The sequence below is a fragment of the Abramis brama genome (assembly GCF_963993115.1).
Source record: "Abramis brama genome assembly, chromosome: 22".
NCBI lineage: Eukaryota > Metazoa > Chordata > Actinopteri > Cypriniformes > Leuciscidae > Abramis > Abramis brama.
In genome coordinates this window covers 14,907,474-15,051,652 of record NC_139984.1, presented here as the reverse complement: position 1 = coordinate 15,051,652, position 144,179 = coordinate 14,907,474, and the positions used below count along the sequence as shown (strand labels likewise).

The 144,179-nt window shown below is 39.5% G+C and overlaps 2 protein-coding genes across 2 annotated transcripts; one reads left to right on the top strand and one right to left on the bottom strand.

The window, feature by feature from the left end:
* Positions 1-73,773: 73,773 nt before the first annotated feature.
* Positions 73,774-114,742, bottom strand: ntsr1 (neurotensin receptor 1 (high affinity)). The gene is made up of 4 exons (XM_084098159.1): positions 113,925-114,742; positions 93,713-93,914; positions 81,963-82,047; positions 73,774-77,274 (listed from the first exon to the last, which is right to left on the bottom strand). The coding sequence occupies exons 1-4, from the start codon at positions 114,591-114,593 to the stop codon at positions 77,025-77,027; spliced, it is 1,206 nt and encodes a 401-aa protein (XP_083954285.1). The 5' UTR covers positions 114,594-114,742; the 3' UTR covers positions 73,774-77,024.
* LOC311072856 (uncharacterized protein) lies at positions 86,769-139,113 on the top strand. Its single transcript, XM_084098160.1, has 8 exons — positions 86,769-86,822; positions 89,457-89,529; positions 132,241-132,359; positions 132,578-132,671; positions 134,978-135,455; positions 137,322-137,718; positions 137,804-138,086; positions 138,180-139,113. The coding sequence occupies exons 5-8, from the start codon at positions 135,392-135,394 to the stop codon at positions 138,468-138,470; spliced, it is 1,035 nt and encodes a 344-aa protein (XP_083954286.1). The 5' UTR covers positions 86,769-86,822; positions 89,457-89,529; positions 132,241-132,359; positions 132,578-132,671; positions 134,978-135,391; the 3' UTR covers positions 138,471-139,113.
* Positions 139,114-144,179: the final 5,066 nt, after the last annotated feature.

The following is a 144,179-nucleotide window of genomic DNA, read 5'->3' as shown; positions in this document are numbered from 1 at the left end:
TACGCAGCTGAGCAATGCCGAGGTTGTGAATTCGAGCCTCACCTGGAGCATGGTTTTAGAAAGCAAGAGACGCTATGGAAGTTAAAAATTTCAATGTGTAACTTAAAAGATTGTCTGAACATTAAAAGATTGTAACTTAAAAGATTGTCTGAACATTACGTTGCCGTCATCCATTAGAAGAATGATCACGGATTAATGCAAAAAACCCATTTAATATTCTATGTATATCTTAAACTTGTAAAGTATTAAAGGGCTACCTTGAAAGATTGTTTTAAAACTGAATCATCCTCATGATTATAGCTCTAGTGGCTATAATCCCCACATGAATTTTGGTATATGTTCCTTTCTTGAAGCTCCAGTGGTGCAATCGGTCAGCGCGCGGTCCTTATAAGACAGTACGCAGCAGAGCGATGCCATGGTTGTGAGTTCGAACCTCACCTCTAGTGTGATTTTAGAAAGCAAGAGATGCTATGGAAGTTAAAAATTTCTAATTCTTACTAGAAAGATTGTTTGAGCATTGCAAAGCTGTAAACAATTAGAAGAATCCTCAGAAAGTAATGCAAAAGGCCTGAAAATAACTGCATGGTCATCGTTCATTAAAACAGAGTTCAAGGGCTAATGGGTAGCCCAGCATTGCATTGGATAGGTATGTTCAAATGAGGTACATAATAGGTAGAATGGGTCTCATTCATGAAACACGAGCAGAACGAATTTTTGTGTAAATCGTGTGTAAAGTGGTTCTGGCGTAAATTTTCGGATTCATTAAAATGTTCGTATTTCCCAAATGTTAGTTGGTACGAAAGAAATCTACACCTGCTCCCAGCCACGCGTAAATAGTGCGTTTAACATCCGAACGTTTTGCTCATTAATAAACTGCATTTTAATTCAACGTAATCGGGTACATATTTACACAGCATTTTGAAAAAGTATTATATATAGTAATTACATACGGTTTTTCTTTTTACTTGTATTACGAGAGCCAGTAATAGCATCTGCAAACGGAACACAAGTCCACAAGTTTTTTTTATTTTTTTATATTCAAGCTGTTTTTTGTTTGTTTTGTTTTTTACAAGTCCGCAAGTTACAAGTGTTGCAGTCAAGCTTCATGTCGAACCATTTTCTTTTCACTTCTGGGACTGTTCGATTAAAAGATGAAACTCCATTAACTGCATCTGTAATGCTGCCAAGCATTTTTACCTAAAGCATGTAGCCTATTACCTAAAAAAAATCCTTTTTTTTTAGGACCTGATACGCCACTATGTACGCTTGAAAATAAAATGTGGCGTTTTGAATGAACTTCTGATAATAAAACTTCAATTTCTGCATCTGAGAAATTTCTCTTCTTCATTCGCTTTTTTTTTTTTTCTTCCAAAATTATACATGTAATAATACAATAGCATTCGCTTTTGAGAAGACATGTTGAAATCCTTCGTTTCGTGTCATAATATGATGCCCATATATAGCTGTCAGTCGGTTTTAATTGGCGGGATTTATGGTAATTGAGAATGAGCGTGCACGCGCGTCCCATTTACGAGTGATTGGAATTCATTAACCCACACACACATTTCACTATCAAATCTGACGTTTACGAAGTATTTGTGAATCAGGAGAAGAATTTTCGGGAATGTCTCTTTACGCGCAAATCACTCACATATTTACTCGTATATTTACGAATGTTTCATGAATGAGACCCAATGTGTGTTAATCATTCGGCAAGAGAGGCTTACAGGTAGGGGCTTGTGTGATCAAGCTTAAACAGCCTAGCTTTAAATTGGACCATTTTACTTCTGCTTACCCACATGATATCTGATAATATGACTCTGTATCAGAAGCTCCAGTGGCGCAATCGGTCAGCGCGCGGTACTTATAAGGCAGTACGCAGTTGAGCAATGCCGAGGTTGTGAGTTCGAGCCTCACCTGGAGCATGGTTTTAGAAAGCAAGAGATGCTATGGAAGTTAAAGATTCATTGTCTAACTTAAAAGATTGTCTGAACATCACATTGCTGTCATCCATTAGAAGAATGATCACGGAATAATGCAAAAAAAACCCCATTTAATTCTCTATGTTGCCTGTATCTTAAACTAGGAAAGTATTAAAGGGCTAACTTGAAAGATTGTTTTAAAACTGAATCACCCTCATGATTATAGCTCTAGTGGCTATAATCCCCACATGAATTTTGACATATGTTCTTTTTTTGAAGCTCCAGTGGCGCAATCGGTCAGCGCGCGGTACTTATAAGGCAGTACGCAGTTGAGCAATGCCGAGGTTGTGAGTTCGAGCCTCACCTGGAGCATGGCTTTAGAAAGCAAGAGACGCTATGGAAGTTAAAGATTCAATGTCTAACTTAAAAGATTGTCTGAACATTACGTTGCCGTCATCCATTAGAAGAATGATCACGGATTAATGCAAAAAACCCATTTAATGTTCTGTGTATATCTTAAACTTGTAACGTATTAAAGGGCTACCTTGAAAGATTGTTTTAAAACTGAATCACCCTCATGATTATAGCTCTAGTGGCTATAATCCCCACATGAATTTTGACATATGTTCCTTTTTTGAAGCTCCAGTGGTGCAATCGGTCAGCGCGCAGTCCTTATAAGGCAGTACGCAGCTGAGCGATGCCATGGTTGTGAGTTCGAACCTCACCTATAGCGTGATTTTAGAAAGCAAGAGATGCTATGGAAGTTAAAAATTTCTAATTCTTACTAGAAAGATTGTTTGAGCATTGCAAAGCTGTAAACAATTAGAAGAATTCTCAGAAAGTAATGCAAAAGGCCTGAATATAACTGCATGGTCATCGTTCATTAAAACAGAGTTCAAGGGCTAATGGGTAGCCCAGCATTGCATTGGATAGGTATGTTCAAATGATGTACATAATAGGTAGAATGTGTGTTAATCATTCGGCAAGAGAGGCTTACAGGTAGGGGCTTATGTGATCAAGCTTAAACAGCCTAGCTTTAAATTGGACCATTTTACTTCTGCTTACCCACATGATGTCTGATAATATGGCTCTGTATCAGAAGCTCCAGTGGCGCAATCGGTCAGCGCGCGGTACTTATAAGGCAGTACGCAGTTGAGCAATGCCGAGGTTGTGAGTTCGAGCCTCACCTGGAGCATGGTTTTAGAAAGCAAGAGACACTATTGAAGTTAAAGATTCAATGTCTAACTTAAAAGATTGTCTGAACATCACATTGCTGTCATCCATTAGAAGAATGATCACGGAATAATGCAAAAAAACCCCATTTAATTCTCTATGTTGCCTGTATCTTAAACTAGTAAAGTATTAAAGGGCTAACTTGAAAGATTGTTTTAAAACTGAATCACCCTCATGATTATAGCTCTAGTGGCTATAATCCCCAGATGAATTTTGACATATGCTCCTTTTTTGAAGCTCCAGTGGCGCAATCGGTCAGCGCGCGGTACTTATAAGGCAGTACGCAGCTGAGCAATGCCGAGGTTGTGAGTTCGAGCCTCACCTGGAGCATGGTTTTAGAAAGCAAGAGACGCTATGGAAGTTAAAAATTTCAATGTGTAACTTAAAAGATTGTCTGAACATTACGTTGCCGTCATCCATTAGAAGAATGATCACGGATTAATGCAAAAAACCCATTTAATGTTCTGTGTATATCTTAAACTTGTAACGTATTAAAGGGCTACCTTGAAAGATTGTTTTAAAACTGAATCACCCTCATGATTATAGCTCTAGTGGCTATAATCCCCACATGAATTTTGACATATGTTCCTTTTTTGAAGCTCCAGTGGTGCAATCGGTCAGCGCGCGGTCCTTATAAGGCAGTACGCAGCTGAGCGATGCCATGGTTGTGAGTTCGAACCTCACCTATAGCGTGATTTTAGAAAGCAAGAGATGCTATGGAAGTTAAAAATTTCTAATTCTTCCTAGAAAGATTGTTTGAGCATTGCAAAGCTGTAAACAATTAGAAGAATTCTCAGAAAGTAATGCAAAAGGCCTGAATATAACTGCATGGTCATCGTTCATTAAAACAGAGTTCAAGGGCTAATGGATAGCCCAGCATTGCATTGGATAGGTATGTTCAAATGATGTACATAATAGGTAGAATGTGTGTTAATCATTCGGCAAGAGAGGCTTACAGGTAGGGGCTTGTGTGATCAAGCTTAAACAGCCTAGCTTTAAATTGGACCATTTTCCTTCTGCTTACCCACATGATGTCTGATAATATGGCTCTGTATCAGAAGCTCCAGTGGCGCAATCGGTCAGCGCGCGGTACTTATAAGGCAGTACGCAGTTGAGCAATGCCGAGGTTGTGAGTTCGAGCCTCACCTGGAGCATGGTTTTAGAAAGCAAGAGACACTATGGAAGTTAAAGATTCAATGTGTAACTTAAAAGATTGTCTGAACATCACATTGCCGTCATCCATTAGAAGAATGATCACGGAATAATGCAAAAAAACCCATTTAATTCTCTATGTTGCCTGTATCTTAAACTAGTAAAGTATTAAAGGGCTAACTTGAAAGATTGTTTTAAAACTGAATCACCCTCATGATTATAGCTCTAGTGGCTATAATCCCCACATGAATTTTGACATATGTTCCTTTTTCGAAGGTCCAGTGGCGCAATCGGTCAGCGCGCGGTCCTTATAAGGCAGTACGCAGCTGAGCAATGCCGAGGTTGTGAGTTCGAGCCTCACCTGGAGCATGGTTTTAGAAAGCAAGAGATGCTATGGAAGTTAAAAATTTCAATGTGTAACTTAAAAGATTGTCTGAACATCACATTGCCGTCATCCATTAGAAGAATGATCACGGAATAATGCAAAAAAACCCATTTAATTCTCTATGTTGCCTGTATCTTAAACTAGTAAAATATTAAAGGGCTAACTTGAAAGATTGTTTTAAAACTGAATCACCCTCATGATTATAGCTCTAGTGGCTATAATCCCCACATGAATTTTGACATATGTTCCTTTTTCGAAGGTCCAGTGGCGCAATCGGTCAGCGCGCGGTACTTATAAGGCAGTACGCAGCTGAGCAATGCCGAGGTTGTGAGTTCGAGCCTCACCTGGAGCATGGTTTTAGAAAGCAAGAGATGCTATGGAAGTTAAAAATTTCAATGTGTAACTTAAAAGATTGTCTGAACATCACATTGCCGTCATCCATTAGAAGAATGATCACGGAATAATGCAAAAAAACCCATTTAATTCTCTATGTTGCCTGTATCTTAAACTAGTAAAGTATTAAAGGGCTAACTTGAAAGATTGTTTTAAAACTGAATCACCCTCATGATTATAGCTCTAGTGGCTATAATCCCCACATGAATTTTGGTATATGTTCCTTTCTTGAAGCTCCAGTGGTGCAATCGGTCAGCGCGCGGTCCTTATAAGACAGTACGCAGCAGAGCGATGCCGAGGTTGTGAGTTCGAACCTCACCTGAAGCATGATTTTAGAAAGCCTGAGACGTTATAGCAGCAAAAGATTTCAAATTCTTACTAGAAAGATTGTCTGAGCATTGCAAAGCTGTAAACAATTAGAAGAATTCTCAGAAAGTAATGCAAAAGGCCTGAATATAACTGCATGGTCATCGTTCATTAAAAGAGAGTTCAAGGGCTAATGGATAGCCCAGCATTGCATTGGATAGGTATGTTCAAATGAGGTACATAATAGGTAGAATGTGTGTTAATCATTCGGCAATAGAGGCTTACAGGTAGGGGCTTATGTGATCAAGCTTAACAGCCTAGCTTTAAATTGGACCATTTTACTTTTGCTTACCCACATGATGTCTGATAATATGGATTTGTATCAGAAGCTCCAGTGGCGCAATCGGTCAGCGCGCGGTACTTATAAGGCAGTACGCAGCTGAGCAATGCCGAGGTTGTGAGTTCGAGCCTCACCTGGAGCATGGTTTTAGAAAGCAAGAGACGCTATGGAAGTTAAAAATTTCAATGTGTAACTTAAAAGATTGTCTGAACATTACGTTGCCGTCATCCATTAGAAAAATGATCACGGAATAATGCAAAAAAAACCCCATTTAATTCTCTATAGCCGCTTTCCGACCAAGTAGTTCTAGGAACTTAGTTCTAGGAACTGTCCACTTCTAAACAGTTCTAAGAACTACTCTCCCCCAAACTCGGTTTTGCTGTTTGCGTCCGCACTGACCAAGTGGCCATAGGAACTGGTAGGAGGGGTAAGGGAGTGACGCAAGCACGGTGACTTTTATTTTGACGGCGCGACGGACCTTTATTTTGGCGGCGCTGAGAACGCCAGAGCAAACTATGGTCGCATTCTCTGTGTTTATTAGTTAGCGATCTGTCTAACAGTACTGTTTAATATCTTATTAGATAGAACTGTTATAGAAAGTAGACAGTATATGAAAAAAGGTTATTAGCCTACATAATCATGTTTGGCTTGGTCCCCTCAAAGTTGCGTTGGATTTTTTCTTCAGCATTTAAGGTTTAGAGACCCATCTATCACTGTTTTCCATGTTTGTATAGTTCGTTTATTATATAGGCTATAATCTGTGTGTTTACATTCTAGCTGTTTTAAAAATGGCGGGTGCTGGTGTTCCGCGTGCGTTCGGTCAATCAGCGTACACTAACGTCACGGGTAGTTCCTATAGTGCTGGTTTAGACCCTACTCTGAAGTAGGACCTAAATTAGTTCCTACAAATAGAGTTCCTAGAACTAAAATCGTTCCTAGTTCCTGCGGTGCGAACACGCCGACATCCGGGTACTATAGCCAATAGTTCTAGGAACTGTGAAAAGGTTCCTCCGGTCGGAAAGCGGCTATTGTTGCCTGTATCTTAAACTAGGAAAGTATTAAAGGGCTAACTTGAAAGATTGTTTTAAAACTGAATCACCCTCATGATTATAGCTCTAGTGGCTATAATCCCCAGATGAATTTTGACATATGCTCCTTTTTTGAAGCTCCAGTGGCGCAATCGGTCAGCGCGCGGTACTTATAAGGCAGTACGCAGCTGAGCAAAGCCGAGGTTGTGAGTTCGAGCCTCACCTGGAGCATGGTTTTAGAAAGCAAGAGACGCTATGGAAGTTAAAAATTTCAATGTGTAACTTAAAAGATTGTCTGAACATTACGTTGCCGTCATCCATTAGAAGAATGATCACGGATTAATGCAAAAAACCCATTTAATGTTCTGTGTATATCTTAAACTTGTAACGTATTAAAGGGCTACCTTGAAAGATTGTTTTAAAACTGAATCACCCTCATGATTATAGCTCTAGTGGCTATAATCCCCACATGAATTTTGACATATGTTCCTTTTTTGAAGCTCCAGTGGTGCAATCGGTCAGCGCGCGGTCCTTATAAGGCAGTACGCAGCTGAGCGATGCCATGGTTGTGAGTTCGAACCTCACCTATAGCGTGATTTTAGAAAGCAAGAGATGCTATGGAAGTTAAAAATTTCTAATTCTTCGTAGAAAGATTGTTTGAGCATTGCAAAGCTGTAAACAATTAGAAGAATTCTCAGAAAGTAATGCAAAAGGCCTGAATATAACTGCATGGTCATCGTTCATTAAAACAGAGTTCAAGGGCTAATGGATAGCCCAGCATTGCATTGGATAGGTATGTTCAAATGATGTACATAATAGGTAGAATGTGTGTTAATCATTCGGCAAGAGAGGCTTACAGGTAGGGGCTTGTGTGATCAAGCTTAAACAGCCTAGCTTTAAATTGGACCATTTTCCTTCTGCTTACCCACATGATGTCTGATAATATGGCTCTGTATCAGAAGCTCCAGTGGCGCAATCGGTCAGCGCGCGGTACTTATAAGGCAGTACGCAGTTGAGCAATGCCGAGGTTGTGAGTTCGAGCCTCACCTGGAGCATGGTTTTAGAAAGCAAGAGACACTATGGAAGTTAAAGATTCAATGTGTAACTTAAAAGATTGTCTGAACATCACATTGCCGTCATCCATTAGAAGAATGATCACGGAATAATGCAAAAAACCCCATTTAATTCTCTATGTTGCCTGTATCTTAAACTAGTAAAGTATTAAAGGGCTAACTTGAAAGATTGTTTTAAAACTGAATCACCCTCATGATTATAGCTCTAGTGGCTATAATCCCCACATGAATTTTGACATATGTTCCTTTTTCGAAGGTCCAGTGGCGCAATCGGTCAGCGCGCGGTACTTATAAGGCAGTACGCAGCTGAGCAATGCCGAGGTTGTGAGTTCGAGCCTCACCTGGAGCATGGTTTTAGAAAGCAAGAGATGCTATGGAAGTTAAAAATTTCAATGTGTAACTTAAAAGATTGTCTGAACATCACATTGCCGTCATCCATTAGAAGAATGATCACGGAATAATGCAAAAAAACCCATTTAATTCTCTATGTTGCCTGTATCTTAAACTAGTAAAATATTAAAGGGCTAACTTGAAAGATTGTTTTAAAACTGAATCACCCTCATGATTATAGCTCTAGTGGCTATAATCCCCACATGAATTTTGACATATGTTCCTTTTTCGAAGGTCCAGTGGCGCAATCGGTCAGCGCGCGGTACTTATAAGGCAGTACGCAGCTGAGCAATGCCGAGGTTGTGAGTTCGAGCCTCACCTGGAGCATGGTTTTAGAAAGCAAGAGATGCTATGGAAGTTAAAAATTTCAATGTGTAACTTAAAAGATTGTCTGAACATCACATTGCCGTCATCCATTAGAAGAATGATCACGGAATAATGCAAAAAAAACCATTTAATTCTCTATGTTGCCTGTATCTTAAACTAGTAAAGTATTAAAGGGCTAACTTGAAAGATTGTTTTAAAACTGAATCACCCTCATGATTATAGCTCTAGTGGCTATAATCCCCACATGAATTTTGGTATATGTTCCTTTCTTTAAGCTCCAGTGGTGCAATCGGTCAGCGCGCGGTCCTTATAAGACAGTACGCAGCAGAGCGATGCCGAGGTTGTGAGTTCGAACCTCACCTGAAGCATGATTTTAGAAAGCCTGAGACGTTATAGCAGCAAAAGATTTCAAATTCTTACTAGAAAGATTGTCTGAGCATTGCAAAGCTGTAAACAATTAGAAGAATTCTCAGAAAGTAATGCAAAAGTCCTGAATATAACTGCATGGTCATCGTTCATTAAAAGAGAGTTCAAGGGCTAATGGATAGCCCAGCATTGCATTGGATAGGTATGTTCAAATGAGGTACATAATAGGTAGAATGTGTGTTAATCATTCGGCAATAGAGGCTTACAGGTAGGGGCTTATGTGATCAAGCTTAACAGCCTAGCTTTAAATTGGACCATTTTACTTTTGCTTACCCACATGATGTCTGATAATATGGATTTGTATCAGAAGCTCCAGTGGCGCAATCGGTCAGCGCGCGGTACTTATAAGGCAGTACGCAGCTGAGCAATGCCGAGGTTGTGAGTTCGAGCCTCACCTGGAGCATGGTTTTAGAAAGCAAGAGACGCTATGGAAGTTAAAAATTTCAATGTGTAACTTAAAAGATTGTCTGAACATTACGTTGCCGTCATCCATTAGAAAAATGATCACGGAATAATGCAAAAAAACCCCCATTTAATTCTCTATAGCCGCTTTCCGACCAAGTAGTTCTAGGAACTTAGTTCTAGGAACTGTCCACTTCTAAACAGTTCTAAGAACTACTCTCCCCCAAACTCGGTTTTGCTGTTTGCGTCCGCACTGACCAAGTGGCCATAGGAACTGGTAGGAGGGGTAAGGGAGTGACGCAAGCACGGTGACTTTTATTTTGACGGCGCGACGGACCTTTATTTTGGCGGCGCTGAGAACGCCAGAGCAAACTATGGTCGCATTCTCTGTGTTTATTAGTTAGCGATCTGTCTAACAGTACTGTTTAATATCTTATTAGATAGAACTGTTATAGAAAGTAGACAGTATATGAAAAAAGGTTATTAGCCTACATAATCATGTTTGGCTTGGTCCCCTCAAAGTTGCGTTGGATTTTTTCTTCAGCATTTAAGGTTTAGAGACCCATCTATCACTGTTTTCCATGTTTGTATAGTTCGTTTATTATATAGGCTATAATCTGTGTGTTTACATTCTAGCTGTTTTAAAAATGGCGGGTGCTGGTGTTCCGCGTGCGTTCGGTCAATCAGCGTACACTAACGTCACGGGTAGTTCCTATAGTGCTGGTTTAGACCCTACTCTGAAGTAGGACCTAAATTAGTTCCTACAAATAGAGTTCCTAGAACTAAAATCGTTCCTAGTTCCTGCGGTGCGAACACGCCGACATCCGGGTACTATAGCCAATAGTTCTAGGAACTGTGAAAAGGTTCCTCCGGTCGGAAAGCGGCTATTGTTGCCTGTATCTTAAACTAGGAAAGTATTAAAGGGCTAACTTGAAAGATTGTTTTAAAACTGAATCACCCTCATGATTATAGCTCTAGTGGCTATAATCCCCAGATGAATTTTGACATATGCTCCTTTTTTGAAGCTCCAGTGGCGCAATCGGTCAGCGCGCGGTACTTATAAGGCAGTACGCAGCTGAGCAATGCTGAGGTTGTGAGTTCGAGCCTCACCTGGAGCATGGTTTTAGAAAGCAAGAGACGCTATGGAAGTTAAAAATTTCAATGTGTAACTTAAAAGATTGTCTGAACATTACGTTGCCGTCATCCATTAGAAGAATGATCACGGATTAATGCAAAAAACCCATTTAATGTTCTGTGTATATCTTAAACTTGTAACGTATTAAAGGGCTACCTTGAAAGATTGTTTTAAAACTGAATCACCCTCATGATTATAGCTCTAGTGGCTATAATCCCCACATGAATTTTGACATATGTTCCTTTTTTGAAGCTCCAGTGGTGCAATCGGTCAGCGCGCGGTCCTTATAAGGCAGTACGCAGCTGAGCGATGCCATGGTTGTGAGTTCGAACCTCACCTATAGCGTGATTTTAGAAAGCAAGAGATGCTATGGAAGTTAAAAATTTCTAATTCTTCCTAGAAAGATTGTTTGAGCATTGCAAAGCTGTAAACAATTAGAAGAATTCTCAGAAAGTAATGCAAAAGGCCTGAATATAACTGCATGGTCATCGTTCATTAAAACAGAGTTCAAGGGCTAATGGATAGCCCAGCATTGCATTGGATAGGTATGTTCAAATGATGTACATAATAGGTAGAATGTGTGTTAATCATTCGGCAAGAGAGGCTTACAGGTAGGGGCTTGTGTGATCAAGCTTAAACAGCCTAGCTTTAAATTGGACCATTTTCCTTCTGCTTACCCACATGATGTCTGATAATATGGCTCTGTATCAGAAGCTCCAGTGGCGCAATCGGTCAGCGCGCGGTACTTATAAGGCAGTACGCAGTTGAGCAATGCCGAGGTTGTGAGTTCGAGCCTCACCTGGAGCATGGTTTTAGAAAGCAAGAGACACTATGGAAGTTAAAGATTCAATGTGTAACTTAAAAGATTGTCTGAACATCACATTGCCGTCATCCATTAGAAGAATGATCACGGAATAATGCAAAAAAACCCATTTAATTCTCTATGTTGCCTGTATCTTAAACTAGTAAAGTATTAAAGGGCTAACTTGAAAGATTGTTTTAAAACTGAATCACCCTCATGATTATAGCTCTAGTGGCTATAATCCCCACATGAATTTTGACATATGTTCCTTTTTCGAAGGTCCAGTGGCGCAATCGGTCAGCGCGCGGTACTTATAAGGCAGTACGCAGCTGAGCAATGCCGAGGTTGTGAGTTCGAGCCTCACCTGGAGCATGGTTTTAGAAAGCAAGAGATGCTATGGAAGTTAAAAATTTCAATGTGTAACTTAAAAGATTGTCTGAACATCACATTGCCGTCATCCATTAGAAGAATGATCACGGAATAATGCAAAAAAACCCATTTAATTCTCTATGTTGCCTGTATCTTAAACTAGTAAAATATTAAAGGGCTAACTTGAAAGATTGTTTTAAAACTGAATCACCCTCATGATTATAGCTCTAGTGGCTATAATCCCCACATGAATTTTGACATATGTTCCTTTTTCGAAGGTCCAGTGGCGCAATCGGTCAGCGCGCGGTACTTATAAGGCAGTACGCAGCTGAGCAATGCCGAGGTTGTGAGTTCGAGCCTCACCTGGAGCATGGTTTTAGAAAGCAAGAGATGCTATGGAAGTTAAAAATTTCAATGTGTAACTTAAAAGATTGTCTGAACATCACATTGCCGTCATCCATTAGAAGAATGATCACGGAATAATGCAAAAAAACCCATTTAATTCTCTATGTTGCCTGTATCTTAAACTAGTAAAGTATTAAAGGGCTAACTTGAAAGATTGTTTTAAAACTGAATCACCCTCATGATTATAGCTCTAGTGGCTATAATCCCCACATGAATTTTGGTATATGTTCCTTTCTTGAAGCTCCAGTGGTGCAATCGGTCAGCGCGCGGTCCTTATAAGACAGTACGCAGCAGAGCGATGCCGAGGTTGTGAGTTCGAACCTCACCTGAAGCATGATTTTAGAAAGCCTGAGATGTTATAGCAGCAAAAGATTTCAAATTCTTACTAGAAAGATTGTCTGAGCATTGCAAAGCTGTAAACAATTAGAAGAATTCTCAGAAAGTAATGCAAAAGGCCTGAATATAACTGCATGGTCATCGTTCATTAAAAGAGAGTTCAAGGGCTAATGGATAGCCCAGCATTGCATTGGATAGGTATGTTCAAATGAGGTACATAATAGGTAGAATGTGTGTTAATCATTCGGCAATAGAGGCTTACAGGTAGGGGCTTATGTGATCAAGCTTAACAGCCTAGCTTTAAATTGGACCATTTTACTTTTGCTTACCCACATGATGTCTGATAATATGGATTTGTATCAGAAGCTCCAGTGGCGCAATCGGTCAGCGCGCGGTACTTATAAGGCAGTACGCAGCTGAGCAATGCCGAGGTTGTGAGTTCGAGCCTCACCTGGAGCATGGTTTTAGAAAGCAAGAGACGCTATGGAAGTTAAAAATTTCAATGTGTAACTTAAAAGATTGTCTGAACATTACGTTGCCGTCATCCATTAGAAAAATGATCACGGAATAATGCAAAAAAAAACCCATTTAATTCTCTATAGCCGCTTTCCGACCAAGTAGTTCTAGGAACTTAGTTCTAGGAACTGTCCACTTCTAAACAGTTCTAAGAACTACTCTCCCCCAAACTCGGTTTTGCTGTTTGCGTTCGCACTGACCAAGTGGCCATAGGAACTGGTAGGAGGGGTAAGGGAGTGACGCAAGCACGGTGACTTTTATTTTGACGGCGCGACGGACCTTTATTTTGGCGGCGCTGAGAACGCCAGAGCAAACTATGGTCGCATTCTCTGTGTTTATTAGTTAGCGATCTGTCTAACAGTACTGTTTAATATCTTATTAGATAGAACTGTTATAGAAAGTAGACAGTATATGAAAAAAGGTTATTAGCCTACATAATCATGTTTGGCTTGGTCCCCTCAAAGTTGCGTTGGATTTTTTCTTCAGCATTTAAGGTTTAGAGACCCATCTATCACTGTTTTCCATGTTTGTATAGTTCGTTTATTATATAGGCTATAATCTGTGTGTTTACATTCTAGCTGTTTTAAAAATGGCGGGTGCTGGTGTTCCGCGTGCGTTCGGTCAATCAGCGTACACTAACGTCACGGGTAGTTCCTATAGTGCTGGTTTAGACCCTACTCTGAAGTAGGACCTAAATTAGTTCCTACAAATAGAGTTCCTAGAACTAAAATCGTTCCTAGTTCCTGCGGTGCGAACACGCCGACATCCGGGTACTATAGCCAATAGTTCTAGGAACTGTGAAAAGGTTCCTCCGGTCGGAAAGCGGCTATTGTTGCCTGTATCTTAAACTAGGAAAGTATTAAAGGGCTAACTTGAAAGATTGTTTTAAAACTGAATCACCCTCATGATTATAGCTCTAGTGGCTATAATCCCCAGATGAATTTTGACATATGCTCCTTTTTTGAAGCTCCAGTGGCGCAATCGGTCAGCGCGCGGTACTTATAAGGCAGTACGCAGCTGAGCAATGCCGAGGTTGTGAGTTCGAGCCTCACCTGGAGCATGGTTTTAGAAAGCAAGAGACGCTATGGAAGTTAAAAATTTCAATGTGTAACTTAAAAGATTGTCTGAACATTACGTTGCCGTCATCCATTAGAAGAATGATCACGGATTAATGCAAAAAACCCATTTAATGTTCTGTGTATATCTTAAACTTGTAACGTATTAAAGGGCTACCTTGAAAGATTGTTTTAAAACTGAATCACCCTCATGATTATAGCTCTAGTGGCTATAATCCCCACATGAATTTTGACATATGTTCCTTTTTTGAAGCTCCAGTGGTGCAATCGGTCAGCGCGCGGTCCTTATAAGGCAGTACGCAGCTGAGCGATGCCATGGTTGTGAGTTCGAACCTCACCTATAGCGTGATTTTAGAAAGCAAGAGATGCTATGGAAGTTAAAAATTTCTAATTCTTCCTAGAAAGATTGTTTGAGCATTGCAAAGCTGTAAACAATTAGAAGAATTCTCAGAAAGTAATGCAAAAGGCCTGAATATAACTGCATGGTCATCGTTCATTAAAACAGAGTTCAAGGGCTAATGGATAGCCCAGCATTGCATTGGATAGGTATGTTCAAATGATGTACATAATAGGTAGAATGTGTGTTAATCATTCGGCAAGAGAGGCTTACAGGTAGGGGCTTGTGTGATCAAGCTTAAACAGCCTAGCTTTAAATTGGACCATTTTCCTTCTGCTTACCCACATGATGTCTGATAATATGGCTCTGTATCAGAAGCTCCAGTGGCGCAATCGGTCAGCGCGCGGTACTTATAAGGCAGTACGCAGTTGAGCAATGCCGAGGTTGTGAGTTCGAGCCTCACCTGGAGCATGGTTTTAGAAAGCAAGAGACACTATGGAAGTTAAAGATTCAATGTGTAACTTAAAAGATTGTCTGAACATCACATTGCCGTCATCCATTAGAAGAATGATCACGGAATAATGCAAAAAAACCCATTTAATTCTCTATGTTGCCTGTATCTTAAACTAGTAAAGTATTAAAGGGCTAACTTGAAAGATTGTTTTAAAACTGAATCACCCTCATGATTATAGCTCTAGTGGCTATAATCCCCACATGAATTTTGACATATGTTCCTTTTTCGAAGGTCCAGTGGCGCAATCGGTCAGCGCGCGGTACTTATAAGGCAGTACGCAGCTGAGCAATGCCGAGGTTGTGAGTTCGAGCCTCACCTGGAGCATGGTTTTAGAAAGCAAGAGATGCTATGGAAGTTAAAAATTTCAATGTGTAACTTAAAAGATTGTCTGAACATCACATTGCCGTCATCCATTAGAAGAATGATCACGGAATAATGCAAAAAAACCCATTTAATTCTCTATGTTGCCTGTATCTTAAACTAGTAAAATATTAAAGGGCTAACTTGAAAGATTGTTTTAAAACTGAATCACCCTCATGATTATAGCTCTAGTGGCTATAATCCCCACATGAATTTTGACATATGTTCCTTTTTCGAAGGTCCAGTGGCGCAATCGGTCAGCGCGCGGTACTTATAAGGCAGTACGCAGCTGAGCAATGCCGAGGTTGTGAGTTCGAGCCTCACCTGGAGCATGGTTTTAGAAAGCAAGAGATGCTATGGAAGTTAAAAATTTCAATGTGTAACTTAAAAGATTGTCTGAACATCACATTGCCGTCATCCATTAGAAGAATGATCACGGAATAATGCAAAAAAACCCATTTAATTCTCTATGTTGCCTGTATCTTAAACTAGTAAAGTATTAAAGGGCTAACTTGAAAGATTGTTTTAAAACTGAATCACCCTCATGATTATAGCTCTAGTGGCTATAATCCCCACATGAATTTTGGTATATGTTCCTTTCTTGAAGCTCCAGTGGTGCAATCGGTCAGCGCGCGGTCCTTATAAGACAGTACGCAGCAGAGCGATGCCGAGCTTGTGAGTTCGAACCTCACCTGAAGCATGATTTTAGAAAGCCTGAGATGTTATAGCAGCAAAAGATTTCAAATTCTTACTAGAAAGATTGTCTGAGCATTGCAAAGCTGTAAACAATTAGAAGAATTCTCAGAAAGTAATGCAAAAGGCCTGAATATAACTGCATGGTCATCGTTCATTAAAAGAGAGTTCAAGGGCTAATGGATAGCCCAGCATTGCATTGGATAGGTATGTTCAAATGAGGTACATAATAGGTAGAATGTGTGTTAATCATTCGGCAATAGAGGCTTACAGGTAGGGGCTTATGTGATCAAGCTTAACAGCCTAGCTTTAAATTGGACCATTTTACTTTTGCTTACCCACATGATGTCTGATAATATGGATTTGTATCAGAAGCTCCAGTGGCGCAATCGGTCAGCGCGCGGTACTTATAAGGCAGTACGCAGCTGAGCAATGCCGAGGTTGTGAGTTCGAGCCTCACCTGGAGCATGGTTTTAGAAAGCAAGAGACGCTATGGAAGTTAAAAATTTCAATGTGTAACTTAAAAGATTGTCTGAACATTACGTTGCCGTCATCCATTAGAAAAATGATCACGGAATAATGCAAAAAAAAACCCATTTAATTCTCTATAGCCGCTTTCCGACCAAGTAGTTCTAGGAACTTAGTTCTAGGAACTGTCCACTTCTAAACAGTTCTAAGAACTACTCTCCCCCAAACTCGGTTTTGCTGTTTGCGTTCGCACTGACCAAGTGGCCATAGGAACTGGTAGGAGGGGTAAGGGAGTGACGCAAGCACGGTGACTTTTATTTTGACGGCGCGACGGACCTTTATTTTGGCGGCGCTGAGAACGCCAGAGCAAACTATGGTCGCATTCTCTGTGTTTATTAGTTAGCGATCTGTCTAACAGTACTGTTTAATATCTTATTAGATAGAACTGTTATAGAAAGTAGACAGTATATGAAAAAAGGTTATTAGCCTACATAATCATGTTTGGCTTGGTCCCCTCAAAGTTGCGTTGGATTTTTTCTTCAGCATTTAAGGTTTAGAGACCCATCTATCACTGTTTTCCATGTTTGTATAGTTCGTTTATTATATAGGCTATAATCTGTGTGTTTACATTCTAGCTGTTTTAAAAATGGCGGGTGCTGGTGTTCCGCGTGCGTTCGGTCAATCAGCGTACACTAACGTCACGGGTAGTTCCTATAGTGCTGGTTTAGACCCTACTCTGAAGTAGGACCTAAATTAGTTCCTACAAATAGAGTTCCTAGAACTAAAATCGTTCCTAGTTCCTGCGGTGCGAACACGCCGACATCCGGGTACTATAGCCAATAGTTCTAGGAACTGTGAAAAGGTTCCTCCGGTCGGAAAGCGGCTATTGTTGCCTGTATCTTAAACTAGGAAAGTATTAAAGGGCTAACTTGAAAGATTGTTTTAAAACTGAATCACCCTCATGATTATAGCTCTAGTGGCTATAATCCCCAGATGAATTTTGACATATGCTCCTTTTTTGAAGCTCCAGTGGCGCAATCGGTCAGCGCGCGGTACTTATAAGGCAGTACGCAGCTGAGCAATGCCGAGGTTGTGAGTTCGAGCCTCACCTGGAGCATGGTTTTAGAAAGCAAGAGACGCTATGGAAGTTAAAAATTTCAATGTGTAACTTAAAAGATTGTCTGAACATTACGTTGCCGTCATCCATTAGAAGAATGATCACGGATTAATGCAAAAAACCCATTTAATGTTCTGTGTATATCTTAAACTTGTAACGTATTAAAGGGCTACCTTGAAAGATTGTTTTAAAACTGAATCACCCTCATGATTATAGCTCTAGTGGCTATAATCCCCACATGAATTTTGACATATGTTCCTTTTTTGAAGCTCCAGTGGTGCAATCGGTCAGTGCGCGGTCCTTATAAGGCAGTACGCAGCTGAGCGATGCCATGGTTGTGAGTTCGAACCTCACCTATAGCGTGATTTTAGAAAGCAAGAGATGCTATGGAAGTTAAAAATTTCTAATTCTTCCTAGAAAGATTGTTTGAGCATTGCAAAGCTGTAAACAATTAGAAGAATTCTCAGAAAGTAATGCAAAAGGCCTGAATATAACTGCATGGTCATCGTTCATTAAAACAGAGTTCAAGGGCTAATGGATAGCCCAGCATTGCATTGGATAGGTATGTTCAAATGATGTACATAATAGGTAGAATGTGTGTTAATCATTCGGCAAGAGAGGCTTACAGGTAGGGGCTTGTGTGATCAAGCTTAAACAGCCTAGCTTTAAATTGGACCATTTTCCTTCTGCTTACCCACATGATGTCTGATAATATAGCTCTGTATCAGAAGCTCCAGTGGCGCAATCGGTCAGCGCGCGGTACTTATAAGGCAGTACGCAGTTGAGCAATGCCGAGGTTGTGAGTTCGAGCCTCACCTGGAGCATGGTTTTAGAAAGCAAGAGACACTATGGAAGTTAAAGATTCAATGTCTAACTTAAAAGATTGTCTGAACATCACATTGCTGTCATCCATTAGAAAAATGATCACGGAATAATGCAAAAAAAACCCATTTAATTCTCTATGTTGCCTGTATCTTAAACTAGGAAAGTATTAAAGGGCTAACTTGAAAGATTGTTTTAAAACTGAATCACCCTCATGATTATAGCTCTAGTGGCTATAATCCCCACATGAATTTTGACATATGCTCCTTTTTCGAAGCTCCAGTGGCGCAATCGGTCAGCGCGCGGTACTTATAAGGCAGTACGCAGCTGAGCAATGCTGAGGTTGTGAGTTCGAGCCTCACCTGGAGCATGGTTTTAGAAAGCAAGAGATGCTATGGAAGTTAAAAATTTCAATGTGCAACTTAAAAGATTGTCTGAACATTACGTTGCCGTCATCCATTAGAAGAATGATCACGGATTAATGCAAAAAACCCATTTAATGTTCTGTGTATATCTTAAACTAGTAAAATATTAAAGGGCTAACTTGAAAGATTGTTTTAAAACTGAATCACCCTCATGATTATAGCTCTAGTGGCTATAATCCCCACATGAATTTTGACATATGTTCCTTTTTCGAAGGTCCAGTGGCGCAATCGGTCAGCGCGCGGTACTTATAAGGCAGTACGCAGCTGAGCAATGCCGAGGTTGTGAGTTCGAGCCTCACCTGGAGCATGGTTTTAGAAAGCAAGAGATGCTATGGAAGTTAAAAATTTCAATGTGTAACTTAAAAGATTGTCTGAACATCACATTGCCGTCATCCATTAGAAGAATGATCACGGAATAATGCAAAAAAACCCATTTAATTCTCTATGTTGCCTGTATCTTAAACTAGTAAAGTATTAAAGGGCTAACTTGAAAGATTGTTTTAAAACTGAATCACCCTCATGATTATAGCTCTAGTGGCTATAATCCCCACATGAATTTTGGTATATGTTCCTTTCTTGAAGCTCCAGTGGTGCAATCGGTCAGCGCGCGGTCCTTATAAGACAGTACGCAGCAGAGCGATGCCGAGGTTGTGAGTTCGAACCTCACCTGAAGCATGATTTTAGAAAGCCTGAGACGTTATAGCAGCAAAAGATTTCAAATTCTTACTAGAAAGATTGTTTGAGCATTGCAAAGCTGTAAACAATTAGAAGAATTCTCAGAAAGTAATGCAAAAGGCCTGAATATAACTGCATGGTCATCGTTCATTAAAACAGAGTTCAAGGGCTAATGGGTAGCCCAGCATTGCATTGGATAGGTATGTTCAAATGATGTACATAATAGGTAGAATGTGTGTTAATCATTCGGCAAGAGAGGCTTACAGGTAGGGGCTTGTGTGATCAAGCTTAAACAGCCTAGCTTTAAATTGGACCATTTTACTTCTGCTTACCCACATGATGTCTGATAATATAGCTCTGTATCAGAAGCTCCAGTGGCGCAATCGGTCAGCGCGCGGTACTTATAAGGCAGTACGCAGTTGAGCAATGCCGAGGTTGTGAGTTCGAGCCTCACCTGGAGCATGGTTTTAGAAAGCAAGAGACACTATGGAAGTTAAAGATTCAATGTCTAACTTAAAAGATTGTCTGAACATCACATTGCTGTCATCCATTAGAAGAATGATCACGGATTAATGCAAAAAAAAACCATTTAATGTTCTATGTATATCTTAAACTTGTAAAGTATTAAAGGGCTACCTTGAAATATTGTTTTAAAACTGAATCAACCTCATGATTATAGCTCTAGTGGCTATAATCCCCACATGAATTTTGACATAAGTTCTTTTGTTGAAGCTCCAGTGGTGCAATCGGTCAGCGCGCGGTCCTTATAAGGCAGTACGCAGCTGAGCGATGCCGTTGTTGTGAGTTCGAACCTCACCTATAGCGTGATTTTAGAAAGCAAGAGATGCTATGGAAGTTAAAAATTTCAAATCCTTACTAGAAAGATTGTTTGAGCATTGCAAAGCTGTAAACAATTAGAAGAATTCTCAGAAAGTAATGCAAAAGGCCTGAATATAACTGCATGGTCATCGTTCATTAAAACAGAGTTCAAGGGCTAATGGATAGCCCAGCATTGCATTGGATAGGTATGTTCAAATGATGTACATAATAGGTAGAATGTGTGTTAATCATTCGGCAAGAGAGGCTTACAGGTAGGGGCTTGTGTGATCAAGCTTAAACAGCCTAGCTTTAAATTGGACCATTTTCCTTCTGCTTACCCACATGATGTCTGATAATATGGCTCTGTATCAGAAGCTCCAGTGGCGCAATCGGTCAGCGCGTGGTACTTATAAGGCAATACGCAGTTGAGCAATGCCGAGGTTGTGAGTTCGAGCCTCACCTGAAGCATGGTTTTAGAAAGCAAGAGACACTATGGAAGTTAAAGATTCAATGTCTAACTTAAAAGATTGTCTGAACATCACATTGCTGTCATCCATTAGAAGAATGATCACGGAATAATGCAAAAAAACCCCATTTAATTCTCTATGTTGCCTGTATCTTAAACTAGGAAAGTATTAAAGGGCTAACTTGAAAGATTGTTTTAAAACTGAATCACCCTCATGATTATAGCTCTAGTGGCTATAATCCCCAGATGAATTTTGACATATGCTCCTTTTTTGAAGCTCCAGTGGCGCAATCGGTCAGCGCGCGGTACTTATAAGGCAGTACGCAGCTGAGCAATGCCGAGGTTTTGAGTTCGAGCCTCACCTGGAGCATGGTTTTAGAAAGCAAGAGACGCTATGGAAGTTAAAAATTTCAATGTGTAACTTAAAAGATTGTCTGAACATTACATTGCCGTCATCCATTAGAAGAATGATCACGGATTAATGCAAAAAACTCATTTAATGTTCTGTGTATATCTTAAACTTGTAACGTATTAAAGGGCTACCTTGAAAGATTGTTTTAAAACTGAATCACCCTCATGATTATAGCTCTAGTGGCTATAATCCCCACATGAATTTTGACATATGTTCCTTTTTTGAAGCTCCAGTGGTGCAATTGGTCAGCGCGCGGTCCTTATAAGGCAGTACGCAGCTGAGCGATGCCATGGTTGTGAGTTCGAACCTCACCTATAGCGTGATTTTAGAAAGCAAGAGATGCTATGGAAGTTAAAAATTTCTAATTCTTACTAGAAAGATTGTTTGAGCATTGCAAAGCTGTAAACAATTAGAAGAATTCTCAGAAAGTAATGCAAAAGGCCTGAATATAACTGCATGGTCATCGTTCATTAAAACAGAGTTCAAGGGCTAATGGGTAGCCCAGCATTGCATTGGATAGGTATGTTCAAATGATGTACATAATAGGTAGAATGTGTGTTAATCATTCGGCAAGAGAGGCTTACAGGTAGGGGCTTGTGTGATCAAGCTTAAACAGCCTAGCTTTAAATTGGACCATTTTACTTCTGCTTACCCACATGATGTCTGATAATATAGCTCTGTATCAGAAGCTCCAGTGGCGCAATCGGTCAGCGCGCGGTACTTATAAGGCAGTACGCAGTTGAGCAATGCCGAGGTTGTGAGTTCGAGCCTCACCTGGAGCATGGTTTTAGAAAGCAAGAGACACTATGGAAGTTAAAGATTCAATGTCTAACTTAAAAGATTGTCTGAACATCACATTGCTGTCATCCATTAGAAGAATGATCACGGATTGCAAAAAAAAAACATTTAATGTTCTATGTATATCTTAAACTTGTAAAGTATTAAAGGGCTACCTTGAAATATTGTTTTAAAACTGAATCAACCTCATGATTATAGCTCTAGTGGCTATAATCCCCACATGAATTTTGACATAAGTTCTTTTGTTGAAGCTCCAGTGGTGCAATCGGTCAGCGCACGGTCCTTATAAGGCAGTACGCAGCTGAGCGATGCCGTTGTTGTGAGTTCGAACCTCACCTATAGCGTGATTTTAGAAAGCAAGAGATGCTATGGAAGTTAAAAATTTCAAATCCTTACTAGAAAGATTGTTTGAGCATTGCAAAGCTGTAAACAATTAGAAGAATTCTCAGAAAGTAATGCAAAAGGCCTGAATATAACTGCATGGTCATCGTTCATTAAAACAGAGTTCAAGGGCTAATGGGTAGCCCAGCATTGCATTGGATAGGTATGTTCAAATGATGTACATAATAGGTAGAATGTGTGTTAATCATTCGGCAAGAGAGGCTTACAGGTAGGGGCTTGTGTGATCAAGCTTAAACAGCCTAGCTTTAAATTGGACCATTTTCCTTCTGCTTACCCACATGATGTCTGATAATATGGCTCTGTATCAGAAGCTCCAGTGGCGCAATCGGTCAGCGCGCGGTACTTATAAGGCAGTACGCAGTTGAGCAATGCCGAGGTTGTGAGTTCGAGCCTCACCTGGAGCATGGTTTTAGAAAGCAAGAGACACTATGGAAGTTAAAGATTCAATGTCTAACTTAAAAGATTGTCTGAACATCACATTGCTGTCATCCATTAGAAGAATCATCACGGAATAATGCAAAAAAAACCCCATTTAATTCTCTATGTTGCCTGTATCTTAAACTAGGAAAGTATTAAAGGGCTAACTTGAAAGATTGTTTTAAAACTGAATCACCCTCATGATTATAGCTCTAGTGGCTATAATCCCCAGATGAATTTTGACATATGCTCCTTTTTTGAAGCTCCAGTGGCGCAATCGGTCAGCGCGCGGTACTTATAAGGCAGTACGCAGCTGAGCAATGCCGAGGTTGTGAGTTCGAGCCTCACCTGGAGCATGGTTTTAGAAAGCAAGAGACGCTATGGAAGTTAAAAATTTCAATGTGTAACTTAAAAGATTGTCTGAACATTACATTGCCGTCATCCATTAGAAGAATGATCACGGATTAATGCAAAAAACTCATTTAATGTTCTGTGTATATCTTAAACTTGTAACGTATTAAAGGGCTACCTTGAAAGATTGTTTTAAAACTGAATCACCCTCATGATTATAGCTCTAGTGGCTATAATCCCCACATGAATTTTGACATATGCTCCTTTTTTGAAGCTCCAGTGGCGCAATCGGTCAGCGCGCGGTACTTATAAGGCAGTACGCAGCTGAGCAATGCCGAGGTTGTGAGTTCGAGCCTCACCTGGAGCATGGTTTTAGAAAGCAAGAGACGCTATGGAAGTTAAAAATTTCAATGTGTAACTTAAAAGATTGTCTGAACATTACATTGCCGTCATCCATTAGAAGAATGATCACGGATTAATGCAAAAAACTCATTTAATGTTCTGTGTATATCTTAAACTTGTAACGTATTAAAGGGCTACCTTGAAAGATTGTTTTAAAACTGAATCACCCTCATGATTATAGCTCTAGTGGCTATAATCCCCACATGAATTTTGACATATGTTCCTTTTTTGAAGCTCCAGTGGTGCAATTGGTCAGCGCGCGGTCCTTATAAGGCAGTACGCAGCTGAGCGATGCCATGGTTGTGAGTTCGAACCTCACCTGGAGCATGGTTTTAGAAAGCAAGAGACACTATGGAAGTTAAAGATTCAATGTCTAACTTAAAAGATTGTCTGAACATCACATTGCTGTCATCCATTAGAAGAATGATCACGGATTAATGCAAAAAAAAAACATTTAATGTTCTATGTATATCTTAAACTTGTAAAGTATTAAAGGGCTACCTTGAAATATTGTTTTAAAACTGAATCACCCTCATGATTATAGCTCTAGTGGCTATAATCCCCACATGAATTTTGACATAAGTTCTTTTGTTGAAGCTCCAGTGGTGCAATCGGTCAGCGCGCGGTCCTTATAAGGCAGTACGCAGCTGAGCGATGCCGTTGTTGTGAGTTCGAACCTCACCTATAGCGTGATTTTAGAAAGCAAGAGATGCTATGGAAGTTAAAAATTTCAAATCCTTACTAGAAAGATTGTTTGAGCATTGCAAAGCTGTAAACAATTAGAAGAATTCTCAGAAAGTAATGCAAAAGGCCTGAATATAACTGCATGGTCATCGTTCATTAAAACAGAGTTCAAGGGCTAATGGGTAGCCCAGCATTGCATTGGATAGGTATGTTCAAATGATGTACATAATAGGTAGAATGTGTGTTAATCATTCGGCAAGAGAGGCTTACAGGTAGGGGCTTGTGTGATCAAGCTTAAACAGCCTAGCTTTAAATTGGACCATTTTCCTTCTGCTTACCCACATGATGTCTGATAATATGGCTCTGTATCAGAAGCTCCAGTGGCGCAATCGGTCAGCGCGCGGTACTTATAAGGCAGTACGCAGTTGAGCAATGCCGAGGTTGTGAGTTCGAGCCTCACCTGGAGCATGGTTTTAGAAAGCAAGAGACACTATGGAAGTTAAAGATTCAATGTCTAACTTAAAAGATTGTCTGAACATCACATTGCTGTCATCCATTAGAAGAATCATCACGGAATAATGCAAAAAAACCCCATTTAATTCTCTATGTTGCCTGTATCTTAAACTAGGAAAGTATTAAAGGGCTAACTTGAAAGATTGTTTTAAAACTGAATCACCCTCATGATTATAGCTCTAGTGGCTATAATCCCCAGATGAATTTTGACATATGCTCCTTTTTTGAAGCTCCAGTGGCGCAATCGGTCAGCGCGCGGTACTTATAAGGCAGTACGCAGCTGAGCAATGCCGAGGTTGTGAGTTCGAGCCTCCCCTGGAGCATGGTTTTAGAAAGCAAGAGACGCTATGGAAGTTAAAAATTTCAATTTGTAACTTAAAAGATTGTCTGAACATTACGTTGCCGTCATCCATTAGAAGAATGATCACGGATTAATGCAAAAAAACCATTTAATGTTCTGTGTATATCTTAAACTTGTAACGTATTAAAGGGCTACCTTGAAAGATTGTTTTAAAACTGAATCACCCTCATGATTATAGCTCTAGTGGCTATAATCCCCACATGAATTTTGACATGTTCCTTTTTTGAAGCTCCAGTGGTGCAATTGGTCAGCGCGCGGTCCTTATAAGGCAGTACGCAGCTGAGCGTTGCCATGGTTGTGAGTTCGAACCTCACCTATAGCGTGATTTTAGAAAGCAAGAGATGCTATGGAAGTTAAAAATTAAAAAAGGCCTGAATATAACTGCATGGTCATCGTTCATTAAAACAGAGTTCAAGGGCTAATGGGTAGCCCAGCATTGCATTGGATAGGTATGTTCAAATGATGTACATAATAGGTAGAATGTGTGTTAATCATTCGGCAAGAGAGGCTTACAGGTAGGGGCTTGTGTGATCAAGCTTAAACAGCCTAGCTTTAAATTGGACCATTTTACTTCTGCTTACCCACATGATGTCTGATAATATAGCTCTGTATCAGAAGCTCCAGTGGCGCAATCGGTCAGCGCGCGGTACTTATAAGGCAGTACGCAGTTGAGCAATGCCGAGGTTGTGAGTTCGAGCCTCACCTATAGCGTGATTTTAGAAAGCAAGAGATGCTATGGAAGTTAAAAATTTCAATGTGTAACTTAAAAGATTGTCTGAACATTAAAAGATTGTAACTTAAAAGATTAAAAGAAAGTAACTTAAAAGATTGTCTGAACATTACGTTGCCGTCATCCATTATAAGAATGATCACGGATTAATGCAAAAAACCCATTTAATGTTCTATGTATATCTTAAACTTGTAAAGTATTAAAGGGCTACCTTGAAAGATTGTTTTAAAACTGAATCACCCTCATGATTATAGCTCTAGTGGATATAATCCCCACATGAATTTTGGTATATGTTCCTTTCTTGAAGCTCCAGTGGTGCAATCGGTCAGCGTGCTGTCCTTATAAGACAGTATGCAGCAGAGCGATGCCGTGGTTGTGAGTTCGAACCTCACCTGTAGCGTGATTTTAGAAAGCCTGAGACGTTATAGCAGCAAAAGATTTCAAATTCTTACTAGAAAGATTGTTTGAGCATTGCAAAGCTGTAAACAATTAGAAGAATTCTCAGAAAGTAATGCAAAAGGCCTGAATATAACTGCATGGTCATCGTTCATTAAAAGAGAGTTCAAGGGCTAATGGATAGCCCAGCATTGCATTGGATAGGTATGTTCAAATGAGGTACATAATAGGTAGAATGTGTGTTAATCATTCGGCAAGAGAGGCTTACAGGTAGGGGCTTGTGTGATCAAGCTTAACAGCCTAGCTTTAAATTGGACCATTTTACTTCTACTTACCCACATGATGTCTGATAATATGAATCTGTATCAGAAGCTCCAGTGGCGCAATCGGTTAGCGCGCGGTACTTATAAGGCAGTACGCAGCTGAGCAATGCCGAGGTTGTGAGTTCGAGCCTCACCTGGAGCATGGTTTTAGAAAGCAAGAGACGCTATGGAAGTTAAAAATTTCAATGTGTAACTTAAAAGATTGTCTGAACATTACGTTGCCATCATCCATTAGAAGAATGATCACGGAATAATGCAAAAAAAAAACTATTTATGCTCTATATCAGGGATAGGCAACTCCGGTCCTGGAGGGCCACTGTCCTGCAGAGTTTAGCTCCAACCCTAATTAAACACACCTGAACAAGGCAATCAGTGTTTTCAGGATTACTAGATAGATACAGGCAGGTGAGTTTTTATCAGGGCTGAAGCTAAACTCTGCAGGACAGTGGCCCTCCAGGACCGGAGTTGCCTATCCCTGCTCTATATCTTAAACTAGTAAAGTATTAAAGCGCCAACTTGAAAGATGGTTTTAAAACTGAATCACCCTCATGATTATAGCTCCAGTGGCTATAATCCCCACATGGATTTTGTTATATGGCCCTGTCTTGACGCTCCAGTGGCGCAATCGGTCAGCGTGTGGTACTTATAAGGCAGTTCGCAGCAGAGCGATGCTGAGGTTGTGAGTTTGAGCCTCACCTAGAGCATGATTTTAGAAAGCCTGAGACATTATAGCAGCAAAAGATTTCAAATTCTAGCTAGAAAGATTGCTTGAGCAGTGCAAGGCTGTATTAAAATAATTCTCAGAAAGTAATGCAAAAGGCCTGAATATAACTGCATGGTCATTGTCCATTAAAAGAGAGTTCAAGGGCTAAAGGATAGCCCAGCGTTGCATTGGATGGGTATTGTTACGAACCCCACTATTAAAGTGCCCTTTAATGAAGGGGGTAAGCAACATAAAGACACGCGATTAAATATATAACAGTTTTAACTGTTTATTCTTGGAACTACACGACTCACGGATCAGTAGGCAACAGATAATGTTAACAGAAATAAACAAACATAGAACAACGAAACATTGAAACAAGCACCAATGAAACAAAGCTTATCAGCGGCTGGCGGAAACATCATGGAATGTATGTACATCATACATACACAGGGCTCTCTCAACACTCCACTCAAGCCCTTCTCCTTCAGTGCACGCCAAGCTCTTGACAGAGTTGAAACAGTGATCGAAGCGATCACGCCGCTAGAAACAAATTGTAGTAGGTTAACCTCCACGCCCTTCTCTCTCCGCTCTCTCGTTATATATGTAGCGTCTGGAAGAAATCACTATGACTTATTCATTCTAATCTTCAGAAAGCTTTTAACCTACTGGACTCATTTATGTAAATCACAGGACTAGCGCCAAGGAGTCTGGATCAAATTGCTCCATTGACACTTTAATGGCATGGTAGAGGTTAAACAAAAACACCTCCAAACTCCTTTGTGAGATTCAAAAAGATCGTAATCAACTCAACACCCCTCCCACAGCAGGCACGAAGGCCAGGTGGCATGGCTAGACATCTGAGAGATGCACCAATATACATACACAAACATTCTTTTAACTTTCATTTAACTCATAAGTCATTCCAAAATGTATATGATATATTCCTGTGTGTATGTATGTTTCCCACCTCATATTAGCCTAGTTATGACTTTCTAGTTGCGTTACTTGAACTCTAAATGCTTATATTCAAGTGTAAGAATGTATCTCTACTTTGTATCTTCCAGACATATCTTGGTACCGAATTAAACATCTCGGTTTGCCTTAGCTATACGTATATGGTAGGTTACGATAAAATGTATTATACTATGTTTACCATCCTTTGGAGTAGAAATGACCAATTCTGGACACCATCATAAAACATGCAAATCAGGCTGTCAGAAGAAGACAAAGAAACTCTCTCCCGCTAAAAGTTTCTGAGTGTTATTGGTCACTTCCCCCAAAATAGGTGTGAACTAAGTCTTCCTTAAAGGACAAGCATGATGGCTCATCGCTATCTTTTCTTAGTTCTTAGTTCTTAGTTCTTACTTCTTACTTGTTAGCCTTATCTCCGGCTTCTTGCCTTGTTTTAGTCTTGTGCTCATTCATTTCTATCTCCGAGTGAAATGGACTTAGCTTGAATTTCCAGCAACTTCGCTTTCAAGTAAACCTTTTAAACTTCTCACGAACAACATGCTCTCCGGAAGAACTGAAAGAACGCTTTAAACTCACAGACCATCATACACACACGTGCATTCTTGCTCAGCACCAAAGATCCATGCAAGTATAATTTCTATCGAGATTTAGATGTGTTTAAGATAGTTCGCCCCTGCTTTAAGGTTATTTGATTCTGTGCTGGCTCTCAAAGGTTAACTGTTTGTGATATTTGCTATTCTGTGATCTGCTTTCTCTTTCTTTCTTTACTTTTCGATATTCTGTTTATATGTATTCTTTGTTTAAGTATAGTCGTATGTAGTTATAGTTTCATTTATTAAAACCCATTATATGCTTGATTGCCTCTGTCTCCTGCTCACCTAACAAAGTCTCTTAAATGTGAAAGCTTAAGCTATATTGTTGAGTACTTTATAGTAATCTAATAGAACAGGAAAGTTATTCTTCATGACCAGAATAACCTTTTTTGAGAGTTGATAAGGAGAATAATCTTTCTTGAGAGTTGATAAGAAGATTGTACTGTCGGTTCGGTGGACGAACAGATTATTCGATGTGGAATTCATTCTGTTAAAGGTAATTCTGAAAATTGATCTAGCCTTTCTATATATTCATAATTGATTATAATTCATTGTAATTAATTATCCATATATATATATAGATACAAATAAATGGGCTATGTATGTATCCCCTTTTTGGGCGATTTAAAATATGTAGGTAATAACTGAACATAACCAGTGTGATTAATTATTAATTATTCCTTTTTTTTAGCTAATTTGCTACATATATCCAGCCCAGAACATTACTGAACAGGCTGCAGATGCGCTAGTCCGAAAGAGAGAGAGAGAAAAATCATAGTTTATAAGAAAAATCATTTGTTAAAACGCAAGATTTATCTCTCATGTATTAATTAGTTGATGTACATTTTAGAATATAAAATTAAGGTCATTTAGGAATAAAGTCAGAAGTCTGGCATGGGCTTAATTGGTACTTTGGCACCATTTAAGCCCGCATGTGTTCCAAATAAGCCCACATCATCATTGATTCACAAAATATAAAAATTAATTGATTTTAAAGAAGTAAAACATCAATATATTTATTCAGTATTAAAAGGAAGTATTAAAAAAATTACTTTTGCTAATGTTTGATTAGAGTCCTGGGTGGGATGGGTAGGTGTTAGTGGCCGGTGGTCTGGAGCCTTAAGTCGGCTTGACTGGAGTTGTAGCTAGAGTCAAGCTGGAAGTTTGACCGGGTGTATCTTGGGAGCCAAGCCGAGTTGGGGCTCCATACTCTGGGCTTAGGGGGGCCTCCTAGTGGGCCCCCCACACCGGGACTCTGGAGCCTTAAGTCGGCTTGGCTCCCGAGTTATGCCTGGTCAAAGGTGGAAGTTTAACCTGGTGTATCTCTGGAAGGAAGCCGAGTTGGGGCTCCAGACTCTGGGGTTTCGGGGGGTCTCCTAGTGGGCCCCCCACACCGGGAGTATGCAGCCTTAGGTCGGCTTGACTCTGGAGTTATGCCCGATCAAAGTTCCACAGGAAGTGACCATATCTCGGGAAGAAAGCCGAGTTAGAGCTCAATACTCCCGGCATAGGGGGCCCACTGAGTGACCCCTTCATGCTCAGAGTCCGGAGCCCCAACTCGGCTTGGGTCCCGAGTTTTGCCTGGTCAAAGCTGGACAGGAAGTGGCGGTATCTCGGAGCCGGACGGTCCCAGGGGCTCAGGTCTGTGGAGAATGTAGGGTCCCTCTGGGACCTCTCCATGCCCGGAATCTCAAGCCTTAACTCAGCTTGGCTCCCGAATTATGCCCGGTTATACATTAAGGACTTTAGGACAAAACGGGCTCTATCTCATTTGAATGAATGTGTGTATTTTGTAGGCCTATCTAAATATAGTTGTAAATTAAGGTAGTAGGGTAAGGTAAAAAGGTTAGTAAGGTAAAAGCGCACAAAGAAATGTTATCATTAAAGGTGCCTTATGTAAAAATTGAGGTAAAAATATCCAAAAAATGAGCTACATGCATCAAAAGAATGAGAAGAAATAAGGGCGATGATGTCATTAAAAAAATGTCAAGTTATAGTGCTGCAGAGATATCAACCTCAATTAGCATTAGCATTAATAGCCACGGCCCGACAGGTGTCGTAATACCAGTTTCGGCCATGGGAGGCGGTATGCCGGCAACATAACCACCAGCCAAACATGCAATACACGAATAACTCGCACGGCTTGTGGGCGTACTTGAACCTGATGTCAATCGTGTGGAAAGTAGCCTACTGCCCACTACTACATTCAAATAAAATATGATAAAAAAGGAACAGAACCAGAGTAAACATTGGCACTGCTTTCCATCGCTGGAGACAACTAATGGACATGAAAAAAATGAGGTTTGACTTCGAACTTGCAACATTTCGTTTGGATTGGTAAGTAAGATGCTGTTAGTATTTCGTTAGAAGTTTGTTTTATATGTTTGTGTAGATTTTCGGGAAGTTATAACATAGAAATGTATCGAAGGCTGTTCGATAAACGTATATAACGTTCATAAATACAGTATTGTAATATAGTACACATAGCACAATCTCTATTGCTCTTTTTTTCTTGCCAACTACGTGACCTATATTATGTATATTAAATGGCTTTCCTGAGGTAAATCTGACATAATTGTTCTCCAGCTGTGTTATTGACCTCTTCACGATGATAAAAAACACTGATTGGTCGATATTATGTATGAGGAATACATTTTGGTAAGTTGTAGCCTAACGTTACTGTATCTTTCAGTGTTCGTGATTTTTTTACTATTAGCTAGTAGAGATGATCGGTTCACATGCGCTAGGGATCTGTCGTGTAACATTTACAAGCGCCAAAACGGTATTTAATTGACAGAATCTGAGAGCTGAGATTTTTTTATATCATAACTAACCTGCTCTGTCTAGTCTGTCGGTCTCCGTGTCCTCTTTGCTTCGCGATTTTTCTGTGCGTGAGAAAATTGATGTGTGGGGTGAGAGCGTGTGAAAAGTGTTTGCGTGTGTCTCACGGTTAATGCGTGAGAGTTGGAAGCTCTGGTTACGTTGGCGCTAGCTTGGTCAACATCAGCGAATGCTGTCTGTCAAATTAATGTAATTCAAACTAACAATAAAAATGTAATATGAACAAAACGAATATGAACATATTCACTGGTAAAGGTGAAGGGGAGTAGCTTGAAGATATTCATACTCTAGAGTAGACCAACTCACTTTCTGGAGGTATACTGCCCCCATCTGGTATGGAATGTGGAGTATGAATTTATTTATTTTTACATAAGGCACCTTTAAACACTTTCAGAAAATGTATCAAAGTTTGCAATTAGAGGGATTCCTCATTGAAACACATAAGGTGGGCTTAAATGGTTCCACAGTGAGTAATGGTGAAAAAAAGAAAATTTTTCCTTTAAAAATGTAAGATATGTTTACATATACATGCATGGAGCTTAACTATAGTGTGTACTAAGTATCATAGTAATTTTCATTGTGCCCACATTGAGAAATGTTACGCTTTTTTCATTCAAGGTTAGCTTGTGTTGGCTATATTTTGCATGCGTTTTGTGGCCCTGTACCATTAAGCCCATCTTAAAAAAAAAGTTAATTTATGAAAATAATCTTCTCTACAAAACAATTTATGATGTATTTATTTGTAAATTAATGTAAAATGAATCATAAAACATTTATTGTTTGCAGTTCACATGCTTAATTCTTGGCAGTCTAGCCTTTCTGTAAGGCTAATGGTTTGACCTAGAGATTAGCTTTGAACGCAAGCTAATAAAACTCATCTTTCTATTTAAAGGAAAATGATATTTACCAAGAAGGTTAAATATTTCAAAGTCTAACTTGAATGATTGGTTGAGGATTGCATGGCTGTCAACAATTAGAAGAATTCCCAGGCATTATTGCGAAAGACCTGTCTAACATTGTGGGGCCATCTTAAATTACTAGAGTGTTCAAGGGCTACCAAGAAAGATCGAGAGTTACGTATGTAACTGCGGTTCTATGAGTTCTGGATGACCGCCAGAGGCAGTGCTTCACACTAGATACTATCTCTCGTTGCAAATGCATAGGTCGAGTCTAATACAAACAATGTCCCTCGTGACCAGGATGACTCGGGGTGCTCCCCTATTTAACCCCGTGACTTCCTGCAGACTGTCCCTACGGAATCTTCTCGCCTGACTCCGAGTGACAGAAAGCTCTGGTGGTCATCCAGAACTCATAGAACCGCAGTTACATACGCAACTCTCGTTCTATTTCGTTCTTCCTGACCGCCAGAGGCAGTGCTTCACACTGGATGACTTATACAACAAGGTCACGACAAGGTCCTACTCACACTTAAGAGGAAGTTGAGGGTCCCGACAGGACAGCTGTTCCAATATTACTGGAAGCAGCCACATTGACCCTGTAGTATCTGGCAAAGGTATTTGTTGATGACCACGTAGCTGCTGCACAGATGTCACTTAGAAGGACCCCTTTTAATGCAGCCCAAGACGTTGATATGCCTCTTGTCGAATGGCATCTCACCCCCAAAGGCACTGGATATTTATTAGATGTGTAAGCGTGGGTGATAACCTCAACTACCCAGTGCGACAATCTCTGCTTTGAGAGGGGCTGACCTCTTTTTGGGCCCCCGTGACAGAGAAAAAGTTGGTCTGATTGTCAAAAAACTTCCGTGGCCCTCAGATAGCCCCGGAGAGCTCTTACTGGGCACAGCAGTGTGCTTCCACTTTCTTCCAGCGTGTTTGACATCCGAGGATTAAACACTGCCAGCTCAATAGCCTGGTTTCTAAAAGGGCAGAAAGCCGCTTGGGGAGAAATGCTGGGTTGGGCCATAACGTCACAAGCCATCTGCGTTCCATCGCATACAGGATGTGTTAACTGATAACGTGTGGAGTTCACACACCCGCTTAGTCGAAGCAATGGCCAAGAGAAACGCTGCCTTCAATGAGATCCACCTCAGATCGCTCTGCTCTAGAGGTTCAAACGGGGGCAATGTAAGAGACTTTAAGACTAGGCCCAGGTCCCATAAAGAAACCCTAATGGCCTGAGGGGGGCGCAGTCGCTGAGCACCTCTAAGAAACTGAGTAACCAAGGCATGAGAACCCAATTGCTGACCATCTATTCGTACGTGATGTGCTGAAATTGCAGCCACATAAACTCTTAAAGTAGCAGCTGCTCTATTCTTTTCTAATAGTGACTGCAGAAAACGTAAAATCAGAGGAACAGGGCAGTGCTCTGGGACCACTGCTTGCTCCCTACACCAATCAGAGAAAGCTTCCATCGATAGGCATAAGCACTCCTGGTGGAAGGTGCTCTAGAGTTCAATATGGTGTTCGGGGGAAAGGCATAGAGTAACCGGTCTGGCCAGGCGTGGGCTAGAGCATCCTGCCCCAGCGGACTGGATTCCTCTGCTAGTGAGAACCAGAGACGGCAGTGGGTCGTTGTCGCCGAGGCAAATAGGTCCACTTCTGCCCTGCCAAACCGCTGCCATATCATCTCTACCACTTCTGGGTTGAGCCTCCACTCCGTTGATGGAATTCTGTGGCGCGATAAGAAATCTGGAACCACGTTTGATACCCCTGGAATATGCATTGCTCTGATGCTTGCAAAGCGAGGGAAGGCCCAAGTCAGCAGTTCCTGCGATACTTGAAGGGATTGGCTGGACCTTGTGCCCCCTTGATGGTTGATGTGATAAACCACAGATCTGTTGTCCGACCTGACGAGAATATGCCTGCCCTTCAAAAACGGAGCGAGGTGCTTCAGAGCTCGCAGAACTGCACGAAGTTCCAGGGTATTTATATTCTCGCCCCTTTCCCGAGGACCCCATTGTCCTGTGACTGCTCTGTGTTGCCAGACTGCCCCCCAGCCAGTAAGGGACGCATCGGTCTGGACTATCTCCCTTCGAGAGGGAATCATGCCCAGAACAACCCCCTTGGTCAGATACAATCTGCTCCTCCAAGACTTCAGGGCCAGAAGGCATCGCTGTGTCACCTTGATCAACCTGTTCTTGTGCCAACTGAGGTTCAAGCGGAGACTGTTCACCCATCTTTGAAAGGGGCGTAGTGAAAGGAGGCCCAATGGTATGACTGCCGCTGCTGCCGCCAACATACCTGTGAGCCTGAGGAAGCACCTGAATGGAAGTCTGGCATGCCTCCGAAACCGTTGAAGGAGGAGTAGTATATTGTCCACACGTTGTTCTGATGGAGTGGCTTTCATTGACTGTGAGTCCAGCGTGAGACCTAGGAACCCCACAGACTGACTTGGAATTAATCGGCTCTTGCTGAAATTCACAGAAAGGCCCAGTCGAGTAATATGTGCGAGCAGCTGTGTGATTTCTAACACTGCCTGCTCCTGAGAGTGGGAGCAAAGGAGCCAGACGTCCAAGTATGGAAGCACCTGTAGCCCTGTGGCTTGGATTGGAGCCAGTGCGGCCGCCATGCACCTGGTGAAGACTCGTGGCGATAGAGAAAGGCCGAATGGGAGGACACGGAATTGATAGACCTGGTCCTGGAATGCAAATCGGAGGAACGGCCTGTGTTGAGGAGCAATTGGAATATGGAAGTAAGCATCCTTTAGGTGTACCGTAGTAAACCAGTGCTGCTGCTTGACCGCCTGAAGAACATCGGTTATGCGCAACATACGAAATGGTAAGATCTTCATGAACTTGTTGAGGCCGCGAAGGTCGAGTATGGGCCTTACACCGCCATCTTTCTTTGGAATGAGGAAGTAAATGGAAAAGAACCCACCTAGCCGTTCTGACCAATCTACTGGTTCGATGGCACCTTTCTCTAGGAGTTGTGCTATTTCTTGTTTTAAGGCAAGTGAACTGTTGGGGTCTGAGACTACGGTCATCCTGACCCCTTTGAAAGCGGGTGGCCGCCGTCGGAACTGCAGCTTGTACCCCTGGGTTAGTGTTGCTATAACCCATGGGTCGGAAGTTGTTGTTTCCCAGTAACTGAGCTGCTGATAAGAAAACCGTCCGACGGCCGGCCGCCGACCTTCAGGACCTACGTCCATGGCCTCTAGCATCCCTGGTGGGCCGTTGGCCAGGTGCTCTACCCCTAGGGGTCTGAAATACTTGCTGACCCCGAGCCCAGGGCCGCTGAGCAGAATTTTCTACACGCGGTGATCTCGGAGGCAGGCCCTTGTGAACAGCACCTGGGTGTGTTGAAAACGTAGAGCGTGGCAGTTCATACCCCCTAGAAGGCTGTCGGTAATTTAAGTGAGCCTGTGGAACTCTCCTCAGGTCAGCAAACTGCTGCCTGGTCTGATTCACCTGGACACTACGCTCCAGTGTCTCCTGTGCAGCTGGCCCAAAGAGTTGCCCTGGAACTACAGGAAGGTCCCTTAGTGTTCTCCTACATGCCTCAGACAGAGGTGATTGTGCAAGCCAGACTTGGCGGCGTGCTTGTGTGAGCGTTGACATAAGCCTTCCCAGCTCTCTTGTCATGAATGCCACTGCCTGAAGGGAGGCATCACTTAAGTTTTGGTTAAAAGGATCACTCCCTGATGATTGAAGGGACTGAGACAGGGCCAACATGGGATGGGAGAGAGAATTGCCAATGCGACCCATTCGTGCTGCCGTGTTATATGCCTGGATAAGATGATCATCTGTAATCCTGCATTGAGGCCGGGGGCATCGAACATTAGGCCTCAATACCTCCTCTGGGGAAAGAACAAACGAGGCAATAAATGGATCAACCTTAGGCATCTGACCCAAGCCATAAGTGTCTGCATCCTGCATCGCAGCCAATGCCCCGTTTGCACTAGTGGGGTGCATAAGAGACCTAGGGTTAGCCCAGCATCTTTGCAACTCCTCGATATAATCCTTTGATGGTGGAATTGTAAGAGGAGAGGGTTGCGCTGAACCTCTGAAAAAAGCACTAGAAGAGGTTGCCACCGCAGGGGCTGTGTCAAGACCCAAGTGAGCCAATGCAGCCTGAAGAGCTTGCTTCACCAGCTCTTGCTCTGACTGTGGACCTTCTGCAGATCCATGACCAGCTTCCTGGGAGCCATCATGGGAGAATTGGGATTGATGATCAGATATAACCTCCACTTCTCCATCATCATCATCATAGAACTGGCTCTGAGAAGCCGCCATTGAAAGGACATCCTCCTCCCCAATGGGTGACTCCATAGCAGGGCTTTCGACTGAGGATACTAGTCTCTCGCCCGGTTGCAACTTCATAAGCAAAGACTTAATCTGAGCAAACTCAGCCGTCAGCACATCCACCTTCTTCCCTAAAGGGTCTTCCTTGGGTCTTTTACCAGCAGAAGCACCAGTTGATTCAGTATTTTTACGCTTACTTGTTGTTTTACGTGGTGGAGGTGGTGGTAGCGACTCTCCCAAAAGCCCTTCCACCATAGTTATCCTTGAAGTCCTCCTCTCCCAAGACATGACGCTACAGTTCATGCAGGCGTCTTCTGTGAGGCCCTGTTTAAGGTGTTCTAGGCCTAAACAGGAAGGGCAGCAGTCATGCCCATCATCCGCCTGGAGAACAGCCATGCACAATGTGCAAGTATGAGATAACTTTTCCATTCTGGTTTTGGAAGATATTTGGTAGGTAGAGCGGAATCACTCTGACTGTCACTGTCCTAAGCAAGCCTTGCCAGAAAACTTACTAGAGAGAAATAATTTCTATACAATATATTATACACACATCATTATTGAAGTGTACATGTAAATATACTATAACAAATCCTATACTATAATTAATGCGTGTATATTGTTATATATATATATATATACACGAGGCACAATCTTATTTATTTTTATTTTTTTTACAACATTGCTAGCTCATTCAATAACACAGTAGATGAGTATTGTACCTATTAGCCTAGATACCAATTGCTATACAGAGCGCACACACTCCAAGCGTGGTCTTAACTAACTTAACTTACAGCTGCAAGTTATTATGGCCCTTTCAACGAGCGAAAACACTCTGTCTAGCGACCAACACAATGCCAGGAAAACGAGAACGAACCCCAGCAGTGTTGCTTTATTTCGTTATCAGTGGAATCCCACTGAATCCGTTGCAGCCTCTGGAGGACGCTCAATCGCGAGACACCAACAATGCTTTCTGTTGTGAAGCTGTGAAGAACAGATTCCATTTTTTTTTTTTTTTACATAATCTACGATCTGCATACGTGCACGCGAGAAGATTATAGGGACAGTCTGCAGGAAGTCACGGGGTTAAATAGTGGAGCACTCCGAGTCATCCTGGTCACGAGGGACATTGTTTGTATTAGACTCGACCTATGCATTTGCAACGAGAGATAGTATCCAGTGTGAAGCACTGCCTCTGGCGGTCAGGAAGAACGAAATAGAACATCTATTGTTCACTGTGCGGTACTTATAAATCAGAACGCAGCAAAGCAACACCTAGATTGTGAGTTCAAATCTTACCTAGAGCCATTATAGCAGCTAAAGGGTTCATGTGCTTAAAGGCCCCCTGAAATCAAAATATAAGTTTTTTAGCTGTTAGTATGAATATGTTTGTATTAAGGCTATGAATAAGCTGGTGTGTTCCAAACCTATCTATCTCATTACATGGCAAATTAAAACTGAAATTGATTTCTGGACATCGTAATGCAATTTTTTTCCGAAAATTGTTATTGTACACATGTATTTTACATATATCTTAGCATGCTATAGCAACCTCTCCCCAGTCCCCAGTCCCCAGTCCCCACACCCCACATTTGAGTTTTATTAAGTTTTTTATTCCCAACTGGTTCATTGGTTAGGAATGAAATGACTAGAATTTATTCACACCTCTACTATTGAATCCAACGTATTACCAGTGCTTAGATTCACTTCCATGGTGCTGTCAAGTAGCCTATGACTTGCAGTCTGTGAGGTAAACTAAAGGCTATTAGCTATATGAAAAGGGGGAGGAGCCAATCAATATGTCCTGCCTTAGCTTCCTGTTTCAGTGGAAATGATGTCAACGCATCATACAAAGCTGTGCGTTTCAAGGCACTTCAGTGGGCCTTTAAGGTGCGTGTACACTGGAACAGAACAAGCATTACAAATTAATTCCTATGAAAGTTGAGCTAACTTCCATAGGAATGAACTGAAATTACTCGCTCTGCTCAGTTCGCACTAGTGGGCACATACCGTAACGTGCAAGATCGGCTGAACATAGCATTGCCGTCATCAATTATAAGAATGATCAGGGAATAATGCAAAAGACACATTTAACTTTGTATGGCTGGCTTAGGCTAGTAGAGTATTCAAGGTCTAACTTGAAATATTGTTTTAACTGAATCACTCTCATAACAGTAGCTCCAGTGGCACAATCAGTCAGTGCATGGTACTTACAAGGCAGTATGCAAAAGAGCAATGTTGGAGGTTGTGAGTTCAAAACTCACCTGGATCATGGTTTTAGACAGCAAGAGAAATTATTCCAGCAAAAGTGTTCAAGGTCTAACTTGAAAGATTAATTTTGTCAGATTGGTTGAACATTTTATGGCTGTCATCAATCTCAGGCAATAAGTTTTTAGAAACCAAGGAATAGCAGCAGAAGAGTTGAACATTGCATGGCTGTCATCAATTAAGAAGAATTCTCAGAGAATGATGCAAAAGCCCTGTTTAACACTGAATGGTTATCGTTCATTAAATTATGTTTTATTAACAAATTTTGGGAGGAGAACGTTCAGATAATTACCCTAATTATCAATTAGCGAGATAAGAGGTATGCAGCAGACTAAAGCTGGGTGCACACTTAGCGATTTATAATAGTCCTTTGCGATTGTTGCTTGTCAGACTGTACAAAGATGATCCTCGCTGTAAGCCATGTCACACTGTAAGATCTCAGTTGTCATTAATGTCAGACTGTACGACAGTCAACATGCGTTAAAAATGGACGCAGATAGTTTTACATCATCAATCAATGACACGTTCGGTGACTGATCTGCGTTACACGCGGGATTGAAATGGTGGCTACAAAGAAATCTATTTATTTATTTTGGTCGCAGTGATCACAATGGTCATTAATCGGCTGTCGGTGAATACCTCAAACTAACGATCAAAGACTTCAGATTTTAGCCTAGGATCAGAGGTTTCTTTTAGGAGTTGCAAAATTTGTCTCAGATGGCCAAATTGTGGCCAAAATCGCAGTGTGCACTCAGCTTTGCCTCAGTTCCATGACAGTTTTCCAGCATCCCTCCACCACCCCATCTCCTCACCTCTGGTCTGTGCACTGTCCACGTAGCATTCATTTCGTAATCAGGAACGTCTGCAGACATCTGCACACATGATCTGCATGCAACACAAATTTTCTTGTCCGCTCAGACAGTGCGTGTACACAGCACATGTGCAAGGTGAATGTTGAAACAGAAGAATCCACTAGGTGGCAATAAGCAGTTGCTATGTATAGACCCTTTTACAGCCCACGTGATCAAATAGTTGCGCGCGCATTTTGGCAACGGAAGTGGTGTTTTTCCCCACTGGCTCTAACGTGTTGGCACCTCCGAAAGTTTATCAAAACGGTTTCCCAGCATCAAAATGTCTGGTTGTTGCGTTTACAGTTGCACTAATCGATATTCCACCAAGGGGCTTAAGTTTTATAGGATTCCGACAGGATCACGGCCATTTCAGAATAGTGGCTGCAGGCGATTAAACGTGTTGATTGGAGCGAGGACATAATAAAAAATGCTCGCGTCTGTTGTTTAATCCGCTCGCGTAGCTTGACACGCTGCTGATTCTCTCCATACTTCCGTTGCCAATATGCGCGCGCATACGTCATCGTTGTGTACAAACAGTAAAAGGGTCTATTGTGCAGTATTTGAAGAAGAGAGTGGAAAGAGTGATACAAAACAACATGCTGTTCCAAGAACAGTAAACAAAGCAGCATATCATTCTCCATCGTTTTTGTCCTCCTAAACTTTGCATGCAACAGCGGATCTGCTACTTTTCTTCTTCTATTGTTCCAAGCCAAAAAAAAAAACATGACTCATGACTCTTCCATCAGTGGTTGGAAAGCTGTGTGGACACAACTGTGAGCTAGACAGAGTGGAACGTGTAAAATTAAGTATACCTGGCCAGGCCTTTAAATTTGCAGTGTTCAAGGACTAACTTGAAAGATTGTTTTTACACTGTGTATCACCATCGTGTCCGTAGGTCCAGTTGCACAATCAGTCTTGTGCATTACTTTTAGGGCAGTATATAGATAATGGTTTTTAGAAAGCTAGAGATATTATGGTTGCAAAAGAGTTCAAGGGATAACTTGAAAGACTGATTGAACATTGCATTGCCATCATAAACTTGGAAGAATGCTCTGGAAATAATGTTAAAGACCATGTGTAATATTGTATGGACATCTTTAGTTGTCCAGAGTTCAAAGACTGGTTTACACAGAATGGCCATAGTTCATTAAGATTAGTCAAGAGCTAATGTGACAGACTACTCTTGTATTGGATCTTCAGTTAAGGCATGCACACAATAGGTAGTATATTAATCTTCCGTCCAGAGACTCTATGTCAGAATGAGAGTCGTAGATCGTAGATCCAAATGCAAGCAAGCAGTTTATTGAAGACAGGTTGAAACAGTGATTATACTCAAAACACCACGTATAGCAGGCGGGCGACCAGGATACAAATTCACAGGAGAGGATGAGTGATATGAATAAATCCAGCGCGGATGCCAAACTGGAACTGGATGAAGAGAACTCCAAACGATCTCCAGAAGTCTGGAAACACAGACGAGATCGAGGAAATAACTCCATAAGGAAACTCAGGCACCGGAACTGGGTAAGAGAGCACAAACAAGAGAGACGAACCAACACCAAGCAATAATCACTCCCGCTATAGGCAGCTAACAACAGAAGTAACTAGCTGCAGCTGCGGGCTGATTAAGTGATCAGCTGGTTACTAAGCAACAAACAAGCACTACACACTCAGACCCCACAACAACCAACAGATACACAAAATGAACACACGGATCGATGAACCGTGACAGTACCCCCTCCCCTAAGAGTGCCTCCTGGCACTCCCAGGAGAGCCTACCTGGCGATTGTAATCATCGATAAGGGAGTGATCCAGTATGTCCCTAGCAGGAACCCAACTTCTCTCCTCCGGACCGTAACCCTTCCAGTCCACCAAGTACTGAAATCCGCGTCCCCTCCTTCTCGAGTCCAGAATACGATTGACCGAATAGGTGGGTTCCCCATCTACGAGTCGCGGCGGAGGGGGAACCGGGGCTGGCGGATGTGAATGAAACACAGGCTTTAATTTGGAGACATGAAAAACGGGATGAATTCTCCTGTACGTGGGAGGGAGTTTGAGGCGGACTGCCACCGGACTAAGAATTTTGGCGACAGTGAACGGGCCAATGAATTTGGGAGCTAATTTGTTACAAACGGAGCGGAGAGGAATATTCTTGGAAAAAAGACACACTTTTTGACCCATGACGTAAACGGGAGGCTTTGACCGGTGGCGATCGGCCTGAGCCTTCGTGCGGAGGAGAGTCACTTGGAGGAGAGTCTCACGGGCTCTACTCCAAGTGCGGCAGCACCTCTGGACGAATGCGTGAGCGGAGTGGACCGCGACTTCGGATTCCAGACTGGGAAAAATAGGTGGCTGGTACCCCACGCTACACTCAAATGGAGATAGGCCCGTGGATGACACTGGTAATGAGTTATATGCGTACTCAACCCATGAGAGTTTCTGGCTCCAGGAGGAAGGATTCTGAGAAACCAAACATCGCAACACTCTCTCTAAGTCTTGGTTGGCACGCTCAGTCTGGCCGTTGCTCTGAGGATGAAAACCAGAAGAAAGACTGACACTCGCCCCCAATAATCGTCAAAATTCTCTCCAAAATTTGTAAATAAACTGGGGACCCCTGTCAGAGACCACGTCCATCGGGAGGCCATGTAAACGATAGACGTGATCTACGACAGCAACCGCTGTCTCCTTGGCAGACGGTAATTTGGGCAAGGGGATGAAATGAGCCGCCTTCGAGAACCGGTCCACTACGGACCGTATTGCCCTGGGAGGGCGGGAGGGCAGTGACAAAATCTAGCGCGATGTGGGACCAGGGTCTCGAAGGGACAGACAGCGGTAGGAGTAACCCATCTGGTGGACGATTGGAAGTCTTACCACGAGCACAGTCTGAACATGCCAAAACAAAACTTTGAATGTCGCGAGCCATGGAAGGCCACCAGAATCGTTGCTTGACCAAAAAACTGGTGCGATTGACTCCTGGATAACATGCTACGTTGGAACAATGACCCCACTGAATAACGTCGGACCGCAACCCCTCCGGCACGAATAAACAACTCGGTGGACACTCGACTCGAACGGACCTTCGACTCGATCTCCCATACGAGTGTGGAGACAATGAGTCTCTCAGGAAAAATGCACTCGGGAGTGGACGGGCGAACGGAACGGTCAAAAATTTGAGATAAAGCATCAAGTTTGATATTCTTAGAGCCCGGATGATACGATAGTGAAAACTCAAAACGACCGAAAAAAAAGTGCCCACCGAGCCTGCCTGGAGTTGAGTCATTTAGCAGATCTGATATATTCAAGGTTCTTATGATCGGTCCAGGCGATAAAAGGTACCCCCGAACCCTCTAGCCAATGGCGCCATTCTTCCAATGCTAGCTTGACTGCTAGTAACTCTCTGTTACCAATGTCATAATTACACTCAGCAGACGACAAACGATGAGAAAAAAACGTGCAAGGGTGCATCTTATCATCCGTGGGTAAGCGCTGGGAAAGAACCGCTCCTACCCCCACCTCTGATGCGTCAACCTCCACCACAAACTGACGTGATGGATCAGGGGCTACAAGAATGGGAGCTGAAACGAAGCGGCTCTTGAGGTTGGTAAATGCAGCCTCAGCTGCACCAGACCACCTGAACGTCGTTTTGGTGGAGGTCAAGGCAGTCAGAGGAGCGGCTAGTTGGCTGAAATTACGAATGAAACGCTGGTAAAAATTGGCAAACCCCAGAAACCTCTGTAGGGCCTTACGGGAATCTGGAATTGGCCAATCCACCACAGCCTTAACCTTGTCAGGATCCATGCGCACACCCTCGGAGGAGATGATATAACCCAGAAATGGAACCGACTGTGCATGGAACGAACATTTCTCCGCCTTGACAAAAAGCCCATTCTCTAACAGCCTCTGAAGTAGAGCTTTAATTCTCTGCCCGAGCCCGAGCTCGACCCGCCACTGTCCTCGGGCCGGGTCGGGTCGGGCCCTTGATAAAGCACGTCACGTGTCATGCCCAGCGTCTCGCACTCGCAGTCTCGCACGCGTGACGCATCACACCTGCTGTGCGTGCTGTAGGCTATTCTGTTGCTATTCTAAGTGTGACATGGATCTTGAAGAAGCAAAGAAAAAAAATAAAACAGGAGAATTAACTTTGAGCAAAGAATTAAGAGAATTAAGTTTGGAGGAAAATCGGAGGTATGGACACATTTTAAACTAGTCGTGGGGAGTGACAACATAATGTGTTGGCTTTGTCTCGTGCATTAAATGCGCACGCTGCTCGCCTATGACAGCAAAAAAACGGGGACTTCGACGATGAACAGACAAGCAGTCTTGCCATGACAGAAATTATTATAGTAGTCAGCCTCAGGCCTCAATATCCGCTTTTGTTACTTTTCCGATCCATTTCTGAATAAACAAACAACGCAGTTTGCATGCTTCTTCCTTGTCGCATTAGGTCTATTCATTAAGATAATAATTAATGAATGCACGCACAATTATGAACTTGATAAATGTTACAGATATGTTTTGCACAAACAAATGCCTTTCAACTTACATGTGCAAAATTCAGAATTAAATGAATGTGCTGCAATTTATACAAAAAGATTTGTCTGTAGTAGCCTACGTGTTTTAGCCATTAAATAAGCACATAGTTTCAAGTTTAAGTTTTGTTTTGAAGAAAGCTTTTCTTTAAAGTGAATTTCGTTTAGTATAAATTGTATCTTAATTTTAATACATTTTTCATCAACCAATTGCCTGGATTTAATACATAAAAAGCAATATAGCAGACATTATAATCATGACATGAAGTCGCCGGCGCGCCGCGGTCACTTACACCATTTGAAACTCGTAACACACGCTGTCACCGAATTTACAAATGCACATCTTGCTTGTTGCTCACACACATGTTTAAATAACAATATGTTGAAGTAACATTATTATTAATAATTAATCTTTAAGAATATTTGATTGAATGCTGAATGTTGTGCTTGTTTAATTTAATACAATTAAAACTTTAATTGTGATAATTAAAATAATTGAATACTGAATATTGAGTGGCCAATTTTTGCTCATTTATTAATAGTATGTATATAATATAGCCTATATAGCTGCGCAGCTCCCCCCTGTAGCCTTAATAATCTAGCACAGCAGCACCTGCTTAAAAAAATTCTGGCGCCGCCCCTGGTTATAACGGCCCACGTATTAAAAATGGTCGGGTTTAAATCGGGCTCGGGCTCATAATTACAGTGAACGTGTCGGGTCGGGCCGGGCTCGGACACAACGTGCTCGGGCTCGGGTTGGGTCGGGCTTGATTTGTTGGGCCCGATTTAAGCTCTACTCTGGAGCACTCGTCTGACCTGCTGAACGTGTTCCTGGAGAGAAGAAGAAAATATCAATATGTCATCCAGGTAAACATATATGAACTGATCTACCATATCTCTCAGCACGTCATTCACGAGTGCCTGGAAACAGCCCGAAAGGCATGACCAAATATTCAAAATGCCCCCTGGGGGTGTTAAAAGCAGTCTTCCATTCATCCCCCTTCCTTATGCGAACCAAATGATAAGCATTACGTAAGTCCAATTTTGTGAAGACGGATGCTCCCTGCAACCGCTCGAAGGTTGAAGGCATCAACGGCAAAGGATAGGTATTCTTTACCGTGATGTTGTTCAACCCTCGGTAGTCAATACACGGTCGCAGAGAACCATCCTTCTTCCCCACAAAAAAGAACCCTGCCCGCGCTGGAGAAGAGGAAGGGCGAATGAACCCAGATGCCAGAGAATCAGAAATGTATTTCTCCATGGCCTCCCTTTCTGGAGCAGAAAGTGAGTATAACTTGCCTTTAGGCGGAGACATACCTGGCAGTAAATCTATAGCACAGTCATAGGAACAATGCGGAGGGAGAGAAGCAGCCCGGGACTTACTGAACACTTCCTTCAGGTCAAGATACTCACGTGACACGTTAGATAAATCTGCGTGTTCATCCTGAAACACAGAACAAGACACAGAAGAACACGCAGACATTAAACAAGAAGCATGACAATATTCACTCCAGGAGAAAACAGAATTCCCGCGCCAGTTAATATGTGGGTTATGGAGTGCCTGCCAGGGATGACCAAGCACCACAGGAGTAGAAGGAGTGTCAATCAATAGAAAGTCAATGTTCTCTGAATGATTACCAGAAGTGATCAGTCTTAAGGTGACAGTAGAGTGTGTGACGGAGGGTAGAAGTTGACCATTAAGTGCAACCACAGAAATGGGCTTGGAGAGCGTCACCACTGGTATCTGGAGTCTGTGTACCAGATCAATATCCCAAAAATTACCCTCGGCTCCTGAATCTACAGGAGCCTCACAGAGCCTCACAGTCGAAATTCTGTGCCTGCAGTCTTAAACTTACTGGAAGATGAGTGGCAGAAAAAGAGGATTACGTTTGTGCAATCCCACCCGTCAGTAACCTCTTACCTACTAACGGGTGCGGTCTTTTACTTTACACTGCAGTGCAATGTGACCGTGTTTCCACAATACAAACATAATCCCCACTCTCTCCTCCTCTGTTTCTCCCAGGATGATAAACGAGACCTGCCCAGTTGCATGGGCTCAGGATCAGGAAGAAATGCTGTAGTTTCGTCAGGAGAATTAAAAGTAGGATTAGGTGTAGATGTAACATTGGTACTGACTCGCGGTGACCGACGACCTCGTCGACGCAGTCTGGTGTAGCGTTTATACGCCCACGTATAAATATAATTAATTATTATTCATAACGGATTATGATCAGTAATTAATATTTTAATTATTTTCAGAATTTACTGTAGCAGAATCAATAGTATGATCATTTTATCAGTTCATCCAATGAACGGAAAGCATAAACAATTATTAACTCTAGGAAATATAATATCTTCCTGGCCAAGAAAGAATAATCCCCAGCTAACAATAAATTAAGAAATAATCAAGGGTAAAAGCATAGGTAACTAAGATCGAAGTTCAAGACAATAAATTCGTAAGCACATAACACAAGTAATAGGATCAAAAATACAAACAATACTTTATTGATTATATACTAACACATAACATAATATATCTAAAATATCTAACACAAACACACGCACACGCATACGCACACATTCATACAAGTTACAGAAAGAAATAAAGAAATAAAGAAAGAAATAAAGAAAGAAAGAGTTTGGAAAGAATGAGTTCAAGGGTAAGAGGAAGAAATCCCGAATTTCTATATGCACTCAAGACATGACCTGAACGAACCATCAATCATTAATTTAACCCTGGTCGTTCCTTATGCAGGTTATAAAAGGGTATAATGCACCAGTTCAGTTAAGAGTCTGGAGGTACTTGCGTTTCTGCGTTCCGTTTGAGGGTTCCCTTTTGTTGGGTACAAGGGTGTTTTTCGGGGTCCGTTGGTTGATCTCCTCGTGCTTGGATAGAGTTTAGGGAGAACCAGTCATGTGGTGGCTGACGGATGGTTGAAGTGTCTTTGAAGTTGAAAGCGTGCGTTGCAGCCGTGAATCGTGGACCGAAACTTTGCAGCAAAACTTAACTTAAAACCGAGACTTTCAATCGGAAAAGAAGAATAACACAAAGAAATAAATAAAATGAGATACGGAAAGTAGTTAGATGACTGGAAATGAATCTAACCCATCTGATCTTAATTTGGGTTGGTCTGGTCGTCTGTTACATGGTTAGGCTATAACCATCGTCTGCTCTTCTTCATCTTTGTTCTGCCCAAGTTCTGCCCCCGTTCTGCTCAAGTTCTGCTCACTTCTCTGTCCTCTGCCCAAGTTCTGTCCAAGTTCTGCCCAACTTCTAACGCTCTGAGCTGGGTTTTTAAAGGGTTTCTGCAGTTCTGACTGCTGCTTTGTTTGCAAAGTCATAAATCATGTCTTCCCTGGGGGGTTCTCTCGTTTTAAGCGGAGACCAGATGCAACAGTTTAGACATGATTTCTAATTATCAGAATACGAAACATTTTACACAGATTTAATTCCAGCCATCTTGCTAGTTGTGTTCGTAAGATAGCATTGATATGAAACAGTACACACTTTCATTCACACACCTCATAGTTATAACGATTACATGAATTATATGGGATCAAGGCATATTAAACACACACAGGTGAAACAACACACGTAGAAACAACATAGAATTCTGTAATTGCATGATGTTTGATCATAAGTCCATTGAAAATTGTTCTTGAATGATTTTATGTATTGTTATAGGTAAAAATCTCAGTTCTCTGGTTTGAAGAGAAAAGAACTCTGTTTGGTCATTCAGAGGTCCCAACGGGGGAGGGGTCAGGAATGTTGTGGGGTTCAGCAACATCTCTGAACCGATCCGTCTTGCAAACTATCAAAGTTGACCAATAAAAAGTCGTTGGTCCGCAGACTTTCTGGCGCCTGTTGGTGATTTAGGGCTCTGGGATGAGTTTTATGGATTTTGATAGGTAACGTCTCTTTGTGTGTAACGTTTATGGGCTTAAGACAGCCCTGAGGTCACGGGTATTTCCTGCTGAAATCTGTTTGTCTCTCGTGGGACCTTGGGTCCCGGTCATCGCTTAACCAGTCAGTGTTTCGGCACAAATCTAGCATTGTCCATTCATTACTCGTTAGTGCTGGGGGGAGGCTCTTCTAAATAGCCAGAATGATGACGATCATGAGACGTTCTGAACAAATCTTCCCCCTTCATTTGCGAGAAGCGGAGAGTTTGAATTAATTTTCTGGAAGAAGATTAGTCTGTGTTTGGTTCATACTCGCAGTCGTTACACTGGTATCCACTTGAACCGCCAGATCAGTCAATTTATCCACCCCGGCGGGTAATTCCAAGACGTAAATCTCGTCCTTTATGTACTCAGAAAGTCTGTGTAAAAACATGTCCCATTGAGCTTCGGCATTCCAGCCACACTCTGCCGCCAACGTACGAAATTCAATAGAATAGTCTGTTACCGTACGTTCCCCCTGTCGCAGCTCTGCCCGAAGCAGCGCGATCAAAAACCTTTCTGAGTTCATTAGAGAAAGTTTGAAAGGACGCACAACACGGAAGTCTCTGCTCCCAAACAGTCGTTCCCCAGCTGCCTGCTCTTCCCGCGAGTAAAGTGATCACAAAGGCCACCTTGGATTCCTCTGTTGGAAACACGGAAGGTTGAAGCGAGATGTATAATGAGCATTTGGCCAAAAAGGAACGACACAACTGGGACTCACCAGAGTAGAACGCAGGAGGCGGAAGGCGGGGTTCATTGGAACGAATGGACTGGATCACTGGAGTCAGTGGATCTGCCATTGTGTGTTGTTGAAAAGCAGCAGCCTCAATACTTGCTGTACCTGTTTCGTTAGTTCAGAAACTTGGGTGACTAGCGTCTGTATAGCACGACCCGTGGCCATAGTCTGTTCCTCCTGTTGCTGGAGACGAGCATCGCTCCTGGCCAATACATTCTGTAATTCCGTCGTGCTTGCTGGATCCATTGATGGTCGGTTCGTTCTGTCAGAATGAGAGTCGTAGATCCAAATGCAAGCAAGCAGTTTATTGAAGATAGGTTGAAACAGTGATTATACTCAAAACACCACGTATAGCAGGTGGGCGACCAGAATACAAATTCACAGGAGAGGATGAGTGATATGAATAAATCCAGCGCAGATGCCAAACTGGAACTGGATGAAGAGAACTCCAAACGATCTCCAGAAGTCTGGAAACACAGACAAGATCGAGGAAATAACTCCATAAGGAAACTCAGGCACCGGAACTGGGTAAGAGAGCACAAACGAGTGACGAACCGACACCAAGCAATAATCACTCCCGCTAGATATTCACCTTATTTTCGAACGCGGAAGTAAACATGGGTCCAGTATCCGGTTTTTGTGCGGCACTTCCGTTTCCTCGCTTCCCTGGGCTAACTAACGATATCAATCGCAAAGGATTAAATGCAGAATTGACAGAAAAATGTTACACATAACGTAACAGATGAATACAACAAAGATCTAAAGCCCCGCCTCACCCAGTTCGGGTACCGGACCTGGTTGAAAACACTCATGCATCTAGCTGGCAGAGTGCCAACTTCGCCGGCGCCTTCAGCACCGCCCTAAACACGGCCGAGCCAGCGCTGGACTAATATATCTATGGAGGTATTTTTGTCATGTCGAATGTATTAATAATGCCATCAGAATGCAACCAAAGCACAGGACAGCAATAAGTAGATGTCTATAAATAATTGTAAATCATACAAAATAAACGCCATGATGACTAGATTTTATACAGAGGTTACTATGATTTTGTTTCTCCTTAGAGTTTTTTATTGAGACTTCATAGCCCAGCCACTTTTCTGGTATCGGGTGGTCTTCTGTAGGTCTTGTGTTCACGAAATGAAAAGAACAAACATACGGTCGTTTCGGTGGTTTCTTCAAATGTAAAGCTTTTAACCACAGGCGAAGGGTAAAGTAGGTTTTATGTTGGACATTCGTTAGACATTCGCCAAGCAAATTAAGGGACTGTCTTAAAACTGCACACACACACAAATAAGCATTCCAAGGTGCGAAACCACGCAAAGCATACTAATAAAATGTAAATATGTGAATTAAGTGGACAACCTATTTTGCGTCAATACTGCCGACGTTGTCTTTGCTGCTATATATTTATGTTTAACATAGGCCTTCCACAACTCTCTCCCCATATGTCGAATATATCACCAATGAGGCTTATCATATGTCACCAAGCAGCAGCAGCGCCGCGTCAGACACGTTTGGTGTGCAGAGATATAGAAAACGCCACGCAACAGAAACGCCAAGTAAATCTTTCTTTTGTACCAGTTATTATGACAACCTCTAACTGCACAAACAATCCCGGTCTTCCTTGAAGCCATAACGATGAGTTAGTTGTTATGAATACTTGTTTGATTAACCGCTACGGTGAGCTCGCCAGTAACCGGAAGTGCCTGACCGGAAGTCTCGCACAAAATACCGTCAACTGGCTGCGTCCGTATTTCCGTTAAAAATAAGGTGAATAGGCAGCTAACAACAGAAGTAACTAGCTGCAGCTGCGGGCTGATTAAGTGATCAGCTGGTTACTAAGCAACAAACAAGCACTACACACTCAGACCCCACACCCACAACAACCAACAGATACACAAAATGAACACACGGATCGATGAACCGTAACACTCTAAGGTAAGGGCTTTTTTACTTATAAGACAGAATGCAAGAGAGCCATGCTGCAGTTGTTCGAGCCTTGCATCAAGCATGTTTTTAGAAAACAAGAGACAAAAGCAAGAGACTCGAAAGATCGGTTGAACATTTTATGGCTGTTAAAAATGAGAAAAATGCAAAAGTGTTAAAGGGAATGTTCAAATAATGTGAAAGACTGTCAACTTCAATTAAAAGACTGTGAAGGTCTAACCTGAAAGATCTGTAAAACATTGAACATAAAACACAATCTGTAGTGTGAATGACAGCTAGGGAATAGGTATCTTGTGATATAGGTGAGTCTGCTGCCACAATGGTGCAATTATTCAACGGACAATACTAATGCCACATGCAGCAGGGAAATTATGAGGTATTTTGGTTCAAGCCTTACCGTTCGAGTGCGTTTTTTTTTAATGAAAGGGACATTCTAGGAAGACGAGTTCAGTAATTTGAAAAAAATGTATAGTGTTTGCTGACAGTCTTGCTTAAAAAATGTCATGTATCCGTTCTTCCTTCTAGTTAGACTTGAAGATTGGGGCTAATCTAGACAAGCATATTAACAACCCCATTAAAGCCATTAAATAAGCAGGGCTCTTATCTCTATTTATAAGGCAAGATCACACTAAAAGGAAAATTAATTGAAACTAGGACCTTTTGTTAATTTAACAAAACTGTAAATGACTGGATTTAACAGTTAACAGTATGCATGATGGCATGCTCTAGTCTAGCAGATGTCACAGTATTACACACAATTTTTTTATAATTGCAATTTTATATAGTTTATGTCAGGGTTATGTTCTGTTTTTGTTTTCATTGTGTTCACTTTCTGTTTGGCTGTTTTCCTTTGACCCAGTTTTCACAACAGGACATCACCCATCACCCTTTAGTACCGGACTGTGCTAGGTACCCCAACGGAAGGGTCCCAAAAAAGTGTTACGGTTCGGAATTAGAGTATCATTCACAACTTCTGACAATGAGGCATAACAGGTTTTTACTTCTAAGACAGAATGCACGAGAACCATGCTGCAGTTGTTCGAGCCTCGCTTCGAGCATGTTTTTAGAAAGCAAGAGACAACAGCAAGAGAGTTCAAGAGCTAACTTGAAAGATTGGTTGAACATTTTATGGCTGTTATAAATTAGAAGAATGCAAAAGTGTTTAAGGCAATGTTCAAATAATAATGTGTTTTTTAATTGGTTCATCTACTTCACCTGTCCGTCGTGAATTAACTCATCAACTCCTTTGTTTGCCCTGTATTTAAGCCCTCAGTTTCAGTTCATTCCTTGTTCTGGATTATTTGTCGTGAGTGCTAAACATCATGTTGGTTGTGTTTCATTCTCCTATGTGTTCCTGTTGGGTTTTGTATTAAAGGATTCCTTGTCCTCATTAGCTTTACCATTTACTACAGCCAACCATGACAGTTTATACAAAGTATACAGGAAAGTATAGACAGGACCATCCTGGTGATGGTGGGGAGGGTGGAGGTGATTGTCACAGCATCTGCAAACTCAAACATGTGTAAGTACCAATCTTTTATACAGCAAGTATAAGGACATGATTGGATAGATGTGAAGATAATAAGTGGCGTAGTAGTTAAGTCTTCCTGGCAGAACTTACGCTGAAGCTTCATTTCTTCTGTAATCAAGAGATTAAGGTTTTTTTTTTCTTTTTTTTCTCTCACACTATCTGAGTAAAGAGTTGGTTTTGTCCAGTTACTATTCTGGTGGGAATTTAGAGTATTTAAGACAGACCTTCTCAGCCTTTGGGAAGGAAGGGGGTCAGTGAGTTAAGCTGAGGTTGCGTTTGTGCTGTTTAAAGCAAATTTACTTTGTTCTTTGTTAGAAAAAGTGTGCACTGAGTGAAAGTTTGTAAATATTCTTTTCTTCAATTTTTTTTCTTTATTCACAGACTTGTAATTTGTACCCCAATTTTTGATATTTGATTAATAAAATTCACTCTCTTTGGATTATCCTGGTTTACGCCTATCTGATTCTGAACTGATCTGATCAAACTTTGTTACACGGTATAGCCACATTTAGCTCACTGAGCCATGTGTGGCTGCCGTAAATAGGAGGTAATTTACAGTGTCATTAAAAAAAATAATAATATTGAAAGCCCATTTTGCCAGCGGTAAATTGCCCCATTAAGTAACTATTTTGCTCAAGCCGTGCTGTTCTTTGGTTTTAGTAGAGAGTGGAGAATGGACTTCTGAGAAGAGCTCATCAAATGTTGTATTCCCAGAATAAATCTTCCAACACGTACAAGTTGTTGTTGGGTGCTCGAGCCCCTGCCTTTTTTCAAAATTAAAGTGCCCTTCTCAAACAAATATCAATGATAATATTGTGGTCAATAAAACAAAATGCATTTGATTATAATTAACATGACAACGTGTACAAAACTAAAGTAGCCTAAATTCACGTTTATTTTTACGTTTCTGTCAGTCTGAGGTGTCGTTGCCATAACGCGTTGCTATGGGTTGCGTCACTAGCATGTGACTGTCTTACTTCGGAACTGACTGAAGGGGTCAGTCTCCTTTTTCGAGGGTCGAAAACTCCGGAGTGTGTGGACGGTGTTGTGAATAGGAAGACTCAGAGGGATCCATTTGCAGCTTGATTTATTAATAAGAGTGGTCAAACAGGCAATGGTCAGAACCAACAGATACAGCAGTGAAGACAGGACTAAATCGTAGTATAATACCAGGCAGAAGATCAGGGCAGGCAGCAAACAATCAGAGTCAGAGATCAAAGCAGAGGTAACGTAGGCAGGCAGCAGACAGGGAAAAATCCAGAAACGGGCAAGGTCAAAAATACAAACAGACAGTCACAGGAATAAATGCTCAGAAAAGTTCACAACAGTAAAACAAGACTTCGCACTGGGGTGAGAATGTGTGTGACATAAATAGTCCATAGAATGAGGATCAGGTGTGACTGTAATCAGAAACAGTGCAGGTGTATAATGCAGTGCAGGTGTATGAAGTAATCAGTCCAGGTAGATGCAGGATGGGAAATGTAGTCTGTGAGTGAATATAATAAGTCCGGTGTGGAGTGCCCTCTGGTGGCTCTAAAAGGCACTCCAGCTGGTGACCGTTACATAGCCCCTCCCCAAAGAGCGGCTTCCAGACGCTCAAACTGTCCAGGTGGGAGGTGGCCCGGAGGCGGATCCGGGGGCGGGATGGAGGGCCAGGTCCGTGGAGCGGAAGAGGACCTTGAGACTGCGGTAATACAGAAGGCCAGGGTTGAGCAGGCTGTGCAGGCGGCCAGGGCGGAGCAGGCGGCCAGGGCGGAGCAGGCGGCCAGGGCGGAGCAGGCGGCCAGGGCGGAGCAGGCGGCCAGGGCGGAGCAGGCGGCCCTTCAGGCGGAGACGACCCTTCAGGAATATGAACGGGCTCAAGAACAGGAACAGGAACGGGCTCAGGGGATGCGGTGGCCATCTTGTCCGAAGACACAGGCGTGGAGTCGGCCATCTTGTCCGAAGACACAGGCGTGGAGTCGGCCATCTTGTCCGAAGACACAGGCGTGGAGTCGGCCATCTTGTCCGAAGACACAGGCGTGGAGTCGGCCATCTTGTCCGAAGACACAGGCGTGGAGTCGGCCATCTTGTCCGAAGACACAGGCGTGGAGTCGACCATCTTGTCCGAAGACACAGGCGTGGAGTCGGCCATCTTGTCCGAGGACACAGGCGTGGAGTCGGCCATCTTGTCCGAGGACACAGGCGTGGAGTCGGCCATCTTGTCCGAGGACACAGGCGTGGAGTCGGCCATCTTGTCCGAGGACACAGGCGTGGAGTCGGCCATCTTGTCCGAGGACACAGGCGTGGAGTCGGCCATCTTGTCCGAGGACACAGGCGTGGAGTCGGCCATCTTGTCCGAGGACACAGGCGTGGAGTCGGCCATCTTGTCCGAGGACACAGGCGTGGAGTCGGCCATCTTGTCCGAGGACACAGGCGTGGAGTCGGCCATCTTGTCCGAGGACACAGGCGTGGAGTCGGCCATCTTGTCCGAGGACACAGGCGTGGAGTCGGCCATCTTGTCCGAGGACACAGGCGTGGAGTCGGCCATCTTGTCCGAAGACACAGGCGCAGGAAGAGGAACAGATTCAGGCTCAGGATCAGTACCAGATTCAGGCTCAGGAACAATTTCAGTCTCGGCGAGACGAGACTCTGGACGGGCAGACGTGACGTGAAGCTCTGGCTCGGCAGGACTGACGTGAAGCTCTGGCTCTGGCTCGGCAGGACTGACGTGAAGCTCTGGCTCGGCAGGACTGACGTGAAGCTCTGGCTCGGCAGGACTGACGTGAAGCTCTGGCTCGGCAGGACTGACGTGAAGCTCTGGCTCGGCAGGACTGACGTGAAGCTCTGGCTCGGCAGGACTGACGTGAAGCTCTGGCTCGGCAGGACTGACGTGAAGCTCTGGCTCGGGCTCGGCAGAAGCGACGTGAACAGTCTCTAGATCAGCAGAAGCGACGTGAACAGTCTCTGGATCAGCAGAAGCGACGTGAACAGTCTCTGGATCAGCAGAAGCGACGTGAACAGTCTCTGGATCAGCAGAAGCGACGTGAACAGTCTCTGGATCAGCAGAAGCGACGTGAACAGTCTCTGGATCAGCAGAAGCGACGTGAACAGTCTCTAGATCAGCAGAAGCGACGTGAGGTGCGGGCTCAACCTCGCCCACTATGAAGGGAGACCCACAAAATAGCAAAACAAAATCTATATATTGAGCCAGAGTCCATCTGGGGTCAACCTCGGGCAAATAAAAACTCACGTCCTGATCCAGTCCCATCCAAAAACAATCCTTGAGTTCCCTGTCGTCCAGTGGGGCCAGGTGGCAACAAGCCACAAACTCACCCACATAGTCCTCTATGGGGCGACCATCCTGGAAGATGGAGCAGAGTTTAGTTACTGGGTCCATGTTTGTCATTGCTGCTGGATCTGGGTGTGGCGAAGTCTTCTGTTGTGAATAGGAAGACTCAGAGGGATCCATTTGCAGCTTGATTTATTAATAAGAGTGGTCAAACAGGCAATGGTCAGAACCAGCAGATACAGCAGTGAAGACAGGACTAAATCGTAGTATAATACCAGGCAGAAGATCAGGGCAGGCAGCAAACAATCAGAGTCAGAGATCAAAGCAGAGGTAACGTAGGCAGGCAGCAGACAGGGAAAAATCCAGAAACGGGCAAGGTCAAAAATACAAACAGACAGTCACAGGAATAAATGCTCAGAAAAGTTCACAACAGTAAAACAAGACTTCGCACTGGGGTGAGAATGTGTGTGACATAAATAGTCCATAGAATTAGGATCAGGTGTGACTGTAATCAGAAACAGTGCAGGTGTATAATGCAGTGCAGGTGTATGAAGTAATCAGTCCAGGTAGATGCAGGATGGGAAATGTAGTCTGTGAGTGAATATAATAAGTCCGGTGTGGAGTGCCCTCTGGTGGCTCTAAAAGGCACTCCAGCTGGTGACCGTTACAGACGGCAGGCATAACCATAGCAAAAGTTATGCGTTTTAAAATGAAAATGCACTGGTGTAAACGTATAGGTATTCCACAGTCTGCTCGGGAACAGATGCTCTCGAGACAAATATGGTTCTTTCAGTGAGTAGGCCTATTATGGCTCGACGGCAATTTTGAAACTTTTTTTTTCAATAATAAAAGGTTGTGTGTCGATTCAATTAAAAATCAACATATCACATATTTTAAAATATTACATGAAGCCTGTTTGCCATATATAATACACCGACCAATCATTATCTGACACAACAAGTTAAAATTTAATTGGACAATATGAAGTAATAAGCGGTAATTTTCTGGTCATTCATAAATCGTTTGAAAATTACATGGTTAGACGAATTTACATTTATGAAGCGATCTGAATCTGCGTCGTTGAAACAATGGATGTTAACTGTGTAACCGCACTGGGTAGTACGTTAACATTAGCTCAAATGATCTATAGGGAATTTTAATAATTAATCATGAATATGATTAATATATTGCATATTACAGTTACATTAAATTATCGAAGTTGAAAATAGATCGATTATATGAATATATGAATAATCAATCACAACAAATTATAATTCCTCATTCATATATCAATAATCTTATTTCAGATCGATTATGAGAACCCTTAATGGAAATTAATGTAATTATCAAACAGCTGTTTGTCCAGCAAAACGGCCGTAAGTTTAACTTATCAACTTCTCAATAAAGTTATCACTTCTTATAAACTCCAAGAAATATTAACTTTCTGGCCGTGAACATTAATTTTCCTGTGTTTATAAAATTAAACTACTCAACGTAGTAAATAATAAAAGCTTGTAGCTAGGATCAGCATCTCATTGACTTTGTAATACGAGCAGACAGACAGAACCAATCAGGAATAGGCTACATATTGGATTTTAATAATTGAACTAATAATACATCGAATTAAGGAATACATGTATATACAACCGAAACAAACAAAACGAAAAACATTACAAACACGAATTAAAATAGGATGAGAGAGGAAGAGAAAAATGAGAGAGAAGGAGAGGAATGAACGAGAGAAAGTGAAACTAAAGGTCAGGATGAGAGAGATCACCGAGATGATCTCAGCATGGCAAAAATCACAGGCAATGTAACCTTGAGAGAGACAACAAGAAATCACATCAATCAAATCAAATCAAAACTTGCGTATGGTTCTCTTTGTATTTGCGAAAGACGAGCGTGCGTGGGTCGTCCTTTTGGATCTGTGCGTTCTTTCGTGTCTTCCGGTGCGAGCAGACTCGCGCGAAGTTTTAAAGGTTCACCGAACGTGAAGTTACCAAATAAATGATTCAGAGTTCATCTCCCTTGTGGAGGGAGAGGCGAATATGAAAATAAAACTTAGTAAAGAAAAGAAAACGGAGATGAAAGCTCCCTAAAGAGCCCTGGAACCGGAAATTCTCTCAGACGCAGTGCTCGTGCGTGTGTCCTTCAGGAGAAGCGTGCGCGGGAATTTCAAAAGAGTCTTTTTCTTTGAGTTGACGTTACCGGCTACGTTCACTTCACTGAACGTAGGTAGAGTCCGAAGACGAAAATAAAGAAAAGACTTCAAGAAAAGAAAAGAGAAACGGAGAACGCTCCCTAAACGGGAGCCATGGATCTTCTCACAAAAAGTGCTTCAGAGAAAGTTCTGTGTCAGTCTCTTATGGAGAGGATGGGCTCACGCCTGCTTCGCGTACGTGAACCAATCATCTTAGAGTATCTCGAGCAGGAAAAGCTATTCTTTGTCTTGTCAGGAGAACTTATTTGCATAGTTTATGATGGTATAAAATTCCTCATTTCTACCTAGAAAGATTGTACACACAGAACAATACATTTTACTGTAATCTCCTATGTACGGTTGGTTTAGTCAGAACGAGACAGTTAAACAGATACCAAGAATGGCAGGTAAAGGTAGAAGAAACATAAAGTTACATTCATATGCAGAATTACGCACATTTAAAGTTTTGATTAATTTAATTGGATTAAATTAATTGGAATTGCCAGAGAACGTTGGTGACATTCTCAAAACTAAAATACTTTTGATTCAAGATTACACATTAGAAAACTACACCTCTATTATAAAGAAACAACTAATCATACATGCATATTGGAGTGTACATACGTTAAAGGGATATTTCTATCCTAAGTTACACACAAAGGTGTGTGTGTGTGTGTGTGTGTGTATGTGTGTGTGGGATGGTGACTCAGTCTCCCGGGGGTGTTGTAAAGTGTTATCCTATAGCAGGGGGGTCAGGTTACAAGACCATGTTTCTATTTGAGAACATTACTTAGGAGAAACACTTCCAAGTTACAAATCAGAAAATCATAACTATGGCATGAAAGGGCTAACCAGCTATGCAACGCCCAAACCTATCAAATACATCTTAGTAATGACTTACATGATGAGTGTAAAGAAACGTTTGTGTGTGTGTGATGTCACGTAGCAGGAGAAAGTTTCGTTATCTCTCTGTGGGTCTCTTTGCAGCTCCCCACAGGGGAAGAAGAATGTTGGTTTCAGGTTCTGGGAGGTCTCTGAGATGCCATTAAGTGTCGGAAGAGCTGTAAAAGTTGCCACACAGCGCAGACCTAGCGGCTCTAGGGCTATGAGTTACATTTACAGGTCAAACGTTAAAAGTTTGGCCAAAATTTATAATGACAAGGCTTCTGGAGTTTGCAGGGAAAAACAGAATCATGATTCTTGCACATCCGTTACAACTGACTACAAAGCACTGAACAAAACCAGCACCAAAAGTAGCATTAATGGTAGGCTAAGTAGTATTCAAGTCACTTGTATTTTGTCTATGTATATTGATACACCGTTAATAATGCTAGCATAGATAATTATGCAGCAATAGTATAATAATACAGTACTACTGGTCAAAAATTTGGATACTACTATTTTAATGGGGTTTTTTTAAGTCTCTTTTTTTTGTAAAGTCTCTTATGCGCATCAAGCCTGCATTTATTTGATCAAAAATACAGAAAAAATGATTACAATTTAAAATAATAGTTTTCTATTTTAATATACTATAATATAATATATTTTAAAAAATCATTTATTTCTGTGATGCAAAGCTGGATTTTCAACAGACATAACTCCAGTCTTTAGTGTCACATGATTCTTCAGAATCATTCTAATATGCTGATTTATTATCAATGTTGGAAACAGTTTTTTTATTGAACCTGTGATACTTTTTTCAGGATTCATTGATGAAAAAAAAGTTAAATAGAACAACTTAAGTCTTTACTGTCACTTTTTTTAAATCAATTTAGCACAATCTTGCTGAATAAAAGTATTAATTTCTTCAAAAAAAAAGAAAAAAAAGAAAAGAAAAGAAAGAAAGAAAGAAAGAAAATTACTGACCCCAAGCTTTTGAACGGTAGTGTATTTATAAGATGCTGTTCTTTTTTTTAAGAATCCCGAAAAAAGTATCAAAGATTATAAGTATATTATAATAGAAAACAATTATTTCAAATTGTAGTAATATTTCTGTAACAATATTACTGTTTTTTTCTGTATTTTAGATCAAATAAATGCAGCCTTGATGAGCATAAAAGGCTTCTTTCAAAAACATTATAAATAGTAGTGTCTAAACTTTTGGCCGGTAGGCTACTTGTATACTATTATACTTATATACTTATTAATACTACTATATATATATATATATATATATATATATATATATTAGTAGTATTAATAAGTATATAAGTATAATATATATATATATATATATATATATATATATATATACATACAGTATATGCCCCTTTTTTACATTTGAGCACCTGCCCCTGATGAACCCTCTGCACGTCCCTGACGCATACCTATAGATTAAATGTGTAGTAGCTGATGATAATGCTTTTCAAAAATATTCAATGCTTGCACCTTGGAACCTATTTCAAGGTTTGTATTCTCGAGCCACCAGGCACTGTTGTTGTCCAAATGAGCAGCCAGAACACATTAAAGGAACACTCCACCCATTTGCATTAAGCTTTGCAATGTTAGAAACCCAGTCATACTATTGAATGGTCGTGCAACATTTTCTCATTTTCCCCTGAGACGAGAGAAATCTGTATTTACCTCTTTACACTTCCTCGTCATTTTGCGTCATCGTCATTTTGCGTCATTGTAGGAGGAAGTGTAAGAGGGGGGGATTTCTGTTAAGACTACAAGCACTAGTTCCCACCCTTTCAAACCCGCCCATAGGGGGTTGGACCTAATGCGCTAACAGACCTATCACAGATCAGTGCGAGTACGTTTGATTTCACCAGCAGAAACCTGCTGAAAACATGGACGAAGAAAGCTAAAATACATTTTCTGGCTTTTCTCAGTCTAGAAAGCTCCAAATTCAAAAATAATTTCACATTTCTTCTACATAAATGACCTATTTTAAATACACATTCATCTTTCCAGCGGTGGAATGTTCCTTTAAGGGGTTTCAGTTAGAACGGTGTTGTGTAAGCGGCCCCTAAGTTAATAACTAATGACCTTTGCAACAGAAGTGAATCAATCAAAACTAACTTTAGCTGGACAATAACTATTCTAGAGCTGCTGTAAAGCCAAAACAATCTCTGTTATTTTAATTTCCTATTATCACTGAAAAGCTGCTTTGAAACAATCTATATTGTTAAAAGCGCTATATAAATGAAGGTGACTTGACTCTACTTGACTATTCCTCATTCATAATTTGTTGATAAATTCATGAATGTTGAATGTTACATACACATACTCATGGACATATAGCAAATGGAATTAAAAGCAAGTTAGTAAAGCGAAGGCTGTTCATGTATTCAACTGCCCTGCTCTGGCAGCTCTTGGTACGACACATATATGAACCCCTGATACATCACACTGCACACAGATACTGATGGATAAACATGGTTGAACTCTTCAGGTCACATTAAGCACATATATAACCAATTCAGTACACAGACCATGTTCTTTGTCCATATCTCATGTAAAGTTAATGCTTGCAACACTCTTTACTCACATAATATGAGTTTTGTGGGTGGGACTTGACCGACTTCTGAATCCATTGGGAATTGATTGGATGGTGAACCAGTGCATACAGTAAATTGTAATTTGGCTGTTGGCTAACATTATCTAAAAGGGTTCATTTTGTTTTGATGTGTACTTCAAGGGCTCTCACAGTCAAAAGGAATGTTGAGATGTCCCTCTTCGACTGTGATTTCATGCTAAATTTTTTTGCTTCCAAAATTGAAAATGTCAGATTCAAGCAGTGGGGCTGTTTAAATGTCACTCTAAATTTTTCAGTGATACATTGGGTTTTCCTAAGGAAAATGAAACAACACAGGGTCCACATGAGGACCAGTGGTCTTTTAGTTGTCTCAGTTATTTGAGTCACAGAACTGTCTGGATGGATTGAGACACAGGCGTCTTCAGTGATAACAAGTGTACAAAAGAAACCTGTGATGTTTAAATTATTGGATTATAATACAAATGAACATGATGATTACTACACAGTCCTGGAACAACCTATATTAAAATAACACATAGTTCACTGCTTCAATAGATGGAAATTTGTGCTCATATTTTCATAATACAATTGGTTGAAATAGAGAGGAAGAAATTAATCAATTATTAAATTATAGGCAGGCATTAGGTCAGTGTTACAGTCACATCATTTCATCACAATCATTTAATTATATCAGTACACAAATGATGAGATCTGCTGTAGAAATTGAATTAACTGCTGTTATTTCAAATTAAAAATGATGTATTCCATTCTGAGTTAATGGGAAAAATTCCGGTGGGATATGAGATAAATCCTTTTCTTTGCTATAGTGTTAAATTAAGAATGTGTGTCGGTCTTGTTGTTGAAGGGCTTTGACGGAACCATTGTGATGCAAGAGAGAATGTAGGGGACAATGTGTCACTTTTGAATGATTTATTACCCCCATAAATTTCATAACCCCCTCCCACTTTCGGACTGTACACTAAAAAGTCTTTACCCCCTCCCAATCACCCTAACCCGTCCCTCCCAACTTCGGACTGGACACCTGTTGTGGACACCTGTTCCGACCATCTGTTTATCACCCCCACTATCCCCCATCCTGAGGTATTTATGACTGTATAGGAATGTGAATGTGTTTTTGAACTGTAAATGTTCGAAAATGGTGAAAAAAACATTCAAAACAATGCATTTTAAACTTTTAAGAAGCGTTTTTATCTTTTAAGAAAACTTTAAGAAAAGCGTTTTTAAACTTTTAAGGAGCGTTTGTTTATATCTATGGATATACCTTCTACCCTCATGTTTGTCTTGCACAAACGGCAATAGTCGCTGAACGCCATCGTGTACACATAAATCTCTGACCCATCGTCTTCTTCCTCGTGGAATTTCTGTCGCTCTACATACGTCATCTGGTATAATTGAAACGATTGGCTATGAGCTACGTACAGGCGCATTTGATAGACATTCGTAGCGCCCAATAAACGGCTCTGGGCATTCGTAAACCACGCCTCAAATACGAGAAAATGAACATGTGGTTCCCAGACCACGTCTCAATGAGACGAAGTCTGACGCCAGGCTAATTCTTACCTGTAATTTCTAGATATCTGTAATACTATTTTCACTAGTTAAAATGCTAATTCTTGATATCAACAATTGAATTTCAACTAGTAAAAACTATAATTCTTGATATCTGTAATTGTATTTTCACTGTGTGTGTGTGTTGCAGAGGGTGAGACATGAAAGTCTTTGGTCTGAAAATTAAATAGAATTTCTCCTGTGACAATGTTATTTGTTAAAAACAATTATTATGTTTCAACATTATTTTGTTAAGCTATCTACCATTAATTTAAATCAACTTCTGGTGTCTGATGGGGCGGCTCTTCATCAGCTTTTGAGGGGGAGGGCGTGTTAGGTGGGTGGAGTCTGTGCGAGGCGCTGCACAGCGTTCAGAGCTCATTCTAACTCATGACATAGAAGTGTACGGACGTGTTTTCGCGGAGCTGCGTAAGGAATTTGTTTTCCTAAAACCTCTTCATCAGCTTGAGGAGGGGCGTGTTAGGTGGGTGGAGTCTGTGGGTGGCCCCTCGCAGCATCCCAGTGTCTCATTCTAACTTTTGACTTAAGAGTTTTGTTCTTCTTTAACAACTGACTGTAAAACGTAAGACTATTTTTGATACTATCTTTGATACATGTCTGATGTCATTTTAACACTAACACATTTTTGATAACTTTTAGAAAATGCAATTTAAACTTTTTCATTGTGTTTTAACGTTTTTAACATTTTACAAATGTATGTATACCAACCCATGGTACAGTGAGGAAAATAAGTATTTGAACACCCTGCTATTTTGCAAGTTCTCCCACTTGGAAATCATGGAGGGGTCTGAAATTGTCATCGTAGGTGCATGTCCACTGTGAGAGACATAATCAAAAAAAAAAAATCCAGAAATCACAATATATGATTTTTCACCTCGTGGGGTCTCAATGATCCTAAGAAAGGTGAGAAATCAGCCCAGAACTACACGGGAGGAGCTGGTCAATGACCTGAAAAGAGCTGGGACCACCGTTTCCAAGGTTACTGTTGGTAATACACTAAGACGTCATGGTTTGAAATCATGCATGGCACGGAAGGTTCCCCTGCTTAAACCAGCACATGTCAAGGCCCGTCTTAAGTTTGCCAATGACCATTGGGATGATCCAGAGGAGTCATGGGAGAAAGTCATGTGGTCAGATGAGACCAAAATATAACTTTTTGGTCATAATTCCACTAAACGTGTTTGGAGGAAGAAGAATGATGAGTACCATCCCAAGAACACCATCCCTACTGTGAAGCATGGGGGTGGTAGCATCATGCTTTGGGGGTGTTTTTCTGCACATGGGACAGGGCGACTGCACTGTATTAAGGAGAGGATGCCAGTATTGCGAGATTTTGGGACAACCTCCTTCCCCTCAGTTAGAGCATTGAAGATGGGTCGAGGCTGGGTCTTCCAACATGACAATGACCCGAAGCACACAGCCAGGATAACCAAGGAGTGGCTCTGTAAGAAGCATATCAAGGTTCTGGCGTGGCCTAGCCAGTCTCCAGACCTAAACCCAATAGAGAATCTTTGGAGGGAGCTCAAACTCCGTGTTTCTCAGCGACAGCCCAGAAACCTGACTGATCTAGAGAAGATCTGTGTGGAGGAGTGGGCCAAAATCCCTCCTGCAGTGTGTGCAAACCTGGTGAAAAACTAGAGGAAACGTTTGACCTCTGTAATTGCAAACAAAGGCTACTGTACCAAATATTAACATTGATTTTCTCAGGTGTTCAAATACTTATTTGCAGCTGTATCATACAAATAAATAGTTAAAAAATCATACATTGTGATTTCTGGATTTTTTTTTTTAGATTATGTCTCTCACAGTGGACATGCACCTACGATGACAATTTCAGACCCCTCCATGATTTCTAAGTGGGAGAACTTGCAAAATAGCAGGGTGTTCAAATACTTATTTTCCTCACTGTATTTTAATGATATACATTGTTTTAAATATCTTTTTATATGTGAAAGTACACCTTTTCTTCAAATGTAAGTGAAAAAACCTTTCTTTAATAAAAAAACACTGATCTTATCTCTGACTCTGTCATCCTTATACAACGCTTCTTAAAAGTTTAAAATACATTGTAGACACTTCAAAAACACACTCGCATTCCTGTACAGTCATAAATACCTCAGGATGGGGGATAGTGGGGGTGATAAACAGATGGCCAGAACAGGTGTCCATAGGTGTACAGTCCGAAAGTGGGAGGGAGGGGGTTATGAAATTTATGGTTTTGATGGAATTTTTATGGGGGCAATAAATCAATCAAAAGTGACACATTGCCCCCTACATTCTCTCTGATGCAGGTGGGAAGCTAAGAGCAAATATTGATCCGAGCTGACAGATTGCTTCCTTGTGACACATTGTTGCATCCTATCACCCTTAAGGAGAGGAGTGCGAACACACACACACACACACACACACACACACACACACACACACACACACACACACACACACACACACACACACACACACACACACACACACACACACACACACACACACACACACACACACAGGCTGAGACAATGAAATGACCTGCTTACAGCTCTACATTTGGCACAATAGAGTACAAATGAAGGCCTGAAAATCCTTACTTTTTTTCAACAAAAAGTCAATAAAAGAATTTTCTTAACCTTATGGAACACAGTTAAATATATATTCTTTATTATTTAAAAATAGTTAATAATTTTACAAATTAACTAAAGTATTTACTCAAATAATTGTAAAAATGTATATGTATAATATAATAGATTTCTGCTACAATTCAATAACAATTCAACAAAAGATTTTAATGCTGCTTAGGTGTTTCTAATAGTATCCAGCTGAGACCAGCGCACTAAGCCATCAGACACAGCCTGGAAGTGAGGGCGGAGCTTATACAGCTATTTTCACATGGATTTTGATCCTCTTTGTGCTCACTTCAGGGTCCGATATTGTTTATGTCTTTGTTATGCTCTGTACGTTGCCTACTTCTCGCAATTGTGTTATTTGAGTTTGTTTTCTAAAAAAATATTTTATTTTGGAACCTTTTGGACCTACACGTTACACACATGCATGTGGTATTATAATATACAATAAATATTTTAAAAAAGTACAGTATTTTAAAATATATAAATCTTGTTTAATGTTATGTTAAAAAACAATAGTTTGCTCATTGTAATGCTATAAATGGTGTTCATTAATTGATATTTAATTTTAATAAATGTATTATTACCTTCATGTTAATGTCATTACAAATTAAAAACTGAGTATGGGCAATTAATGTCAAATAATCTGTATTAATCATATCAAAATAAACATTTAATACAAAGCCTTGAACTAAAATAATTTAAAAACAGCTCATCATTTACTGAGCACATGAACAAAAAAACACTCAAACTTTAAACATTAAATAGAAAGAACAACATCATTCTTGAAAAAAACATTGTCATATTAGTATTATGTACATAATTTGTTTATAAACTAAAATGCACCACACTTATTTCTCAACTATGACAAATGCAAATAACACACACACACACGCACACACACAAACATTCACAAACCATAAATATAACAGAAAAAAGTGGAACAAACCATTTTTCAAAAATAATACATTCAAAACATACAGTTACTTAAAGTCCAAGTTACACAAAGCACAATGTAATCAAATTACCCACAGAAAAAAATATCTATACAATAAATCATGACAACAAATTTAATCTTCAATAATAAAATAAGATGTGCACGTGGCATGATAAACAATTAAAATATTATAACGTAAGCCAAAGAATTACTGAATAAATCTTTAAAAATAAACCAAAAAAAATAAACATGTACCCACGTTTATTGAAAGTGTACCCTACATCGAGCCAATGTTTCGTAACTAATCTTAGTTGTCAGTAATGAAAAAGACCAGGGGAAATCTAGATCAAGGTGAGTAGTTTTATATCATCATCCTTCACCAACAGTATCTATTGGAAAAGGTAACCTATGCTCACTTAGTTCTCTTTAGTTTTCAAAAAAGAAATAATAATCCTATGGGATTTGATACAGCAACACAGTTTGGTTGTCATCTTCTGGTCACGAATTTGTTATTTATTCATTCATATCCTTTCCCCTCTTTCTCTGTCTTTTTAACCTTTTGGGGATGCCAGCTGGGAGAGTTTGCTGCCAAAGCATCACAATCCCAAAGGAATTAGTGCTCAAGCAAAGCCAGGGTGCATTTAGATTTGACTAGTGTGTGCTCAAAATACCAGAAGTCTAGTGTGCACACACACACACACACACATTGTCACGGGAACACACGGGAAAACAGGTAGATCCAAATGCAGCATATTTATTATTAGGGCAATCCAATTCATAGTCATCCAGGCAGGGTTCAAAGTCCATTTTAGCAATCCAAACACAATAAACAAAACAAGAAACAGGCTAGAACACAGACCAGAAGTGTAGTGACAAATAACAACGACTCCGTGACATGGACTGAAACAGACAGGGTATTTATACACAGATACTAACAAGGTGACGGGAAACAGCTGTGTGCAATGATCAATGATTAGACAGAACAGGATGATGGGAAATGTAGTGCATGAGAGAATGACACCGTGGGGGACAAGGACCTCTAGTGGACACCCGGGGAAACACAAACCAGACACTGTGACATAACCCCCCCTCTACGGAGCGGCTACCAGATGCTCCAAGACCCACAAAAAACAACCAAAACAAGAGTCCAGGAGGGAGGTGGAACGGTGGAGGATCAGGGGGAGGGATGGAGGGCCAGGTCCATGAAAGGGAACAGGAACAGGAGGTGATGGCTTAGCCGGCGGCCAGGGCGAAGCAGACGACCCATCGGGTGGCCAGGGCGAAGCAGACGATCCATCGGGTGGCCAGGGCGGAGACTCCCTCAGGCGGCCAGGGCGGAGCAGACAGTCCATCGGGCGGCCATGGCGAAGACGACCCTTCGGGCAGCCAGGGCGGAGACTTTCCTTCAGACGGCCAGGGCGGAGCAGACAGTCCATCAGGCGGCCAGGGCGGAGACGACCCTTCGGGCGGCCATGGCGGAGCAGACAGTCCATCGGGTGGCCACGGAACAGGAACCTGCTCAGGAACAGGCACCGGAACAGACACAGACACCGGCTCAGGAACAGACACCGGCTCAGGAACAGACACCGGCTCAGGAACAGACACAGGCTCGGCGGCAGCCATCTTGTCCGGAAACACTGGCTCGGCGATGGCCATCTTGTCTGGAGACACAGGCTCAGCGGCGGCCATCTTGTCCGGAGACACTGGCTCAGCAGACGTGACCTGAACGGTCTCTGGATCGGCAGACGGGACCTGAACGGTCTCTGGATCGGCAGACGGGACCTGAACGGTCTCTGGACCTGAACGGTCTCTGGATCGGCAGACGGGACCTGAACGGTCTCTGGATCGGCAGACGGGACCTGAACGGTCTCTGGATCGGCAGACGGGACCTGCACAGTCTCTGGATCGGCAGACGGGACCTGAACAGTCTCTGGATCGGCAGACGTGCTGTGTCTCCTCCATGCATGCAGTACTGCCACTGCATAAAAGAGGAAGACAGCCCTCCTTGCCGTGGCAGGACTGATGATGGGCAGCTCCGAGACGATCTCCGAGATGACAGCGGGCTGCACAGGAACGACCTCCGGGATGACAGCGGGCTGCACAGGAACGACCTCCGGGATCACAGCGAGCTGCACAGGGACGACCTCTGGGACGACAGCGGGCTGCACAGGGACGACCTCTGGGATGACAGCGGGCTGCATGGGGACGACCTCCGGGACGACAGCGGGTTGCACGGGGATGATCTCTGGGACATTAGGGAGACGGGAAGTCTTCTTCCTCCTCCGCCGTTTCTTATGGTGAGGTGCAGGCTCCGGGCTGGACAGGACCAGCGGCGAAGGGAGCTCTGGGCTGAGCATCACCGGCCCATGGTCGAAGAAAGACTGAAGTGGAGAGTGGGTCCGGGGCTCACCTCTAGCACCTCCTCCCCTGCGGCCTCCACGAGTCCCCGAAAACCTGGCCAGACGGGTTCCCCTAAAAGACTCTCTGTCATCGGTGGAAGGGTGCTCAGGGGAATTGACCACCATGGCCTCCTCAGTCTGGCGGGCCCATAATGCAAAGCATTGAAAAATGTTCATACGGTGAGTGACCTCTTCCACTGGCAAATTCCCCCTCTGCTGCCTCCTCTCGGTCTTCGTGGTTGGGAAAGAGCCACGAAAATCCATACTGCTGGATCTATGCTTTGACGGAGTCGTTCTGTCACGGGAACACACGGGAAAACAGGTAGATCCAAATGCAGCATATTTATTATTAGGGCAATCCAATTCATAGTCATCCAGGCAGGGTTCAAAGTCCATTTTAGCAATCCAAACACAATAAACAAAACAAGAAACAGGCTAAAACACAGACCAGAAGTGTAGTGACAAATAACAACGACTCCGTGACATGGACTGAAACAGACAGGGTATTTATACACAGATACTAACAAGGTGACGGGAAACAGCTGTGTGCAATGATCAATGATTAGACAGAACAGGATGATGGGAAATGTAGTGCATGAGAGAATGACACCGTGGGGGACAAGGACCTCTAGTGGACACCCGGGGAAACACAAACCAGACACTGTGACACACATATATAAGCACACTTGGAAATGCACAAAATGACATCTGACCTGACAAACTTTATTGAAATACATAAACTGCCATGAAAGAACAACCACAATGAAGAAGGTTAAACCATTGTTTTGCTTAACTTTAATTCATAGCTTCACACTGAATAATATTTTTATTTATTTGTTTTAAATATAGGAGAAAATATGAGTAAAATATCACAATACACAGCATATCTGTGTTAAAAATATACATTATTATAGACTATTTTATAGCTTTACTAAAAAAAAACCCCATAAAACAATTATGAAAAAAAAAAAACCATGGAAAATTAAAAAGGTAACACAATTACATTATAAATATTATTTAAATTATATTCAATATATAAATATTATATAATGTTATTATAAAATATAAATTATATTTCCCATAAAATTATAAAATACATTAAGTACCATAATGTCTTGTATTTAACATTTATATTTAACACTGTGACACATAAATGAAATTGTGACAACTTGTTCTGCCTTGATTATATCTAATATCATTTATATTTTAGACTTTTGCTTCTTCATACATGTCATGTGGTGTCATTGTGCTCACATTCTTAGCAAACACCTATCGCAAAACATGGGGCTAAAAAATAATTGGAGGACAGAGTTAGTTAACCTGTAGTTACTGAGATCTTTATGAAAACTTTCTTGTTTGACAACCTATCTAATCTCCCCTATTAAAGGGATACTCCACTTTAAAATTAAAATTCTGTCATCATATACTCACCCTCATGTTGTTTCAAACCTGTATGATTTTCTTTCTTCTGCTGAACAGAAAGGAAGATATTTAGAAGAATGTCAGTAACCAGGCAGTTTGGTCTCATTGATTTCCATAGTAGGAAAAAAATATACTATGGAAGTCAATGAGACCAGAAACTGTCTGGTTACTGACATTCTTCTAAATATCTTCCTTTCTGTTCAGCAGAAGAAAGAAAATCATAAAGGATTGAAACAACATGAGGGTGAGTATATGATGACAGAATTTTCATTTTAAAGTGGAGTATCCCTTTAAGTGTACAGAGAAAGTTGTGTTGAAATGCGTATGAGCAAGTTAGCATTGAATTATTCTTAGATTATAATTGCCTATACCTTACATCCAGTGCCCACATTAGTTGCCCATAGAAACTCATTAAAGCATTTCCAGATTTGCTTACTGCAAATCTCTCTGGACGCTTCTTTCGAGATGCTCATTTCCACTTTCCCTTCATGAAGCTGGAAGAGTCACAAGCTCATTGCCCTTACAGAATGTGTAACATGTGCAAAAGTAAAGATATGATGATGGCTTTCTGTTTGGGCAGAGATTGGAAATGCTGTGGGGTGTGAATTATGTGCACTGGCCCGCGTTCCCGAGAAGCTTTTAAGAGCTTCGTGTGATCGTTCGCAACTTTTTTAACGTGCATTTCACAAAAATGCACTTATCAGAAGGTGAATTTGACATGAATGTGCGAATATGAGATTTAAGTGCTACTTAAGAGTCGCTGTCCATTCATGAAGAGCTGAAATGTCAATCCATCTGCCTATTGCATAATAAATTATAAACATTTGTAATTTACTTAATGGGAAAGGTTTGAAGTTATTATTCTTTTTTTTAAATGTCTAATAACCCAATTTTCTACATAAATATAATTTTGTTTTTGTTTTGTTTTTGTGCGGAACAATCTATTACTTACACATTTACTGCTTTGTTAATCTGACTGCAATTTCCAGTGATTAATTTTCTCAAATTCACAAGCTTCCAGGATCAAAGGCAGACATGGAGACAGTGGTTACTCACAGAGCGATTGAGTGACTACTGAGTAACAAGGTTGACAGTGCTGCCAATATTGCGGAGTGCACATTAAAGTAGCGGAAGCTGCGCTTTAGTGACATTTATCTATCAAGCGGTGGTCTGCTTTTTACTCCCCAAAAGGGATAATGATGACATTAATGTTGAACAGCATTGCAGTGCAAGCGGTATAGCGCCCTTGGGTTGAGAGGAAGAAAAAGGTTGTTGAAGAGGAGGAAGATGTGAAAGACATTTTTACGAGCCAACATTTACAATATATGGCCAGTTTTCATGTGTGGCAGCTAGTCGTTGACATGTTCTCCCTATTTCTTTATTATCAGCATTCACAAATTGTAAAATTTCCCTCTCAAATATAACATCTCCTCTTCCTCTGAATTTAATTTGTAAAGTTGTCTGCAACAATCATGCAACAAATTTGATTGTACCAAACTACGTCCACAAAAATCAGTGTACTTTGTAGTAGTCTTATTAATCAGTGTGCTTAATTAGGCCTACTTGTCTTTATTTATTTTGAAATAATTTAATAATATCATTCATTTAAAATAAAACATTTAAATGAAAGTAAATAGAATAATAATAAATGTATTACACTTATATTACACTCGTATTGTTTAGATGTAATTTTGCAGTTGTTACGTAGGTGCAAGCCAACCCGATCTCACGGGAAAACGTACAAATTCTACGAGGTGGCTAATTCGTAGGAATTCATACGACCTCACTCGTACGAATTAGTACGATTTTTGCAAAATCGTACATATTTTACGAATTGCCCAATTCGTATGAATTCATACGAATGACCTACCCCTGACCCCGCCCCTAAACCTACCCATCACGTGGGTTTAGAAAAATCGTACAAATTCGTACGAGTGAGGTCGTACGAATTCATACGAATTAGCCATCTTTTTATCATTCGTACGAATTCGTACGAATTGGTCGTGAGATAGTGTTGGTGCAAGCATGTATCTGTCTCCTTATGATGCACTTTAGCACTCTACATTTACTCAAGAATATCTATAAATCTGTGACAAGTTTCTAGTACAACTTAAGTTACAATGCTTTTGGGAAACAGCCTGTATTTCTAAGATGATTCGCACAACCATTTCTACAATCTACTTACAGTAGGCCTACAATGCTTTTGGGAAACGCAGCCCTGGACATTAAATAAACAAAGTGTCATAAATGTGTCTTTAGTAATTATTAATGTACAGTGAATCTTCGGGCTATTGCTCTTTCAGCTCAGTTTTCTTCTTTTTACTAATTATGTGTTGAATTGGTCGGTGAATTGGTCTGTAAATCTGCCAATGTAAACTATGAACAATTATAAGGTTTCATGGTATGCAAAGAAAGAGTAAAGTTTGAAAAACACAGACAGAGAAAAAGTTTGATGTGTCTTTGAACATGAGAAACGTTTTCCCTGGCTCACTTGGTGCCCTAGGTCAGTGGTTCTCAAACTTTTAAGCCAGCGACCCCTAAACTAACATTGACGAGAACTTGCGACCCCCACTACCACAGCATACACAAACAATAAACAAAAAAAACTTTGTTTTAAATCCTTCACAACATTTCAATTATGTTGCATCCACTTCCTGTGGAAGCTTGTTTCCGCCACAGAGTAAAAAATAAAAAAGGTAATTGCGACTTTATATCACGCAGTTCTGAGAAAACAAGTCAGAATTGCGAGATGTAATGATGGTGATGGTGGATACGGCTACTCGCAGTTCATCCTCTACATCAAAACGTGATCTGTATTTATTTTTCATGTATATAACAGCGGAAATATTCTGCTCGCACAAATATGTAGATCCAAATGGAAGCAGTGCATCGATTGCCAAGTGATTGAACAGCCCAATTATGTTTGACTGCTTCTCAGTGCTGCTCCACCCTTTGGGATCCAATCACCTCAACAATCACATCCATCACAGACCATAGACAACCTCCAGACTGGGCAGTGCCTGAAGACAGTCTGATAAGGTCAAACACATTAGCCATTTGTTTGTGTGTTTGTGTGATTTAGGATAGACACCAGTGAATTGCAAAGTTTTCGGCATGTCTCATATTTTGTGTATCTGTAATGCCTCTGGAAATTAAACCAGAAATTTAACATGAATAATACACTGAGATTTATTACTTCCTGTAATGATGTGAGTAATACAAATTGAGCCACAAGAGAAACATAATTCCATTTTTATTCAATTATTTGCAAAACAAAGTCCATTATTAAACATCACAAGCTTGATAAACAATTAAACTGTGATGCAGAAGAAAAGCTTTTTGAACAATTTATTATTCAGAATTAGTCCCCCATTCAAATGAATACATAATAAAACTGAATTTCTGTCTTAATTTAGGAAATAATAACAAGACACATCAACATCAGCACATTTATACTATTCAAACCCAGTATTAACTGCAGTACTAACATATATATTTTTTAAAATACAGAATGTTACATATACCACAAACAGAGTTAACATCAATTGTGGGATTTAGATTGTATTGATTCAGATGGGTTTTGAATTCATTGATTGATGACACTATGAGCATGGAGGCACAGTCTAAAGGCATGCAATCTATCTAAAACACTGTAAAGTTTAGCGCCATAAAAATTAGTTATTGTGTAGCCTTATTTCAGGCTCACATAGAGAAAGGTATCGATTTTGAAGGCAACAACAGTAACATTACAATAAAAAAGTCATAGCGACAAATATCTAGATCATCCAAACAAAATGAGTTAGACATACTGGTCCACATGACTGTTATTTCCCAGGATACCCCAGAGAGCCATCAAGCAAACATTTGAACCTTTCTTACTGTGTTGGCCTTGTTTTCTCTACAGCCTCAGCAGGTGGTCTCTCATACGTTCACTTTCTCATTTCCTTTTTTTATGTTGCTTGCTCTGCCCTTACAGCCCTGGCCATCATACCATCATGTTATGCACATTTTCTTCCATTCAGAATTCTTCAACATACCGGTCTACAACTCCGCTCAAGTGCTCAGCTTCCTCCCTGCTGTGAATATTCACTCTGTTCTCTAGAATTCACTCACGGTGATTGATGTAGATGGATTTCAACAAAATGGTACCAAAATGTGGTCCATCTATATTCACATCAAGAATCCAGTCATCTCAGGAGCTTAACAAAAGCTTTATTTTACATGTGTATTGTAAAAGTGTATTTACTCATGGGGGCAACTGTGTTGAGATCACATGACCAGCTAAAGATCAATATCAATTTCATCTTGGAAAAAGTTATATTATTGGATACTTTTATTTGTGAAATAAATTAATAGTGACTGCAAATAGGCCAATGGCATCAGTAACTGAAAATGACTTACTTTTGCTATAAGTTCAGCACAATATGGGCATTCACCAGCTAGGAACCAACCCTTCCTCATTTCCACCTTCATATTTTTATTATAATCTTCTTTTTTTAGTATTAAACATCATATTATGGAAAATCAGCTGCCTACACTGCACCGTGAACTAGAGAGCTTCCTCATCCTTGCTTTTAAGGCAAAGTTTCTAAAAGATAAGCTAAAAAGTTATTGTGTGCTACTTCTCTTTCCTTCATCCACGCATATGCTATTCTCACTCCAGACTTATTGGAAAAAAACATGCCTGTGACAACATTTCTTATGATACTCACTGCAGAGCCAAATGGTTGGAGCTTGATCTAATCCAGGGGTGGATCTAAGGGGTGGAGCTTAACCTAATTAGGTTTAGGGATAGAGTCAATGTTAGGGTTCGATGTGGTTAGACCTTTAGCTCCACTGTTTAATTAGTTTAATTATTTTCAACTGTAAAAATGAAATGTCCGATTAGTGGTGCTGAAAGGTTAATGGTCTATCGCTTTTGAAATAATGTACTACCTACACTAATCCAGTGTTGTTAAAAGTACCTGTTCTTTGGTACCAAGTAGATACTTCAATTTAAAAAAATTGATGATACATGCTTTCTGCAATACCTGTTGTATAGAGTACCGGGTCAATTCGGTACCTGCTTGAAGGTAGCTATGCTGAGCACTCTGTAAAAAATGTCAAAGGTTTCTATTTACAACGTGTTTTTTTACACCGTTGAGCATTGTAGCCAATCACAGAAATGTTAGTTAAGTGAGTGAATTCAGTAGTTATTCAGTGGCGTTTAAAGTCGACATGAAACATGAGTTGCTATAGTCTTTTTTCCCTTTTGTGACATATAACCGTGTGAAATAAACAAGAAAAAATGTAGGGTGGGGCTTGGTTTTGTACAGTTTGTCCAGTGTGAGCATATACTGAAGCACATATGCCATTTAAGTTTGCTTTTACAAGTCATTAAGCTCTTTCATCATAACTTGTGTGTCACAGGACTCAATCCAAGCGCTCCACATTGCACATTGCATTCAACCTAAATTACATTAAACTGGTTGTACCAGGTTGCTGTACCAGGTGAGCTACAGAGCTATTTTGCCATGGCAGAAAAGCCATACATATGATGCAAAAGTAAAAATGAATTAGTTTACAAATGATTTACTATGGCAAAAGATTTTTGAGGTTATAACAGTATTATGCAAGGAACTAAAAAAATTGTCTTTATTAATCGACAATCTGCACTTCTAACAATAATTTGTGTAAAAAGGAATAAAAGTCGTTGGTGTTTTACTGCCACAAGTGTACATTTCAGCTGGAAACTTCAGTAAATTGTATGTATACGTTTTGGAGTTGTATAGCACATTTTTCCAATGAGCCTATGTTGCATATTCTATCATTGAAGACTCTCCTTTCGCTCTCTCTCTGCAAATTGCAAATCAAGGCAGTGTTTAAATGAAGCTACTTTAGAATGAAAGAATCAATTATGCCCGTGATCCTGTAGAGCATTCTTCAGTTTTCACACAAGAGCACTGCCTTCTTTGTATGTAGACTGTTGCTAAGGCTACGGAATGGTGACACTGTATTAGTATGTCGCAAGCAAGAGTCACTTCTTTGACAATGTAGCAGCCTCCACTTTGAATGTCCCTGTTGTGCGCCAGTGAATAAAATAAAATTGAAAATGGTGTATGTCCTTGTGTTCACAGTTATTCCAGTGTTGGTAAATTACATCAGCTGGATATAAAGACTCTGTGTACACAACAGCAACTGTCTGCAGTCTGTTCCCTTCATATGGAACATTGTTATATTTCATATTTCGATTGAGAAACAATGTACACCTGGATATACATTTGATATAATATGTTTGTATTTACACTGTTTCAGCTCATTATTCATTGTTTTTGGTGTGTATTTTGTGCTACATACCCTCCCATAAACACGATAAGTGTCTCTGGTGCCAGTTCTGCAATGCACAAAAGCACCAATTCTTGTAATAATAACTCAATATGAAAACATGCTTCGCTTCAGTGGTCTCTCCTTGGCTGAGAGAATTGAATGACTGAATCTTGACAGTGTTTAGTAAATGGTTTCTTTGATGACATTGGTGGAGAAGGTCTGGTTGCTGCAGATGCTGATAGAGTGTCTGGTGAGAATGCGCTTCTGCTTATTATGGCGGCAGGGCAGGATTAGGTAGCGAAGCGTGGAAAAAAAAATTTGCCGGTAGTTTGCCGAGACAAGGTTGTAGAGAATGGGGTTGATGGCCGAGCTGACATAGAAGAGTACATTGGTGACCATGTAGAAGTAGTGGTAGAAATTGAAGAGAGCACTGTGGAAGAGAAAAAATAAGTATATACTGAGAGAGATGTTGATGTACCATTGTCATGCATATAGATATTTGCACTCTTTTTGAAGCCTGAAAGCTCCAGTCAACATTTACAACAAGTATGTGTAAAGAAAGTTGCCAGTAAGAAGGTGAGCAAATGTTCATTACATATGCCTTTTATGTCTTGGGTATCTACTGTATGTAGTCTGATTGCTGATAAATATTGGGTCTTTTTACATCACTTTTTGTGGTTATAAACAAACATGATGGTGATGATGATTATCTTCATTCAACCAATCTTTTTTTGACCTTTATATAAAGTAACACACAGGCACACATGCTATATTGTGTGTATAAATAATTATAATTATTTGTAGATTCAGTTTGCTGCTCAGCTTTCATAAAGAAATCAAAGTACTAAGCGTTGATTAAACCGGTAGCACTTTTTGCTAGTGAAATTATAGAAGACTCATGCTTAATTCATATCTATTTCAGCTATCCATTAAAAACACACTTTTTTTATTTCTTTCTCAATTTCCCCACACCGTCAGAAATCCATATTTATTATACTATTATTTTAAAAGAAATGAATACTTTTATTCAGCAAGGATTCATTAAATTGATCAAAAGTTACAGTAAAAACATTTATAATGTTACAAAAGATTTTTTATTTCAAATAAATGCAGTTTTTAAAAAATTTTATTCATCAAAAAATCCTGTAAAAAATGCCACAGTTAACACAAAAATGTTTCTTGAGCAGAAATCAGCATATGAGAATGATTTCTGAAGGATAATGTGACACCGAAGACTGAAAAAAATGGCTGCTGAGAATTCAGCTTTGCCCTCACAGGAATAAATCACATTTTAAAATATATTAAAATACAAAACAGTTATTTAAAATTGTAATCATATTTCACCGTATCACTGTTTTTACTGTATTTTTGATCAAATAAATGCAGGCTTTGCGAGAATATGGGTACATATAGAAAGAATGAGCATGTTTATAACATAAATACATAACATAAATGTTTATGTATATGCTATGGCTGATTTAATTTTATATCTGTTTGATTTCGATGACTTTGGTGCACTATATTCAATGATTTGTTGTTATGAAAATGAGAGCAATTTTTTCCCAGTGTGGGAGAGAGAAAGAGGGATGGTTTTGCATAGTGATTTGAGTGTGTGTCGGTAATATTAATGTCAAATGCTTCAAATGAAGGCTGCGTTTGACCCACCCTGGTGCCATCTCATGAATAATCGTATATCTCTTGGATTCATGTCTCGTCATCGCATAAAAAAAAAAAGGAAATTAGGTTTTGACTACACAGGGCAAACGTCATATTCATATTCCATTATCCATTATTCCTGTGATATTTGATCACATCAGGATTATGATATGTAGCATGTCCACAGAAGACAGAACCAGTACGAATCTCTATCAGCTCAGCAAGAATATTGACATTCAATGCAACAATCTTTGCAAACTTTGGTAAACTATTTCTTCAAGTGCTTATTGTAGCAGCCTGGGAACTTATAAACAAAACTGTCTCTGGGGACTGATAAACACCTGTGCGCCCTGACTTCCGGAAATTGTGCCAAGCCAGCCAATCAGATTGGAGCTTGCTGTTTTCAAAAAGCTCCTACAATTTTTGTGTGCAATATACATCAGGCATTTAATAAACTGTCTGTTGCCATTCCATTTGAGCCTGTTACAATGCCTTATACATATTGGTAGCATACCAAAACCTTGAATGCCTTAACATCTCCCCATTCATATGCTAACAAAAAGTAGGCTACAACCTATATTTATGAAACCTGCAGAGGACAGAAAAAATACATCAAACACCCATCTACTTTGGAGGCAAATGGCCTAACCATCAGCAAAAAATACTTGAGACTGATGTCCCACTGCCCCGTAGCTCTCCAAATGTATATAAAATGTAACGCTTTTTATTATAATATCAGTCCTCATGCTACACTTCTCAAATGTATTTAAAATATATGTATTATTCCAGCTTGAATACCTTTTAAGTATGAATAATGAGTATAATAATTTGCAATGCATCTTTAAAGAAGCTGATTTTGGTAATCTGGGCGAAGCTTCTAATGTTCTCCCTTAGGCAACATTGATGATGAGCTTTGTATCATAAAAAGCTAAACAGAACTGAGAAGAATCATTAATCTGAAAGACTTTTCTTTTCATTATTTTAATGAATGATGAATTAATTCAGTGGCTGTATAGGCTTTTGTGGAAATTATACAGCATAACATTATTCTGCAGCAGTTTAGTCAATCATATTGAAATGTATACATGCAATAATCACTTGTCATGATTCTCCTAAATGAAAAGACCTTTAATCAAATGTAAGTAAAATGTCAGGCTGACATTACGAGTCTGGTATTAATCAATATTGTCCATATTTGTGTTTTTGTAAAATCCTTTTTTGTCACCATAATGCTTCTTCATCAAAACCTTAATGCTGCCTTTCCATAACATTTTCCTTTCATATGTTCACTCCTCATCTTCTGATTCTTTCTGCTTTACTAAAACATCAAACATACTACAACATCAAGTACTGCCTCAGCTCACTGGCACACATTAAAGAACTCCTGTAAAAAAATAAAAAGTAACCCTTGCAGGTAAAAAGTACAGATGCTTCTCATACCCATAATCAGCACACCAAACCACTCAGAACACAATATCAACCACATAGCAACACACTAAAAACCACCCTGAATGCCCTGGCAACTGCATAACAACACACAATTACCCCTCAGAACAGCATTGCAACTGCAAGACTTCCTGTAGCTCAAACAGTAGAGTGTTGGCGCTTGCAACGCCAAGGTCATGGGTTGCAAGGTCCCAGGGAAAGCAAGAACTGATAAGAATGTAAAATGTGTTCCTTGAAATGCTATGTAAGTCGCTTTGGATAAAAGCGTCTGCCAAATGCATAAATGTAAATGTAAATGCATTGCAACACACTAAAACTACCAAGAACACCATAGCAAACTCACAGAAAGACACAACTCCACTTAGAACACCACATACAGTAGCAACACATTAAAACCACCAGCAATAACCTTAGAAGTGAGAATAAGCTGGTGTTTTTTACAGTTTTTCACAATTGTTAAAACACAGTTCCTAACACCTTCACCCATTTTCTCGCAACACACAAAACCAAACCTTCAAACTACATTCACAAAACCCCTGACTCTTCTGGCAAAATCAAACAATCGGCTCAAAACCATTTTATCTCTCTCTCAATAACCATTTCAGTCATATCCGACTCTTGGTGATTATATGGCCATTTCTCATCATATGCGAGAGACTGTCCATGAATTTTCTTGCCAATGTTTTTTCTGGGGTAGGTTGCCAGGTCTTTCCCCAACCCATTACATGACTTGGGACTCACACACATTCACACCTATGGCCAATTTGGCATGTCCAATCCACCTAACCTGCATGTCTTTGGACTGTGTGGGGGAAACCAGAGCACGTACAAACTCCACACAGAAAGGAGTCCTGGCTCGGTTGGGGCTTGAACTGGCGACAGTGCTACCTACTGAGCCACCGTGCCACCAAAACCATTTTACTTGTACTCAAAATCAAACAGTGCTTTCAGATCATTCACACAGCCAATATATAAACACTATAGATCATTCATTAGACACTTAATAAAAAATCTGGTGTGCCAAATCCTGCCTTGACAACACTCCACACCTTACTCTTCCTCATCCTCATCCTTTTTCTCCTCGTCCACCACCTCTTACGCATACTCTTCCTCCTCTCCCTCTCAGATTGTTTCCATCCACTGTTGGTATCAACATTCAGTGCACCTATGCTCTCTGAGCTGGCTTATATTTTGTACAGTTCACATCATTAGAAACAACAACCACTTAGAACACCAAAGCAACTGCATAGAAACACACTGTAGTTTTTATGTGCAAGTACCACTATACCACAATATTTCTAAATCTAGTTGTCATTACTGTCAAAACCAATGCATTTTTGAGCAAGGGTTCAAATGTCATGCCATTCTGGATATTGGAATTCCACTGGGGTGAACTGTACATCAAATCATAAAAATGTCCCATCACTCATCAGCATATGGTTTAGGAAGTTCACGCAAGCTATGCATGACAACCACAACATAAATTTGTGTGCAGTCAGCCACTGAAAAAAAAATCACATGTGCACGCTCACATGTTCAGATTAGTTTGCTCTGTGTATGTGGTGCTCTGTATGAATTATAAGCTGAGTCTAAGAGTATGTGCCTCAAATTTATCGATTCACCCCTTGAATCATAGAAGAAAACTCCCAGAAATCTCTACCACCACCAGATGCATCATGATTTATGTGCACTGCTGTTGGTGGGCGCTGCCCAGAACAAAGCATTGATTTGTGGAGCTATAATGTGCGGTGAGCTGGCTACAGGCTATAACTTTTCATCTTTTGTGCCTTTGTATGTTATTATAAGCTTTGTATGTTATTAATAAAAAGCTCATGGACTTCAGCAACTCTGTCTCTAAAAAACAGAGGAATTTTTTGTGCATCTGCATACTCTCAGCATGTGTGCATTGTCCAATAAGAGAGTGCAAATCGAAGAGTTGAGAGAATGTTTTACATTTGAAGTTTCATTAGATTTTTATTGTATTGTGTTGTGATTTTAAAAAAAACTGAAACTCACAGTGGCCATTCAGTGACATAGCAGTACATTAGTCTTCGAGCATGGTACGGCAACCAGCACACCACAAAAGCAATGACCACGGCACCTGTGGAGAATAAAATAAAAGAGAAATAATAGGTAAAACATTCATAATAAGGAGCAATTTCACCTTTGTGAAATAATATATGTAAATCAACAGGTTTTAAGAGCACTGGTGGCTTCAGCATGTAATAGGCACATTTTTTTAGAAACAGAATTTGTTTCCTGACAGAAATGAATTTGAACTCTCACACTTTTCTTTTACCGATCCCCCTTCAATCTTTCAACCCCTTTAGGTCTGATCCGAGTCAAGCAGGGATTAATTCACTCATCTCAGTTGTATCTTTGTATGAGGCTCTTGACTAGATGCACAAGGCTATTGATCTCTCATATAGTGTGAGGCAGTGACAGCAAAAAATTGCGTCCTTCCTCTGTATCAACATGTCCATATCAAGGCTTTTAGTTTTTTTTTTTTTTTTTTCAAGTTGGCTTCAACATTATGGGACTTATTCATGAAAAACAAGCAGAATGAATTTCTGTATAAATTGTATGTACAACCATTTATATGCAAGTGGTCACACTGTCACACAGTTGAATGTGACAATTTACACATGGATGGCTTCATGAACTGTTTACATAGCAATTTGTTTTGCTTGTGTTTCATAAATAAAACCTAATGGTAGATTACAAGTCATGTACGTCTGGACATTGAGATGAATATGAATGTTAACAGATAGCTTATAGCCTAGTATTAATGACCTGTGGCAGTGTTCTAGTACAAACTTGTGTTAATTCATATTCTATATTTAGTTTGTGCAAAAATGTTCAAAAGCATTTAGTAATCACTTAATGGTTAGAATTGTTAGTAATGAAATGAGAAATACCAATGAAAATATAATTTCTGCCAATTGTATATTGCAATATATGTTGACCTATCATTTATTTTATTTTATTTTATTTAAATAAAGAGTTTAACTTAGGTTGTGTTTTATTTGGCCCTATGGTATATACAGTGAGGAAAATAAGTATTTGAACACCCTGCTATTTTGCAAGTTCTCCCACTTGGAAATCATGGAGGGGTCTGAAATTGTCATCGTAGGTGCATGTCCACTGGGAGAGACATAATCTAAAAAAAAAAAATCCAGAAATCACAATATATGATTTTCTAACTATTTATTTGTATGATACAGCTGCAAATAAGTATTTGAACACCTGTCTATCAGCTAGAATTCTGACTCTCAAAGACCTGTTAGTCTGCCTTTAAAATGTCCACTCCACTCCATTTATTATCCTAAATTAGATGCACCTGTTTGAGGTCGTTAACTGCATAAAGACACCTGTCCACCCCATACAATCAGTAAGAATCCAACTACTAACATGGCCAAGACCAAAGAGCTGTCCAAAGACACTAGAGACAAAATTGTACACCTCCACAAGGCTGGAAAGGGCTACGGGGAAATTGCCAAGCAGCTTGGTGAAAAAAGGTCCACTGTTGGAGCAATCATTAGAAAATGGAAGAAGCTAAACATGACTGTCAATCTCCCTCGGACTGGGGCTCCATGCAAGATCTCACCTCGTGGGGTCTCAATGATCCTAAGAAAGGTGAGAAATCAGCCCAGAACTACACGGGAGGAGCTGGTCAATGACCTGAAAAGAGCTGGGACCACCGTTTCCAAGGTTACTGTTGGTAATACACTAAGACGTCATGGTTTGAAATCATGCATGGCACGGAAGGTTCCCCTGCTTAAACCAGCACATGTCAAGGCCCGTCTTAAGTTTGCCAATGACCATTTGGATGATCCAGAGGAGTCATGGGAGAAAGTCATGTGGTCAGATGAGACCAAAATAGAACTTTTTGGTCATAATTCCACTAAACGTGTTTGGAGGAAGAAGAATGATGAGTACCATCCCAAGAACACCATCCCTACTGTGAAGCATGGGGGTGGTAGCATCATGCTTTGGGGGTGTTTTTCTGCACATGGGACAGGGCGACTGCACTGTATTAAGGAGAGGATGACCGGGGCCACGTATTGCGAGATTTTGGGGAACAACCTCCTTCCCTCAGTTAGAGCATTGAAGATGGGTCAAGGCTGGGTCTTCCAACATGACAATGACCTGAAGCACACAGCCAGGATAACCAAGGAGTGGCTCTGTAAGAAGCATATCAAGGTTCTGGCGTGGCCTAGCCAGTCTCCAGACCTAAACCCAATAGAGAATCTTTGGAGGGAGCTCAAACTCTGTGTTTCTCAGCGACAGCCCAGAAACCTGACTGATCTAGAGAAGATCTGTGTGGAGGAGTGGGCCAAAATCCCTCCTGCAGTGTGTGCAAACCTGGTGAAAAACTACAGGAAACGTTTGACCTCTGTAATTGCAAACAAAGGCTAATGTACCAGATATTAACATTGATTTTCTCAGGTGTTCAAATACTTATTTGCAGCTGTATCATACAAATAAATAGTTAAAAAATCATACATTGTGATTTCTGGATTTTTTTTTTTAGATTATGTCTCTCACAGTGGACATGCACCTACGATGACAATTTCAGACCCCTCCATGATTTCTAAGTGGGAGAGCTTGCAAAATAGCAGGGTGTTCAAATACTTATTTTCCTCACTGTATATATATATATATATATATATATATATATATATATATATATTTACTGTAAATATTCTATTTCATTATTTGGTGTGCAGCAAAATAGCAAATCATGTGTTGTTACAGTATTTACAAGAACTATGGAGAATATCAGCTTTGTAGGTGATTTCAAATCAGTTTCACTATTGTCAAGCACCAATTCACCTCAAGCAAATTCATTCAGCTCCACTTATTGTTTATCTCTCTGTGCCAAAACAGAGAAGTGCTAAAAGCACAGCCATTTAATTTTTTATGGATCAAACTAGTCACCAATTTGTCACACAGATGGTGATTTAAATGGCTGTGCATGTGTGTATGTGTGCAAAAAAGCAATTAAAAGATAAAGCCCAAGAGAGGGAGGCTGGAGACAGATAAATGTTGCATGGTCTCAGCTTGTTTCTTTTGAAATTCTGTCTCAGTTATCGGGGGTTTCCACCATCAGCAATCACTGGTGTAAGTGTTGCCCTTTCTTTTGATCATTTTATTCAGTAACATGAAAATAATGAACAGTAAAATAATTACAAGAGCAAAAATTGTTTATCAGAGGTTCTCTGCCCCCAGTACATTATAAACTTTTTCCTTTGATAAATGTAATATTATTGTAAATCCGCCTCTGCTCGTTTCAGCCCACTGCAGTGCAATGCCGACTGCTTTAGGCATTTTGGCTGTAACACTTTGACTGCGGTTAATTCAAATCCCTCACCGCCACTCTAAATTATCTTGTTTTCTTTGATTAATTTCATTTTCTCCTCATTCCACCTGTCTATCTCCTTATCTTATCACTAATGGAGCAGTAAATGAGTAAGTCACCCTATATCTGAAATGTTAATGTGTCAAGACAATGTTGGCGCAGAGCCATGGATGAAATTTGTGAAATTCAATCATGAATACACTTTTGTCTGATTAGCTTTGAAATGAAAAGCTAAATGAAGTCATTTGGGTACACGCATATGTGATATATGTTTGTTTTTCAATTGTCAGTCAGTCTTTATTCTCAAAGCCCGGCTGATCCCATTCCTCACAATAGCTTTGGATTTATAAAGAAACATAAATACAGATCAGTGACAGATCGCACAGAAGAGGATTAGGCTTCTACACAGCAGCAAAAACACGGATTGCTTCAGACAGCGCTGTCGACATAAATAAATGTTTACAGCATACAAACACGTTGGTTGCCTACACAATAATGCTGCATTTTTAGTGTGTCTCGAGCCGAGAGAAGAAAAAAAAAAGCTTTTCTATCTCATGTCTTTGTATCAGTATGTGTTGTTTTCATTTGAAATCAGCAGATGCATAAACAACATTCACAAATGACAAAAATCTTGCCCAGTGCCATGCTTTGATAAGACCTAATTAGTTCTATTATTTTAGGTTGTGAATATGGTAATTAGGCAGTGCTATTGAGTATTTTGTCCATAAAATTGTGCCCCCAACCCACTTTAATTCTTTGGTGGGTTCAGTCTCATTTAGCAGATTAAGACTCATTAACAAACTTGAATTATTCATGTTACTTGTGTATAGCATATTTGTGAGAGAAACAGAAAATTATTCAAAATGGTGTGTAATATCTTATGCGAAGCAATTATTAGCATTTGAAAAGGACCAGAGATGGTACTTCCTCTTCTCAGTCAGATCAACACTTGCTGCCACAGTTCTTGCACAGGGTCAAGATGAGCACCTAATCACATTGCAAGCCAGAATACCTCTCTTTCACTCTCTCTTACAAAAGTGAATCCATATCTACTGTCTGTCTTGTTGTTTGACTTCGTTTCTCCTAAATGCTGTCCCACAGTCAGATCCCATCCTTCAGGACATTTGTATTTGACATCTGTCACGTTCCGTTTAGTTTTGTTCATGGACTTTCAGTGTTTTTTATCTGTCACATGTTTCTTTGTTCATTTTCCTGCTACTTGTCCATCTCCTTGGTTATCGTCATTATTAGTTCATGTGCGTCAGCTGTGTTTAGTAATTATCCTCTTGTGTTCACTACTTAAGTTGTTCCTTCTCCTGCGCTCCTTGTCCAGTCACCGTAATACCTACTGTCATGTTAATGTGAGTTTCATAAGCTGATTCTTGAGTGTTATTATTAAAGTGTTGTTTGGATTTCAACCCTTCAGCCTGTTCCTGAGTACACAACACCGTTACAACATCAAGAAGAATGAGCCGAAACCAAGCAACTTTATATGTGACACATGCTTTTTCATGGTAAGTAACACTTTAGAACTTATTAGCTCATAGCTGCGGAAGAGGATTAGGGCCAGGCAATAATAAAAATATAAAACCATCTCGAGATTAAAATTTCGAGAAAAAAAGTCGAAATACAATCTTGAGAATAAACTCATTAAATATCGAGAATAAAGTCGTTGTGTTTCGAGAAAAAACTCGTTAAATTTCGAGAAAAAAGTCGAAATACAATATTGAGAATAAACTCATTACATTTCGAGAATAAAGTCGTTGTGTTTCGAGAAAAAAACTCGTTAAATTTCGAGAAAAAAGTCGAAATACAATATTGAGAATAAACTCATTACATTTCGAGAATAAAGTCGTTGTGTTTCGAGAAAAAAACTTGTTAAATTTCGAGAAAAAAGTCGAAATACAATCTTGAGAATAAACTCATTAAATTTCGAGAATAAAGTCGTTGTGTTTCGAGAAAAAACTCGTTAAATTTTGAGAAAAAAGTCGAAATACAATATTGAGAATAAACTCATTACATTTCGAGAATAAAGTCGTTGTGTTTCAAGAAAAAAACTCGTTAAATTTCGAGAAAAAAGTCTAAATACAATCTTGAGAATAAACTCATTAAATTTTGAGAATAAAGTCGTTGTGTTTCGAGAAATAACTCGTTAAATTTCGAGAAAAAAGTCGAAATACAATATTGAGAATAAACTCATTACATTTCGAGAATAAAGTCGTTGTGTTTCGAGAAAAAAACTCGTTAAATTTAGAGAAAAAAGTCTAAATACAATCTTGAGAATAAACTTATTAAATTTCGAGAATAAAGTCGTTTGGTTTCGAGAAAAAAACTCGTTAAATTTCGAGAAAAAACTCGAAATAATCATGAGAATAAACTCATTAAATTTCGAGAAATAAAGTCGTTGTGTTTCGAGAAAAAAAGTCGAAATGAAATGTAGAGAATAACGCATTCGATCAGTGTCCATTGCATAGCCTACTGATAGAGGACATGGCAGAGTTGGATCACTTAGTCAAGCTATATTTTAGACTTTCTTTCAGTATCAAAGAATAGAACATTCTTAGGTCTAGGTCGGCTTGGTCTTTTTAGAAGAAAAAATCAGTCCAATTTGCGCGATGTACTCGCTTTTGTCCAACATGAAATTCATCGAGGTTTCGTGTTTTCCCAGGATACCATAAGATGCATTATTAAACTTGTTGATCCTCAAGGTGTGGAATTTTGACGAAGGAGAGTAGGCTACACTTGCGCTGGCCCAAATGCACTCTGGCATATGGACAGCTATGATAAATTAAAACCGTACGGCATTGCCATTAATGGCTGTATAGATGGTTACAGTCGTTACATTCTGTGGATGGAGGCGTACACAACCAACAACGATTAATAATGCGTCTTATGGTATCCTGGGAAACCACAAAACCTTGATGAGGTTGATATCAGTAGGCTATGCAATGAACACTGGTCGAATGCGTTATTCTCTACATTTCATTTCGACTTTTTTTCTCGAAACACAACGACTTTATTCTCGAAATTTAATGAGTTTATTCTCACGATTATTTCGACTTTTTTTCTCGAAATTTTACGTTTTTTTTTTCTCAAAACACAACGACTTTATTCTCGAAATTTAATGAGTTCATTCTCACGATTATTTCGACTTTTTTTCTCGAAATGTAACGAGTTTTTTTCTCGAAACACCACAACTTTATTCTCGAAATTTAATGAGTTTATTCTCACGATTATTTCGACTTTTTTTCTCGAAATTTAACGAGTTTTTTTCTCGAAACACAACGACTTTATTCTCGAAATTTAATGAATTTATTCTCAAGATTGTATTTCGAGTTTTTTTTTCTCAAAATTTAACGAGTTTTTTCTCGAAACACAACGACTTCATTCTCGATATTTAATGAGTTTATTCTCAAGATTGTATTTCGACTTTTTTTCTCGAAATTTAACGAGTTTAATCTTGAATTATAATGACTTTAATCTCGAGATGGTTTTATTTTTTTATTATTGCTTGGCCCTAATCCTCTTCCGTACATAGCTAACGAATTAGGCAAATAAATACAAAAGTACAACACAATGAAGAAAAGTAAAGGTGCAGACTAATTATAAAACCAGCAGACTCAGTTCATAATAAGGAAAAAATGTCCAGACCATGACAATAGATGGAAATGGATGGATAGATTTTTTTTGCTTGATTTTTTTTTTTTCTCCCCACATTTTATCCACATTTGACTGAGCACCACTATTATTTTGATATTATTTATATACTATTTTAGTATTTATTGACAGTATTTTTTACTTTAAGTTAACTTTTACTTTTGACATTTTTATTAGTTTATATTTTATTTTTATAGCTTTAATTGATTTTTATTTCAGTTTTAGTAGTTTTAGTACTTCTTTAACTTATTTCAGTTAGGATCAAAGACAACATTTATACTTTTTTTTTATCTAATATTTTATTTAATTTTATTTCAGCTTTATTTCAATTAAAAAAAGATTTTTACTAGATTTAGTTTCAGTTAACAATAACAACACTGATGAGCACTTTGTTGACTACACTAACATGGAGTTTTGTATAGAATGTGCTGTAGTTATAAGGCCCTAAACCCCACTAGCCTACAAAACAATATCTTTCTCTTTCATTATAGAATACAGAACATCACCATAACTTCTCGAGATGTCTCACTAAGTGCCTGCCTTCGATCCAGTTCAAGAATGAAAGTGGGTAATTCTTTTTCTGAATTTTAACAACACTCGTACAAATTCAAATTCAGTTGACGTAGAAGCGAGTGGAGCCAACATTAGATAAATTGAGAAGAATGGATAAAAGTGCTGCCAACACTCTCTGACCCTGTATGAACCTGCTGGGCACAAGAAAGTGCCCTCTGCAGATTTTCCTAAATTAGTCTTTTAGTCAGCAATTTGCAGGCTTCTTACATCAACCATGGATCACCTCACCCACTCCTGCTGACACAGTGACAGATTTAGTGTTTTATAGACAAACTCTGCTAGATTTATCAGTACATGATCGGAAATGGTGAGGATAGAAGGTGAACAACCTATAATGATATATGGAAATTATTGTTTGAAGTTAGGTCAAGTGTGAGAGAACATGCATTTCAGTTGGGAAAACAAACTCCTAAAGGGGTCCTATTATGCTTTTCCACTTTGTTGAACTTTTGTTAGTTGTGTAATGTTGCTGTTTGAGCAAAACTAAAAAAGATCTGCAAGGTTAAAAAGCTCAAAGTCCTCTCCAAAAAAATCCACTTTTCAAGAACTACAATGAACGTCTCATTTGGACTACAACATGATTAAATGGTGGATATCGTATCTATAATGTATAAGATAAACATACACCTCTGAAACGTCCTGTGAAATCCGTGCTTGCAAAGTCCGTGCGTGAAATCCGTTCTGGATGATCCTCTTTGTTTGTTAACAATAACATTGTCAGGGTCTGAATCGAGTTTGAATTGGTTTTAAATTGCTGCCATCCTTTATTTACACTAGAGTAGAGCTCGCAGTTATGGAGGCGTGGTATACATTTCCCGAACACGCGCTAAGCGCTGCCAATCACAACTCACTGGGCCAGCTAATCAATCACAGAACATTTCATATTTCGGAAGGAGAAGCTTCATCAAAAACGACGTGTTACACCAGATAATATTATTATTACCAGCTGTAATAATGTAAAATATGTGAAAAAAATTTGTTTTTTGAACAATCAAGCATGAAAGCATATTCTAGTACACCCCAAAATCCAAATCAATACTTTGTAAAAGGGCATAATAGGATGTGTGGATCCACAGACTGTATTTTATTACTGATATAACTGAGCTTTTACACATACTCGCACATGTGCAGAAATGAGAGGTATCTTTCAATTAAATTGAATTTTTTTTCTTGAGGGGGCATTAATTGCAGGATATGGCATACACACCTGCTTATTTATTTATTTATTTATTTATTACAATCACTTATAGTAGTAATTGGAAGCTGCATTAAAAAATAACTTTAAAAATTATAAGGAGACTTGGTTTGAATAGACATGGCACTATGGGACGATAAACGCAAACTCTGTTGATCGTTGTGGTGACGAGCTGGGCTCTGGGTCGGGCTGTGGCTGATGTATGGATCAGGGGTAGACACTCTCAACGTGTCACGTTGTTGTAAGGGAATGAATGGCGAAATGGCAAAACTCCACGGTAAAGACATTATGTTGACTGTTTCAGGCCAACGCAGCAATTCTGGCTGCAAAATCCATTTTTAGGTCCGGTCTTCTGTCAGCAAGGGTTGAGGACAGGCACACGAAGATGACGATTTAGGTAAATCGGCTTTAATAAGCTTCAAAGATATATCGCAGGTAACAAAAGAAACACAACCGCAAACAGACGCTAATGTAAACGTAGACCGGACACTTGAGAACTGAAACAATATACTTATATACAGATGGTAATGGGGTGAACACAGCTGAAACAAATGACAAATCATATTAGTAACCATGATGATGACATACAAAGGTCCGGAAACTGAACAAATGAAAACAGGAACCAATGAATACTAACTAAAAGTCCAAGAAAGTGAAACTAAGAACAAACATAACTAAATATCTATAACATTTATGCCCCACTTAAATAGGACTTAAGTGCAGCTTAATGGCCCGGTTTCACAGACAGGGCTTTGACTAAACTAGGATTAGGCCTGAGTTTATCAATTAGGCCATTCAAGTAGCTTGTATATACATGTTTATTAACGCAACATAAATCATTAAAACATAATGATTTAAAATATACTTTAAGGTAAAACCTTTATTTTGTTTATACTTTGGTGTGTTAAGAAACATTGTCATGAAACTACTCTATTTAAATACACTTAAAAGCCTTTTATTTCATTAATACGGTATCATCTACAAGTTCAGGTTTTTTTTAATATACTTTTAAGATTTGCACATTCAATACAATTAACACACTACTTTACCACAAGGGAAGGAAGTGATGACTATACATTTTATTGACGATATAAAGCCCCTTGCTTTTGTCTTTTTGTGTTTGAAATTCATTGATTTTGTCATGAAATACTGCATTTCATGTCGTGTAATTCCCCCAGTCCATTAAATTATTCAGGTTACACTTAGTACCCTTAAGGGGCTTCTGACTGAAAATCACATCAAATGGTCTCTTATGATGCAGTAAATTAAATGAACAGTAATGATTGTCTCCCCCATGGTGCTGAAAGCTGCTGTGAGAGCAGTCAAAAGTCTTACACCGGTACACTGACCCTTTAATGGAGGCTGCAGTCAACTAGCAAAACAAACTAGCTCTGGATTCTTCCCCGGTGTACATATCTCAACTGCATCTCTAATGGAAAATGTTTTCCATTAGAGATGCATGTTCTTCCTGTTTAATGTTCTTCCTGTTTAAGTGATTTAAATGACTTTGTAAATTAAGTAAAACTGAATAGCTGTGGCATATTTTTTTTATATTTTCATATTTTTAGCTCCCGTCTTTCAAATCATCCCTTTGTTAGACCAGCACAAAACATTTTCTAAATCCAAACAACGGGATAAAAATCACTGAAAGTGCTGTGTGAGCAAACATAATTTTCATTGCACACATAGTATTCAGTTTTCAATTGCCTGTAAAATTGAAAAAAATATTAGTGTGTAGAGAAAATAGCTGTTTATAAAAGCAAGACCGTGTACAGAGCCCTGCAGTGTATTCTGAGCATTATAATAGGTGTTGTTTGTGACTCAGCCTTGTCCCTGTATTATCTATGAGGATATAAATAAATTGCTTTTAGTTTTCACTGTTTCAATTTGAAGAGTTTCTGGTCATATTCAACCATAGAGAGACTACACTGGATTAAATGAGAGAACCAGACTCTTATTAAAGGACAATTCCGGTGAAAAATGAACCTAGGGGACTCGATTAGTCGAGACTGTTTTCCAAGATGCCTGCTGCCTGTTAACGCGTAATGTACTGTCTTTATAAAGTCTCTTCTTATTAAACTGTCTGTACACTTACAAAGTTCTCAATGCTTCGGTTTGCATGTAGGGACCCTCATTATGCTACCGTGTTAGTGTGAGGCTATTTTGAGCCTTGTTAGTGGTATTAACTAGCGATTTACTTTTACTTACTCTGTGCCCCATATACTAGCGTTATGAGCTAATCTGTTTTTAAAGATAAAACTCTTTACATTCGATTTGCATGAAAACGCATCCCAGGGAACAATCGACTCGGTAACCATGTGTTAATTACCCCTAGGTTAATTTTTCACCGGAGTTGTCCTTTAACGTTCTGTTCATTGATCAGTGCACTCAGTGCACTCAGTGGGACTCTGCACAACACTTGTCATGATAATAAGGACACACACACACACACACACACACACACACACGCACGCACGCACACATTCTCCTACAGAATGAAACCAGATGACAAGTGTTTGTTAAACATTTCTTATTATTCTAAATGTCTAAAACTGTTGTGCTGCTTGATCGTGAAACAAACCGTGATCGTGAATGATGAAAACACATTTAGTAGACACCAAGAACGTTACAGATCATGAAACTTCAACACAGGACCAAGAACAGACAAAGACTGAGGGTTTAAATACACAAGATGATGAGCCACTAATCTATGAAACAATGAGTAACTAAGGAAACATGAACTAAACACACAGGAACTGAACAGCCAAAACAAGACAAAAGAATATCAAAATAAGAGTCCTTGAAAACAGACACATAGGGAATTGTGACAGTACCACTGTTGGAAGTCCACCACCTCAAAAGTTTATCTTATTTAATATATTCAGTGTTTGACTCCTGTATACTACTGATTGTATGCATACATTGTAAATTAATTTATAATATTCTATTGTAAACTTGAAAAAACATAAAGGTACTCACGCAGCACCATGACTCCATGGCGCATTGATTGGGCACGGTTGGGTTCAACAGCGACACTAAGCATGGTAGCGTTGCCTCCGATGATACAGATGCGATTGTCCTGGGCAGACTCCCGAAACATGCGCAGCAGCTGACTGGCTATGACTCCATTTAATGCGGAGATCAGTGCCATGGGAACCACAAAGGACAGGAAGGCATTCACCTTGAGGAGTTATAGGGAACAAAGGAAAAAGAGGGAATAAGTAGGCAAGTGGCTTTGACTTTTATGATGCTTTTTTGTTTGACGCAATGACTCACACTCTCTCTCTCTCTCTCTCTCTCTCTCTCTCTCTCTCTCTCTCTCTCTCTCTCTCTCTCTCTCTCTCTCTCTCTCTCTCACTCTCTCTTTATTATTATTTTTATGATATGTCTTTTTTTAGACTTGTGTACACCCTGAAGAACTGCACAATTCTATCTCCATTTGACAAGACCGGCTAGGGAAATGTGTATGATAAAAGCCAGGAAGTCAGATGGATCAAATTTAAATTATATCCAAAAATTTTATCCAAAGTAGGACTGCAATTATTTCATGCATTCAAGGTATTCAGTACATTTTAGAATTTCCTGGGAGTCAAACCCAAGTATGTCGAATAGACCTAATGTTTTTTAATGTTTTTATAATCAGTTATGTGTGCACAGCGTCATGACATTTTTTGATTTATTCTTCCACCTGGATAAGAAGGTTCTCTTGATACCTCTTAATAAACTCACCCCAAAATGCACACACACATATGTTGGTTCACCATTCCATATAGGCTTAATGGTTTTATACTGTACAAACTGTATATTCTTTCCCCTTACACTAAACCTACCCATCACAGAAACCTTTCTGCATTTTAACATTTTTAATAAAAATAGTTTGTTTTTAAGCCATTTTAATTACAAGGACTCAGGAAATGTCCCAATAAATCACATTTACGTTGTAATACCAGTGTAATACCTATGTCATTATACATATTTGTGTCCTAATAAATCATATAAACAAGCACAAACACACACAGACACGCACAATATTACTGCAAGGTATGCAGGGCTCTTTTCTTGAACTGGTCACATTCCTAGATCTGTCATTAAACTGGTATTTTGTTCCTTTCCTTTTTTCTTTTTTTCCTTTTTTTTTTTTTTTTTTTTGCTGTTGCCAAAGCAAGTTAATCTCATATGATCTGACAATCTGAACTGCATGAAAAAAACTGAGATTAAGCCAAGACTATTGAAATACTCCTCGGCACTAATTTAGAAGAACATGGTGTTGGTTTAAGCAGTCATGTTAAATTGGTGTTGAACAGATGACGAGTTTAAGAGTCCAGCACTGTTCCTTCCAGACTGAGAAACATAAAAGAGATCAGAAGGAACATATCAAAAAACCACTGAAGGGAAAGAAGATAAGAATATTTAGAGTATTTTAATGAGGAAGGTCAGAGATGTTAAAACTGACCATGGGGGAAAAAAATATTTTTTGGCTTGTTACTGCAAGGTTGAACCAGAGCTATTAATTAATTAGGACTAAAGCAAACACTTTTTTTTTTTTTTTTTTTTTCTAAATTGTTTTTTTTAACATTACTTTAGGAGTTTGAAATAAAAATAGTGAGTATGTGTTTGTGGTACAGCCGCAGATCAGTTACGCACTGCAAATGCAGCATATGTGAAAGCACTATAGCGCGTGCTGCTCCTGCACCGCATACGCACCGCAACACGCACCACATACGCACTGCATTAATTTAGGAGTTCACTGGTAAGAGGATTTGGGTGCTAACATGGCTGTGTGTTGCAAACGAACAGAATATGATATTATAATGATATATATTCTAATTTTTTTTTGCACCTGCCTGCATACCTGCCTAAGCATGACTGGTTACAGATTTAGTTCCACTCACTTGAAAGTGCCCTGAAAAGTGGACTTTATTTGGTCATAATTAATATTAGGTCTGGTTTCTATGTTGTTCGCATGGTTTCTATGTTGTGACATGAAAGCCAAGTATGGTAACCCATACTTGGAATTTGTCAGTCGTGGGTATTGAGGGTGGAAGAGGTCACTGTTAGTTCACTCCCCCCACCTACATTTTCCTGCCGGTATTGAGAATTGAACCCGCAACCTTCGAGTTAAGTCTGACTTTAACCATTAGGCCACGACTGCCCCACAGAGGATGGGAATATCTTGTCTTTAATGAGGAAAGTCAGAAATGTTAAAACTGTGTTAAAGCGTACAAGATGAGACCAGTATAATGCAATTATCATGACAATTGATAACATAACAGTTTAGACACAAAGTTCAATATATCCAAATCACCTTTATTAATTTTAATAAATAAACAAGTTACGTCCACATCCAAAGATGCCTACTATATATAGTAGATGAAAAGCAGTACATGAAGAGTATGTCTGATTCATATGCTGCATCCTTACCTTTTTATAGAAGCATTTTTAAGTTGTGTGGCTTTAAGAACCTTAATGGGATAATTATTTATGTATTATGTAACTGCAGGCTGTCTTACTAATCATGTTTGTAAGATCAGTACTCCCACTGAGCAAAAATGAGAATTCAGAGAAGAATCCTTTGTGTGTTTATGAAGACACACAAACAGAAGCAAAAGTAAATGTAATTTCTTTAGGGATTCTTTGGCTGAGTTCAGTAAGATGCAAAGGCCAGACCCAGCATAATTGATCAAATCAATATATCTGTTATTCGGTCATGGCAACAGTCACGAAAACGTCACGCTTTTATATGTATTGATTTCCCAGGCATCATAGATGGAATGTTATGCTGTGATTGCACGGACAAATTATTTTAAACTCCCCTGTAAAGATCCTATCTCCATGGAAACCACAGAGGCTATTTAAAAGTTTTCAACCACCTTATAAAATGACCAAAAGGGTTTTTGGAGACAGTTCAAATTTATCTGAATGACAGAGTTTGTATAATGGAGTAACACTTATAATACAGTATAATGGCAGAGATCTGCCGGCGACTTGATTTCGCCCTACAGCTCAGGCTGGAAACCTGTACATTTATCTCTGCTGCTTCCTTTACAAATTTGCGGGAACCAATCACAAACTGGCTTATCCACCTGGCGAGCTTTTGGCAGGTTTAATCCAATCCAATTCCAGAGCCGTTACGGCTCTGTCCAATTCCTTTTAACCTCTTGACGATGCTCAATGGCTTCTTTTTAGCAAACAAATCGCTCGAGTGGGTGTAAATACCACTGACTTTCATGTTTGTTTGTTTTTTTGCATAACCTGCAAAAATCGCTCGATTCCATTGCTGCTTCTGCAAACCGCTGATCAACACATTTGGTTACACATTTTCCTGCCTGCAGTTTTCGCGTCGCTCTGCAAAGTACTTCACCCGGATCGTTGGTCTGATTGGTTGAAGGACTATCCAATTGCGTACAGTCATTTGAACTATGCCCATTGATCACACCTCTTGTGCAGTAGAAAATACATAGCAGACTCCCCAGACCAATGTTCAATCTTAAAAGACTGAGCTTGGTCTGGTGATAGCCAGACTATATTCCAGTATTAATTCTCCATCAAAGCTTTCCAGCAGGTACATCTCACTTAGGCACAGTGCACATGCACTCACGAATAAACAAACAAATCATGTGGCAAATCAAATTCCGCTCAAGTGTCTGCTTGTCAAGGAGCCTGTGCTCAGGTTACTGCAGTCCTAATCCATGCGTGGCTTATCTACACCTTGACTGAAGATGCTCACTGTGTTTGTATTTCGTCTGGAAACTGAAGCATCAGAACAGCATGATCATGGCTCAGTCTTAATGTTCCAGACATAAGTGTTTCATAAAAACATAGAACAATAGAAAAAAGAATCCAAGTAATTTCATGAAACCCTGATGAATTAAATAAATTGCAAATTATGGTATTCTTGATGTACATTTAATGAGAAATACACATTATTGCCCAAACACATTATTGTGGCGAATAAGTAAAGCAGACAAGTAAAGCAGACTTTTACTATCAAATTTCTAATTCAGTTTAGTTTTTTTCTGAGCAAGTGCAAATATATATATGTTTTTTTATTTTTATTTTATTTCAATGCACTGTAAAGTACTAGGGGAGAATAAATAAGTTTAACGACTCTTCAAAATCCTAGAGGTTTGCTAGAGGGGCGTAGTTTGAAGAACTTCGCAGAATAAGAAAATCCTCCATTATATCCTCCAGGATCCTCCATTATAAATTTATAATGCATTAAAATTGTCCCAAATCCTTGTTAATGTACATAAAGACTTCATCCTAGTTTGTGTCACAGTGTCTGGTTTGTGTCTCGTTTTCACGGTGTCCTTCACTTTGACTACAATTCCCAGCATTCTGTCTGTCACTTATCACTGTTCATTACACTCAGCTGTTGCCCGTAATCATTGTCCTAGCTGTTCATTGTTAGTCCTGTTAGATCTGTGTGTATTTATTCTCTGCCTGTTTCTGTATGTGTACGGAGTCGTTAATTTGTGTCACCACACTTCTTGTCTGTTTATACCCGTTCTTGTTTGGATTGCTTCTCTGGATTTTTGACCTCTGCATGGATTACAACGATGTTGGATTGCCCTCTTAATAAATTACTGCACTTGGATTTTCCTGCTTCCCGTGTGCATCCGTGACAGAATGACTCCGTCACCATAAATCCAGCGGTAATTTTCATTTTTTATTATTTTTTGTAGGATCTCGTCCCCAGTTACTATGTGGATTCCACGTAGCGAACTTTCTCCCGCAGAGAGAGAGAAGGGCATCTCTTTACTAGAGTATTTTTCTAGATGTGCACAAAGGCATGAGGAAATTAGGATAGCTGAAGCTTCACCACGGGTCTCATCGAGCGCTGGGACTTCGTCGATGGTTTCGTCCAGTTCAGAGACGGTACACATCCGTCAGAAGGGAAGAAGGAGGAGGAGACCTGCGTCGGCCCAGTCAGAGACTGTCCGCGTCCCGTCTGCCCAGTCAGAGACTGTCCACGTCACGTCTGCCCAGTCAGAGACTGTTCACATTCCGTCTGCCCAGCCGGAGACTGTTCACGTCACGTCTGCCCAATCAGAGACTGTTCACATTCCGTTTGCCCAGCTAGAGACAGATCAAGAGATGCCCATTCGTGTGGCTGCCAAGGCTATGATGGATTATTTGGAGCGTCTGACTCGGATCCTGGACATGCCAGTGTCCGTTCCTGAGCCGGAGCCAGTGTCCGTTCCTGAGCCGGAGCCAGTGTCCGTTCCTGAGCCGGAGCCAGTGTCCGTTCCTGAGCCGGAGCCAGTGTCCGTTCCTGAGCCGGAGCCAGTGTCCGTTCCTGAGCCGGTGGTGCCAGTTCCAGTGCCCGAGCCGGTGGTGCCAGTTCCAGTGCCCGAGCCGGTGGTGCCAGTTCCAGTGCCCGAGCGGGTGGTGCCAGTTCCAGTGCCCGAGCCGGTGGTGCCAGTTCCAGTGCCCGAGCCGATGGTGCCAGTTCCAGTGCCCGAGTCGGTGGTGCCTGTTCCTGAGCCAGTTCCAGTGCCCGAGCCGGTGGTGCCAGTTCCAGTGCCCGAGCAGGTTGTGCCAGTTCCAGTGCCCGAGCTGGTGGTGCCAGTTCCAGTGCCCGAGCCGGTGGTGCCAGTTCCAGTGCCCGAGCCGGTGGTGCCAGTTCCAGTGCCCGAGCCGATGGTGCCAGTTCCAGTGCCCGAGTCGGTGGTACCTGTTCCTGAGCCAGTTCCAGTGCCCGAGCCGGTGGTGCCAGTTCCAGTGCCTGAGCCGGTGGTGCCAGTTCCAGTGCCCGAGCCGGTGGTGCCAGTCTCAGTGCCCGAGCCGGTGGTGCCAGTTCCAGTGCCCGAGCCGATGGTGCCAGTTCCAGTGCCCGAGCCGATGGTGCCAGTTCCAGTGCCCGAGTCGGTGGTACCTGTTCCTGAGCCAGTTCCAGTGCCCGAGCCGGTGGTGCCAGTTCCAGTGCCCGAGCCGGTGGTGCCAGTTCCAGTGCCCGAGCCGGTGGTGCCAGTTCCAGTGCCCGAGCCGGTGGTGCCAGTTCCAGTGCCCGAGCCGGTGGTGCCAGTTCCAGTGCCCGAGTCGGTGGTGCCTGTTCCTGAGCCAGTTCCAGTGCCCGAGCCGGTGGTGCCAGTTCCAGTGCCCGAGCCGATAGTGCCAGTTCCAGTGCCCGAGCCGGTGGTGCCTATTCCTGAGTCCGAGCCGGTGGTGCCTGTTCCTGAGCCCGAGCCGGTGGTATCTGTTCCTAAACCGGTGGTATCTGTTCCTAAACCGGTGGTGTCTGAGCCGGTGGCGTCTGTTCCTGAGCCGGTGGTGTCTGTTCCAGTTCCTGAGCCACCGGTGGTGTCTGTTCCTGAACCTGAGCCGGTGGTGTCTGTTCCTGAGCCAGTGGTATCTGTTCCTAAACCGGTGGTGTCTGAGCCGGTGGCGTCTGTTCCTGAGCCGGTGGCGTCAGTTCCTGAGCCGCCGGTGGTGTCTGTTCCTGAACCTGAGCCGGTGGTGTCTGTTCCTGAGCCGGTGGTGTCTGTTCCTGAGCCTGCGCCGGTGGTGTCTGTTCCTGAGCCGGTGGTGTCTGTTCCAGTTCCTGCGCCGGTGGTGTCTGTTCCAGTTCCTGCGCTGGTGGTGTCTGTTCCAGTTTCTGCGCCGCCGTGGCCGCCCGAGGGGTCGTCTCCGCCGTGGCCGCCCGAGGGGTCGTCTCCGCCTTGGCCGCCCGAAGGACCTGCCCCGTCCCGGTCGCCTGCACAGCCGGATCCGCCCTGGCCGCCCGAGGGGAAGTCTCCGCCCTGGCCGCCCGAGGGGTCGTCTCCGCCGTGGCCGCCCGAGGGGTCGTCTCCGCCTTGGCCGTCCGAGGGGTCGTCTTCGCCTTGGCCGCCCGAAGGACCTGCCCCGTCCCGGTCGCCTGCACAGCCGGATCCGCCGTGGCCGCCCGAGGGGTCGTCTCCGCCGTGGCCGCCCGAGGGGTCGTCTCCGCCGTGGCCGCCCGAGGGGTCGTCTCCGCCGTGGCCGCCCGAGGGGTCGTCTCCGCCTTGGCCGCCCGAAGGACCTGCCCCGTCCCGGTCGCCTGCACAGCTGGATCCGCCCTGGCCGCCCGAGGGAAAGTCTCCGCCCTGGCCGCCCGAGGGAAAGTCTCCGCCCTGGCCGCCCGAGGGACTGTCGTCTCCGCCCTGGCCGCCAGATGAACTGTCACTCCCTGTCCCCGTTTCCCTCCATGGACCTGGCCCACCTTCCCTCCCCCTGATCCTCCACCATTCCACCTCCCTCCTGAAGTCTTGTGTTGTGTTTTAGTGTTGTCATGGAGCGTCTGGTAGCCGCTCCGTAGAGGGGGGGTTATGTCACAGTGTCTGGTTTGTGTCTCGTTTTCACGGTGTCCTTCACTTTGACTACAATTCCCAGCATTCTGTCTGTCACTTATCACTGTTCATTACACTCAGCTGTTGCCCGTAATCATTGTCCTAGCTGTTCATTGTTAGTCCTGTTAGATCTGTGTGTATTTATTCTCTGCCTGTTTCTGTATGTGTACGGAGTCGTTAATTTGTGTCACCACACTTCTTGTCTGTTTATACCCGTTCTTGTTTGGATTGCTTCTCTGGATTTTTGACCTCTGCATGGATTACAACGATGTTGGATTGCCCTCTTAATAAATTACTGCACTTGGATTTTCCTGCTTCCCGTGTGCATCCGTGACAGTTTGTAAGATTGTAAATGTTACAGTCTGTATACTGTACATTTTAATATTAGAAACGGTATTAGTACTAGTTAGATGATATATATATACATTTCTTTTAATATATTGGCAAACAAATGTAATTTCTTTAGGGATTCTTCGGCTGAGTTCAGTAAGATGCAAAGGCCAGACCCAGCATAATCAATGTATCTATTATTCGGTCATGGCACATTTTAACAGTCACTAGTTGCAACATCTCCAGACTATAAGCTTTTATCCCATTACTTATATTATTTAATGTTTGCAACACAGAAATAGCAAAATAATGTAGTTATAACTGTAGTTGAAAAGACTGTTTCAAATATAAAGCTTACATGAGCGCTGTTCTCTCTGGCTCAGTGGCAGCGTGAAAGCAGGTTTAAATATTCCACTCTAATCGTAATTTCAAAGGTTTAATACACATAGCGGAATCATTGTCATTCAGGAATAAGATCACGTGTGTGTTTGAATTGAGATTGCAAACTTTCAACAATTAACTGTGCATACATATGTAGGCCAGTCCCGGGCGCACCACAATCATTTTTCTGCACAACAATAACTGAATCTTTGATGAATGAATAAGTGCAATTCACCTTTATTCAACAAGGTGGCAATGTCTGATACACAATGATGAAGTGATACTCATAGTTACCGCAGGCAGAAAACAAAAAATTAGGAAGTATCATCAGCAAAACTTAATTTCAAATGGTGGTTCTGGTGAAGAAGCTGTCAGCGATCAAAATAGTGATTTTGAAGATGTTGAAAATTATATTTTCGAGAATATGTTTGAGATAGTGAATATGAGCCAGATACTGAATGTACTGGGAAATGAGCTCTGACGAGGACAGTGATGATTGTATAAAACATCTGTTCATACTGAACTCTTTCAAGCTCCAAAAGGTAACAAAATATGCTTTATTTTATTCTTCTGTAATTGTTACTCTAATATCAGGAGAGTTTTATATTATCGTGACATGTTAGATATAATTGATTGGTAAAACATTCATTAAATGGTAATTTTGAACTTTTTACCACCTGTATTATTATGGTGGCCATCAGTATATTGCATTTTAAAACATTTATTTTATTGAGCAGGTTAACTTTACTGATATGGTTCTTTTAAAAAATTGTGAGACCACAGTTTTGAGAGATTATTAGGCAACACTTCACTCAAATTCAGCTAGTCAAACAACATCCACAAAACTAGCTAATGCAGCTTATCCATTGACTAATACTATATTTTTTTCTGAAATGTTTTTCCTCCCTTGTTTGTTAGATTAATATTCTGATTAATTAATTCAGATTAGTTATTATTCTGTTAGTTCATTGTGTCCAATGTGAGACCACCTGAGCAGAACTCATAATTAAATTCTCTCTTTATTCAGCACAGCACTTTTAAAACATTTTAAAAATGCATTTTGAGGTGCTAAACAGATCAGCTGCCAGTTCATTTTCGTTTTTACCATAAATAGATTTCTAAGCTATACCTCAGTCAACACAGTCTGATCCCAACAGGCGACAACATCAAACTGAAAACCCCATGGAAATACAACAGAGAGAGAGGAGAAGTTCTTATGAAACGGGTGATAAATAGACTAATGGAGCAACATTCACAGTGGTGTGTGTTAATAAAACACAGTTGTAGCACTGTAATAGGTTAGAGTTCAAATGAGCTCTTTGTGCCTTGTACATTTGTTCAAGTCGTGTAATGTTTGATTTAACCAATTAATGACCCTTAGAGGCTCTAATGAAGTAATTAGCTAAATCTTGGGCCAGTGGTGTGTAGCTGCAACCTGCATGTGTGGTCCTTAAGGGTTATGAGCAATGCTAATTCATATTTGTTCACTTCAGATAGCAGTATGTCCATTGTGTGTGTTAAAGCTGAGGCTGGATTAGTGAGGTTTCTATGGTTACTAATAGCACACTGTTTGCATATTTGTAGTCTTTTGTCTCTTATGCAATGTTCTTCTCATAATCTTAATTCTCTCTCTTCTCAAATACACACTTAATGTCACAAATGAGCCAGCGTTTCTGCATTTCAAATAGGGCGATTTTACATTAAAGTGACTGGAAATATGTTCAACAAGTTTTCTGTCTTCTGACATGTTCATGGTCTTATTGGATTGAACAGTACATTGCTTCAAAGAAAAACTTTTGTCTTTGTAATTTTGCATTATAATATAATAACTTCTCTACTCCTCCTCTGAAATGACTTTTTCTGCTGCTGTCATTCAGGCTGTGCCGGCTATTTTTTGTCATCGTTCATGGCATCATATTTTAACAAGAGTTTCAAAATTGTAACATTTCTCAAGCACACTGCAAATTATTACTTCTGTGAATTATTTGGTTCTTCTTGCTACATCTGGATAGAACAAAGTCAACACAGTTTCCTCTAATTTCTTTAGTGCTGAGCAAAACCAAATGCTGAGCCACTTTTTAAACACGCTTTCATGGCAGGATTAACAATATTTACCAGACTATGTAGTATAGTCAAAAATGTGACTTGCAACACTATATCTGGTTTATAGATTCTGGGTAATATTAATTGTGACAAAAATGAGGAGGCATGAAAAAGACAACCTTTCAGGCCTTTAAAAACATTCAGGACTAGTGCCACCCATGATGTAAGGTAAGAAAAAGATTAAACTTGTCAACACTTGTCATCTTATTTACTGTCTGAAAGTTATCATTTCTCTTCTTTCTTTTGGCCTCGATTCCATCTCTCCTCCACTCTCCTCCTCAAAATCTTGGCTGAGGTTTCTTTTATCTGCCAGACATCTCTCTGCCTGTCAGTATCTGCTGCCCTGACGTCTGTGAAGGTGTCTTGAGTAAAGAGTTGATTGCTTTGAAGTACTTGAAATGTGTAATTCACACTTTGGATAGGATGTTGGTCAAAAGTAACAGCATACCTTGCCACTCAAGGCCACTGAGAATGAACTCAAAATGCAACTGACTGACATTTTACAGATTCACTGAAAGTATAGTGCATTGTGTCGCTTTCGCTCCCACCACAAATTCACTTACTGTAAACCAAATAAGTTGGCAAAACTCAAAAAACGTTTGGTAATCAGTTGCTTGCTCTTAACTTGAATTAATTGAGTAAGCCAATTCATACATTAACTTAAAATTATCATGTAATCTAGAAACTTGGCAAGCTTTAACAAGCTAATTGGTAACACAGTGCTTTGGTAGCATTAGCAATTACTGAATGAGTAGACATATATCTGTTCTCAAACTAAGCTCATGCTCACTGCTAAATAAGTTTGATTGAACTTATTTGTTTAATTTAAGTTTACTCAAACCAATAAATTATTCTTTTAAATTATTGAGCATTAGGGTTTACAGCTCTCAAGCACACAGGCTGCTAAACTCCCTTGCTGTGGCTGACCACCTGGCAGATCTATATGAAGGACACAGATGCTTCACAACATGTAATTATACTGTAGCTTCATGAATGAACTGTTGGGCAGAGGAAACAGTTATTTACAAAGTGTATTTGTCCTGACCTACACTTGCCTGGAAAGCACACACACAAAAAAAAAAAAAAAAATGCACCAAAGCCCCCATCTTACACAACCATCTCTCTCTCTCTCTCTCTCTCTCTCTCTCTCTCTCTCTCTCTCTCTCTTTTATATATATATATATATATATATATATATATATAACAGCAGATATACCCGTCAGTACACTGTGAACAGAGACATCACGTCATCTCTATCGTTGCTGAGTCCAGAGCTCACTGACATGTGTCATCTTAAATTTATTTCCGGTTGTGCTTAAGCGCAAATATATATTTTTGTCTGGGCAGCCTGGTCTAGTTTTGATATTATTTTTGTTGAGACAGTTGTATCAGACAATTGCATTCATTATTTGTCTCAAATAAATCATATTTAAATAACGTTAAATATTTTACAGAGGCTTTCTTACAACTGAGCAAGATAAAGTGAACAGTCCAAGGGTTTCCTGCTGAAAAATCCAGCGTCCAGGTATATGTTTGAGAACAGCATGTTGGCCCACCAGCTATACCACCACTGTATAAACCAGCCTGGACCAACATGCAGGTTTATGATGTATATTTCAGCAGGGCTGCAAGAAAAAATAGATATTTTATTTTAATAACACTACATTTGTTTTTGTTTTTTATTTCTTACTGTTAAACACTAGGGCTCTGAATAGAATAATGACCTCTGGCCAGCATTTAGAAAGCAGAACAAAATAATACAATAATATGTAAAGTCAGTAAATGTTTTAAAACGGATTATATTAAACATATTTAATTAATATGTTAAGTTAATGCATTGACTGACAGACCTAAAATAATAACTAATAATTCTAATCCTAATAACTTCCAGTCAAAAGTTTGGAATCTTTAATGGTTTTGAAGGTTTTTGAAAGTCCCTTTTGCTCACAGAGCCTGCACTTTAATTGATCAAAAAATACAATTAAAAATCTTTTGTTTTTATTTGTTTTTTTGTTTTTTTCAGCATCATTACTCCAGTCTTCAGTGTCACATGATCCTTCAGAAATCATTTTAACATGCTGATTTGTTGCTCAAGAAACATTTCTTATTATTATCAAAAATTGAAAACTACTTAATATTTTTGTGAAAACTGTAATAATTTTTTTTTCTTATTTTTTACAATAAATTTGTTTGTGAAAAGTGTTTCAGCAGAGCACAGCTAAGTATTATCTATCAAATGTCATCTCCCTCTCAAGAAGTTAAATCTATTTTTATCTGTTTTTCAGCGTTTTTTTGTTTGTTTGTTTGTTTTTGAATCCAGAAAGCTGTGCTTTATGAATGGTGTTGTACTGTTGAATGAAGGGGTGCAATGTCAGAACATGAAAATTTCAACTCAACAGTCCATCTCTCCTCTTTTGTTATGGCTAGAAGAGCTCTAAACACCTGCCAGAACAAAGTGCCAATCCAATATCTACTATCAGCCAGTTATCTAACCAATATGCACTGTCTGCTGCTATATGTATATGTCGGTCTCACTTTATTTGTATACACATAATTTCAAGTGCAGTACTGGATTATTTTCAGGTGTAGACAATAGCAAGATCAGAATAACAAACAGAAGCAGATGAACCATTAGAAAGGCACCATGCTCATATTCAAGAAACCATTACTGAACCGAAAGATGCGGTAACATACATATTTATGTCAGTTTACATTTTATGTCGCAAGGTTATATCACCACAAAAAGCAATAAAAGACCATTTATGTTTTCTTTCTGCAATCATTTTGTGTTCCACAGAGCACTAGTGGACTGGATTGTATTTCATATTGTGAAACCTTCTGTTTTTGAAAGAGGACATCTAGGGGTTTACTGTGGTAACCAATTTGCCAAGACTAAAACATGATAAACCATTTGTCCAGTAGCAATAAGCTGATATTGCAACTATCATTCTTTTGACTGGAATATCTCAGGATGATACACGCACTCAGCACCGACTGATGGAATTTGTCAGAACCAATTCATCTCGTATTCATACGCTCTATTCTCTCTCTCTCTCCAGTTTTTCTGCAGTTTTGCCTCTGTTTTGGTGTGCATTCATATTCTCCTTTTCTCTCTATTTTTGCCGTCTGATTCAGATTGTGACTCACTGACTGTTTCCGCAGTGCTACGAGTTCCAATTATCCACAGGCATTTCAAACACTGAATGCTGTAATATTACGGCATTTAAAATTAAGGATCATTTTAATACATTATTTAGCCTCTTATGCTAATCAACAGGTGTTCTTGTTTTCAGTCTCACTCTGTTGTTGTTGTTGTTGTTGTTTTCAAATGTAGAAAGATGGAAAGCTGATTGTTACAAGCAGGAGACCTCCTGTCCTTGTAAATGGATTGTGTTCCAAACTAAATTAGATTCACCGTGTAATAGAAAAGAATAAGGCAGGCACAAGGTTAAGGTCTACAAGAACACTTTTCCAAGAATCAAAGCATAATGTCTCCATTTCCAGGCAATTAGGATTTACTTTAGGGAACGGTCAAGTGCATTCCATTTTCGTAAGATAGCAAATCCTTATTTTGGAGCAAATCTTGGCACTTGTTACTTAAACTAATATACAGAAAATCCCTTAAGAGTCATATATTGGTTGTAGGCTTGTATTTTCAAGAAACTGAGTTAAATTCATTAGAATCACTGATTTATTTAGACTTTCATGACCATCAGTGCTCACAACAGAAGCAGTTCGGAGCCTGCTGCTCCTCATTTTAATGTGTTTGACTAATGAAGACATCAACATTTAATTTGCAATTCCAACAGAATCAAAGGGGCATAATACATATTAATTAATTTACCCACTGCTCTTGTGGTTTAGAATAAAATACAAATGTTTTCAATTCAACTGAATTAATCCACTGCATTAGTTTAAACCAGCAAAAGTTATTTTTTTAGGATCAGATCCTTATTTACACAGAAATAGCTCCTTAAGGTGAAATTAGCGCATTTTAAAAGTGTGCTTGGTAAGTTTTTGTTTGTTTGCCTTTTTTTCCTTTTTTTTTTTTTCCAGTGGTTTTGGACTTCAGGACTGTTTGTTTAGACATTTTTATTTTTCCACTCATTCTGTTTGGACTGTTGATAGTGAATCAACATGTTTGGACTTGCTGACATTGTCAACTTGGAGTCAAATTTTACGTTTGACTGCTTGTTTGAACATTTTATTTTCATCTCACACACATTCGATTTGAAGTGTCTGGCACTGTTGTATGGAGGCAGAATAGTCTCAATTATAATTCATGCAAAAAACATGATGCACACATGCGTAGACAATTTCACATGCATGAAACCGAATTCACGTTCACACACACAAAAAAATAAATCATGTGCGTGAAAAAAAATATATATTCACAAAAAGCAAATCACATTGCACACAAAATAATATTATATAGTCATAAAATACATTTCACAAATGCAAAACACAATTCGTAGATATACAACTGTGCACAAAAAATTTACAAGTTTATCCTTGAATGTGAATATGCAAATCGTCATTCGTTTGGATTTGTGTGTGTGCGTGTTTTTGAGACTTTCCCGGCAGCGCTCTCCTCCTACACAGATGAGTTGTATTCTTTAGCCAATCAGATTTAAGCTTATCAATCGACCAATCAGTATCACGTGAGGGCGGGCCTACCTGAACGTTACATCATCAGCTTTCGACCAGTTCATGGCTGAGCAGAGGTATGTGCAGTTGATCGGTTAATTTCATTTATGTGTTTACTGAAGTTAAAGAAGTTTGAGATCAGTTGAAGCAATAGTTTATGAACTATTAATTGATGTAAGCAAGTGCTGTTGTAATCAGATGTCCCATATCGTGTCAAAAATGAAGAAGAATGATGCTTGTTTTGTTGTATTTTAGCTGCAGGTACAGACAGCTCTCACAGCTACAACAATCACGCTAATGATTGCAAAACAATCATCTGTGGTCAGTACCCACCCTAGATCTCTAAGCACTGACCTCATCGAGATTGTTCTTTAAATACTAGTGAATAGACCTATTTTAATGAGTTGCTAACACAATGCTAAATCATAAATCAGATGTATGTACAATAATTTTCACATGAATAAATACATAGATCTGACTATTTTAAGCGTGTATTTAAATGGTCCAGTGGCAGAACTTTTGCCAAGCGTGTCAGAGGTTCTTTTTTTCTCTCATCAAAACCGATTATGTTTATCAGTGGTTGTATATCAGGCAGGGACACGTTTGTGTGCATTTTGTTTTGTAATTTCACTGGAGCGAATGGAGAGTCCCCACAACGGATTGAAGCGCGCGTCCGAGTGAAGACAGAACACAGTATCCGCGTCACTGATCGCAGCGGCAACGAGCACTTTGATCACTTGATTTCAAAAACAACACATTTCAGCGCTAGATCGCCTCTTATTTAACAAACGAACGAAATGAATGCTCTGCTAGTTAACTGGAGATGTTTTATTTATTTGTATTGGTACATTTATGCCGCAAGATGTTTCAAAAGTGGTGGGGACAATATCGACCTTAGCAAAAAGTGGTGGGGACATGTCCCACCCGCAAATTACGCCTATGGGTGGACAGGACATGAAAATCCATCAATGCTAAAAATAAATGTTTATGTCCACATGTGGACTAAACCGCAGTTAATAAACTATTGCTTTAACTGATCTCGAACTTCTTTAACTTCAGTAAACACACAGAAATTAACCGATCAAATGACCTCTGCTCAGCCATGAACTGGTCGACAGCTGATGACGTAACGTGCAGGTAGGCCCGCCCTCATGTGATACTGATTGGTCGATTGATAAGCTTAAATCTGATTGGCTAAAGAGTACGACTCATCTGTGTAGGAGGAGACCGCTGCCAGGAAAGTCTCGAAAACACACACACAGACAAATCCAAATAAATAATTATTTGCACATTCACATTCAAGGATAAACTAGTACATTTTAAACATTCAAAGGTTTTGTGCACAGTTGTATATCTACGAATTGTGTTTTACATTTGTGAAATGTATTTTAATGAATACATAATTTTATTTTGCGAATGTGAATTGCTTTTTGTGAATAATTTTTTTTGTGTGTACGTGAATTAGGTTTCATGCATGTGAAATTGTATGCATGTGTGAATCATGTTTTTTGCGTGAATTATAATTGAGACTATTCTGACTCTATACTGGTGGATCGTACAAAATCCATTCCATCATTTTAGGCAATGCTGTTTACTCAGGTATGGTTGTTGTGTTGTGTCTGTAGTATGCAAATTGTGTTTTGTTTAGTTGCTTGTTTTGTTTAGATGGTGTGTTTTTTGTTTTTTTGTTTTTTTTGCTTTGTTAACCCTTTGGGTTACACTTTATTTCGACATTCTACTACCTATAAGTAACTTTGCAACTACATGTCAGCTAACTCTCATTAGATTATTAGTAGACTGTCAGGTTAGTGTTAGTATAGGTTGTTAGGGTTCATGTTAGTAGAATAAGTTGACATGTAGTCAGAGGTGGACTGTAACAAAGTCCATTTACTTGAGTACTGTTCTTAAGTACACTTTTTGAGTCTGTACTTTACATGAGTATTATTTTTTCTGGAAACTTTTTACTTTAACTTCACTACATTTGAAAGACAAATATCATACTTTTTACTTCACTACATTTCATTCAAGGTCCTTGAGTAGAAAGTAGTAACGTCAGTCAGGGGATGATTTTGGTTACAGGGGTTGCACTTTGGTTGTAAATGAAAGTCGGTTGACGTCAGAACTCAACGTCAGATTGACGTCAGAACCCGATGTCGGGATGACGTCAACATCCAGTTAGTTAACAGGTAGTTAGTTAACAAAGTTACCTAAAGTTAGGAAATGTCTAAAGTGGACTTTTGTAATAAAGTTATATAATGCTTTGTACAGTAAATTACCTTGATACCTGTCTGGAAGCTTGTTACCACCACAGAATAAAAATAAAAAAGGTAATTGCTACTATTTATCTCACAATTCTGACTTTTTTCTCGCAATTGCAAATTTACATCTCGCAATTCTGCATTTTTTCCCTCAGAATTACGTGATATAAACTCGCAATTGCAGGTTCTAAATTCAGAATTGCGTGATATAAACTTGCAATTACGAGTTACATTTCTCAGAATTGTGAGAAGTCGCTATTACCTTTTTATTTTTTTATTCTGTGGCAGAAATAAGCTTCCATAGAAAGCAATATATAAAGTAAAAGTTGTTATTATTATTATTATTATTATTATTATTATTATTATCATTATCCTTTTTTTTTTTAGTAGCTGTGATGTTGCTGGTCACGTGATCTTGCCCATGCGGGAGCAACCCGCTCCATAAAGAATAAAACAAGATTTGTATCGTTATTATTTTTTTTAAACTGATAGGAATTAAGTCTTCATCTCATGTGAGCCTATTGCTTATCAAAAGTTCAGAGTATTTTTTATTACCAAAAATAAATAAAAAAACAATCTGAATGCACACTTTTTACAATGTTGAACTGCCAGTTAACCCTTGTGTGGTGTTCATATTTTTGTTACTCAGCCGGTGTTCGTGGGTCTGGTGGACCCGCTGTATTTTTGGGTTTTTAATTCAACACAATCAAAAATGTTATGATAAAATACTCAACAGATGTTTACTTCATCCCAATTACAAGCAATATAAACAACATATATGGTTAATATTTTCTCTTTACCTTTGTCAGATCACATTTAAGAATTGCAACCTCGTGTGGGAATGGCAGGAGTAGAAACACAAAACTCACTCTTGCACTCTTTCACACTTACACACAATCTCTCTCACACACGCACGCACACACACACTCATGCACACACATGCACACACCCACAACACACACCCAGACACACACAAAACACACACCCACACCCACCCACCCACACACCCCCCCACACACACACATGCACACAAACTCACTTGGATATGTGGCGTACGGTCACTCTCCATAGGCATAATGGTTTTTCTAATGTACAAACTGTATAATCTATCCCCCTACACTAACCCTACCCCTAAACCTACCAATCACAGAAAACTTTTGGCATTTTTTGAATTTCAAAAAACACCATTTAGTATGTTTTAGTATGAGGACACAGATATCGTCATAAACCATGTTTACGTTGTAATTCCCATGTCACAGGGCTGCCAACTTTTGAGTTTAGCTTGGAGTGAGATTTTTTTTTTTTGGCGGGGGGGGGGGGGGGGGGTATGTAAAAACAAATATTGCATCACAATAAGTGTAATTGTGATTGTCAAAACATTTGGTAACTAAATAGAATTTTATGAAGTTTAGTGACAACATGTTACAATGTTTACATTGTACAATGACTGGTATAGGATACAGTTTTTATTATTGCTTGACAAAAAATTCAAGATTTCAATTCCATTCTTGTGATTTGATTCCAATTTTGATTCAATATTGACTAATTTGGATACATGTTTATTTTAAATTTTATTACAAAAAATAATCTCACCTAATGCTGTAAACATAGAGGGCCCAATCTGCTGGTATTATTAAAGGTTAAAAATAACATTAAATTAAATATAATGCAGTTTTTGTTATAATAACAATTATTTAATGACATAAGTTAGTAAAAATATAATAAATATGTAATATAGTGCTCAGCAATTTTTCAGCTATTTTTTCTATTCAGTTAACATGCTATGGTCGTTAAATGGCTTTCCTGAGGTAAATGTAAGGTTATGTGACATAATTGTTCTCCTGCTGTTATATTGACCTCTTTCCATGGTTGAAAAACACTAATTGGTCGATATTATGTATACTTTCGGTAAGTTGTACTGCATCTTTAAATAAAAAAGTAACAGGTGATCTGTTCACGTGCACTTGAACTGAGGCGCTCAGCGATCTGTGACGTCACATTTACAAGCGCCAAACGTTTTTTTGTCTGAATTTCGTAATAAAATTGACGGAATCTAAGAGCTGAGAATTAGTTTAATATTAAAAGTACCTCTTTGCTCCACAATTTTTCTGTGCGTGAGAAAATGGATGTGTGGCGTGAGAGCGTGTGAAAAGTGTCAATTGCGTGAGTCTCACGCTCAATGCGTGAGAGTTGGCGGCCCTGATGTCATTATACACATTTGTGTCCTCATAAACCATATAAAAGAACATACACACACTAACAGCAAGCCCTGACAGGAGGAGGACAGAGTAAAGTTACACAGGACCTACAATTTCCACACTTTTATTTGCCCCGGGTCCAGTGGACCCGAACCTCCTGTGTGTAATATAAATGTGTAGGGGGGGTGTACAGTGTGTTTTCTTTGAAAATGTGTTCTGATATATGTTGTTCACAGAAAATGAGCCAAGGCCAATGAGTCTCAGTTTGAAAAAATAATTAATTGTATCATTTTTCTTTTGATAAAAAATGAAAACGGGTCCAACAGACCCGAACACCATACAAGGGTTAAATCAGCCTAATATTTCTAGTGGAAATTCGTATTGGATATTGAAATTTTTTGTTTAAAGTGGACCATCGAAATAAAGTGATACCATGCTTTGTTCAGTAAACTGCATTGAAAGCACTATATAAAGTAAAAGCTACTATAATTATTTTTATTAGTAGTCGTGATGCTGCTGGTCACGTGATCTTACCCACGAGGGAGCGACCCTCTCCATAAAGAATAAAACAAGATTTTTATAATTTTTTTGGAAAACTGATATATGAATATCAGTTATCTGTTATCAGTTATCAGATATCTTTCTCTCATGTGGAACAGCATTATTTATCAAAAGTTCTGAGTATTTTTTTTTAATTAGCAAAAAAGAAAAGAAAAACTAAGCCCACACTATTTACAATGTTGAAATTCGTGTTGGATGTTGACAATTTTCCTTTAAAAATTATTAGGTATTAACCAGCGACGCTACGCAACAGGTTGTTCCTTATGATAAGACACTTTTGGTTGTAGTAGCTATTATAAGAAAAAAATTAATCCAACGCAATACAACCTATAATAATCAATACAGATACATATGGAAATAATCCACTCGTTGCAAGCAAGGAAAGAGAGCTGTGCGCGCTCACCTGTAGAACGGTTTTAGCAGTTATCGGGGACACGATTGTGGTGCATATAAATTCATCATTCACCAGTCGCTGTCCCATGGTGAAAAGCATCGGAGTAGCCAGGAGAAAAGAGGCGATCCACATGGCGCTGATGAGTTTCTTGGTGCGGCTCCGCGACATGATGCTCTTCGCCTTGAACGGGTGGCAGATGGCCATGAAGCGCTCCACGCTCAGGCTGGCGATATTGAACGCCGTCGCATACGAGCAGCCGTCCCGCAGAAAGTAGTACCCTTTACAAACAGCCTCCCCAAAAGCCCACGGGTGATGAACCCAGATGAAGTTGTATAACTCGATGGGCATGCAGAGGATCAAGATGAGCAGGTCGGATATGGCCAGACTCGCCAGGTGATAGTGCACCGTACTCTGGAGGTTTTGGAGAGATTTTTTCGTGAGAAGTGTGTACAGGGTGATCGAGTTCCCCAAACACCCGATTACAAACAATAGCACATAAATCACAGTGACGAAAACTTTAGAATAAATGTCTGTATTCACGTCTAAATCATCTTCGGGGACGTGCTCAGTTTCATTGTCCAGAAATGGCTGAGACCGGTTCGCCGAAGAGAGAAGTTTCTGCGTTAAGATGCGCAAGTCTATGAAGTTGCGCCCTGGTAGCGTAGTATTAACCTCCATGGTAGTCGTTAAATATCAACACATAATAAAAACGAGTGCCAAATTAATAGCGCGTTCCTTGCAAAGTGTTTCACATTTGTACATTTGAGGAGCTATGCGTAAAGCAGGTGAAATACTGACCACTGCTCTAAACTTACTCTCACAGGTCTGTGAAAGCGAGACGTCCAGACGCTTTTATATGATGAGGAGGCGTAGCTATGAACGCAAACCTTGAGCAATGACGCAGCGCCATTTAACGATTGGTGTATTTCTATTGTGAGGCTGAGCTACCTTGAACACATTTATTGAGTCTCAGTTCTGACTGCTTTATTGAAATGTCCTGAATTTAAGCAAACCAACTGGTTTTAAAATACGTTGGATGCTGATTTTACATTTTCCTTGGCTACAGTGTAAAATATTATAATAATTATTTTCTAGCATTTTTGTTTCCATTTTTTACATCCAATTTGTTCCTGTCATTTCTACTCCACTTTATGAATTTTCAGTGTTCTCTTAAGTTGTGACTGAATTATAACTGGTCAAAAAAAAAAAAAAAAAAAAAATCTGTACTCTCATCAATGGTTGTCCCTTTTGCTCCACTTTAATTTTGGCTACTTAAAAATTAAGGTATCAGGCTTGAGTTCTCGGCTTGAGTAGATTGAAAAAGTGTCCGAAATCGCATACTCTCTTGAGTAGGTAATTATATTGAAAATGTACTTAATTCACGACTGCTAAAGAATTATGTTCTATGTAGTATGAGTGTGTGTAGTATGAATGTAATCTAGACGTACAACATTCGCTTTTATGAGTACTGTGAATTCGGACGTACTTCTTTTGTCACACTGTTTTTCGCCTACTATAAAGTAGGGAAGTATGTGATTCGGATGCAGTCATAGTCAAAATTATGACTGTGAAAAAGTCTGAAAATTATGAGTTTTTATAGAAATTATTATATTAGCTCATTGATGAGACAGTAGAAAGACAAAACAGGGGCCCAGCAATGTAGTAAACAGGTTTCCTGGATGATTGGTCAAGTGTAATAATTTAGAAATATTTGTCTGCTAAATGGCGTGATTGACCAATCAGAAGAGGAATTGAGTAAAGTGGGCAGTGTGGTATCTAATGGCGCGTTTCCACCGAGCGGTACGGTACGGTACGGTACGGGTCGGTACCCTTTTATTTGCGTTTCCACTGCCAAAAGTTGAGAATGGTACCAAAAAGCCGAACCGTACCGTACCACTTTTTGGGTACCCTTCCGTTGGGGTACCTAGCACAGTGGTACGGTACTAAAAGGTGGAGCTAGACTCACTGCAGGACGTTGATTGGTTGACAGAGAATCGTCACTTGCGCGTGCTACGAGGGGAATGACAACATAAGAAGCGCCATTTTTTTATATACAGTTTAATATAATATACTGTTACTGTGTCACGAAATGTAATTTTAAGAGTTTTTCAGGCGAGAATGTAGTTGTTTAAAGCTCTAATCTGTGGTTTATTTATAAAGATGATTTGTTTTTCCCCGGTTGTGAGATCCATGCGATCAGCGGGCGCTCGGCGCTCATGTTTCCCGGCTGGATGAGCCTTTCCTCGGCTAAGTTAGTTCTTCTGACGTTCGCCGATGACTCCGACGGTAGTGGTTAAACATGAGATATAATTCGTCTTGTGCAGACCTAACGGGCGATCTTTGGTCTCGTGAATATATAATTCATTCCCTGTCAATCGTTTTGACTGAGGGCTAAGTTTAGTTTCATATTATAGGCTATTTGTATTTAACTTTACTGTTGTAATGTTAGACTAGCGCAGCATTTGGACATTTGACTGAATTGTTTGCTTTATTTCTTATTGTATAGCTTCTTGTACCTTTTACTTAAACTTTTATATTGGCTATTATTTATAAAACTGAAATTTTACAAAAAGAAATATGGTTTCTTGTCATTTTCTTATTACAAGATTATCACTGATGTTTATTGCAACATTTGTACAAATGCATATATTGCCTGTAATGTGTAATTTTTTTTATTATTTAAACGAAAAGAGGTAACGTTAGGGTTGTGTTTTAAATCGTTTTGTTATAAATAGAATAACGTATAACGTGCAGTGAATAATCAATATGCGTTGCGCATGAACCACATTTGTGTCCCTATAATGTTTAATTTATTTAAATGAAAACGAAAAGAGGCAGAGTAGTGTTTTATAACATATTTCGTTTTATTGTTGCTTAAATTTGTACATACAGAGTAACAGAGATAACCGGAGTAGCAGAGCGAGCTGAGTGACGCTTTTAAGAACGCGCTGTACCATGTGCATGTAGGAGTGAGTCGCACATGGCAAGTACAAACTTTGCGTACTTAATATTGAGAAAAGCCTAATGTCGGCGCTTGTCTTCTTGTGACAAACATGTCGAGGAGCAAGAACAAGATCTGCTGTATGTCATCCATTGTAGTTTACTATGTTCTTCTTCGCGCGAAAATTACGTCGATCGAAACACCACGCCTATCAAGTAAGGGTACTGTTGGCAGTGGAAACGCTAGCCAGATCATGGTTAACAGACCCGAACCGTACCGTACTGTACCGTACCGTACTGTACTGCTCAGTGGAAACGAGCCATAAGGGCTTGTTTTGTAATCTTGTTCGTGACGGGAACCTCCAGAAGCATCTGTCAGATTTTAGTTGTACAGATTGTGTCGTGACTGTGTGACTGGTGTGTTTGTATGTCTAGAATAACATTTGAATATTATTTGGATATAAATAATGAAGGCATATTAATTTATTAATTTGACTTCTGTCTGCAAGTGCTACCATAATTAATGACCCACAGATAAAACAAAAATGAAAATGTTTAAAGGTCAATGGCATTTAATTCTATAGAATAACTGTCTATCATTGTGAAATGAAGTTTAATGAAGACAATGTTTTTATGAGTCAAGGCTGTCATGAATCAGGTGATTGCTGGGAATAAGCAGGCATTTGCCATCAGACTGTTCTCAGTGTTGTGATCTCTTTTGTCAGCTGTCTCTTGTCTCCAGAATAATGGTCTCCGAATGTCCTTTGATTAGTAAATCTCTTCACCACCTGCCCCTAATTCTGGCTGTCACGAGGAGGATGAAGTTGAGCCCCTTCCTAATCCCATCTTCATTAGTTGACATAATGTAAATCATGTTTTTATGTATGCCCATTTTTCAAAATGCTCTAGCACACCATAGCAGTTTGTTGGAAATTATTTGAATTGAATGCTTCACTTATCTTAGCATATACAACATTTGAGTTAAAACTATAAATGATGTTCTAATGCACATTATAACAAAACTGAAAATAGCGTCTGTAAGTTAACATTATCTATGCTTGTCCCAGTTGTACTTAAAAGAAAAGTATTATGCATTTATGCAAACACCCCAGGTGAATAGGGTAAAAAAAAAAAAAAAAAAAAACTAACAGATATCAATCACCATACTTAGTTGATTGATATCATTAAGAATTACAAACATCAGGGATGCACCGATATGAAAATATTGGCCGATTGTACAATCGATAGTTCTTTATATTTGAAAGCCGATAACCGATATATTGGCCAATAAATCAAAATCCATTTTTTTATATAATTTGAGAGCCTGATTACAAAGACAAAAGTCTCACCATTAAAATCCATGCCCCAAGCACACAATTATAATGATGTCTAATGAATATCTAAATATATTACTTTAAATGTCACAGATATGATGTCAGGATGTAGTTATTAGAACTCTCAGAAGTGATGGCTACAATTACAACCAAAAATTTTCAATCCAGATTAAGACTAAGAAACTGCCTCTCTGAAAGATAGCTTGCCAAATGTTGTTATTTTTGTGCTTTCTTTCATCATGGCTTTTACGTAAAACCATGACTCTTGAGGTTAGCACTCTCCTCCATCTCCCTCTCCTCTTTGGTGATAACTTTTGTTTCCCACAATCATAAATCATGCAGAAGCAAACAGAAGAAGAAGAAAAAACAAACCAAACCAAAAATATTTAAAAAATAGATGAGAAAGAAAGAAAGAAAGAAAGAAAGAAAGAAAGCAAAGATACCACATTCATTTTAACCTGTTAATGTCCCATTCATTGCATCCATGTCCTATGAGACTGTCTATAGCACTTTCAGTTCACTAAATCTGAATCCAGATGCTTTAGGCAGTTTTTAGCTATGGTTTGGCTCAGTTCTGTGTAGATTAATTACCATTTGGATGTAAATGTGACCCCCTTTCTCATGTTAATTAGATTTTACAGTGATCAAGTTTGTAATAATTCTCAATGGCCCATCCTGATAACCATTTTATAATTTATGGCCGTTATTAAAAGTAGAGTAATTACTTGATTTCCTGTATAGAGCCTGAGTTTTTTACACAGCAGAAACTTTGCCTGCTGTTGTAGTTAATACCTAGTTCTGGCATGAAACTCTAGATGGTGCAGGTTGATAGGTCTTTAACACATTCGGTAGCAAACACGTCATTATCTACATAGCACAGCTGATTCGTTGTTGTTGCACCAGCGTCCAATGAGCTGCGGCTCAACATTCAGACAAATACCAGTAGCTGTCAGCAGTCTGTAGCTGAAACCCTCCAGCTTCCCCAGCTCCACCTGTATAGATCTGTATAGATAGATTCATGTATGTTACATATGAAGCAGCAGCAGCATGTCTTACATGCTCACAGCAATGTCTGTGAATTTATTGCAAATAGTAAGTTTCGATACTTGCTCTGCAGCAGCAGCGTGGCAGATCTATTCAGCCGAGACCATAACATTGCCGTATCTATTACCATGCCAAACTCTATTACCATACCAATATCCAGAGAGTTGTCATGACAGAAATATGGCTTTGCTCATTTACTGCTTTTACATGTGGTTGGTTTTACATGTATTCATTATTTTTAAAACATCATTATTACATCCTATTTTGAATCAAATACACTCTACTCAACTTCACATAAGTGCCTCTTTCCCTTTTGGCATGGATGGGAAAACATAGGTGTGAAACATATTTTCATAATTAGCCAGAACTCAAGAAGACTACAAAGTGTTTCTCAATTTAAAAGTAAATCACAATAGGTTCTCACAATAGGTCCCCTTATTAAGATTCAAATTTCTTCAAAACATCCATCTCTGGCTTAGAGAATGATTGATTTCTTGAACATTTGTCGCTGTGTCGCCAACATGTAATTTATTGGTTATAACTGAGTTGAAAGGAAGGTTCCCAATGGGAGCTCTAATTTCCCCCTGAAGTGTAATGCATCATTGAAAGGTTTTCTGAGACTAACGTGGCAGGCATATTGGATTATATTGCTGATCTGTGAATTAGTGTGGTATGCACTGTATGACCGTTCTCGTGCACTGCATCTCATGTTTTTTTTTTTAATTTTTTTTAATTTATTTATATAGCACACATAATACAACAGACGTTGCCCAAGGTGCTTTACAGACAGTAGAATAAAACACTTAATTAAAACTATACATACAAACAAGCAATAGAAAGTAAACATAAGACAGGAGACAGCTACATACTATATCACTTTCACACAAAGGGCCAAGCCACTTCAGACTGCACCCCATGCTACATCTAATAAATAGGTTTTTAACAACGACTTAAAGACAGCCAACGACTTTGCTGATCTGACAGAGTGCGGGAGGTTATTCCACAGTGTAGAACCGACACGAGAAAACGCTCTGTCACCTTTACGTTTAGAATTTGTTCTGACAGTCACAAGGAGATTTAAATTTTCCGATCTCAATGACCTAGACGGAATGTATACAGACAACAACTCAGAAAGGTATGGTGGTGCCAAATTATGTAGTGCTTTAAAAACCAAAACAATGATCTTGTAATGCACTCTATACTCGACTGGCAGCCAATTTAAGGATCTCAATAGAGGTGTAACATGATCCGTTTTCTTCGCTGACTTAATCAATCTGGCTGCAGCATTTTGTATGTTTTGCAAGCGTGCCAGAGCTTTTTTGTCAATCCCACCATACAGTGAATTACAATAATCCATTCTCGAGAAAACGACCGCAGAAATAGCTCTCTCAAAATCTGTTGGAGATAAAAATGGTTTGGTTTTTGCTAAAAGCTTTAAATGAAAAAAACTAGATCTAACCACCGAATTTATTTGTTTATCCATCTTTAGCTCAGAGTCCAAGATAAAACCAAGGCTTTTAACCTTTTCAGAGATTGCAACTGCCAGGGGGGTATCTTTTAGTCGCTCGGACACTAAGTGGGACTTTGGGCCAAAAACTATAACCTTTAGTTTTCTCTTCATTTAGTTTTAAAAATTTTACCTCCTGAATACAGGCTAATGGGTTACCGAAAGTATTACTGTTTGACTGTTTTACCGAAAAATAAATCTGTACGTCATCCGCGTAGCAGTGAAAAGACATATCGTGTTTCCAAAAAATAAACCCAAGGGGTAGCATATATAAAGAGAATAAAATAGGAGCTAAAATCGAACCCTGGGGAACCCCACACAATAACAGAGACCTCCGGGACATGCAATCTTTTACACACACAGAGACAGATCTATCAGCAAGATATGACTTAAACCACTTAAGGACATTCCCCTTTAGGCCAACCCAAGCCTCTAGACGCTGCAGCAAAATATTGTGGTTTTGAAATCGGTTTTGAAATCGGCCTAAAATTATTTGGGTCGTCCATAGGGAGGTTTGGCCGTTTTAACAAAGGAGACACAACAGCATGTTTAAAATCAGTTGGACAGATGCCCTGACTAAAGCATTTGTTGATTAAGTTCAATATATTAAGATTCACGGTATCTACGATTTGCTTAAAAAGCCGAGGTGGTATGATGTCTTCTTTTGAAGAGGATGGTTTTAAGTGTGCAATAATATCTGCTAAAGCAGATCGAGTCAGGGGATAAAAATCGCTCCACTCTCTAGGGGAAGTCAAAGGTGACGGAGAGGGAGCATCAGTCCCTACCTGTGGTATATGAGCCCGGAGGTTCTCAACCTTCCCTTTGAAAATTTTTTGAAACTCCTCACAGGTGATAGTTAAGGAGTCCGGATGCAAATTTTGTATAGGATTTATAGCCGCATTGATTGTGTCAAATAACACTTTGGGATTATTAGCATTCTTTAAAATGGTCTCAGAAAAAAATTTGTGCTTAGCGTCCTTTGACCCCTTCTGAAATGTAACCAAAGATTCTCTGAACAAGTCGTAATGCACTTGAATTTTAGATTTTCTCCATCTCCTCTCCGCCTGCCTAGACAGTCGTCTCAGGGTGCGAATGTCATCATTTACCCATGGCAGGGAAGTATGATTAGTCTGTTTAACTGTGAGCGGGGCAATAACATCAAGAATTTCAGAGCAGACAGATTTGAATTGCAAGAGATGTTCATCAACACTTAAAGAGCAGAGTGCAGTTTCAGAGCATGTGGTTGCATACTTTCTGTCATAGAGTTCTGTAAACCATCTCCATGAACGCGCGCCGACCGCCACCGGAAGCCAGTTATTTTCGTTTATAAAGTTTTAAATATGTATATTTTTACGACAAAACCGCACGGATTACCCTCAGAAGGCCTTCGTATATCCCCCTGGAGCCGGATGGATTATTTTTGTGAAGGATGCATGCACATTTTGCGACTTGAATCAGCTGGACCCCATTGCTTCACATTATAACCACTGAAAGATCTAAGACATTTTCTAAAATAACTGAAAATGTGTTCGTCTGAAAAAAGATTGACATATGCATCTCGAACGGCTTGAGGGTGAGTAAATCATGGCTTAAATATCATTTTTGGGCGAACTATCCCTTTAAAGAGGATTTTCTCTGGTCAGCGAAGAAGCATGTTGCACTCAAGAAAGGCCCACTTGATAAAACTCGTTTTTGAGAAGTCTTGACAAAGAAATGCAGAAATGAGTGGAAAGAACATGAATTCAGTGAAATGCAGACTGTAGAGGTTTACTATTTTTACTATAGGGGTATATGCACCCGCTGTGCTGCTTTTTCTGTGCTTGTTGTGGATTTCATAAATGTCGTTGTGCAGTGCATAGCAATTGTTTCCAGGATTAAATGCATGTGGGAATTTGAGTTTATAATTATTGTGAATTATTGTGTTTATAAATGGCCTTTGTCACTTGCTGAGTTTGTGTTTTCTAATGTTTTCTTCAACTGGCCAGTGAGCCTTGACCTCCTGGTTTGTACTAAATGTTACTGCCAAAATAAATCTAATTTAAGAGATGGAGCATTTCAAGGGTCATTGAGATAAAAGAAACAAGCATTTATCTGTGGGTCATTCATCCATTGCTATAAAAGTAATTGCCATAAGATAAGAAATATTTAAAGCACTTATTTTGTGCTATAAATATCTTGTTCTCTTTTAAGCAGTCTTTGAACAGGAAATTAACAAGAAATTTGTTATCAGGGAAGTCGAATTATCTGCCATTTGTGAAGGATGAATTTCTCCATGCATACAGAATTTTCATTGCCACAAAAATCTCATTGATTCTCACTGAGTCTCAAAACCACTCACCAAGCAAAAGTACAAAAAACACATTAATAGCAATTTACAATGCTTTCTAACTACATTACCTTGCATATACTGTGCAAAAGCCAGTTACAGTGTCTTTTGCTGTAGTGTGTCAGTAGGATACATCATACATTTCCAAACATTCCTTTTTCCATTTATTGTAATAACCTAGTAAGATTTTTATATGCACACGGAGTCTGACAACAGCCGGTGCTCCACACGGAGATCTGAGTCTGTCTGTGATTATATGAAGAAATAATGCTTGAAGAAACATTCCCGCAAAGCTATAGAACTGTGACACGTTTTAGGCACTTAGTTAAAAATGCTGTAAAGTGAGGATGCTTTCAAAAGTAATGTCATAAATAGATTTTATTCATCAATTAATTTCTATTAACTAAATCAAATCAATATTTGGTGTCACCACCCAAGTGGTGTTAGGGTTAGGATTAGTGAACTAAGTTGACATGTTATTGCAAAGTTACTTAGCCAGTAGAATGTTGGAGAACCATCAAAACAAAGTGTTAGCAGATATTTGTATGAGAGTTAGTTGACTTGTGGTTGCAGAGTTACTTTTAGTTGGTAGAATGTCTAAAGTGGACCACCGTAATAAAGTGTTACCCATTTTATACTTAGAATAGTCACTCAAAATAAGCAAGCCCAGAGCATGTAGATGAAAATAATTTATTAAGAAATTTATTAAGTAATTTATTGTTTTGTCTTGTTAAATTAATTAAAGCAATTATATAGAAAATGACATTAAATCAATAGGCAGTGTCTGTGGATGCAATGAATCATTATAATTTATAATAATAAATTCACCCTTTGAATCAGAATGACTAACACTGGCTTTATCCTCTGTTTTCATGGTCACATGTGTTAAATGCTACAACATAAAGGACTATAAATATAGACACTTTTGTCTGTCTCTCCTGGTTGTTCTCTGTCCTGTGCTCTGAATGAATGAATAAATCGCCCTCAGACAGACATTAGCTTAGGGTTGCCTTTGCTCTTTGACTCCCTTTGTCTGAATGCTTCCATGATGGCATTTGGCATTTTCTCCCCTTGAGTGGTTTACAGGTGGCATGAATAATTCATTTTGGTTACATTTGGTGGATTGGGTATTTCTTTTTCATTTGCCCACACAACTGAACAGTTAAGATGTGAGATGCACCACTGCATTACCTGTTAAACTACTTTACTCTAAATCAACTAAAGATCATACAGGAGACGATAGAGAGGAGGTGATTTAGATGTTAAGAGCCAACAGTCCACCACTCAGAGATATATGGCACTTTAGAGGGTAACTCTCGCCAAAATGCAACCTATGGTCTTTTTGTTAATCTACCCGAGGCAAACTTTTGTTTAAAAGCATAATCAGAATGGAAACACCACTTAAGTTTGACACTATTTTTAAAACACTAAGAACTCGACACAACATGAAACTTTGCTCTGAGTATCACCAGGGGCTCTACACATGACCTCGAGCATTGAGAACATTGTTTGTGTACACAGAGTTTACTAAAAAGAAAGATTTTGAACAACTCACTGTAGCTGTGTCCGCCGGCATTTTGTCAGTCAAAAATAGTCGATCTCCGAATGCAACGTAACAGGGAGGAGAGTAAAGATGGAAAGCTCCTAAAGCTTAGTTCCATATAAATTCACTGATAATTTGTTTTGTCGTTAGTGAAAATCAATATTGACCTTGTATTTGAAAAAAGATGCTCATATAAGAAGCAATACTAAAATACTTTTATATATATACAATACTTTTTGATGCTATCATAGAAGTGCCCCAAGCACTCCCATTCAAAACGCAATTTGACCGAAAACAAAAATTTAAAAGTGGTGTTTCCATTCTAATTATGCTTTTAAACGAAAGTTTGCCTCGGGTAGATTAACAAAAAGACCCTAGGTTGCATTTTGGCGAGAGTTACCCTTTAAGTTGAAAACTTGCTCTATGAGTACTTTGAGTAATATATTAGTGACATTTATTCTTGGTGAAATGTTTCACATTTCTGTAGCTGATCATTTCTTCTTTTCTGAGGTCTTTAGATTTAATGCTGCATCTAATTGATTAAGAATTTTTGACATTTAAAGGGCACATCACTTCTGGAAACAGTAGGTCTACCCTTCAATTACTCTGCAGGTGACAAATAAAAGCTGCAGGTTTGCAGGTGTTGACGTCTGTCTTCAACACGCCTTTGTTTTTGTCATTGTTCAGTGGAAAACTAAAAAAAAATAAGGCAGCTGTGATTATATCATGAAAGGAACACTTCAATTAGAGTACTGTAGTTTGGCCTATTAGATTAAAAAAAAATCTGAGAAGGTTATCTTTAATCCAACCACAGTTAATTTAGTTTTTATGTTTAAAGTTTGGCAGAAAAAGCCTGGCAATTTCACCTCTAAAATGCTTCTCAGTGTTTACTGCTTTTATTTGGAGCAAGAGATTTGGGGGAGTGACTTCATTCACTTCACCAAGTGAATAAAGTAGCCACTGAAACCGGCTTAATGAAATAGGTCAAGGATGCGTTTGTGTGCTTGACAGTGTGGTGAATTCAGGGGTCTTGACATGAAAAATAAATAAATATTGCAGATGGAATAAAAGACATTTTCACTGTCATTTCATAGCAAACATAAAAAAAAAAAAACATACTATTCTTATTTTCATCTTATTCTTGTGATTGATTGATTGATTGATTGGTCGATTGATTGATTGATTGATCAATTAGTGTTGCGATTATTTTTTTCCACCAGCATTTAAATGCATTGGATGCTCTGGATGAGAATCTCATTTGCTAATTGCAGCTTCAAGACACTTCCCTTCCTTTCTAGTGTGCTATAGCGCACCTGTTCATAAATCAGAAACAAACAGCATCTTTACTTTGAGCTGCAGAGCACCTTCTCCATTATTACAGCTACATCACTGTCATCATGCTAATATCAGATCTGCAACTGGCCTTTGTGTGGACTGATAAAATCCAAACCATCAAATTGATAAAACACATGTAACTTCTAGCCATAAATCATTTGATTGAATAAGAAAACTCATTAGACAGATTGATCACAAAATGTGTAGCCCTACCGCTGTTGTTAGAAGACAGCGATAATCTATTATAGTAGGAAGTATTTTGTGGCAGCATTCTGTATGCGATTTGGAATGGAATGCAGAAAAAAATCCTACTCTCTGAAAGCAATTACACAAATAAAAAAATTGTTTGTTTAGTAAATCAGAAAGCTTGTGGGGGACTTACTTCCTAACAATTATTTTATGGCAAGTATCACAGCGGAAAATCAATATTATAGTGACCCTGGACCACAAAACCAGTCACAAGTGTACATTTTTTTAAATTTATACATTAATAAATAAGCTTTCCGTTGATGCATGGTTTGTCAGGATATGACAATATTTGGCCGAGATACAACTGTTTGAAAAAAATCTAAACATTGAGAAAATCGCCTTTAAAGTTGTCCATTTATGTTCGCGATTGTGCTGCATCCACTCACAACAATAATTTTTTTATATATATATTTACGGGAAATTTACAAAATATTTTCATGGAACATGATCTTTTCTTAATATCCTAGTGATATTTGTCATAAAAGAAAAATCGATAAATTTTGACCCATATAATGTATTGTTGGCTATTGCAACAAATATACCCATGTGACATGATGTGACTGGTTTTGTGGTCCAGGGTCACATATGGCAAGCCGAAAACTGAGAACATGAACTTGAAGCAGTTTTTGTAAAACATCCTAAAAGGAAGAAAGAGGATAAAGAGACCAGAAAATGACAAGTCAATAGAAGTAAGAAGCAAGAGATTGAACTTTGATTAAGGTTTTCATAGCTGGAGGGAGCTGAGAACTTCAAAGGGCTTGGAAACAACTGATGCCATACCATATATATATATATATATATGATACTAGTACTACAAACTATATGTATATGTATATGTATATGTATATGTATATGTATATGTATATGTATATGTATATGTATATGTATATATTATGTTCCACAAAGGAAAGAAAGTTGTGCAGGTTTAGAATGAGATGAGGATGAGTATTTGATGACAGAATGATAACTTTTTGGGTGACTTGTTCCTTTAAATCTGATGGAAGTTCTCAAATTGCGCATTTCATAGTTTTAATCCAACAATTCACTCAAATTGTTATGCTGGTACTGCAAGTTGTTAAAAAAACATTTCTATTCAATTATTAAATGCAAAACAGAAGAACTTTTACACAGCTCTCTCCCTCTTATGCAGATTGCAAATTTTGCTCTGCTACTATGTCAAAACTATAATCATTTCTCAGAATGCTCTTTTATGTCCCTTTATTCCATCATGCATTATCTTTGAATGAGGACTGAATTTTAAGAAGACAGTGCATAGAACTGAATATTGAACTGTGCATAGAACAGAAACTTAGTACTTTAATATTGACTGGTGTGTTGTGATAGAAGTATTTGCATGTAATGACAAATGAAATGAGGTGGTCTTTAAAGATAAAACCACATAACATAAATATTTGTGGCTTAATATAAGACAAAGCAAATATCACAGAAGTTTGCTTTTAACAGCAGAAATCTCTCTGTCCTGAACAAGCGATACAAGACTGAACTTTCTTTTGCTTTTTTCTGCTCTGCTGATTGCACTCCATGTGCTGGTAGATGTGTTGTTCTCCAGATGTTTGGAGTGTGGTGTAGAGTGCCTATACTCCTTAGGAAAGGCACTTTATGTTTAACGGTCACTTAGGGACAGTTTGTACCCTTCAGAGAAATACATCTACTGTGTAATGCTCTACAAAGAGATGCAGTACAAAGACGTCTCGCAGGGCATACAAATGAAAGATTTGTGCAGGGAACATGGCTGAACAGGAACACTTTGTACAGTATTTCATCATTTATGTTTTAAAAATGTGAATGGGCATGGATTTGCTAATCAGCATCCATTCAACAGTGAAACATTCTGTTTTGTTTAAACGGGTTTAGTTTAAAACCACTGATTCATTGAGGAATGGAACAACACAATTGTCTGTTAAGACACTGTGCTTTGACTTTATTTGGAACTATTTTCACAAATGGAGCATAAATACATGAAGAAACTAGCAATATTTGTCTGTTCTTTGGATATAGGCACATTCAAGTCATCGGCCAAAGAAGCAGAAAAGGTCTGAAGACAGAAAGTCTGACAATAGCAAAAACACAAACATAGGGGAGAGTGGGGCACAACTCAACGCAGGGCTAGTTGTAACACCCTTGTTTTAAATACTTCCACACATGCTAGCATGACGAAACTTAATGTATTTACTAGTTGCCACATCAACACTATATAGAGAAAAAATGCGCCAAAATTCAATTATCTTTGGAAGATATCACTGAACATTTATTTAACCATAGCAAAAGTAAACTTCTTACTTACTGTATGTTAATTTTTCATCTCTATGTTTTTTTGTTTATTTAAAATGAGACAAATCTGATATTATTTTAATCTCCAATCTGTTATTTAACAGTTGATATAGTTCTTTAATGCTTCGCTAACTAGCAGAAGACACTCGCTGGGTTTAAATCCCAGTTGCGCAGGTGAAGCATGTTGTAACACTGCGTTACAATGAGCCCCTATTAGAACTATGCTATTCTATTCTATACTTTTATGAATTCTATTGAGAAAACATGAGAAGAAAAAGTGAATAAAGACCGAGAGTCAATGTTCAGAAATGATTAATTATTATTATGTTTTGAACTATGTTGTAATAGCTGTGTTTTCCGGTGTGTTTGTTGTCAAACAAAAAAAATAGTTTATTTTTAATTATTAAAAAATGCCATTATTTTATATTATATATGATATATACATAATTGTACTAGACATGAGGGAAATGAATGTGGGAAAAAATAAATACTCTGAACCCCAAGTAGCGTTACGTTGTGCCCCGCTCTCCCCTTCACATCGGTATGGCATACACAAGATGGAAAGATATGATGTTGGAGAAAATACTTAGTAATTCCCAAGTTGGACAGGTAAGGGAATATATTAATATGTAGATCACTCTCTAAAGTACTCTCACTAGTATCAGAGTAATTTACATATTACATTATGCTGAAACTTGTCGATAGATGGACCTCATCTACGACCCCCCCGCCCCCATCCCATCCAATCCCATCCCATCCCATCCTCATCCTCATCCTCATCCTCATAACAACTCTGAATAATCAAAAGGGGGTTAAATGAGTGGGTTCTGTGTTCAAGTGGCAATTGTGTGACTTTGAGGTTTTATAAGGAGATCCTTAACCCTGGCTGAAAGAGCCATTTTAAAAAGCTCCTTTTGGGAGCGTAAAACAGAAGATGTTGGTATTGTCCAAAGAGAAGGACCATTGTAAATGAATGATGATAAGAAGAGAGCAATCACTGAGAGAAAGAGGGAAAAAAATAAGAGAATAAGAATGAAAAGCTCATTTTGAGTTTCTTTGTCATCCCCACACTCAGCTGTTTTTCTCTTTCATCCTAATATCTCGCTTTCCTTTCATGCCTTGTATCTCTCTTCCCACATACTTTTGTTGATGCATAAAGGATGAAAACATAAAGGTGGACTTGAAGTGCTTAGTAAAAGACCAATTTCACGTTACATATAAAACATCAACAATGGAAGGAATTTTATCAGGTGAAGGATGACCATACGCATCTCATAGGTTTGTCTGGACTCTAATAGCTCAATTGATTCAGGCTTCCAAAGAAGAGAATTTATTTATGTCCAATATTCACACACACACACACACACACACACACACACACACACACACACACACACACACACACACACACACACACACACACACACACACACACACACACACACACACACACACACACATTATAAGGTACATTACATTTGTGCTTGTTTACATGTGTGTGCTATACAGAAAAATTAAGGGAGGAGGGGAATCTGGCATTTCGTTGTCATATAATGAAAAAAAAACCCAAGAACAGACATTTCTCTCATGAGTGAACCTCTTTTTCTAGTTTCTAGACCCAAGGTTTAAGCATTCAACTCTTTTATTTTTTTTGCTTCAATTCTCATTGAAAATGAATGAACACCCTGTTGCTTGATGGCTACAAATGTCTGTCAGAGTTAATGCCCCATTATGCGCAGCCAGCAAGTATGTGTGCTACCACTGCAACACAGCTTCCACCTCTTCTGAAGAATTAATGAGTGAAAATGTGATTTGTACAGCAAATTGTATTACAGTAACACACTAGCAGCCAGCAGTGTGTTCTGTTTACTCATACTGCTGCTTTTCTTGATAATGGCATATCCATTAAGCTGCTCTGAGGCATGCAGGTTAAAATCAAAAAGATTCATGAAAATCATTGTGTTGTTTTCAACTTAGAGAGCTTCAAACTCAGCCTATAAATTATATCGGTAAAATGAGCCGATTAATCAGCTGAGTTGAAAGGCTGTTGGATCAATATTTGAAGAGTTCAGATGCAAAAGCCTCTAAGTGCCATCTGAAATGTTCTTCTAGAATGATCTTTTTTATCAAGCTTGTATATTTAAGTTCAGTAATTTCACTTAAATGACAATTAATAGGTCATTTTCATTTTCATTTAAGTGAAATTACTGAACTTAAATATACGAGCTTGATACAAATTATCATTCTAGAAGAACATTTCAGATGGCACTTAGAGGCTTTTGCATCTGAACTCTTCATTTGCATCTGGAGCTTTTAAAAGAGAAACACTCTTGAAAATAAAGGTTCTTTGTTGGCATTGATTGTTCCATGAAGAACCTTAAACTTTTAACAAAGGTTCTTTACAGTGGAAAAGGGTTCTTCAAGTTATTTAAAGGGGTGGTTGATTTATGATTTCACTTTTTTTTTACTTTAGTTAGTGTGTATGCTGCTGTTTGAGCATAAACAACATCTACAGTTACAACGCTCAAAGTTCAAAGCAAAGGGAGATATTTTATTTTAAAGAAATTGCTTTTTAAGGACTACAACAAACGGCTGGTAGGAACTACATGACATTCCTCCAGGGTTAGTGACATCACCAACCCTGGAATTTACATAAACCCCGCCCCCTGAACACGATTTATAGATTATCAAGACAGAATATGCTAAATCAATGACTAGAAGATAACTACACATAAGCTACATAAATTCATCAACTAACCATTCAGAAATGTCCTGTTGTATTCTACATGTTGTCACTTCTTCTTGAGTCTCTCCATTTTTGTCTGAATCCGGTTTGAACATAAAAGGCTAAAGGTTTTTGAAATTTTCAGTGCATGTCTGTGTGAGTGCAAGCTGTTGAAGCTCCGCCCTCTGTGCCGGGAGCAGCAGCTCATTTGCATTTAAAGGGACAGACACAAAACGGTGCGTTTTTGCTCACCCTCAAAAAGTGACAACTTTAACATGCTAAAATATCTGTGGGGTATTTTGAGCTAAAACTTCACATACACACTCTGGGGACATCAAAGACTTATTTTACATCTTGTGAAAAGGGCATTATACCACCCCTTTAATTGTTCTTCAAACTAAATGCTCATTCACACTGCACTGATAGGAAGCAACAAACTGTCACCAAGACCCGACAAACGGTTATTGAAAATGTTAAATTGGCTTAAACATGCAAGTTAGATTTATGCTTTAAAAAAGAAGAAAAAAAGGGAAAAAAATCTGTTAAAGCTATAAAAGCTTCTGTATTTACTAGTTATGTAACATTTTTGTTTGGTTGTTTTAAGGAAATGTAAGGATGTTTAGGTAGTTTGTTTGTGTGTGTGTTTTTTTTTGTTTTTTTTTTACTGGAAAACTATACTGATTAAGAATGTATTTATTTGTTTGTTTATTTTGCAATGTAGGAAGTCTTGAACTTATTTTTTTTTTCTTCTTCATGCTCATTGCCATTTGAAATTGCTTTAATAATATTTTTTATAGTTTAATGGCATATATTGTTTGTACATCAGAATTGAACTGTCACTTTGCAGTCCCCTTAACCAGTCTCTCTTTCTCTATCTCTGATTTCTTCTTGCTCATTTCTTCTCTTTCTCTCTCTTTCATTTGGAGACGATTTGATTGATTTAAACATGGTGTTACTGCATGAGCATGAGTCCATTCTGTAAGAGTCTGAGAGAACTGTTATTGGGATTTTTCTCTTGGCTTGCCTTTAGCAGAGATCCAGTGATCTCCTAAGAAGCTGTCCTCTTATCACAAGAACATTTACCACCATCCAACTGTCAAGCAGTACCACATCTCTTCCCATAGGAATCTAGCGGAGTGACAGCTTCAGGTTTGTACCCATTGAAATACTTTTGTTTGTGTGTGTTTCTGTTAGCAGCTCTGACACAGCAGTGATTGATCTCATTACTTGATCCAATTACGTGACTCTTCTGCCTCAGAGAAAAGCTGTGACACAGAAGGTCCAGAAGCAGCAATCTGTGATGCTCGGTGCGGTCAATGAAATGACGTACCTCCAGCAGCATGACTCATGCTTTTCTGTCCCTTCAGATGACAGGTTATTCATCCATGGATCGCAAATGCCAGAATCAGATGTGCTGTTTGCGTTGGCTTACTTGTTGGTCTTTGGGCATGCATGTTAAAGGTAGGGCATTTTTATAAAAAACTTTTTTTCTAATTTGTTTAAACTGTCTTTATATACCAATACATAATTAAAATGTAAGTGCTCTGAAAAAGAGAGTATAAAAATCGAGTGACTGTAGACCTTTTAATCTGCAATAAACACAGCTCATTATTTCCATCCGGGACGAAACAATTGATTGGTTTGGGCGACTGTCACTCTCTCTCGCAACCATGGTTACCACCCCGTTGCTACAAGATCTGCCCATATGCGCGCGCACCCGTTTGATTTGAGGAGTGCAAGAGAGGCGCGGAACCTACGAAGAAATTATGGCAGAGAAAGAGCATTCAAAATTCAAAGCACCTGCATATGCAGTCAGCGAAGGCAAACAAGGCAAAAACTACTTCCTCGGACCCTGGTTGCCCGCACTCTTGAACGACCTCCTCTGCTTCGCCCTCGACCCCGGACCTGTCCTTGAACCGACGATGCGGTACTTGTCTCCGGAGTGTAACGTTAGTCCTCATCAGAGTCAACAATGTTTTCATCATGCAAACTCTTACATGCAAAACACCGTATATGTTATGAATCTTACACGAAATTCACCTTCATCACAGTGTAACTGATGGTAATGGGAAAACGTGCATCAATGCAACCTGTTTTTAGCTTTGCCTTATAATTATAGCTCGTTACCTATAAATATAGCTCGTTACCGAATCAAACTAAATATATTTTAAACTTTACCAGTATCGATATGCTAGCTTGATAGTGAGTACTAAAAGCCATCTTATTTGTTTATATTTATAGTGATAAAGTTAGGTATTTTATTACATGTGATTCTGACATGATGTCACTGCATGCACTGCGCTCCTTCCTCTCCACTCGTCTCAGGTAAATAAATAAGTAAATAAATGCGTCTTCCAGCTGAGCCTGAGCGTTTGGCGTCGCACGTTCATGTGTTTTGGGGGCGTGGCTTTGGAAGGAGCTCAGAAGGGAGGGGGTGGAGTGAATTGAAATAATTAGCTGTGTTTACAACAGTCGTGAGAGGTCTACATACACTCGATTTTTGCCTTTAAATATCTAAATGTCATATTCTGGGATACACCATAAAAAAAAAAAAAAAGTTGGTGCCTTACATTTTTAAGTACAGTCAACTTGGATGTTTCAAGTTGTCATTTCAACTTAAATCACATTAAACTGACTTAAAAAAATTGTTGAATCTTGTATAACTTATACATTTTTTTTGAAAATTGCTTAAATTATTTTGAGTTAAAGCAATGTAAAAACATATGTTGTCATAACTTATTGATCATATATTTGTTTACAGTGTTGCTTTTTGCAAAAAAAAAAAAAAAAAAAACGCTCAAAGGTTGCTCTTTATCTCTCGGGAGTATTATTGAAGTATCAACTTTGTCTCAGGTCTTTCTCCTAAAATTCCCTACAAGAAATAAAAATAGAACCAGCACAAATTCATAAAATGAATGTGGATATAGCATAGCTCAGATAGGGGAATATAATAAGAAATCTTTTAGTTTATTTTGAAATCTGACTTTTAATTGCAGACTGGTATCTTGGCAAGAGACTTGTATCATTGAGACATTGTTGAAATCTCTTCTGAAACTCTGAATTAGTGTTATTTTAGAATTATTTATATAGTATTGTAGAATTTATTTTGAATTAGCTGATCAGTTTTTGTTCATCGTTTTATTTTTGTTTTTATTTCAGGTACTTCTGTCACTTTTATATTAGTTTTTTGGTTTTTAATATTATTTTTTTTATTTCAGTTTTAGATTCAGTAATTTTAGTATACTTCAACTTACACTCATGTTATTTCACTTAATTGCCAAGGCAACATTTCTACTTTTCATTTTTCATCAAATATTTAAATTTTATTTCTGGTTTGTTTCCATTAAAAACGTTTTTGAATTAGATAAAAACACATCTAGATGGGATATGTGAGATTACAAGGAAGTTTTTCTCAGGAGATTCAGTTGCTCACCTTATTTCTTATGCAAGAAACTTATGGATATCATTTGTTGTTGTTATTTTCTCTTTACTGCACCACATTTATGCATGTGGCAGCCACTATTATCCAAAGCAACGTATACACTGTAATAAAAGTATAGATTTAATTCATGCCTTCACTGGGAAACAAACTCATAACCTACAGTAGGGGTTACTGACTTGTTCACATAGCTCTCTTTTCCCTTTTAAAGAACTAAATATCAAATATCTTGATTTACTTTAAACTGGAATTGGCATCATCTTCTCTGGAAATGTCATTTTAGCTTTCAGCCATTGGTAAGCTTTCAATCTGTTAAACTGTTTTGCAGTGTTTCAGAGTGGGTGGATCCATCAGGGGAATGCAGCCTCCGTTTGAGTCTGTGCCATACTGCTGTTGGTCAGATGCCTAATCTGTTTCTCACAGGTACAAACTCCAAATGAATCTGGCAACAGAGTTTGGAGAGAAAAAAGGTGAGAGAATATTGAACACTATTGCCCTGCTTAGCAATTGTGAAGAAATAAATAGAGCTCATCAATCAAACAACCTGGGTTCAAGTCACAATACCCACATGGATGTGAGAAGAAAGATGAAGGAAGACAGAAACACAAATCACCCATAAAAGCAATACACAAAAATGGATGTGTAATAAATATTTATGAGTTTTTGTTTGTTTATAATGTAATTCAGTTTTTTTTCCCAATGACATCTGCTAGCAGAGAGATAATGAAATGGATTGTGGTGCATGAAATCGGAGAAACAAACCCAACACTCAGATGTCAGCTGCAGAGGGAGGAGATGGAGCAGAGGTGATTATAAACTGCTTTACAGGGTATATTACAGTTTTTTCTGAATGCTTAAGCACTAATCGTGATTCTTGTAGCACAATTTCTAAAACTATTACAGTTTTTTACAATCGCTATGACAGTTTTTTCAATACATTTAACAAGTTTCCTAAACTCTTAATGCACCAACACACCTAAAACACACAATTGGCAAAACGGTTAATTTCATGCTCAAAATCACACATTGTAAACTAAACTCCAAAACTAATTTTCAAAATACAATAATACACAATACACTATGTCTAACAAAACACTGCAAACATGTTTCAAAATCAAATAATTATTCAAAACACTAACACATGTTCTCTTCCAACAGGAACATTTAGTCAATCATTACACAATGACAAAAAAAACACTATCATCAGCTGAAATTACAGAAACTGCATTATTTTATGTGTCAGGTCTGCCCTTATACAACTGATAGTATATTGTATGATCATAGATTGTGTTTTGCACTGCAGATTTTTTTTTTTTTTTTTGGAAGTCTCTATATTTTTGTTTTGTTTGTAATGTAAATGCATGCATTTAGTTGTTTTTTTTTTTGCAGCAGAAATTCAATACAGCAAAATAAATGACCCTTCTTAGAGTAGCTTTATAGAATGTATGGATTGTGAAAAAAAGAAGACAGAGACAGAATTGCTGCAGTAACGGCTTTATTTGCAACAGGACATTTCTGCAAGATAACAAAAATATGCAATATAGCTGCCATTTACAGTATTACAGTACTGTATGTGAAAATACAAAATATACAAACAGAAAAGGCCATCTTCTAATCTGCCCGGTCTTCTGCATTTGTCCACATGTTCTCATCCACATCACACCTGATATCTTCCCTGGCAAGGCATCTTGGGAAGAATCTTTTACAGTAACATGCCTTATCCACCCCTGGCAGTGTTCAACTGTGATGTCTTGGTATGCAGCATCTTCTGCATACAGGAGGGACATTTGGTCCTGTGGACTATTATGGTCAAAAACCTTTCATCTCCAGGCTGAGAAAACTCCTCAATGGGGTTGAGGAAAGGGAAGTAAGGGGCAAGGAAAATAGACATCATCCTCTGATGGGCGTCAAACCAGGCTGTGACTAGATGGGAATGGTGGAATGCCACATTGTCCCACATTTGCATAACTTCAATAAGCTGTTTCTCACTAGCAATGGAATAAAATACAGGGGATATATTTGTGTTTCAATTCACAATATAAACAGTCATTTACCTTGACTTAAGCCTGTAAGGTTAGGTTCAGAACATGGTGTTATCTGTTCTGACATACAGTGTTAAAGCATTGGTAAATTTGGCAGTAAAAATCCATTGTTTTGTTCTTGTTTGAGCTTGTGTGTAAAAGAAGTTCAAGCATTTTAAATTTGTGTTAATTGTATGCATTTTGTGTTAAAGCAACAAGAAATGTGTTAATAGTATAGCTTACACAGGTGGATGTAGTGCTAACTGTGTTAAGAGTTTTGGAAAATTGTTAAAAGTATTGAAAAATCTGTCATAGCAATCGTAAAAAACTGTAATACGTATAGCAAAACCACTCACTGAGTTTGCAAAACTAAAAGCACAAACACTGCTTTGCACTCAGTTTGCAATTTTGTAACACACACTTTGCAAAACTGTAGGCACAATTCACTGCACAACACTCTTTTTGCAGAACTTTAAACATAACTCACTGCTTACACTCAATTACCAAATTTCCAACACACTCCTAGCAAAATTATACACATGTATGGCTATCATTAACACTATTTTGCCAACTGTCTGGCACACTTTCACATGTGAAAACTGTTTTAGATAATTAGTTTACTTTGCAATCAGCCTAAGCACTATAAATAAGCCACAGGTAAGCTGTCTGTGTGGAGTACAATGGAAGGAGCAGTAAGAGTGAGAAGAGTGAGAATCAGAGGCCGAGGGAGAGGACGTGGAGGTGAAGAAGTTGGAGGAAGAGGACGTGGAGGTGAAGAAGTTGGAGGAAGAGGACGTGGAGTTGAAGAAGCGAGAGGGTTAGAGGAAGTTAGAGGAAGAGGACAAGGAGGAGCAAGAAGAGGACGAGGAGGGGAAAGAGGAAGGGTAAGAAGAGTAAGAAATAGAATAACTGATGACATCAGAGCTACAATAGTGGACCATGTCATCAACCATGGGATGACCCTGAGGGAAGCTGGCCAACGGGTTCAGCCTAATTTGAGCCGCTACACTGTGGCAAGCATCATTAGGACATTTCGAAATGAGAATCGGTAAGTACTTTGTAGCACTGCCATACTCTAATGAGAAACACAACAGTACCATACATGCAAAAATACTGAAATTGTTACTTTACAGAATTGCTAGACGTCCAGATGTTGGGGGCAGAGGAAGAATGTTCACTCCAGAGCAAGAGACCCATATAGTGAACATGGTGATTGCCAATAATGCAATAAGACTGCGCGAAATACAGCAGCGCATAATTGATAATGACACCATCTTTCAAAATATACACAGTGTAATCATTTCTGCACTAAGTCGTGTACTTGCGCGCCACAGAATAAGAATGAAGCAAATTTACAGAGTTCCTTTCGAGAGAAACACAGAACGTGTAAAGCAACTGCGATATGACTATGTGCAGGTAAGCTATAGTGTCATTGGTTCTGAATTTGGAAGTGCATACTGTAGTGCTGTGCATGGGCCTGATGTGTTGCATTTGTTTTGTCTTGTCCAGAGAGTGATGGAACTAGAAGCAGATGCCATGGGACATGAGCTACTTTTTGTAGATGAGGCCGGTTTTAACCTCAGTAAAACCAGGAGACGTGGCAGGAACATTATTGGACACCGTGCCATCATCAATGTCCCAGGACAACGTGGTGGTAACATAACCATGTGTGCAGCTATAAGCCAAAATGGTGTTGTTCACCATCATGCAACCATAGGCCCATACAACACTGCACACATTATTGCATTCCTGGACACCTTACATGACATGCTCACTGTTCAGAGACCAGAGCATACCTGATATGTCATCATATGGGACAATGTTAGTTTCCATAGGGCTGCTTTGGTCCGCAACTGGTTTACAGACCACCCATCCTTCATGGCACTCAACCTCCCTCCATACTCTCCATTCTTAAATCCCATCGAGGAGTTCTTCTCTGCCTGGCGCTGGAAAGTGTACGACCGTCATCCTCATCAACAGGTAGCCCCTTTACAGGCAATGGAGGAGGCATGTGGAGATATTGACCAGGCATCATGTCAGGCCTGGATACGGCATTCAAGGAGATATTTTCCCCGGTGCCTTGGACTGGAGGATATCGCATGCGATGTGGGCGAAATTTTGTGGCCGGACCCAGAAAGACGACATGATGTAGGCTGATTGTCTTTTTTTTTCCTTTTTTTTTTTGAAATTACTATTTTTTGTTCTGACTTTGTCTTGGTTTTGATGAGTGTGAATAAACACCAATACTTGAAGTTTGGATCCTTGTATGTTTACATGACACTATGACAAAAGTATGACCTCAAATTGACATCTGTACACAGAGAAAGCAAAAGCCAGATGTGTTTTGTATTCATACCATCAGTGTGTAGTTGGCACATTGTGTGCTTAGTAGATGATGGCTTGTGTTTACTGTTTGATACGAAAACACCATTTTTACGAAGGTGTGAAGAGTTAATCTAGCTGTGTTTGCTTTTGCAAGAGAACTACAATGTTTTGATAATTGGGTGAAAGGTTTTCTTATTTGTGTGTAGAGTTTTGCAAAAATAGCCAATAGTTACAAAAAATGTGCTTAAGCAATCAGAAAAAACTGTAACAAAACAATTCAAAAAACTTGTAATACATTTTTTGTTTGTCTTGATTTAAGTAATCAACTCAGTAATTTTCATGGTGATATCTAAAGGTTAAAATTTTTACCCTATTCACATGAGAAAAAGAATGAATAGGCGTATGAATAGGCTATATTTGGGTCTTTTTTGAAACTTTCCCCTAATGGGATTCTTCAGGGCTTTTTTTTCCTTACTCAGGACATATTGAGGATACAAAATCAGTTGAGTTTGCTTCTGTTGCAATTTGTTCAAGGTTGACCCCCATTTTGGCTTAAAATGACTGGACTATTGAGGTTCCATCTCAAATAGGCACAAAATCACTTTCACGGACCTTTACCTGGACTGTTCCCTGCTGGTGGAATGACCTGCCTATCTCAACCCAAGCTGCTGAGTCCGTAGCCATCTTCAAGAAACTGCTCAAGACACATTTCTTTCTGCAACACTTGACCCATTAATAATAACACTTACTATTCTATATCTATTCTAACACATTGCTATGTGTTCTGTGCTAGACTAACTGGGGCTGGTCACAGCACTTGCATATTGCTGCCCTATTGTTAGTTTGTAAGTTTGGATTGGTTGTTTTGGATAAAAGCGTCTGCTAAATGATTAAATGTAAATGTAAATGTGGATGAACATATTTACATTGAATCTATTGATTGCATATTGAGTAAATTGAAATACTTTATATGATGCTATTTTATCGTTTCATAAAATAAATAAAGAATAAAGTTAATTTATTAAATATAAATGATTAAATATAAAACAAATTTATATAGTAATATTATTAATTTATTTGGATTTAACTCTGTTTTAATTACTCTAAATTATATACAAACTTTTGCATTTGGTTTGCAACCTCAATTCAAATTCTGTTCAGTTTAGGAATTGAACTAAAACTGCTGGCTTTGATGAAAAATGCAAAAAAAAAAAAAAAAAAAAGCCTCATAAATATAGTCTGGTGTGATGTAAAAGGTAGAAAGGCAAGAGAGAAAAAAACTTTTGTGCAAGAAAGTAATGGGGAGAATATGTCAGACAATTACATTTTCTGAAAGCCTCATATTCTCAGAACTCTACACACAAATCAAAAAACACACACACAATGGGCAAAACCACTCAATTCTCCTGCAAAATGAAACTTTACATTCAAAACAATGTTATTTCTTCTCAAAATGGTATTTTGTTTTCAAATGACACACACAAACCATCATATGAACAGACATTTATAAGAACCAGTTGAACACTGATGTGCTCAATGTAAAACACTATGATGAATGGAAAACACTTTTTCTCCATTCATCATAATGACTTAGGCCTTTTTTTTTGTTCAGTGTTACACTTACTACAGACAGTACATACATAAGTGTGTTGTAAAATATTTGAGAATATTGTTTTTATACTCAGAACACACAAATACACGGTAACAAATATATTTTATTTTTCCCACAAAAACAATGTACATCCCAACCAACACAAAGTTGGACATACAGTGGTCTACATACAAAACAACAGAAGAATTGACTGTATACAGTTACAGTAAAAAAAAAAAAAAATCCAATGTTGGCATCCACTGCTCCATTGAAGAGCTCACCTGTTGCCCTTTTACAGTTTTTGCCTGTTGCTTGAACACTATAGACACATGCTTAAACCAAAGTAACATAACTTGAAGTTGTTGTTACTATACCTTAAACAAAGTGTAACCATACCTTAAACAAAAGCGCTGCTTTGCACTTTAGTTGCAATTCTGTAACACACTTGCTCCTTTCTGCAACACACTTGCTCCTAGACACTACACACTATTTCATACATATAAGACACTTAGTTCAAAAATGAAATCTCAGGGTACCATTGGGAAAACACATCTATTCAAAATACAACACACATTGGTTAAGTGAAAAGACATAGACACACACCTGAAAACACTTACTTACAAAACTGAACACCAATCAGCCAGCTACAAAAAGGCCTCAGTTAAGCCATTTTGAGAACTTTGCAAGCATGGAGGCAGGGAGAGCTAGAGGCAGACGAAGAGGAGGACGTGGTCAAAGAGGCCACGCAAGGACCATTATTTCGGATGACATAAGGGCAACTTTGGTGGACCATGTCATAAACCATGGCCTGACTATGAGGGAAGCTGGGCAGAGAGTCCATCCTAATCTAAGCCGCTTCATAGTTTCATCCATAATAAGGACATTCCGACTGGAAAACAGGTATGTCTTCAACTCTCTACTCAGACTGTATAGAGTATTTACAGTACTGTACCATATCACATTACTGTATCACATGTATTGTATTCCAGGGTGGCTAATGCTCCTTTTTCAACAAAAGTGGTAGTTTTGTGAAACATACCGTGATAACGTGTTGAGATGGTTCAGTACTGTGTATGGTAAATACAGTAAAGTTCAGTATACACAGTACTGTAAAAAAGAAGCAGACGAGAACAATTTGTGGTTGCATTTTTCTACAGAATGGCTAGAAGACCTACTGGGGGTGGACGCCAATGCCTGTTCACCCAACAGCAGGAACTTGCCATAGTGAACCTAGTCAGAGCAAACAATGCAATCCGTCTCCACCAGCTACAGCAACAAATACTTGCAGATAGGCAAGTATTCAACAACATAAATCAAGTAAGCATCACAACTATCAGACGGATCTTGGTAAAGCACAACATGACCATGAAGCAACTGTACAGGGTCCCATTTGAGAGGAACAGTGTCAGGGTCAAAGAACTTCGACATGAATATATACAGGTAAGTGTTTCAGTCCTTTACATTTACAATAAAGAATGGGTGCAGTCCAGTAACAGATGAATATGTACCACTGGATTAGTACCACATAGATGCATTCAGAAAGCTACACAGGTACCTGTGTGGTGGGATGGGTCGGTTCTGTATGTATAGTGTAAGTGTGTGCTTTGAGTAAAGCCATCCACAATATGTATTTTTTGTTACAGAGAATCTTGGACATGGATGGAGCTGCCCAGCCGCATGAATGTATTTACATTGACGAGGCTGGATTCAACCTTAGCAAAAACAGACGACGGGGACGTAATATAATTGGCCAAAGGGCAATTTTGCACGTCCCGGGGCAGCGCGGGGAAAACATCACACTGTGTGCTGCCATAAGTCTTCGAGGGCTACTGCACCATCATGCCAAACTGGGTCCCTATAATGCGCAACACATAATCACATTTCTATATACACTTCATGATGCAGTTGTACAGGATGGACCAGAGCAGCCCAGGTTTGTTGTTGTCTGGGATAATGTTAGTTTCCATCGGGCTGCTCTGGTCCAGAACTGGTTCACCAACCATGATCAATTTGAAGTTGTGTACTTGCCCCCTTACTCGCCATTTCTAAATCCTATAGAGGAACTTTTTTCCGCTTGGAGATGGCGCGTATATGACCGCCAACCACATGCCCGTATGCCTCTTCTGCAGGCAATGCAACAGGCCTGCGGAGACCTTGAGGTGAGGTCAATCCAGGGATGGATTCGGCACACAAGGGGATATTTTCCCCGATGCTTAGCGAGAGAAGACATTGCTTGTGATGTTGATGAGATCCTGTGGCCAGACCCCAACAGACGGCAGGATCCATAAGCCCACTTGCGCACTGTGCACATGCCCTCTGTGGAACTGAATAAAAACATTGAAAACAAAAGACTGCAGTTTTTTATATAAAGTAGACTAGTGTGTTGCTGCTGATCTGAAAGTGTATTCATATGATGCAATTGGATATCATTTTGTCATCAGAGTGACATTTTGACAAAGGATTGTTAGGTTTTGATAGCAGAGTTTCAATTTGACATAGATGTGAATGGTTTACTTCCCAGTTTTTTGTCTTATTTGCTTGTGTGTAGAGTTTTGACACAATGAGCTAAATTTAGCAAAACGTGTGTAAGCAATAGGCAAAAACTGTATGCTAAAGCTCTGATTGCTAATTGTAAAACTGTGTGATGGGTGTTTGCCCATGTGATGAGTCAGTGTGCATATTTGAATGGCAGTGTGTTCCTTGTGAAAACAAGAGATTTTCTGCATGAAAACTGTGCCAAAAGCAGAGAATTGTGTGTAGTGTTTTGAAAAAAGTGTGTTTTAGAACTGCAATTTGAGTGTAAAGCAGGAATTGTGCTTGTAGTTTAGCAAAATTGGTTCAGGGGGTTGGTACATGAGTTATATGTTGTGGTTATTATGTCTCAAGTACCAGTATTTGTGTGTAAACAATTGAGAAAAACTGTAATACATAGAGGCAGGAAGAAGTACATGTACTTTAGAAACCAGCCTTTATTAATTATTATTGCAGAGATGGGGTTTGGGGCTGGGTCCGTGGGACTGTTTCTGGGGGACGAGTCTGAGGGAAGAACAGGAGACAATGGTAAGGAGAATGCAGAAGACAAAAGGTAGGTAAAATATAAAGTGAACCCCCAGAAACAGTCCCACAGACCCAGCCCCAAACCCCATCTCTGCAATAATAATTAATAAAGGCTGGTTTCTAAAGTACTTCTTCCTGCCTCTATCTATTAATGCTCATGGGTAGTCTAAATGGGTTACATTCAGACCTTAACATTAAGTATTTTACTGTTATGTCAACAAGATTCAACAATACATTTTCACCTGGCTATACCCAATGTTTAGATCTGTTGTGGTATTTATGCAAATTAGCACATACATAATTAGATTATGCACCGTTTGTCCATGTTAACAAAAAAATTCAAAAAACTTGTAATACATTTTTTGTTTGTCTTGATTTAAGTAATCAACTCAGTAATTTTCATGGTGATATCTACATTTTTACCCTATTCACGTGAGAAAAAGAATGAATAGGCGTATGAATAGGCTATATTTTGGGTCTTTTTCGAAACTTTCCCCTAATGGGATTCTTCGTTTTTTCTCAGGACATATTGAGGA

Bases quoted from the DNA above. Each gene is read 5' to 3' on its own strand.
- ntsr1 (XM_084098159.1), bottom strand. From the start codon at position 114,593: ATGGAGGTTAATACTACGCTACCAGGGCGCAACTTCATAGACTTGCGC. The intron at 93,915-113,924 runs GTGAGCGCGCAC...TAACTCCTCAAG, and splicing joins CTGCTAAAACCGTTCTACAG to GTGAATGCCTTCCTGTCCTT. The intron at 77,275-81,962 runs GTGAGTTTCAGT...TCTCTTCCACAG, and splicing joins TATGTCACTGAATGGCCACT to TGCTCTCTTCAATTTCTACC.
- LOC311072856 (XM_084098160.1), top strand. From the start codon at position 135,392: ATGAAATCGGAGAAACAAACCCAACACTCAGATGTCAGCTGCAGAGGG. The intron at 135,456-137,321 runs GTGATTATAAAC...ACTATAAATAAG, and splicing joins AGGGAGGAGATGGAGCAGAG to CCACAGGTAAGCTGTCTGTG. The intron at 137,719-137,803 runs GTAAGTACTTTG...GTTACTTTACAG, and splicing joins ACATTTCGAAATGAGAATCG to AATTGCTAGACGTCCAGATG.